General features: G+C 47.1%; 2 protein-coding genes across 8 annotated transcripts in view; one reads left to right on the top strand and one right to left on the bottom strand.

The window, feature by feature from the left end:
- The window catches only part of LCLAT1 (lysocardiolipin acyltransferase 1), a 177,894-nt gene extending 175,625 nt beyond the window's left edge, over window positions 1–2,269 (top strand). For all 7 annotated transcript variants that reach the window (XM_029938012.1, XM_029938007.1, XM_029938011.1 and 4 more), the window contains one exon: window positions 775–2,269. In XM_029938012.1, the coding sequence (XP_029793872.1) occupies window positions 775–1,277 (503 nt within the window). In that variant the 3' untranslated portion in view covers window positions 1,278–2,269. The remainder of the gene's footprint in view (window positions 1–774) is intronic.
- A 62,624-nt stretch (window positions 2,270–64,893) lies between these two features.
- Window positions 64,894–126,913, bottom strand: CAPN13 (calpain 13). The gene is made up of 22 exons (XM_029936323.1): window positions 126,716–126,913; window positions 117,332–117,410; window positions 116,424–116,539; window positions 111,278–111,414; window positions 106,029–106,203; window positions 105,024–105,098; window positions 100,411–100,496; window positions 96,660–96,734; window positions 95,480–95,625; window positions 93,710–93,852; window positions 91,204–91,212; window positions 87,475–87,674; window positions 86,445–86,481; window positions 86,041–86,097; window positions 82,842–82,899; window positions 82,674–82,732; window positions 81,049–81,117; window positions 79,091–79,166; window positions 76,751–76,879; window positions 75,679–75,734; window positions 75,061–75,118; window positions 64,894–65,334 (listed from the first exon to the last, which is right to left on the bottom strand). Exons 1-21 carry the CDS (start codon window positions 126,911–126,913, stop codon window positions 75,092–75,094), a joined length of 2,007 nt encoding a protein of 668 aa, XP_029792183.1. The 3' UTR covers window positions 64,894–65,334; window positions 75,061–75,091.
- Window positions 126,914–144,179: the final 17,266 nt, after the last annotated feature.

Raw genomic sequence — 144,179 nt, 5'->3', positions numbered from 1 at the left:
AAGCCGAAGTAAGATACCCAACCAACTGAGCCACCCAGGCGCCCCTGGAGATTGTGTTTTATCCATCTCTCTTTCCCCAGCATCTGGCATGGGACCTTGCTGAAAGCACTTGAGCCCCAAGTAATTAATCAGGAGACTGCTACGGATAATGGTATCCTGCCTGGCAGGGTCTTTCTCGGACTTCCAGCTGATACAGTTTAAAAAAAAAAAAAGCAACAGAAAAATCACACCAAAAAAATGTTACAGATTTAAAAAAAGAAACATATGGAAGTTTTCATGCGTTTCTGACCACTTCACTAAGTCTAATTCTGAGTGTTTCTTTCCAGTAGCTATCATAGTAATAATGAGTTAAAGGTGAGAAATTTTATGTTTTTATTTTGAGAGAAGGTATATTAATAAGAGGTATCAAAGCAGTGACTCCCGCTGGTATAAAAGGGCTAGTCCTGTGCTCTTTTGTCTCAAACCTGACCTAATGTCCTTATCCGTTTAGTTCTAGAATGGCAGGTTACCGTTTCTGTGAAGATAATTTATTTTCAAAGGTCTATGGTAATCAGCAAGCAGATAAAAGCTAAAAGTGACTGGTATGTATGTTGACCCACAGGGCTAGGAATGCCCGGATTTACATAGCCCTTGTTTGTCCACCATGGCTTGCTGTGTCCCAATTCTGCGCCCGCCCCCTCTCCCCCCTTCTGGTCCCACCTTACAGTTTGAACCCGCTTTACTGCCCCCACTGGCCATCACTCAGTCTGTCTCTTCACCTTCTCCTAAACCTAGGGAAGAACCTGGACGCCGTCCATGACATCACGGTGGCCTACCCTCACAACATTCCTCAGACGGAGAGGCACCTTCTCTACGGCGACTTCCCCAAGGAGATCCACTTCCACGTGCACCGCTACCCCGTGGACACCCTCCCCACCTCCACCGAGGGCCTTCAGCTCTGGTGCCACCAGCGGTGGGAGGAGAAGGAAGAGAGGCTGCGCTCCTTCTACCAAGGGGGGAAGAACTTTCACTTCACCGGCCAGACTGTGATCCCACCTTGCAAGTCTGAGCTGAGGGTCTCTGTGGTCAAACTGCTGTCTATACTTTACTGGACCCTGTTCAGCCCTGCGATGTGCCTACTCATATATTTGTACAGCCTTGTTCGGTGGTATTTTATAGTCACCATTGTTGTCTTTGTGCTACAAGAGAGGATATTTGGTGGACTGGAGATCATTGAACTTGCATGTTACCGTTTTTTACACAAGCAACCATATTCAAATGTAAAAAAAATTAAGTGAGCTCCTAGGGTAACAACCCAAGGGTATTTTGCAGATATGATCGGGCCTTTGTAAATGGAGGTGCATTTTTGCATGACTATGTCAGATATTTCTACTACCATCATTATTTGTTAAAAGATATTTTGCACTTAGTTTTGTGGGAAAATATTGCTACACATGATTTTTTTTAAATATCTGAATGTAATTTCAATACGCGTAGCAGGGAGCGATCGCTGTGAAATAACTCGGGCCAGAGTTTTATTAAGCAATCGCCAGGCTGTTAATAAGCAAGGTACACACACATGATTTTCCTAAAGGCTCAATCCTAGTCCCTAACCAATTCCCCAACCAACTCCCCAGAAAAGAGGCAGATCTGGGGCTTGGGAGAACTGGCTCCAGTCACGTGCTGGCCCTTGACGATTGAGGTGAGGACCCTTCTTCCCAGCTCCCTACCTCGTTACTGTCCCCATGCTCATTTCTAAGCCAATCAGACCATTGCATCCTTCCTTAAGGCCAGAGACAAGAAACCCTTTGTCCTTAAATTAACCATTTTGATAGGAAGCCCTTCATTATTCATAAAACCTTGACATTTATCCTTGCACGGACCTAGACATCAGAAGACCACCTGTGCCCTCTTTTCACATGAAGACCTGGACGTGTCTCAGGGAGCAACGACAGACTCTCCACTTAGAAACCTTAGTTTGAATGTTTCAAGCTAGGAATTAATACAGCTCTTCACTTCTACTTACGGTTGCATGCTCAGCGCTGGGTTCGCCACAGCTCGTTGGCAGGTGTAGCTCTTTCTGCCTCGAAATCGATTTACATCAAGTCACTTACCTTTCTGAAGGAACGGCGTAGTGAAGGTTCTACGTTCTTGGAGTCTGACACTCTTGAAGTGGTGTCTTTTGAAATATTTCTTTAAAACCTGCCCCCAAAGAGAAAGTTATATTTCCTGTACGTGCATACGTGTTTATAGCATCTGCCATTAAAACAACAGCGCTTGCAGACCGGGCGGTAATGGTCTATTCTAAATCATTCAACCCTCGTAGCCTTGACATGGTTTACTCTTAAAACCAAAATGGCAAGATGAAAGTGAACCCCTTTTTAATGACAACCAGGCCTCACTCGCTTTTTAGTGTAAGTTAAATTTCAGTACTAAAATTCAAACCCATTTTTGACCGATTGTTTGCCTGCGTACTCCTGGAATTGGAGCCCATGGAAAATCCAGAAAACCAACAGCACCAGTCTCCTTCCGAGGCAGAAGTGCGTGGTCCTGTTCCCCACCCTTCCGGGGCCTGGCACTATGCTTTTTGTCATACAATGGAGGCGGGGGGAGGGGTGAAGCCTTTAGCCCTTAGCAAACCAGCCTCAAAAGCTTTATTACTCTTTTGGCATGAATGCTTTCTCCTTAATTACAGCTCCCTTTTGCCCAACGGTGACTTTTAACCCAACCATTGAAACGCGCCTTCCTCAGAAAGGTGAGCACATCCTGAGCCCAACTTACAGAGATTTCTTTCGGAAAGTACAGGCCGCGCACACAACGCTGTTGACACGACACCTTTACCGGAGGACTGACCGGGCCGCGGAAGCGCGCCGGCCTGTATTTAACTGCTTCCCCCACGGCTGTTTTCAATCCTGCCGGGAGCTACTCCTTCGTTATTGTGAACATCTGCTCTAAACCCAGCAGTTAAACCTCATGATTTTTAAGGTGTTTTCTTTTTTAGCTTTTTGTTTTTTCCTTAATGAAGGAGGTTTCTAATCTAGGTTTCTCTCAGACTTCCTTTTGGTTATATTTGGAAACACAGGAGTTTTACAGTCAGCATCGCATTCTTTGGGGGCGATAGAGTAAATCTGTGTTTCCAGCCCCACGCTTTATACTGCCGCCCGCCGCCCCTCCCCCAGCTTCTCACCGCGCCGTGTTCACCTCTATACAGCGGGGGAGACCTGAAAGGGAGGAAATCTTTTTCTTTCTTTTTTCTTTTTTTTTTATGTTTTTATTTATTATTGAGACAGAGAAACAGAGCACGAGCAGGGGAGGGTCAGAGAGAGAGGGAGACACAGATTCTGAATCAGGCTCTAGGCTCTGAGCTGTCAGCACAGAGCCTGACGCAGGGCTCGAAGCTTCTGACCGTGAGATTATGACCTGAGCCAAAGTCGGACGTTTAACCGACTGAGCCACCCAGGCGCCCCTTCTTTCCTTTTTAGAAACTGTTTTCTTTCTGATCATAAAAAATACACGTATGATAAAATGGCAACTTTGTTTTACGTACCCCAAGTTCATATACACTAAGACTGGGGGATGAATAATAGACCTGGTACCTGCTGAATCAGGAATGATAACGTCAACAAGAAAAAAGTTGCTTCTTTTTGGTTTGGTGGGGGGAGGAATCTTTGCGTTTTTGCAACAAATCGTCTTTTAAAATCATTATTATCCTGCATATTTGTCTTTTTCTTTTAAAAAGAAAAGTGTTCGAGAACTATTCAGCCGATGATGTGGAACTCACAGGTTTGTAAAATTGGTAACAAAACGTCAAGCAGAAAGTCATTTACCTTTAATGTCGTGGTCGGCCTCAGGAACAACCCCCCCCTTCCCACCCTTACCCTGGACTCGGCAGCTACTCTTCGGGCTGCGTGTAGACACCACGCCCCACCTCGTGCCCACTCAGGCCTTTGAGGTAAACCCATTGGACCAGGAAGCGTTTACAGTACTGTCTGTCCACTTGGCTCAATCTTGACTGTTCAGAAACTGGTTTCTGTGGGCCGTGAACCATCGCACTTAAAGTAGGAACCTGCAGGGACGGGCACTGGTTAGATCACACGTTTTAGCAGTTCCAGCAGACCTCGCAGATGAAACTGGCCAGAGTCATTGCGCACATCGGCAGAAGGATGCGGTGAGAGACAGGAAGAAAACCACGTTATCGCCCGTAATTTAAAAGTCCTACCAAACCCCTTCCTTGTTTGTTACAACACTAACACACAGCTTAGGGAGAAATACCAGCTTCCCTTCATGTCACTTTGAAATTCGTTACTTCCTCCTCACCACGTCAGGAGTTGGATGTTGGTGGCCAGGACCGAATTCTGCAGAAGGGGTGCCCTTCCCATGTCACCATGGGGGTCGCGAGCTCCGGGCCCAACCACGATGCCCCGGTGCACTTTCCTAATCGATACTCTACTGGAGGGAGCCTGTTGGTATTCAACTGTTTACATTTCTTTATATAAACAATGTGCTTTCAGTGCCTTAGTTACGGGTCCCTTTCTTTTTCTTGTTCCAAGAATTCTGCAATGTGTTTCTTAGGTAAAATTCTCTTTTTGCTACTCACTGGGAGGAAAATGGTTTGTAAACACTGGTCACTGTGGTAAACGTTTGATGACATCCAGAGAGAACTTGATGCTGAGGTGGCCGTCGCCTTAGAGCTGTGATTTATGCTGTCAGAAACAAAAATGGTTTGTCGCAACATGAGCTTCAGATTGGAGATGGCCCAAAAGTCGTCTTGTACCCACCTTAAGTTTTTATTTCAGAAGAGAATCTTGGTTTGGGTAATTTATTTTTTAAAAGATTATGTACATAACACCAAGTTTTAAAAATAACTCACAGAATGGCCTTAGTTTTCGATGTCCACTGGTATGTGTGTGAGTTGTGTGATCTGTAATTTACATCCCAGAATAAAGTGGAATGACTTAGACTTTGCCGGAGCAACGGTGACTGGGTGCTACTTTCCTTTCCCGTGTTGGTAAAGCCGTACAGCATGAGTATAAGGACCTCCGCATCAGGACTCTTCCTTTCACAGATGTTAAAAAAATATGCCCACACAGAGAGGCAATGCACTGCTTCCATAACTGGGAAAAGTTTAGGGCCCACAGTCGAATGTAGGCCCTCAGTGAATGTCATCAGAACTTGGTTTTCCTCCATTTCTCTCAGTTCAGCCCCAAGGGCAATTTGGTCATTTCACAACTGTGGCACTGTAATGGCAAATCTGCGCACCCCCAGCTGCAAGAGGTAAATGGGGCCGTCTGCTTCCCCCATCACTGTCAGGGAGTGTGTAACTGGGAAAGCAGATCTTGGAGCCAAGGCTGACAAATGCATGAAAATGTGCCTGGCAAGTATGCATTCACATACACACACACACGCACAGATCATGGAACCGAAGGGTAGCAGAATATGCCACCCCAAAATATGGCTGTAGTTCAACGCATGCCACCCAAAATATGCCACTTGGGTGTGTTGATGGTTTTGAGCACTTGAAAGGGAGCGAACAGAGGAAAAGGCTTTCTATGAACTGCCTTCATCTCCCTGAAGACCCTCCTCATTCTCCAAAAGGACTCAATAGCCATAAATCTCCTCCCTGGGAGTTTCATCAACCAGTGAGGCTGGACTCCTGTCACGGGAGAGAAGATGAAGTCAACGCCATACTCAGATAAATGTTGCCACAAAACACCATACTTCCCGTCTGTTCTAAGGGCCAGGGCCTCTTTCCTAAAGTCATTTACTCTCTCCTAAGTGTCCTCCAATCTTCCCCTCCTCCCCTTCCGCATTTATTCTGAGAGAGACAGAGCAGGGGAGGGGCAGAGAGAATCCCAAGCACACTCCACAATGTCAGCATAGGGCCGGATGTGGGGCTCCATCTCACAAACCATGAGACACCCAGATGTTTATAATCCGGAATCTAAGCCACCTCTGGGAGTTACTCAATTTTCTTTGGGTCTCTCTATGTATACCTGTTAATAAATTCCTGATTGTCTTCCTCTTGTTGATCTTTTATTACCAGGGTCTCAACCAAGAACTCAGAAGGATAGAGGGAAAATTCTTTGTCCTCCCCTGCAGAACCTGTCCTGTAAGCTCTACCATGCTCCCCACTCTGTCTTCAGATTCACTCGGAGGGGAGCCCACAGTGTCATTCTCTGGGAAAGGGGCATGCAGGGCCAGAGGAGTTTAGACCTTGAAGCTGGTTTCAAGGACTGGGTCAACAGCCTAGTGGGATTTGCACACTCTGTTTATGCAAAGGAGAAAGAGGAGAGCATAGCCTTGCTAGACGCCCACTCGTCCTCCACATTAGTCACTTCACTGGTAAATTGTATACAGGGCTTAAGAAGCTCCCCATGAGTGTGGCTCTCCGCTGAGGCATTTCAAATGCCAGCCAGTGAGCCCTAGGATGTACACAGAAGCCAATCTACACGTGTGCAATGCACTCTTCATGCCAAAACGTTTTTAAAGTAAATTACTAAGAGGCAATGTATATGCTCTCCTGGGGGTGCTTGACCTGGTTCTCAGGATCCACGTGATGACTTGATGCCTGTGGTTGTCGCATCCCCATATCCTCCCAGGTGCAAAGCCAATGGGAAAGAGCCAAGGGGACTGCTTCCCCAGTGGCCCACCAAAAATCCCAAACTGGGTTTCGGTGCTTATTCTTGAACTGCTAATTTGCCCAGAAACCCCGTGTGGGTTGAGTTCCTGGGTTTGCTTGCCGCCTCCTGGAGTAGGGGTGGGGTTTGGTCCCTGGCCCCGGGATGAGTATCGAGGAGGGATGGATTTTAAGAGGACTGTTATTGAAAATAGGATGGAATGTTGCTGGGTGGTCAGAGGTCCGCCTCAACTGTGAGAATTCCCAGGGCTCCCCATGCGGCCCAAGCAGGTCGGCAGGTTTCCAGACAGGGTTGCTAGTCCCGCACAGCGGGAGCCTTCTCCATCAGTAGGGGGTATCTGGAAACCCAGGCGTTCTCCATGGTTGTACACACCTGGTCCATCTGAATTCTTCCACGCACGACACCCAGACTCAAGCAAGACAGCAGGAACGATGTTTTTGTCTCCATGGGGGTTTGTTGAAATAACGACACTGCGGCTCTGACGTCTCCCCGTGCCCCAGCGCTGCACATCACTCAGTCCTCCCTCGCCTGCCTCCTCGTGTGCCCTTCCTTCCAGGTGCCTTAGACCCCACGGGTCTGGGCACCTGCTACCAGCTCTCCCTGCTCCACGTTCTCCACGCACCGACCTCGGAACACGCAACCCAGTTTGATCACGGACCCCCCTTCTCTCAGCCCCCAGTGGCTTCCTGCCGACTGCTAGATGGCCTTTCCCAGTTCCTCCCGACCCAGCCAACCAGTCCTCAGGACTGTCCCCAGTGCAGACTGTTTCACATCAATGGACCTGGATGCCTCTTGCCTCTTCCCACCTCTGCACAGAGAGCCCTCACGTGTGAAAGCTATTTGTGTCACCAACACACGGCCAGTCAAATCCCACTTTTTCTCTCACATTTTCCTGATCTATTTAGCTTAAAATGTCCTCCTGCCATGAAGTCATTTCTCTGCAGCTCGTGCTCGGCTGCATTACATACCATCTTATGTGATAGTTATTTTTCAGTTTCATTGCCTCTGCTGGAATATAAGCTTCTGGAAAACGAAGATAAGGATGCTTCACATTTCTCTTATCCATTCTTACTGGTGATTCCAGGGGAGTCATTCAGAAAAAATTTAGTTTAGTTCTAAACTAAAGCTGGGTGTAAAAATTTACAAATTAAAAAAAAAATCGAAATGCAAACCCATCTACATCTGGGAAATGATTCATTGTTTTTTTGTTTTTTACATGAATCAAATCATTTTGATTGATGATGTGATTTGCCAAAATACATTAACATGTCAACTGCTGAAAGTAGAAACTTGGGGTGGGGGTACAAGGTTAAGCACCTGACTCTTGGTTTGGGCTCAGGTCATAACCTCAATGTTTGTGAGTTGGAGCCTTGTGTCAGGCTCCGTGCTGATAACATGGAGGCTGCTTGGAATTCTCTATCTTCCTCTCTGTCTGCACAGCCCCTTCATCCTCTCTCTCTCTCTCTCTCTCTCTCTCTCAAAATAAAGAAATAAATAACCTTTAAAAAAAAAAAGCCAGAAAAAGTAGAAACTTGGCTTAAAATGTACATCCTCAAGAAGATGTCCAGTTAATCTCCCTTTCTTCCAACTATTTTCTATGGAAGAAAATTACCCAAGTTCTAACATAATGATTATGCATTTACCCTTTTCCCACAGTCCCATCTTGAAAAATCTATGCTAAAAACACTGGCCAAAAGGAATGATAAGACGCATACACAAATTCTTCCTGGTAGCTTCATTTGTAAGAATAAAATACTGGAAACAACCACGATGCTCATGGTAGGGAATAACAGTACTCTACGAAGTGATCACATGACCGAGTTCTGTCCAGCAATACAATGGTGTGAACATCTATAGACACTGTGGTAGGGGACTTTTCTCTAGAATATTCTGTTAAGTGAAAAAAAGGGTGGAGAACAATGTATACTTCCTTGTATCGAAGAAGGTGAGGCCATACAGATACGCACACACAGGCTTATGTTAAAAATGAGTTAACTAATTTCAAAATATAAATCATGAAAGTAAAATGGCAACACAAAGGAGGGAGGGAACATGACACGTGGGAGGGACTACAGTAGAAGCTAGACTTCCTGGACTACGTCTTAAACTATATGCTGCTTGACTTGGGAACCAAGTTGATGTTTTACGTAATTATAAAATTAAATTAAAAAATGAAAAAGTGACTTCTAAAAATCAAAAGGGAAATGAAGCAAAGGAACTTAACATACCAAGTTTATGGATGATTGAGGCAAAGAGGAATTACTTCAGGTAATTATAATGCATATCCTTAATGGTATATATCCTAAGGACAAAAAGAACTTTTAAAAATCTCCAATTATTCTTGTCATCATACTATTAGTAATGATACCTATTTCCTGAAATTGTTGCATTTATTTTCAGATAAATCCTATGAGGTCATTGCTAGGAACCAAGATTTTCATTGCTAAAGGAAAAACATAAAAAATTTAAAAAATTTTAAGTTAACCAAAATCCCCATAATTCTAAATTTGAACTGAAAAGAATCAGAATGAATTAATGACAAATGGATAAGCAGAGCCCTGGGCAGTGGCTGTGCACCTCATGATGGACACGTGAGCGTGCATCATTCTGGTCTCTCTACACTGTCCACTTTGAATAACAAACTGTTCAGAGAAATTGCTGCTAAATTATTGACCTCACGGGCTCCATGCATGCCTCAGCTCCCTTGACTGATTAGGAGGGAGCGGGGGTCTAAAGACGAGAGAGGGTGTGCATTGCAGCGGCCGCATCTAGTACCAGCTTCTTCACAGCTGCAGGGCTCTGAGCGAATCCCTTTCTCTCCCAAAGCAGGGCTCGTACCAGGGCAACTTGCTGCCCCTCCACCTGTCTCGGGCCTTCCGGCCCAAGTGCCAGGTAGATGTGCGCTGACATGAATACGCCCAGCTCTTCTTCCTAAGAGATGCCCGCCTGCAAACTCTCCCTGGGAGTCCCCTTGCAGACCTCACAGGCTCCTGGGGAGCAAGCAGGCACACCGACAGTGCTCCCTCTGGCTGGTCCCCCAGGCGTGAGCGTTGCCTCTGAGGCCAGAGCTCTCCAGCCAGGTCACCTGGAGCACCTGCTTTAATACCTGCACCCGCGCCCACTCCCTGAGAGGCTGACACAGGTGTGCAGCCTGGGCATCAGGAGGCGTTAAGGCTCCACAGGTGACTCTAATGAGTGTGTCCACCTTCTTAGAGCTCCGAGTGAGGGGGTCCTCTCTGTAGGCCCCCATGCCCTCATCCATAAAATAGGCATTTGGCCTTAGATGTTCTGGAAATTGGGGATGATTTACAAGGTGATTTAATTCAGTAAATATTTATTAACTACTTACTGGACGTAGGGCCGAGGCTTAGGGCTGGGAAGGGAGCCAAGATAAATAAGCTTTATTCTTTTCCCTTCCTGCCCACATACACGTGTGCTTTTTTTCTTTTGCCCCAAACCACTGTGTATGAAGCGACACCTTCCAGGTGTGAAGCCGACCAGACAGAAAGGAAGAGGGTAAATAAGAGAAGGCATCCTGTCCGCGCCATAGCCCTGAACCTGGTGCCAAAGTGTGGTGGCAGACAGGACCGGAGACTCCCTGAACGCACCTGGCAAACAGAAGGCACCAGCCCTATGACCACTGTGTCCACCCCATAGGGCGAAGCAGGTGATTTGCACAGTATCTGGCAGTGCAATTTCCAGAAACATTGCTAAAGGACAAGTAACCACAGCCCACGGTGAGAGCTCTCTGAACCCTGGGCCGGCTGGAGAAAGAGCCTTCTTCTCTTAACCTCTTCACTCTATGAACTCACCTCCACTGGGAGACGGCCATTAGTTACTGGCTCTTGCCAGGGAGTCCAGTAGCAAGGTCCCCTGGTCGGCCCCGCGGGGTCCGGGGAATTGTCCAGGGAAGGGGCTGGACAGACTGCTCAGAGGGTGTGTGGGCACAGTGAGAGATGCCCAGTTGGGCCTGCAGCCAGATGCCAGCACACATGGGGCTTTGAGGAAGAATGAGGTCATTTTGAGATGGGGTGGGCAGACATAGAGCCCAGCTCTCCCTCGCCTGCCTCCTGCTCGGGAGATGACTTCATTTGTTCTCAGGGTACCCGGGACTGGAGGGCCAGCTGCCCTGAAGAGCTAGCCCATGGTTCTTCCCCGGGAGAGCCACTGAGGACGCAAAGTCGGCTCTAGGTCCTTGTGAGGAGGTTGCTAGGGAAATAACAGGCAGAGACAGGTTCATAGGTGCACATCCTGGGCAACTGTGCCAAATCCCTGGTCTCCAAAGGGCCCCTCACTTGGTTCAACACTCTGCTGTCACCATCTGGAAGCTCTCTATAGTTTTCTGAACTAGGGGCCTCACATTTCCCCCTTGTATGAGGCCCCACGAATTACATGGCCAGTCCTTGTTGGAGGCTACAGCAGACCCAGGAAAGTCTAATTTAGAATCATGGTCCTGAGCGCTGCTGCACACAGAAATCACCAGATGGCTTTTAAAATGACAGACAGCCAATCCTCCCCAGAATGGGGATGGCACGGGCATCAGTGTTGCATTAACCCTCCCAGGGCGGTTTTCATGCCCAGCCAGGCTGCACAGAAGCTGATTGGGAGGCACGCTCTCCCGGGCTCGTGGTCTGCAAGACGTCTTGGCTGAGATGCAGTGAGATCCAGATGCCATCTCTGAAGGAAGCCCTCCGCAGAGCCCTGGGCATCCCCACGTGGCTCTGGAAGCCTCTCTCCCTCCCTCTCCCTGCACACCACACATACCTGAAAGCTGAGACTGGATCTCATTACGCTTTGCACCAACACACAGCAGGTGCTCCAAGAGCATTTCCCCCAAATCCTTTGAACTAAAACCCCACGTGCAATCTACACTGTCATCTCTGGCTCTTGAGACTGTGGGGCTAAAACACCACAGATTCACCAGGGCAAGCTGCTCTGACCTGCTGGAGGACAGGGTGACAAAGAAGGACTTGGGCCTCTGCGGGACTTCTCCACTCTCCCTGGTGTCCACCTATGACTCAAGAATTCCATCTGCATCACAGCCCCTTTGAAACTAGAAAGTATCTGCTTGGCACATGTAATTATCCTAGTATTTTTCATACACGTATCAAATCGTCATTTATTTTTGAAATCTCCATTATTTTCACAATGTGTGAGGCACACTACCCTTTGCTCATGTGTGTTCTGGGAAGTTCTATGTTTATTTCTGTGAAAGTCAGAGAGAAGGAGCCTATGTGCCTGGCACTGTGGTGAGGCAGGAAACGAGAGAATCCTTCTGAGATCTACCAAGGCTTAGAGAATTTGAAGGTGGTAACAATTTTTTAATTGTTTTATCTCATTTGGCTGGAATATTCTAGAAAAGCAGAAAACCATTTCTAGAATATTCTAGAAGGCCATTTTGGTCCTGAGCCCTCTACACTATTAAAAATTATGGAGAAGCTCTAAGTGTTTTGTGTGGGCTCTATATGTCAACACTTACTGTGACAAATACTTAAGATGTTCATTAATTGATTAACATAATAAACCTAAATAACGTATTTCTTATGACAGGTAACTATATTTTCCCAAAAAGAAATCAGTTAGAAGCATGGTGTCGTTTTATTTTTCCAATCTCTTTCATGTCTGGCTTAAGGGAAGACTGAATTTCCATCCCTGCTGCTGTAATCAATCTGTGGAATATTGCCTGTTGTGTAGTCTCTGGGAATCTGCACTGTACACATGTGTGTGAGCAGGCGCGGGAGCAAAAAAGCAAATGGTATCTTAGCATTATTCCAAGATGGCACCCGATCAGAGGGCGGGGCCTACAGGGAATAACGCGGCTTCGACCTGATGGACTCTCTGAAACGACTTACAGGGGTCCCCAGATATAAACACCACTGTCCAGAATGTCTGTTTGCTCTGACACGTGATTTGCAGGCAGGGAGGAGTGGGGAGACACAGGCCTGGAAATCTGGAGGGAGGGCCGTGGTCCCAGCTGCCCCCTGAGTCAACGGCTTAACTCCGAGCAAGTGCTTTCCCCTCCCTGAGCCTTGGCTTCCTCTTCTGTGAATGAGGCATCGCACTCCATCAGTGGATATTAACCCCGGCTGCGCAGTAGAACCACTGGGAGAGCAGCAAGAAGGTCAGAAAGCCAGGCCCCACCCCACAACAATCACACCAGGATATCTATCTGGGAGGCCCAGACATCAGAAGCGTGGCAGGTAAAAGCACGCAGGAGCCAACATCACGGAACACCCAAACATCAAAGATGGAGCAAGTCTAGCAACAAAGAAATGCATCGCAACGGGTGATAACCCACTGAGTAAAGTTACACTCACAAGTTCATCCTGCTGTAAATAAGTAATTGAACACATACACAAATGCGAGATAAGGCATCACTCCCTTACAGTAGCATTCCAATTAGTAAATGTGGAAGAAATGATTGCAAGGGCAAATCACCATTTGGCAAACACCTTGGAGTAATCATTGCAGACAAGAAGGACAGATGGATACTATATTTAACGAGCAAAAATATGTGACGAGAAACAGGAAATCTAGAGAGCCTCACGGTATCTCCCAACAAGACAGTAATGACACAGCGAATAATAGTGACTTTGAGGCAGAAAAGTCACCTTCACCAAGTGGTCTAGCTTACCGTCACCAGGCCTAGGACATACTGAAATCAAGCAGCCTCTGTGAAGGGCACAGCATCATTTTTGCCACAAGTGCACAGCCTTAATCTGATCATGAGCAGACTTCAGAAAGCCCCAAGATGAGAGCCACGTTAGAAGCTAATTGGACAGCATCAAGGTGAGGAAAGACAGGACTGAAGATCCAGCAGATTGGGGAAGTGGAGAGACTAAGGAGACAAGACAACTAAAAGCAAGGTGAGATGATGGATCGGATCCTGGCAAAATGGGAATACGCTCTATGACTCAGTTAATATCATCGCATCCGTGTCCATTTCCTGGGTTCAATGACTGTGCTCTGTTTATGTGAAGTGGTAAGATTTGGGGGAGCCAGAGGATGTATATACACTCCTGCCCCAAGACTCTATGCCCTTGTGGTTTCTTTTGCCAAGCTAGCTCTTTCCCCAAATAGCCACATGGCTTGTTCATTCCCTTCCGGTCTTTACTCAAACATGCTGAGGTCTGAGATGTCATCAGCTTTCCACAGTGAGAGCATGTCATTCAACTAGTCATGTGTTCCCCATTCACTTTGCAGGAAACATCCTCACAATCTTCCTATTGAGACCGGGAAGGAAAATATCAAGTGTGGCAGAGACTGAGCCAGTGCGTCATCTTTCTTGGCTGGATGAAAAGAAGGTCAAGGGGTGGTAGCCTTGAGTGGGGCCTGCAGATGTCCAAATGGGGTGTTGTTACATAGAACAAAGGACAGCTTTTGCCCACTACTCCTCCTGCTCAGGGCCCGGGGCCAGAACCAGCGCTGCTCAGTGACTCAGGCCAGCAGCACCCTTGCCCAGTCACTAGCAGGGGTCAGATGTTCCCATACTGCAAGGCCTCAGGAAGCAGGGCATATAGGCCTCCTGTGCACCCCAAAATGTCCTGTGAGAGATGCATGATCACTGTGGGGATGGGAAGAGACCAGAACCTGTCCAAGAATTTTACAGAAACTGCTAAAAACCCGTGACCCTTTTTCAACCATTCTTCATCTATCTGAATCTCATGGCATTCCATGGAAGGAAGCCAGGCCATAAGAATTACCTATTTCTCAGTTGTGGGGCCCAGCTTGCTTTAAGTATTTTTGCTTAAGACCCCATAGTTAGGAAGTGGTCCCAAGTCCACGTTTTCTAGGGAACGGCAAAGTCTCTGAATTGTTGCATTTCTTTCCAAGACCTGTTGTTGCTGCCTGTGAGAAAGTTATTGTGTCACATGGCACCAGATCTGACATACGGAGACTGAGTTTCTGTTCCCACTCAGCCATGTAGGAGCTGAGTCATCTTGGGCACAGCCTTTAATCCTGTTGGGGCTAATGTTGTCATAATGTGAATCAAATCTGAGGAAGTGCTTCGCAAACTGTGAACTATCATGCCTGTTACTTATTAGTGTATGAGTGTGTGTGTGTGTGTGTGTGTGTGTGTGTGTAGAGCAGCAAGGATTAACATTTCATGGTTTATTATGATTATCATAGGCCACGGTACAAATCACAGCTGCCTTGATGGAATGCTTGCTTCACACTTTCTGTCCTCACCTTCACTGCATGAGACAGTGTGTGGGTTTTCTAGTGCTGTGGTCCCAAACCTTCCAAATCCTACACACAACAGCAGCAGTCATGTACATTCTCTCTCATGATTCTGTGGGTTGCCTAGGCATGTCTACCATCTTGCCTGGTGTTCACTGGGGCTCTGGAACCACTGGAAGGTCTACCGTGGCCTCAGGCACATGGCTGCCAGATGGAGCTGGCTATTGGCTGGGAGCTCAGTTGGGCTGTTGGCCAGGGTCTTGACTCTCCTCCATGTGGGCCTCTCTGCAAGCCTGCCCATGCTTGTTCGCAGCATGGCAGGTGGCCTCTAAGGTTTCAAGAGGACAAGTTCCAGTGTGCAAGAGTTCAGCACACCTCCATTTGCATCACCCTTTGGATAAAGCTCATCGCAGAATCGCCCCAAGAGTCAGCGTGGAAGGGGGCTTCACCAGGGTAGGAGCATGGCTTACCAAATAACGGTCTACTGCAGATAGGTATCGTTGTTGTGCTTACTTTACAGGTGAGGAAACTCAGTTCAGAGGGGTTAAGTCACTTGGTCAAGGCCCTTGAGTTGCTAGCTGAGGTTGGAAGTCTTAGCAGATTTGGCTCCAGGCCCCTGCTTTCATCCCCTTCTCTCTGGACAAGTTGTCTATAAACAGTGGTGCTACCTGCAAAGCTTCCATTCTGTGGCGGCATCCCCCTTCCTCACCCCCCACCCCAGCACCCTGTCTTCTGTTGACTATGAAATGCTCCCTCTGGAAACATCTTTCTCTCCCTCCTCACAGTGAGCTTAGATGCCCTCCCCTCTCGATCATCCTCCTCAGTTTCCTTCCTGCTCCCCTCTTCCTCCTAGAACAATAAGACCACCTTCCTTGGGGCTGACTCAAGATGCTTCCAGAGGCCCCAGGTGTCAGCAGGGCCTCCGGTACAGCCAAGAGGCAGCCGGGCAGTGACCGGGGCATGCAGAGGCTAGACGGCGGCCCATGAGGGGTCACAGCCTATCAGGGGGCCAGAGGAATAATGAGAAGACATTCTCCCAGATCTTACAGCTCAGGCCTCAAAGCCCATGGGGCAGCAGGGGATACTGTCCTCCAGGTGGCAGCCTGAACCAGGGGCAGCCTAGCCTCTCCTTAACCTTGGCCAACTCATTTTCCCTCTCCAGGGCTCAAATACTGCATCACAACAGAGGTTAAGCTGGATGAGCCCCTTTAAGAACTTCTAGATGCTGGGAGGAGTGAGTGGGAGTTTGGGCAAACCTAGTCAGAGACTAGTGGAGAACTGGACATTCCCAAAGTCAGGTCCCTTTGGCCAGAAGAAGGGGGTTGGAAAAGATCAAGGGGCTTTTGCAAAAGAAAATCAGCAAACTAAAAAAGCAACCTCCCCAAATGGGAGAAAATAGTTATAAACCATCTCTCTGATAGGGGGTTAATATCTAAAATATACAAGGAACTCATATAACTCAAGCTGAGAAACAAAACAAACCCCTACCAATCTGACTAAAAATGGGTAGAGGGATTGAATAGACATTTTCCCACAGAAGACACACAGGGTCTGCAGGAAATGAAAAGACACTCCACACCACGCATCATCAGGGAAATGCAAATCAAAACCACAATGAGATACCACCTCACACCTGTCAGAGTGGCTGGTCACCAAGAAGACAAGAGATAACAAGCATCGGTGAGGGTGTGGAGGACAGGGAACCCTCCCTGGGAATGTAAGCTGGTGCAGCCACTGTGCAAAACAGTATGAGGGGACCTTCAAAAAATTTAAAATAGAATTGCCATTTGAGGGGCACCTGGGTGGCTCAGTCAGTTAAGCGTCTGCCTTCGGCTCAGGTCATGATCTCACATTCGTGGGTTTGAGCCCCGCGTTGGGGTCTGTGCTGACAGCTCAGAGCCTGGAGCCTGTTTCAGATTCTGTCTCCTCCTCTCATCTCTGATCCTCCCCTGCTCATGCCATCTCTCTCTTTCTCTCAAAAATAAATAAAAAACAGAAAAAAAGTTAAAAAAAGAAGAATTACCATTTGAATTTGCATTCTCACTTCTTGATGTGTATCCAAAGGAAAGAAAAACACCATCTCAAATAGATGTCCACACTCCCACGTAGATGGGTAATTTCCACTCTTCACTGCAGTATTATTCCCAATAGTCAAGAGAAGGAGCAACCCATGTGTCTATCTATGGGTGAATAGATAAAGGACATGTGGTATATGGACAACGGAATAGTACTCAGCCATAAAAAAGGAAATGCGCCATTTTCAACATGGATGAAACTTGAGGCCATTATGCTAATGAAATGAGTCTGAGAAAGACAAATACTGTATGATCTCATTTATATGCAGAATCTAGAAAGAATCTATAAGATGAATAAATTCTGGGGCCATAATGTGCAGCATGGTGGCTATTATTAACAATACTGTATTATATGCTGAAAAGTTGCGGAGCACCTGGGTGGCTCAGTCCGTTAAGCGTCCAACTTTGGCTCAGGTCATGATCTCACGGTTCATGGTTCGAGCCAGGCTCTATGGTGACAGTATAGAATCTGTTTAGGACTCTCTCTCTCTCTCTCTCCTCTTTCTATGCCTTCCCCCAAATAAATAAACATTTTTAAAAGTTGTTGAAAGTAGATTTTTAAAAAAAATATTATTGTTGGGGCACCTGGGTGGCTCAGTCGGTTAAGCATCCAATTCAGCTCAGGTCATGATCTCATTTTCGTGGATTCAAGCCCCGTGTCGGGCTCTCGGCTGACAGCTCAGAGCCTGGAGTCTGCTTTGGATTCTGTGTCTCCCTCTCTCTGCCCCTCCCCTGCTTGCACTCTGTCTCTTTCTCTCAACAATAAATATTTTTTAAAAATTAATTTAAAAATTAAAAAATTTTTATTGTTTTAGGGAGAGAGAGCGAGCACATGCACAAGCAGGAGAGGGTCAGAGAGAGAGAGAGAAAAAAGAAAATCCCAAGTAGAATCCATGCTCAGCAAGAAGCCTAATGCAGGACTCGATCCTATGACCATGAGATCACAACCAGAGCCAAAATCAAGAGTCAGACGTTGAACTGACTGAACCACCCAGGCACCTCAAGAGAGTGGATTTTAAATATATATACACACAAAATCCATTATGTGAAGAGATAGAGGTGTTAATGAGCCTTATTGTGGCAATCATTCTGTTATACGTGTTTTTAATCATCAAGTTGCACACCTTAAGCTTACACATGTTATATGTTAATAATATTCCAGTAAAACCAGAAAAAAGAACAGATCGAGGGGGCAGACATGATCCAGTCAGCAGCTCAGGTCTGCTCACTCACTCACCCAGTCAACCTGTATTTGTTTAGTCTACTCTGGGCTGGGGTATGGATGGGGGGTTAGGGGGGTGCAGTTCAGCTCAGAGCCCGAGGTGCAGAGTGGAAGGGGGGGGGCAGGGAGGCCACCTCACACGGATCCTGCAGGCTACAGCACAGGATGTACATCACATACTGTATGTGCATTGGAGTTGGCGCGGGACTCTCGTGGTCTGGTTAATGTTTCTAATGAAGAGATCACATTCGCTCTGTGTGAAGGACCGGCTCTAGGGGTTAACAGCGGAACTGCGGTGAGCAGCTTGTCAATTCAGGGGAAGCCACTGGGCTAAGGCATCTCTTGTCCATGCAAAGAGGAACACCAGCATCTCACCTCATCTCTCCCCGCCTCCCATCCTCTGCCAAACCTGCTCTGAGATCTCTCCCTTAGACATCCTCTGGCCTGGTGACTCACCCATTCTCCCAGGCCACCCAAGTAGCACTCTGCTATGTGCCAAACATCAGCTCTGTGCAAACCCAAAGACACAGCCCCTGCCCTCCCCTTCACCCCCACGGCTGTTCTCCACCTCATCCACTGTTGGTAGATAACCTGGGGGTAACACACCATAGCTAGTATCTCTGAAATTCTGAGCAGGCTTGGAGAATTAAAGAGGAAGATATATTCCACATTTGCAAAACTTCCCATTATAAAGCAAAGCCTTTGGGGAAGCCCTGGGGTCCCCACGAAGCCACTTTGATGCTCGCTTCTTCTCCTTCCTTGAGCCGCTAAAGATAGAAGTGGAGCTTCCCATGACAGGTCCATATTGCTCCAGCTTGGCCTTGAAGTTCTGGGGCATGGTGTATTTCCTGCCCCCTTTATGCCAGAAAGTTCCAATTCATTTATCCAATAAGCATAAGTATGAATGGGTTTTTCTGCATCAAGTAACATAGCTAGCAGGTATTGAGAACTTAGAATATGTCAAACTATGCATATATTTCTCATTTAACCTTTCCAAGAATCTGAATTTGTTAAGTATGAATTTCCCTATCCTACTGACAAGGAACTGAGTCTCAGAAGAAAGTGATTTGCTAAAGGTCTTTGTGTGGCACTGTGCTGTGTCAGTTAAGTTAAGCTGGGTGCCACCCTTCCCAGAATTCCTTTCCCTATATGTCTCTAGATTATAGGAGATGCATAAAGTTGATCAAAAAAGCAACTTGTAGGAGATCTGGAAGGTGGGAGTTGAGCGGCGGCCATTGTTCTCTGAGGCTGTCACCATGCATACGGTGTCCGACAGATGCAAAGGTGTCTAGCAGGTCCCAGCCTGCCCTTGTTCTCCTCTGCTTCACATCAGGCCTGTCACTCTTTGATCCTCCTGACCAACAGAGGCTCTGTGCTGTCATCCAGAAGGTTGACAGTGGGCCCACAGAGGTGGTGGCTACACCTCTCCACCCCAGGGCTGGGTGGGTTTGGCATCTCAGATTTCCTGGTAAGTTCGAACTTGTCCCTTCAAGCAGTCTGGGTAGTGACTCTGATCCTCTGACTCCCCTTCCAGACCTTCATCTCCCTAGATCTTGTATGTTTAGGGCCCAATTCCTGTAATAAATCTCTTTGTCCCATAATCATTTTCCTGGCTCTATTGCCTGACTGGTAACAGCCACACAACTGATAAAGGGTGCAGAAGGGGTTCAATCTCAGGCCCCTCAAAAGCAGATGCTTAGCTCCTAACCACTCAGCTAGACCACTGTTCTGGGTACTGGACACACAAATATAAACAAGACCCCAACTCCTGTCCTCATTTTGTTCATAGACTCATAGGCAATACAGATCATTTGTTTCACTTATCCATGGCTCATAACAAACCACCCAAAATGTAATGGCTGCAAACAACTATTTTATTATCTCTCATGATTGGTGGGTTGCCTGGGCTCAGCCCAGTCGTCCTTCTGTTCCAGGTGGTGTTGGCTGGGGTTTCAGTCCCCTGGGGGCCAGGCTGGCCGGGGTGTCCGCATGACTTGCTCACAGGAACAGCAGCAGAGAGTGGAACAGAGATGTGGCCCGCTAGGAGTTTGGGCCTTTCAAGGCACGGTGGCCTGATTCCAATGAGCACCTCAACAGAGAGTGTTCTAAGAGGGAAGAAGCAGGAGGTGCTGTCATGAACGGGTCATTTCCTCAACGCGCCACAGGCCTTGCTGCAATTTGAGGAGAGAGGAAATGGGCCCTAATTCTTGGTGGGCGAAGGGCAAAGTGTGTGCAGGAAAAGGCAGAATTGTTCAGGGTCATCTTTGGAGCCCAGCTGCCCCGATATCGATCACTCTGTGGTAAGAGCTTGTGGAGAAGGTGGGCACAGAGCCCTGTGAGGTCACAGAGGGCGTGGCCACTGCCCATGCCTGCGGTGCTCCGGAGGCAGAAGATGTACTGACAGTTTCCAGCCGTGTCTTGAAAGGTGGCTGACAGTTTCCAGTCATGTCTTGAAAGGTAGGGTGGCATTTTCCAGGTGGAGGAGTGGCATGGAGGAGGCGGAGTTAAAGGGGTGGGACAGGATTCAGGGAGAGCAAAGAACAAGTCTGCAGAGGCATAAATATTATTTTATTTATTTATTTTAATGTTTATTCATGGGGGAGGAAGGGCAGAGAGAGAGGGAGACACAGATACAGAAGCAGGTACCAGACCACGAGCTATCAGCATAAAGCCTGATGTGGGGCTCGAACCCACGAATTGTGAGATCATGACCTGAGCTGAAGTCGAACACTTAACTGACTGAGCCACCCAGGGGCCCCATGCATTTCCCTTTAAAGGGCTGCCAGGAGGTTCAGAGACAGAGTTAAGGTGCCTTACTAAACACAGCCACATGGAAAATGCAAGAATGCCAGCTGAGATTACTATTTTATATTGTGACAGGCAATCCATCTCTGGAAGAAACTTTGGTTTCCTAAGGACCCAAATATGAAGAGATCCTGGTACCTTGGTAGTCAAAGCCCCAGGGCCGTCAGCCCACACAGCCCTGACTCCACAGGAGAGGAGAAAACCCCTGTGCTGAAGCCCAGAGCTCCAGGTGCCCAATGCAAAAGCCCCTGGAGTAGCAGGGAACAGAATGCCCCAAGCCAGGGTTGAAGAGACACTGGAAGATGGAAGTCAGGCTCCTGAAGTCCCAACTGTGCTCACAAAGATTCTCAGAAGTCACAGCCTACGGCACATCCTGCTTCTCGCTGGGTCAGCCCGGCGTGAATGTGGGGCCCCTGGCTCTGTTGTCATCCTCCAGGAAGGGGCAAGGTGCAGAGTCAGAAAATGGCAGCCAGTGTCTTCTTGGAGCTGGGGGACTTCCAGGAACCCAGGAGGAATTAGTTAGGCCTCAATGCATCCATTGTATCATGTCATAGAGGCCGTTCCTAACTTTGCCACTTTGAGCTCAGCATGTCCTGGTAGGGAGGCTGGCAGTGAACACTGAGCATTTCCAATTGGTACCTTCTGAACTCAAGAAGCCAGGGCTTTAGTGATGAGAAGATGAAGGATGAGGAGGGAAGATGGTTAAAGTGCACAAAAAATCATGAAAAGTGTGGTTGGATAGGATGGATGTAAACTTGTTTCCCAGTAGAGCCTGGAAAGTAAGAGGAAGAGAAAATAAAAAATAAAAGGCTCCTTTCCATGATGAGGAAATAAAATTATGGAGCCCATTATACCATATGGTCAGCCAGACTCAAACTCTGAGTGCTCCCAGAAAGCGAATGTTGGCTCTTTATGAAAAGAAATGAGGCCTTCAGTGCTTTTAATCTATGGTCCTGGTTCAGCAGAACTGTAGTTCAGCGCCAGACCTGCAGAAAGGGCACCTGGCAAAGAATATGTACCTGGGAAGAAAGTGGGGGAGGTGTGGTTGATGGTGTCCATGACTCCTTTGGCTTACACAATAGTCATGGGCAGCGTGCTGACCCTCTCAGAATCTTGGTCATTCCCAGCTCTACATGGAGCACGACCCTAGTGTCACTCGCCTCTCTGAAGGTAGGAGGGATCGTTCTGGAAAACACCTGGTCTCTCTCCATGCTCCTAATGTTCCATGTGGTAATCATTCCACCTGAGGGGTTTCACAGAAGTACGTAGTTGATAACAATAGCAGCTAATCAAGATCTAGAGCATTCTTGGCTTGAAATAAGAAATCTACATGCAATCCTGGCCTCCTCTGCCCCAACAGCTGTTGTGCTGGGTGAGTTAGCTCAGGACACATACATGTGAGGCTCCTCTTTGGGTAGAGCTTTTGTTAGCCCGGCTGGGAGACATTAAGGAAAGGAACACGAATGCTGTCTGGATCATGAAGCTGTTCCTCGTTAGACATGTAGCCTTGGGTCAAAATTGTGCCTGATCTGCCAACCTGCCCTGGGATTCTGGCATGTGGTGAGAGCTGAGAAGTGGGGGGAGACCAAATTTGTATAAATCTCCTACGCCTTATGGGAACTCATGAGTTAGGGTAATCTTTTCTTAAAATTTATTTATTTTTAATTAAAACTTTTTGAGTTTTAATTCTTTTTGAGAGAGAGAGAGCAGGGGAGGGGCAGAGGGAGAGGGAGAGAGAGAATCCCAAGTAGGCTGTGTGCTGTCAGCGCAAAGCTCTGTGTGGGACTTGATCCCACAAACCGAGAGATCATGACCTGAGCTGAAATCAAGAGTTGGATGTTCAACAAACTGAGCCACCCAGGCTCAGTAGGACCCAGGAAGGAGTGTTTGGAGCAGTAATTAAACCTCTAACGTCATGATTAGGAATCCCCTCCTACTTGCAACAAAGTCAACCTCTCAATTTCTGAAGAAAAGACAAAGAACTCACCACGAGGGCTTCAGCGTGTAGAGAGTGGAGTGTGTTCAAGGTAGTGACTCCTAACTACCAACAAGAAATTGGCTGAGTTCTTATCATGTGACTAGAGACTTGACCTTGGGTAGAGGGTATCAAATCAATCGAGGCAGATGCACAGCTCCCATATGGGAACGGCATAGCTTCATGAGGTCCCAGAGGCTCTAACTATGGAGACCAGGGGATTATTTGCTTGGAGGGAAAACCTTCTTCTTGAAGCAGAAAGAACTGGCAATGGCAAGGCCAAAGTTATGGAAAAGGAATCGGACAGCTGACTATCTCCTTAAGGAAGAATCTGCAAGGCCTTGCCTTGACCAGAGCCTCAGCACCCTGGACCCAAGGGACTGACACTGTTGGAGTATCAAAGCAGATATTGTGATTTCATGTCAACATTGAAACAGGCTCCTGTTGCCTCCAAAGTGAGGGGACCCCCATTTTCATCAGCCACTGACCACCAGCTCCTGTCTGTGACTATTCAAGGAAACCCACAAAGCAGGACTCCCACCAACTCCCAAAGACAAAAGCCATTGGCCAGGTGTGCTTGAAGGGGTGGTCTTCTCTGGACCTCTTTCATGTGCTTGAACCCTGCCCCCCATCTCACCCCCTGCCACTCAGTACTCTGCTGGCTGGCACCCCTCCCCGGCATCTGCACGTGAGGTTCAAATTCCTGGTCTGCTGTCCTTATAGACTCTCTCCTCCCCACCCTGAGCTCTTCCCTTAGGCTGGCAGCACTTGCAGTGACTTGTATGTTTTCTCCCCACTAATGGATTGTAGGACCCCGGGTTTGCACCCGTGTCTCCTGCGAAGTTTCAGACTGTGTTGAGCCCATAGGAGGACCTTGAAAAGAGCCCGTTGAATAAAAGATATTAACATACTTGGAAAAAGAGCATTTGCTAGTGGGTTGTGGTCCCTTTCTCTCCTTTCTCTCTCTCCTCACAGGCTCCCTGGCCCATGAATACCACCGTCAATAAGAAATAGTGGTCCCAGGGCCTATCGAGAATTTCTCTTGGTCCCCACATCTTTTCTCACATTTATTTTATTTTAATTATTTTTTATTGTAGAGAGAGATAAAGTACGAGTGAGGGGGAGTGGCAGAGGGAGACAGAGAGAGACAGAATCTCTAGCAGACTCCATGCTCACAGAGTCCGACACAGAGCTCAATCCCGGGACCGTGGGATCATGACCTGAGCGGAAATCACAAGTCGGCCACTCAAGTGACTGGGCCAGCCAAGCGCCCTCTGTTCTCTAATTTAACTGTGAACCAAACCCAGGAGTGGAAGGGACCCCTGCAGGGGAGCTGACTGGATGGGAGGGCTCTGTGCCCTTCTAGATGCCCATGTCTCATGGGCCGAGGCCTGTGTGGATGCGCAGGGCCCAGCAGCCACACACAGTGGTGGAGACCATGATCTAGCCTACGTGCAAAAAAACAAAGCTGCCTCTTCTCAAGGGCTCTCCGGTTCCCCAAAGGGAGACTGCTAAAATCCCTGCTTCAAACTTCAGGCGACCTCTCCGACCCACATCTGGAGGTCGTTTCACATCCCACTCACACCTCCCGGAAAACCAGCCCGCATTTTATTGTGTTCCACATCCTCCCTTGGCTGCTCTGGCCCACGTTCTCCGCTCCTCCTTGGGGTCAGAATGAGAAGCAGGCTCATTGACTTGCATGAACTCATACGCTCTCTGCTCTCCCGTTCCTCTGCACCTGCTCCCTCCTGGGTCACAAAGCCACACGTTTCCATAGCAAACAGTCATAAACAGCCAGAAGGGGACCAGGACTTCAGGTGCAGGGGGAGGGCGTGGGGACAGCTACAAACACTCTGGCGAGGCCCGTTTTCATACAGATGATTTTAGCCATAAACTGGGAGCAGGGGTGGGGGGACGGGGAGCTGCAGAACAAGAAGCGAGCCAGGTTACTCATGACACGTTCTGCGAAGCGCATTCGGCCAAAGCTCAGATGGTGACTCAGAACTTCCTCAGGCACTGATCTCTGCACACAAGCAGCTGGGTTGGGGCTCAGGCCCGGAGGCCCCAGAGAAAGGCACGCCAAGGAGGCGGACCCCGGATGTGCAATGGGTTTGGGACTCCGAATTCCCAAATTTCCAGCCCCACATCGTGTTGTTCTTCACTTCTAATCAGCCCCATTCCTGAAATGTCCCTCGGCGCCTAACACGTGCAGCGTCTGTACCTGAGTCTTCTATCTTGCGAGGACGGTGGGCAGACACACGGCTGGTAACCCAGGTCAGGCTGTGTCTCATACAAGGACAGAGGTGCAACACAAGGGCAGAGGGACAGAGGGATCAGGCTCAGGGCTGGTGGGAGGGTGACCTTCATGGGTGGGGAGGATTTGGATGGACATCAAAGGGGACGCGCAGGACAAGGCAGGAACAGCGTCAGTGTGGTGTGCAAGGCGCGTCCTGGAGCATGGTATGGTTTTGGCCTTAGGGAGGAGGAGCCACCACGGGAGATGGTTCTGGAAGAGTAGGTGGCACCAAGACTGAGGAAGTTCCGAAATACAGGAACAGGGGAATCATTCAGAGGGTTTCCAATGTGGATTAGGTACCAACTTTCATAGATCAAGGGATTTTGTATATGAATCTGGATTCTCGTGAAAGCCTGGAAGACCTGGTCACTGGAAGCCCTGCTCTCTTGGGGCTCTGCTTAGCAGTGGCTGGGTGGTGGCCGTCCTTACCCAGGACAGGCATTCTCCAGGCAGCCTAGTGCTTGCCACTCCCTGCTGTGGCCCTTTATCAACTCACCCTCAGCCTGTTCCCCTCCCTGGTGTCACCTGCCTGCCCTCCACAGGCCTCTGAGTTTGTGGTCTTTGCTGTGGACTCTGAGGACACGCCAGCGGTGGGGAGGGAACTGCCACCAAGATGTGTTTAGGAAAATTTGTGGAGGGCAGAGAGGAGAAGTCTGGAGCCTGGAGTCAGTGAGGGGTTCCTGAAAGAGCCTGTGTGGAGGGCAGGACGTGAAAGAAGGCAGAGGCAAGAGAATGGAAGGAAGGGCAGACTGGGGCGGGGGGAGGGGCGTCAGAAGGGGGCAGGTAGCAAGGGCGTCCAGGCACACCAACTTCACGATTAGGACGCGGGACAGAAGGTAGAGTAATTCAGGGAGGCGGCGCAGAGAATGGTGTTCTGCTGGGGTGTGTGAAGATTGAGGGGCTGGGGCAGGGCAGCCCAGGCCTGGGGTGACAGCGGAGCAGAGCCTCGGATGTGGGACTCTCCACAGAAGGGTGGGAGCAGGGAGGGTTCTGCAGCCGCAGGTGGGGGGCGGAGGCCGGGAGTCCTCACTTCTCCCCTGGCAGGCTCTGCTCCAGCGCTGGGAAACTAATCACGATTGGTGTTCTCAGGACCCCTGCTGAGAGGGGACGGTCGCTCCACCCTCACAGGCTAACAAGATGAGTCCCAGGGAGGGGGAGGCAGGGCCTTGCCCACCGCCCGTTTTTTTTTTCAGGCAGGGAGGGAGCGGCGGGCAGGGGCCAGGCCAGGCTGTGCCTTTCTCCGCCTGAGTCACATGGAACAAGTTTGTCTCTAGCTCCTGCGAAGCACTCCTGGGGGACCGGGTGGGGTAGGGGCGTGAGTCATGGGAGGCCCGCGCAGCAGAAGGTGGGAGCCAGTGAGTCACAGCCCCGCTCCTTAATCGGAAGCGGATTTGAGCGCTGAACAGTGCGCCCGTGGCCAGGTCCGGGTGCCCAGCTTGCTGGTGACCGGCTGGGAACCGATGACAGACGTGGCTACCACCTGCGGGGCTCCTCAGCTCACTCGTGCTTCCTCACTGTTTCCCGGTTCCTGATCATGCCTGTCGTGATGTGGTTATCTGGGGATTGCCCTGCCTTCCGGACCCCGTGAGAGCACGGGCTGTATCCTCAGAGCCCAGTCTGTTTTAAACGAACGACCCACTGACTGAATGAATGAATGGGTCCATTTGGTGTTAACATTTAATATGATGTGTCAGTATGTATGTGGAACCTGTTTATATACAGGTATGTGCTATTTGGGGTATGAAATGTCTTTGGAAAAATAAGAATACGTTTAACAGTAATAAAAAAGCTTGCCTCCCGGACACAGGGGCTGGGGATGGGAATGTGGGGTGATGAGAAAATTGACTCTCACTTTTTATTTTTATTGCTCTCCCTCTTTCAGTCTCTGTGTCTCTCTCCATTTTGCTTTTACAACGAGCAGGAGAAATATTTACAAAGTGGGTCACATGAATCACATTGTTCTAACTTTCTCTTCCACTGAGTAACATATGGGCCACAGCTTTGGTGTCTGTCGGTACCGCCTAGATTCCCGCTCTCTTGGAGCCCGCTGTCTGTTGGGTGGACTCCACATTTGGGCTGGGGATGCTGGTGTGACCACATGCCCCCTTGCCTCTTGGGATCCTGACGAGACAAAGGCCTGCATGGCAGCCAGCTGGGACCCAATGCTAGAAGCAGAGGATTGGAGGAAGTAGCAGAGCCAGTGCTGGGTAAGAGTGAGGACCCCAGGCAAGATGGAGGAGGCAGTCAGGGTGGGATATGGGGTACACTGTGAACGGCAGTCTTCTTTTGCCAGGGTGCCGTCTGATCCCAGTAGACAGGGCTGGTGCTGCCATAAAGAAGGGGCACCCTTCCTGGCAGGGTCCTTTGGGCTCCTGGGACAATGATTCATGATTTCATTTCACTGGCTCTGCAAATTCAGAGCTGCTCCTTCCTGCCAAACGTCCTTGGTGCAGAAGTTAGACAGCCTTTAGCCAAGAGGTCCCAGGTGGGAGCCAGGGGCAGTGGCCGGGCTAGCAAAGCCCTGGGTGGGGAGGTCACAAGACTCGAGAACAGTCCTCGCTTCCCAGTTACTCATGGCATCCCTCTGAGCCCGCAGTGACTTCCATCTCACAAAGTTCTAAGATCTATTTACTTAGTGGTTGCGGAAAGCAATTTCACAGGATTGTTTTAATTTTCTCTTCTATATTTATTACCCTATTTCTTTTTTGGTTTTTGTTTGTGCCTTCTTTTTAATTTTTCAATTAGGTTAGCTAATATGTATTTCATTTGTTTTTTGGGTTTTTTTGGTTTGGGTTTTTTTGTGTGTTTTTCTCAAAACACCAGCTTTTGGATTCATGTATGAGTTCTATGTTTCTCTGTCATCAAATTACTTTCTGTTTTTATATTTTCCTTCCTTCTGCCTTACTTTTTTTGTTCTTTTTCTGCTTTTCTGAGCTGGCTCTTAATTCACCTATTTTAATTATTTTTAATTAATCTATATATCAGGCATTATTAATTTCCCCCTGAGATCTGCTCTATTTGTGACTCCATTGGATTTAATGTGTGTGCTTTTTCACTATTTTTTAGAAATTCTGCTTGTACATTCACCTTTATCCACAGAGTAGTTTTAAAAGGAGTTTATAAATTTTCAGATGAAAGAAATGTTTTTCTGATATTGCTATAAATCCTTAGTTTTATTACACTGGGATTAGAATATACCGCCTGTATTATTTAGGTGGCTTTATATAAGGTTGTCATGAGTGTTCATACCTACTTGGGCATTGGAAAGAAGGTGTTACCAGGGTGCAGAGTTTGCCCTGTTATTTAACTACAGCTGACCATAACTGGATCTATTTCATTTGTTCTCTTGATCTGCCCAGGACGGAAATAAACATATCCTCCTGTGTTGTCAATTTCTCCTATTTCCTGTAATTTTTGCACTGTAAGATTTTCTAGCATGTGGGCTGGCATATTTATTCATAATTATTCTGAGTTGTTGAATTATAATCTTTGGCATTACAAACAATCTTTGACTTGTTTGATGATTTCTTTGACCTGAATTCTTCCTTTCCTTATTTTAGCTTCGTGACTCTTGACTCCTTCTTATTGGCAGTTGCCTGGCATAACATTACCCTTTTATTTTCAGCCTTCCCAAACTACTTTATTATAGGTGTGTCTTCTGTATATAGCACAGGATTGGGTTTTGTTTTGTGAGCCTATCTAAAAATATTATTTTACTTTATTTTTTATTTATTTATTTTTGAGAGAGAGAAAATCTCAAGCAGGCTCCACACCCAATGTGGAACCCCACGTGGGACTCGATCCCACAAACCATGAGACTATGACCTGAGCTGAAATTGAGAGTCAGATGCTTAACCGACTGAGTCACCCTGAGGCCCCGGGAAATATTCTGAAGCGTTGAATTTAGCCTGTTTGTGTTTATGGACGTGACGATATACTTGCTCCAAGTTGTGACATGCCATTTTCTATTACGTTTCTTATTTTTCCTTTTTATTTTTACTTACATATCTTCCGGTCTCTCATACTCTGGCATCCTTTTCTTATCATTTTTCTTCCTGGACTTGTGTTTTCTGTGTGGCTCTCCTCATTTAAGAAGGGTGATTTTTTGTTTTTTCTAGTATTTATCTTTATGATTAAGTTTTTATATAACATCCTTAGATCTCTTTAGATAGAACATATTCGTTTCCTTCTATAAACAAGAACAAGACCAGCCTTCTTCCTCTTCCTTCCCATCTTCCCTGTCCTCTGCCACATGTCACTGGCTAATAAAAGCATCTTCACTCCTCCAGTTTTATTGAGAAATAATGGACACATGTCTCTGTATAAGATTTAGGCATTCAGCATGATGGTTTGATTTGCATATATTGTGAAATGATTACCACAATGGGATTAACATCCATCACCTCGTGTAGATATAATAAAAAGAAAAAAATTAAATTCTCTTTGTGAAGAGAACTCTTAGGATCTAATCTCTTAACAGTTTTGCTCTCACACAGCAGCGTTAGCTGAGGTCATTGCATGGTACATCATGTCCCTGGTACGTATTTATCTCGTAACTGGAAGTGTGTGCCTTTCAGCCTCCATTCTCCAATCCCCTCTTTTCCCACCTTCTTCCTCCAGTAATTACAAATCTGGTCTCTTTAAATTTTTTTTTAAATGTTTATTTAATTTTGAGAGAGACAGAGAGAGACCGAGATAGAGTACAAGTAGGGGAGGGGCAGAGAGCGAGGAAGACAGACAGAATCTGAAGCAGGTTCCAGACTCTGAGCTGTCAGCACAGAGCCCGGCGCAGGGTTTGATCCCATAAGCTATGACATCATGACGAGCCAAAGTTGGACATTTAACCTACTGTACTATCAAGGTGCCATCTCTTTTTTTAATGAGTTTGTGGTAGCCGTTGTTGTTGTTGTTGTTAATTTTTTAAATTTTATCAAAAAATTACTTCTTGATATTTGTTTTATTTTTGAGAGAGAGACAGACAGACAGAACACAAGCAGAGGAGAGGCAGAGATAGAGGGAGACACAGAATCCAAAACAGGCATCAGGCTCTGAGCTATCAGCACAGAGCCTGACATGGGGTCCAAACCCATGAACACAGAGATCATGCCCTGAGGTACAGTCAGATGCTTAACTGACTGAGCCACCCAGGTGCCCCTGTTTTTTTTTTAAATTAGATTCCATATATAATAATGATCATACAGTGTTTGTCTTCTTTCTGTTCATCCCTGTTGTCACAAATGACAGAATGTCTTTGTTTTTTAATGTCTGACTAATACTTCAGTGCATATACATCACAACTTCTTTGTCCATTCATCCATCAGTGGACACTTAGGTTGTTCTCATCTTGGCTATTATAAGCAATGTTGCTATCAATATGTGGTGCAGAGATCATTTCAAGTTAGTATTTTTGTTTCCTTTGGGAATATCCCCCCAGTGGAGTTGCCGGATCATATGGTACTTCCATTTTTAATTTTTTGAGAAACCTCCAGACTTCCGTAGTGGCTGCACCAGTTTACAGTGCATGAGGGTTCTCTTTTCTCCACATCCTTACCAGCATTTGTCATCTCTTGTCATTTTGACGATGGCCATTCTAGGACATGTGAGGTGATATCTCATTGTGGTTTTAATTTGTGCTTCCCTGATGTTTGGCATTGAGCATCTTCTCATGCACCTGTTGGCCATTTGCACCTCTTCTTTGGAAAGATGTCTACTCAGGTTCTTTGTCTATTTTTTTTTATGTATTTTTGAGAGAGAGAAGACAGACAGACAGAGTAAGAGTGGGGAGGGGCAGAGAGAGAAGGAGACACAGAATCTGAAGTTGGCTCCAGGCTCTGAACTGTCAAGAACCTGATGTGGGACTTGAACCCACCAACCGGGAGATCATGACCTGAGCCAAAGTCAGATGCTTAACTGACTGAGGACCCAGCTGCCCCTGTCTATTTGTAAACTGGATTATTATTACACTGTAGGAGTTTTAAAAATAGCTTTTTGTGTTTATCTTTGCCATGATAAGTGTGCACATACTTTTAGTGCTATCTTTGTTAGCTTTTCATGATCACAGGTTACAGATAAGACAATTAGCAAACTTACTCTACTTTCAGTCTTTTTAGCCCTTCCCTTTTACTTAAAATAATTGTACCAACTGTATATCATCAGGGTATATGTTAGTTCATTTTTGATTTTTAAATACTTATTTATTTTTGAAAGTAAGAGAGAAAGAGCATAAACAGGAGAGGGGCAGAGAGAGAGAGGGAGACACAGACTCCAAAACAGGCTCTAGGCTCTGAGCTGTCAGCACAGAGCCTGATGCGGGGCTCGAACTCATGAACTATAAGATCATGACCAGAGCCAAAGATGGGTGCTTAACCAACTGAGCCACCCAGGGCCCCTAAATTTTGATTTTTGACTCAAATCTCTAATGTTTTGAAATAGTCATTGCTCTAGAGTTTATTATAAATAGGTTTCAAGTAATATACCATGATACCTATATAGAGTAAGAAGGTCACAGAATACGTTCATTCCCCCTTCCTATCCTTGTGCTATTATTGTCAGACATTTTCCTTGTTGCAAAAGAGATTGAAAATAAGAACAAAAAGTCTTTTACGTTTACCCTTGTCTTTATCATTTCCAGCAATCTTCAATCACTTTTTTCTTTTAGTTTATTCATTTATTTTTTGAGAGAGATAGAAAGTGGGGGAGGGGGAAGGGAGAGAGAGAGAGAGAGAGAGAGGGAGAGAGAGAATCCCAAGCAGACTCCACACTGTTAGTGCAGAGCTCAGTTTGTGGCTTGAACTCACAAACTGCAAGATCATGACCTGAGCTGAAACTGAGAGTTGAATGCTTAACCAACTGAGCCACCCCGGTGCCCCATTTATTCAGATATGTTTCCATCTGATATCATTTCCTTCTATCTTCCTTTAATGCTGTTGATAGTGTAGATCTGATGGTAATGAATTTGTTTAGGTTTGTTTGTCTCAAAGAGAGTATTTTGCCTTTGTTTTCACTGGTATAAAATTATGAGTCAATAGTTTCTTTTCCTCATCAACTGCCTTAAAGATGTACTAACTTCTGGTTTTGCAGAATTTGTGAAGAAAAGTTTGCTGAAATTCAAACTTTTTCCTCCTGTACATATCGTATTTCTCCCCTTTGTTTTCCTTCAAGATTTTTTCTTTATCTTTGGGCTTCAACAGTTTGAGGGGGTTTTTGTTGTTGTTGTTCATATTGTTTTGTTTTGTTTTTTTAATTTATCCTTGCTGGGCGGGGTGGGGGGGAGTTCTCTGAATTTCATGGAACTATAGGTTGGTGCTTTTAATTAATTTTGGAAAATTCTTGAACATTATATATTCAAATACCTCCTCTGCCCCATTTTCTCTCTTTTTGGATCATTGATCTCTAAATTTTGGATCATTGATATGAACATTGCCCACAACTCTTGGGTGCTTTCCTCATTTCTGGTTGTTCCCATTACTTTGCTAATTTGTGTTTAGATAATATCTTTTGATTTAACTACCTTTAAGTTCATGGCTTCTTTCCTCCGTGGGATGTAGTCTGCTTATAAGCTCCCAGACGATTCTTAATTTTAGTATTTATATTTAACTTTGTTATACTTTATATCTTTCTGCTGAAATTTTCAATTTGTTCACTTATGTTTACCACCTTTTCTACTAGATCCTTTTTCACAAAATAATCATAATTACTTGAAAGCCTCGGGTAGTTCCAACATTTGTGTAATCTTGGAGTCTGATTCTGTGAATTGTTTTATCTCTTGACAATATGTCGGTGTTTTTTTTCCCATTTTCTGTTTATGTATTATAATTGGGTGTCTGTGTTTATAATTTGTAAATGTATTCTAAATATCATATATAGAATAACAGTAAAGACTTAGGTAAATGAATTTATGACAGGAAGTGGGGATCCCTCTTTTTTTCTGCGAGGCTATTAGTGTGTGGGGTTGAACCAAATATAATCAGTGTTGTGCTGAATCTTAGTTATGTTATTGTTATACTTTACCTCATTGCAGCACAGACTTCAAATTCCTCCAAATAGCTACTGCTATCTTGCATTTAGTATGAGATCTGCATGCTATAAACTTTTTCCCAGTGTTCCTACCCATCGATAGTTCAGGTCCTTTGTGCCTGAATCATGGAGGGAGATGCTCTATATTCTTCCCCAGCTATAGACTGTTACTGCTCAGCACTGGGCATGAGGCTCACGTTGGAGGAGGTGGGGTTCTCAGGTTTCTGATCTTGCCTTTGTCCTAGGCAGACTGTGTGCACTTGGCTTTCACTATTCCTAGCTGTCACATTTGTGGAAGCCGAACCCTGCTTGTACTTGTGGGACATCATCCCCCAACCCTAGTGATGGTAGACTTCTGCTCTGTATCAGTGCAGGGTCCTGGAACTGAGTGGTCTCTTGCCACTCACCAGTGGTAGACAGGGGACAGAAAGGCCTCCAATGTGAAATGCGTGTGTTTCTATTTTCTCCCAGAGGTAATAGATTTTTGCATTGGTATTTAGTTTCCTGCCCTTCCAGTGGTTTATGACTCTTTCCCTGTAAATGAGTCCTGGAATGGGGTTTTGGGCCCATCCTCCAAGGCAGCAGATCACCTGGGTCTCATGCTTATTGCTATCAGTATAAGGTCTTTTGCCTTCCCTCAATCTTTCTGAGAGCAGCCAGTGGAGGACCATGGATAGAGAATGTGAGTACGTCAAGACTTAGCAATAGAAACTATTCAAATTTAAATACAGAATAAAGACTGCTTTTCAATGGTGATGGAATACTCAGATATCCTTGTGTGGAAAACAAACGCTAATCCATACTATATCCAGCAATTAACTCAAAACAGGTCATAGAACTAAATGTAAAACCTAAACTGGCAATATTTCTAGAAGAAAACAGGAGAGAATCTTTGTAAATTTGTGTTCGGCAAAGATTTTTAAAAATATGACAGTAAAAGCACAGCCCATGAAGGAAAGAATTGATACATTTGACCTCATCAAAATCAAATACTGTTAAGAGACTAAAAACGTAAACAAAGTTTGAGAGAAAATATTTGCAAGGCATAAATCTAATAAGGAACTTGTATACAGAATATAAAAAGAACTCTCAAAACCAGGAATAAGAAAACAACCTAATTAAAAAATGGGGAAGAGACTTGGGCACTTCAACAAAGAAGACTCACAAATGGCCAATAAACACACAAAAAAGTGTTCCTCCTCATAAGGCGCTGGGTAAATGCAAATTAAAACAACTACATTAAAATGCAAATTAAAACCACTATACCCAGAAACGACTGCTCATCTATTGAAATGGCTAAAATGGAAAAGACTGATCATATCAAGTTTTGGTGAAAATACAGAGAAACTGGAATACTAGTAGTAAAAATATATGATACACAACCACTTCAGAGATCAGGTTTTTTTTAAATGTTTAGTTTTGAGAAAGAGTGCAAGCAGGGGTTGGGCAGAGAGCAGGGGAAGGAAGATCTGAAGCCGGCTTCACGCTAACAGCAGCAAGCCCGACGCGGGGCTCAGACTCACAAACTGAGTTCATGACCTGAGCCAAAGCCAATGCTCAACCACCTGAGACACCCAGGTGCCCCTGTAAATCAGTTTGATAGTTTCTTTAGATGTTAAACCTACAATTTCTATGTGATCCAACCCTTCCGCTTTGAGGTACTTTCCAAGAGAAATGAAAACATATGTCCACAACAAAGACTCGCGCATGAATACAACAGTAATTTATCTGTAATGAATGTCCATCCATCGGTGAACAGATAGACCCATTCCACACAATGGAATACTACTAAGTCATGAAAAGGTATCGCCATAAGTAAATCTCGTAATAATTACACTGAATAAAAGGAGCTAAATAATACAGCGTACATAATCTAGGACTACATTTACATAAAATTCTAGAAGGCACAAACTAACCCATAGTGATAAAAACACAGAATCAATGTTTTATTGGGAGGGGGGATTAGGAAGGGAGGAAGGAGGAATTATGAAGTAGAAAGCGAACACGTCGAGAGTTACCAGGCCTCTGCCTTTGGAAACCTCTAGACTAGAGGTAGGCACTAATCTAGGGGGTGAGAGAAAATTGCCATGCACCCTCCTCTCTCCCAGAGTGGGGGAGGACCTACATCAGACAAGTGTTCCCGGAACATGCCCCAAGACTCCCCTTGTTGTCCAGCCTTGGAGCAGGCCAGCCCCCTCTCCTTGACGCAGACCCTCAGGTAACCAGGGAGTCTCCAACAATCCTCTTGCCCCTTTGTAGGGGAGGAGCCCCTCAGCATGAGCTCCACCAGCCTGTGGAGGCCCTGCCTCCCCTGTCCTCCTCTTGTACCTTCCGGCACCCCTAGCAGGTGGAGTGGGCAGAGCACTTGATGTTTGGTGGGAGACAGTTCTCTTCCTGAGTCTGGGGGAGGGGGGAGCCACTGCAGGTGGATCTCTGAACTGAGAACATGGGGCCCTTCATGCCTCTTACCCTTGGCTTTGGTCTTCGGCTGCAGTTCTGGGACTTGGGGAGGAATCCCACTTGGCGTCCTGTTTGAGCATCCAGTCTGTTGTCAGCTCATTCCCGTGTGCCTGGCCTTTCACTTCCTGAGCTGTTGTAGTCAGTGTTGATGGTGGGGTCAGCATACACAGTGGAGAGGGCACCCCGGGCTTCAGAGCCTGCCTCTGCCACTTATATTAACCGATCGATCATAATCTGCTTCCATCCCCGACAGATTTTGTAAGAGGACAAAATGAATTAATATTCGTAAAGCACTGAAAACAATGCCTGGCACAGAGCAAGTGAATTCTGAAAGTTTGCTATTATCTCGTATCCTGCTGAATAAGCTGCCTCACCTCCCTGAGCCGCAGTTTCTTGCCTGTAAAATTGGCTCTAACACAATTCGAGGATTGGCTGAGATCGCTTGTAAAAAGCACATGCCGCAAACACCTGCACGTAGCGGGTGCTCGGTAACCGTCCGTTCCCTTCCACTCCCCTCCGCCAGGGTCATATCAAAAGTGGGCACTTTGCAGCAACGTGGTGTGTAGTAGGTGAGTGGGACCCATGTCCTGGGAAGGCGCTGTGCTGGGCAGACCTGGCCGGGACATGGAGCCAAAGGGCAAGACCCATCTCTGCTTGCCTGAGCCACCAGGAGAAAGAGGACACTGCTCCTCAGTGCTTTCCTTCACATGGGATGGGCCCTGCGCAGGGAGGCACAAGCATTAGGTTCTGGCCTCAGCAGCAGACAGGAGTCTGAGGCCTCTCTCGGTGGCTCCCTGTGTGGAGAGGGGCAGGCCAGGGGATGTGCACCCCGGGCTGATCCAGGCCAGTCATTCTCTGTGGACCTGTCCAGGGCCCATCCTCCTTTCCGTCCTCATGCCAGTGCCTTCTCTCTCGTCAACCTTTCACCTTGATGATGGGCTTTTGCCGCTGGGTTCTGTCATTCTCTGGCACAGCCCAGTGTATACATTCCTCCTGGACGTGCTTTTCTGCTCTGCCTGGAGGATGGCGAGGAAGTGACATCTCCATGGAAACAGGTGTTGATCCCACAGTTGCTTAGCGATGTGCCGATATGCTGCAGGATGATGTAAGCCGAACTCTGGTTTCCTGAGGGGCTTGGCGGCCTTTGATGTGTCTGTACTACCAGACCAGGATCATCTGGAGGTTGCCTCCCTTGCTTCTACCCTTCTTCTGTAAAAGTAAAAGGCAGCAAGAACTGGAAACTGAGTTCCACTGGGAAAAACGGTAGTGTAAGAAGAGCAGTGTCAGGAGTCAGAGGTAAGAAGATGAAGGTGACACGTTTTGCTGGAGGCCGACAGGCTGGGGGAGGCCTGGATGGTGTGTGCAGGGGAGCAGCTGCTGGCCAAAGGCGAGTCCTTGGTGCTCCCCCACGATGCTGAGGCCGACTGCAGCCCATTTTCCCTCCGATGGCTGCTGCCCCCACCCGAGCGGCCCAGCATTTGGGGCCAGAACGCAGACGGAAGCCTACACACCAGATCGCCGATACTTAAAATTGTAAACCAAGCCAGCAGGTTGTTATTTAGAGAATATTCAAGCCTCTGACCTTGGCAATGTGGCAGGCAGAGCAGTGACCCGCCAAAAATGCCCACATCCTAATCCCAGAACCTGAGAACATGTCATGTCACATCAACGTTGTGGACAGAGTTGAGACCACTGATGAGCTGACTTTGTGACACAGAGGTTATGTGACAGGTTACCTGCCTGAGCCCCAGCCGGTCCCAGGGTCCTCAGAAGTGGAAGAGAAGGGCAGAGCAGTACCACGTGAGAAAACTCAACCGGCCTCTGACGGCTTTGGAGATGGAAGATGCTACAAGTCAAGGGATGTCGGTGGCTAGAGAAGGCTCTAGAAGCTGGAGAAGGCAAGAAGACAGATTGGCCCTTCGAGCCTCCAGAAAGGAGCACAACCCTGTCGATACCCAGTGAGACTTCTGACCCACGAACTCTAAGATAATAAATCTGGGTCAATTTAAGCCGTGGAGGTTGCAGTGACTTGCTGTAACCTCAGGAAGCCAGTACAACAGCGGTGGCCTGTGGGGAGGAACACAGCCACGGGAGACACCAGCGGGCCTCACTCACGGGCACGGCACAGAGAGGGGCCTTCCTGCCCCGTAAGTGCAAAACTGGTCCTACCACCAGAGGAAAAAAATGCCACTTCCTCCCCTTTCCTTCTCTCAGGAACCCTTATAAACCCAAACAGGGGCTCCTGTGTGGCTCAGTCAGTTAAGCGTCTGACTTCAGCTCAGGTCATGATCTCACCATTCATGGGTTCAAGCTCCACATCAGGCTCTGTGCTGACAGCTTGGACCCTGGAGTCTGCTTCACATTCTGTGTCTTTCTCTCTGCCTCTCCCCACTCTCTCTCTCTCAAAAATAAATAAACATTGAAAAGCAAAGCAAAAGCAAAAGTCCAAACAAACCAAACTAGCCCAAACCTTCACCATAAAGCCAAAGCGAACCCTCCACTTAGCAGGAGAAAGTTAACGCAGCTCCTCTGCGTGAGGGAAGACCGTGGCCTCCTGCCCTGGCGTGCCCTTGCTCACTGGACTCTACCACTAACTGGTCCTGACCTTGTTGGGCCTCAGGGCTTTCACCTGCGAGATGGAATTCAGCGAGCACACCAGGCAACAAGCAATTCTCTTTTCCTTCCCTAGCTTATCTGGGGTAAAATGTTCCCCTCTCTCTATTCCGTGGACCTACGTCCTGCAGGCCCAAGGCACAAGGCACCTCCTCCAGAAAGCCCTCCCTGACCACGCTCGTCCGCAGCATTTTCTGGCTGTGGCCCTCTTACAACCTTGTTTTGTAGATAGTGGCACAGTATGCAAACTTAGTATAAACTCATCTGTTCAATGATCGTTTCCTGCCTCCAGTCACTAACAGGAGCACAATGCTAGCCACGGGGCGGGTCTCCCCAAACCATTGTTGGTCAGTTGGTCATCAGTTAAAGTGATCAGGGCCCTGGACAGCTGGTCACGTTCAAACGAAAGCCTAAGAGTACTTGTAAAGCTTAGGCTTACCTTCTCTGTGGAGAGCTGTGGCCTGTTTGGCCCCATGATTTTGGAGCCTCCCAGGCTCCTCCTTCCTTGGGGCCACCGGATCAGCTTCACGTTGGCCCTTCCCTACTGCGTCTCTGGTAGAGTCTATCCTAAACTGGGGAGAATGGAAAGTTCAACGGCTTGGGGGATCTGCCCTGGAGGCAGCCCGGCCAGGCTCCTTCGTGGGCCTGGAGCTCACCTTTGCCAACAGGCTCTCCTCCCGGGGCCAAGCCCTGCCCCCAGCTCTGTGTGCTAGTTGCCACCTGAGAGCTCTGGGTCTTCACAGCCCACCCAAGCTGTTTCTTCTACGACTCGCCCTGGCTGGGGTCTGCAGTCCTGCTCCTGAGACCCCGTGGCCTCTGTATGACCTTTACAGGCCTCCTGCTCTGGGGACGCCTACTGACCTGCCTGCCAGGACACTCACCCCCCACCTGTGGCCACCCTGCCCTGTCACAGCCTCTCTCCTGTGGCTTCCCAATAGGATCGAGCTGACCCTCCTGCCTGCTCTAGACTGCCCCCCTCTACTTACCTCGTGCATACATAGCCTTCAGGTGTGGACACCTCTTTGCTTGGCTCTGGTTTGTATCTCTTTCCATTCCTTAATTGATTTGATCACTTAGCCAGTCAGCCAGGCAGCAAATACGTGCCGAAGGCCCGCTCAGGGGCAGGCAGCGTGCTAGAGGCTGGGCTCTGTGCTCCAAGCCCATGCAGGACTGACGCCTGAGGCTTCAATCCCATTAACAACACTAGGAAGAATAATAGATTCGATTCGCTTACAATTCTGATTTGGATAGAATTCTTTGGTGTAATAAGCATGGGTAATAGTAAGCTAACCCACAAGTGCTACATTTAATTTTTAGATATTTAATTTCATATGTGCCATGAGTCTTTCAAGAAGTCCTGGCTGAGACTTTTTTACATCCAGGACCTGGAAGAGGAATTGTCTTTAGCCAGTTGCAGTTCAAGAAAAAGGAAAGCTTGGCAGGCCGGCTGACGTGGCCATCAGGACCAGTCCGTGCTGGCAGAGCGACCTTGGAGGCGAAGCGTGAGTGTCCCTGTGAGTGCTGTCAATGAGTGTCATGGTGTGAAGGTCAGAGTCATGTCGCAGCGGACAGCACTGCCACGCCATTGCTCCTGCACTACAAAGTCAAGCTAGAAATCTGAACATTAAAGATCTTCACAATAAAACACAGCAATAATTACACCTAAAAAATGTATATTTACTACTGTATCCCACGGGGTATTTATAATGGCGAAACTTGGCTCCAGCTCCATGTTTAATCCTTGGAGATTCTGCATTTGGCCAAGATGAGTGTTCTGTGCACCTCTAAAAGGATCTCTAATTGAGCCTTTTGTGTTTCTTTCCTTGACAGATATTTTATCCCAGTTAAAAATAGCGCTTCACACAAGAGCTGAAAACAGGCTTCTTCAGTAAACACTTCCTCACCCTGGTGCTCAGCCTCCTCCTGAATCATCGCCCTTGAGCCAGTTTGCTGAGATCTCGGGGGGATACAAGCCAAGAAACCCCCCACTTCCTCCTGGGAAGGTGCCAGTGGGTGCCCACCCATTGCTGTTGAACCAGCGCAGACCAGGTCTACTAAGTCCTACGGTGCAGTCCATCCCAGGACCGCCGCCAGGTCTTCCTCCAGCAAAGAGTAAGGACCGCCCCTTCTAACTGGTTGAAGGAAGGTGCAGTCACTCCTGGGTCCCTATTTCACCACAGCCTATTAGCAACCCAGAATAGCTCCTGAGTCTTCCGTTCCATGCTCAGGGCAGAGTTTTGAACTGTGAGAAAATGGTTTTTGCGGTGTGCGGGGGAGGCAGGGATGGAAAATCCAAACATCCCTCCCAAGCTATGGTGAAGAGGCAATCCATGTTTTCAAGTCAGTTTGGATTTCAGACATTCAGTGCCACTTGCGTGATGAGTTCCTGCCGTTCTTGTAAGCCGTACCATGCCTCCATCTGGGAATTAGGAGCAGTCGTGACAGCCTGAGGAACCATCCAGCTGAGTAAGGGGACAGGTCCCTGAGCTGGCCGGAATTATTGCCGAGGCATCGCCCCCACTGAAGATCATAATGCCATGAAGAAAGTTCTGGCAACTCTGGAAACCTAAAGTAAAGCCACCAATATTCAGCCACATATGTGCTTTTCATCTTCAGCCTAACTTCCATCTGGCACATTTGAGAGAGAAGTTTGGTGTATTTGCCCAATGGGCTGCCTTTGTTATAGAGTATAAATAACTTCTTTCCAGAATTTCAAGAATTTCTTTTTTCTTTAGGATTACATTTAATATCTTCCACACAGTTTGCCTTTCTGGGAGAATGTCCTCCGGGATGGGTAACTTTGGTTTGCCCAGATGGTCTTTCCACTGCTTTCCATATTTTCATGGTCCCTTAGTCTTATATATATATTTTTCAAAGTGATACATTTGATTTGAGGTTTTAGGCTGAAACCCAGCTTTTTACTACAAATTCCTGCCCCTGTGCCATTGTTTTCTCTTCTATATGAGCTGACGGGGAAGTCTACTGGTTAGCTGAGACCATTTCGGTCTCAAAGTTAGGACCATGCAACACCTGTGTCCACAATCAGTAAGCTTCCTGCTGGGGCTGGCTGCAAACATAGCAAATGAAAATTTTAGTGGGACAGGAGGAGGCCTTAGAATCTGAATTTTTCAGAAGCACAGCAGGCCATACCTGTCCACTGTGGAGTCTGAGAACCACCATCCCAGCCGAAGGAGCAGGAGTGACCTTTCCAGATGTCCTCCCAATCTGCTTTTCTCCACAAACCTCCTCAAGCCGGGACTGGGTCTTCTTGTCTGCCCAGGAAGCTTTTAGTGACTTTCATACCACTCAGAGTCTTGATGGCCAGGCTGAAGGCAAGCTGCATGACGAAGCTGGACCCCTTGGAGATGAATCTGACCAGAGTACCTAGCATGGGTCTGAGGAGGCAGAAGGGGGCACTTGGGAGAGGGATGCTTCCCCCAGATTCCCCCGTGGAAACATTTAAAAAAATGATGATATTTGAATTGCACATGGAGATTAACAAATGAGGTTTCCCAAGGCTGCAAAGTGCCCATCCAGAGGCTCTGGCCTCCCCAGCCTGGTCTGGGGCCCCAAGGGCAGACGAGGTGGAAATCTCAGCATACCTGTGGCTCTTTTATTTGGAAGTCCTGCATTAGATGCCTGTGGCTCTCATCCGTCTAAGAAATGAACGGTGGCCTGTAGAAATAGAGAGGAGGGGACCAAACAGCACATACTGAGGGTAGGAAGTTAGACTTAATAATAACTGATTGCATAGGAGCACCTGGGTGGCTCATTTGGTTAAGTGTTCTATTCTAGATTTTGGCTCAGGTTATGACCTTGTGGTTCTTGTTGGGATCCTCTCTCTCTCTCTCTCTCTCTCTCTCTCTCTCTCTCTCTCTCTCTCAGAATATTGACCAATCACAGAGTGGGCCCAGGACCCTCCCATAGGGCGTGACTAGTCTTAAGCAATAGGCAATCCTATAGCCTCCATCTTTAGGCCTGCCCTTAGAAATGTTAAAGGTGTTGGCTGGCCTTTCCTGATTGGGTGTTACAAGGGTGGTCCCTTCTTCTTTGGGCAACATGTGCACTTCTATTGTATAATGATTCTGGGAAGCCGGACACCTAGGCCTTCAAGGTCAGAGGGGAAGCTTGGATCAAACCTGCGTCCTTATACCATGGACAGAAGTAATGACTGAGCCCAGCCTTGTCGCTGAGGGAGCTGTTCCTTCACATCTCCCCTCTCCCCTCTGTGTCCTGCCTGCACCCACATGCTCTTCCCTGGTCATCTGTTCCAGGCTCTACTCTAAGAGATCTGAGGTTGCAGCAGCTGGAGAAGACTGCTTTCCCCTCCCAGCCCCTGGGCTCCTGCTAATGATGGCGAGGGGTCTGTTGTGCATTTCCCCATTTTACTTCCTTCTCGAGTGAGGCACACACAGGGTATGTCCCTTGTTCCATGACTTGCCAGGCGCTGAGGTGGGGGATTTACCTCCGGCCTTTCCATCCTTAAATCAATGTGTTGTGTGTTTTCGCAACCATTAGCAACATTGCCACCTCAGCACACCGACAGAAAACAGATAAACTTTAGTTTCTAGCGGTCATGCGCTGTGGGCAGGTCACGCTTCTCTGCTGCATTCTACTGAGGACAGACTCCTAGGCTCAGAGGTCATGGGGCTGCACCAAGTCTCCCAGCCCCGCAGGGGGCAGAGCAGGGAACTCTACTTCCCTGAGGATGGTGCCCCCTTCCCCTCCGGCGAATCATCACACCCCTTAGCCCAAAGTGCAATTGCTGTGACTTGCACCCCCAAGTCTACTTGTGGGTCCCAAATGTCAACAGTAGAAGGGGGTCCACTTCCAGGCAGCACAGACCCAGGGGACGTCTCTGGGTTAGGTATTGTGGAGCCTGACATTTATACATTTGGAGAAGTATCTTTAGGAAAAACATGCACACATATACTACTTTGGCAAATTTCATAGAAAACGGGACTGTGCAACTGAGGGGCCCTGAAGATGATTGTCTCCCCTCCATTGTCTCCCCAGTGACCTGCCTCTGCATAACATGCTGAGCACGGCACGCAAAGCCTTGGGTCACTTTTCCCTTCTGCGGGCATCTTGCCTGGCACAGATGCAAAATTACAGTATCTTTGCATTTGAAAACAGCACTGTCATCCCAGAGCCCTCGAGGCTCATTCTACATGTCAAGCTAATTATTAGATGATGAAATAATGGCCACAGTGTTCGCCATTCGGTGAGCTCTGCAGCTGCTAAAACACCCCGAGAGGCCAAGTGACATGTTTGCAAAGAGGGCAAGAATGGAGGGTTTCAGGTCAGGATGGTAAAAAATGAGCTTCCCACTGTCAGGAAGCTGCCTCTGAGGCAGTGTCCGTGGCTGGAGGGGGCCTGCTGCAGGTCCCACAACTTCCCCAGGGAAAGGGTAGCCACGGGAATTTTACTCAGCCAGCTTATCTCTTTGCGTGCATTGCTTCCTTTAATTCCCCAAGCAACCTTTTACAGCAGGAGAAACTTAACAGAGGACCATGGGGGAGGGGAAGGGCGAAAAAGAGTTGGGGAGAGGGAGGGAGGCAAACCATGAGAGAGTCTTGAATACTGAGAACAAACTGAGGGCTGATGGGGGTTGGGGGGGAGGGGAAGGGGGTGATAGGTATGGAGGAGGGCACTTGTGGGGATGAGCACTGGGTGTTGTATGGAAGCCAACTTGACAATAAACTATAAAAGAAAAAAAAAGGGGGAGCTATTATTACTGATTCCCAGATGAAAGCTGCAGCCACACAGCTGGTAAGTATTGGAACCCAGAGCACCCTAGGTGAGGATCCCCTCCCTCTCTTCTGGTTTTTTTTTTTTTCATGCATACCCAGAGGCCTTACCTTGCATTTGTAAGTGACATCCCCTGACATCACCCCAGACCTGCCTTTCGTTGGGACCTCCTTTGGGCAGGGCACTATGGGAGGGATGCCACCACCAAGACGACCCTTAGAGAGGATTGCATTAGGTTGATGATTTGCAGATGTGCTCTGTTGAAACCTAGGAAGTCCATGGAGCTTTCTGGGGAGGGGGAAGGGAAAGGAAGGGGTGGATCCAAGACACTCCCTGCCCCACCCCTGCCCCCAATCCAACCAGAGCAGCTAGCTCCACCTTCACATGATGGGCTGGGCGGGGCTTCCTGAGACTTTTGTTGGAACACCCCGTTGTGTGTGCCCCCACACATTTGCAGGTCCACGTGGACCCTACTAGCCCTGCATCCCCCCACCACGCCCCCTGCACTGGCTGGTTGGGTGGGAGGATTATGCCAGGTTATCCAGGGAAAGTGGGCCCTTAACTTCTTCCTTAATGGCAATCTGGTGAAGTTTATCAAAATTTTTATTTTTATTATTTAAAAAAAAAATTTTAGGGGCGCCTGGGTGGCTCAGTTGGTTAAGCGTCAGGCTTCGGCTTAGGTCAGATCTCACGGTTCGTGGGTTCGAGCCCCGCGTCGGGCTCTGTGCTGACAGCTAGCTCAGAGCCTGGAGCCTGTTTCAGGTTCTGTATCTCCCTCTCTCTCTGACCCTCCCCTGCTCCAGCTGTCTCTCTCTGTCTCTCAAAAATAAATTTTAAAAAAGCATAAAAAAATTTATAAAAAAAAATTTTAATGCTTTCTTTATTTTTGAGAGAGAGAGAGAGAGAGGGAGGCATAGAATCTGAAGACAGGCTCTAGGCTCTGAGCGGTCAGCACAGAGTCTGATGAGGGCTCAAACTCACAAACCGCGAGATCATAACCTGAGCCACCCAGGCGCCCCCAGAGCAAGATTTTTAAATGCATTAAGGATACATTCGATTACAAAGGAAGCTAATTGCATTGAAACGCAGTTATCAAAACATTTTTAAAAACCTCAAATTTGTGATCCCGTATCGCCCGTGTGCCTTTGTGAACACATCCACAAGATCTAGTGAGAGGCCTGACAGGCACCGTAATTCTGAAGTCGTGATGAGCTTAAACAATAATTTCAGTAAGATTTCTGCAACAAGAGCGCTGTGCCTGTGGGTTCTCCTGGTGACAAATCACAGACGCTGCTAAATTTGTCTGAGGTCCCTTGCGTACATTCCTCATGGCACGAGAAGCTAAAGTTGGGCAACGTTTGTGAAAAATAGAGATTGAACAACCTTTCACAGACTCCTTGACTTCTGCCCATGGGCCCCACGGGCCCTAATGTAAACCTGTCAGCACAGGACATGTTAACTCTTCAAATCCTCACCCCTGATGACAGTGATTGGTATTTTCTTCTGGCTCTGCGGAGTCCTTTGTGCTTAACTCTGTGCTCTAAGTCCTGGTGGCCAGGGTGGAGGGACATTTGTCCACTTTTTCCTCCCTGGATTATGATCCAAGTGCCTCTGGCTTGGAGATCGTTTCTTGTTCTGTCCCTTCACCGGGGAATGCTGCAGAAGGAAGCCTGTGGGGTCCAATTGTAGATAGATGTGCAGCCTCTGATCCATTGCCCCAAGACCAGAACACTCACTCCTGCCCTAGCCTGTGCTCAGGCACACACCACAAGCTCATTCCCCAAGACAGAGACTCCAGAAAGATCCATCAGGTGGCCTTCTCTGCTCTTTCAAAATAACAGAACGTCGCTGCTGCAAAGGCATGGGGTGAAGTAGCCAGCAGAGCTCCGGAGAGCTGTTCTGGGACAGGTGGCTTATTTTCCCTCCCCCTGATGGTTTGTTTTCAGACTCAGTCACAGAACACCACGGAGGCCAGAGGAACCGAGGAGGAGGCTTCCTCCCAGCGCCCCGTGGTGGGACGTGGGGCGAGGTGGGGGAACAGGGCTCAGCCTGACTCTCCTGCTGCTGGAGAAGGAAACTGTTGGTTGTGAGCAATTTCTGAGAAACCCACTGTGAGGGCCGATCACCTGGAGGTGGGTGTCGGCTCAGGCTGGAAGACGGGAAAGGGCTGAGCAGGGCTTGGAGGAGCCCAGGTAGTGTCAAGCGTGTCACAGCTGGAAGGAGCACCAGAGGCCATGCAGCCCACTGGCCTCTTTGACTAGATAAGAAGTCAGAGGACTGGTCCCCGTGGGTCAGGGTCAGGGCAGAGCCAACACTGACAGCCCTCATCTCCTCTCCTCAGGCCTAACCTGGCCTGATGCTCAGGACCACGTTCCTGCAGACTCTGCACATTCTTGCTGACCTCAGAGTAAAGAGTAAATGACATTTCTCTCAACTCCTCCCAGCCTCTGGAGGGAGGCTTAGTCTGTGGCCCTAAGTCCGCTTCTGTCCGCACCCTCCGACTCTGAGGCCTAAAAACCACTGAGGTCTAGGGCCCAAGGCAGATGGTAGGGTAGGAGACTTCTCCAGGCCCAAGGCCACATGGTACGTCAGGGAGGATTGTTTGAGGCCCTTGACTCCCTCTCGATGGGTCTTTTCCCTATGCACAGCCTCCCCAACCCCAACTTTAGAAGTCTAGTGTCTGCACACCTTCCTCCCCTGGCCTGTGAGGTTTGTTCCCATGAGTGCATTTTAAGCTCCTTGGCCCAAAGCAGACATGAGCAGCTCAGCTCGGAGCTCTCTCTGCTCTGGGAGACTGCCCAGGGGTCTGGGGTAAACTGAAGGAACATAAACACCCGCCTCAGCGAGCAGGGAAGGGGCTTGGAGTCGTGGACCCACCAGAGGGTGGGGGTGGGGGTCGCGGGCCCGAAGCAGGCCTTCCTTGCGGGAAGCCCCCTACTGGAGCCATGCAGAGCCCCTCGTTCACACCTAGAGGCCTGGTGGCCTCACAGGGAGGGTAGTGGAGGCTTGGTGGGGGCTGTGGGCTAGCCTCTGAATAAAACCCAGACCTCTGGGTCCTCTGGCTTTGGCCTGGGTCCGCTCCTGTCTTTGTACTAGTGGGAACGAAAGGCTGAGCTGTTTTCCTATGTGGTTCCAGATGCTTCCTCACCAGCCCTCTGGTCCCTTTCCTCTTGTGCTGAGGGTGCACTTCCAGTGGGCCCCCAGGTGGGAAAGCCTCAGACGCAGGACTGACCACACACTCTTCCTACCTGGAAGCTTCCAGGCCCACCTCCTGCCAACTCCTGGTCTCCCTCACCATGCCCTTCCACTCCCTTGTGAGTTCCAGCCATAACTGCCTAGTGACAGCTCCCCAGATACATGGGGGGGTGGTGGGGCACACACTTTGCACATGCGCCTCCTCTGCTTGTCTGTCTCAAAATGCCTGAGCCGTCCCAAGGCTGGTTCAAACCCCGGCTACTCCGTTGGACTCCCTCCATGAAGCTGGGACAAGGTCTGGCTCTCTGAACCCCCTGGCCTGCCTCAGAGCTGGGCTCAAAGTAGGTGTTCAGAAAGTATTTATTGAATTACTTTATTATGCACCAGCTGTGGATCTGCATTTGGCACTGTCTAAAGCATAACTGTCCAGGTCTGGGTGGGTCAGTCGTTTAAGCTTCCGACTTTGGCTCAGATCATGATCTCAGAGCTCATGCGTTCAAGCCTCGTGTTGGGCTCTGTGCTGACAGCTTGGAGCCTAGAGCCTGCTTTGGATTCTCTCTCTCTCTCTCTCTCTCTCTCTCTCTCTGCCCCTCCCTCACTTACTCTACCTTTCTCTCAAAAATAAATAAAAACATTAAAAAACAATAAAACAAAACAAAACAAAACATAACATAACTGTCCTGTCTTTCAGCAACTCCAGAAGCCAGGTGGAGAAACAGACACCAGCCCTGCCTGGCAGCACAGGTGCTCACTGAATCAGACATATGAATAAACACGATTCAAGAAAAAAGAAGAACAAGTAATGCAAGTGTAGTTTCTGCTGCTGGCGGCCTCCAGGGTGGGGCATGTCCCGTTATTCTTTGGTTCTACAATCGCAGGATTAAAATGTGGATTTCCTATTTGTGTGTATTTATAGTCTTACTTTACTCTTTATATTTTCTGAAACTTTTGATGTACATAATATATTGGTATGGTAATTTGTACCATACGGTTTAGAAATAAAATGAGTTTAAACTGTTCTGAGTGGTAACCTTCTGCTGGAGGGAGCCCAACGATTTATTGGTGGGCATGCTGAAAGATGTTTAGCTTTTTTTTTTTTTTAATGTTAATTTACTTTTGAGAGAGAGAAAGCATGAGTAGGGGAGGGGCAGAGAGAGAGGGAGAGAGAGAGAATCCCAAGCAGGCCCTGTGCAGTCAGAACAGAGCCTGACACAGGGCTCGAATTCATAAACTCTGAGATGCTGTCCTGAGCCAAAATCAAGAGTCAGGTGCTTAACTGACTGAGCCCCCCCAGGGGTTCCTGAAAGACTTTTTACTGGCAAAGAGTATTGGATTAAAATGGGTTTAGGCTGCTCTGAGCGGCAGCCTTCTGCCGGAGGGAGTGCTAGGAGGGGTCCTGGGAATCTGACCCTCTCCCCTCCCCCCTGTAATGAAAGACACAGCCTCACACCTCCCCACAGTCTCTGACTTCCTTCCCAGGAGACGGGGACTTTCAGGATCTGCACTCCTCAACTGGCCACATGCTCCACCCCCGGGCAGCCAGAGATCACCCTCCCAGGCTGGGTAGTGAGCAGGGAGGGGACACAGCACTCAGGCTGCCCGGCTCCGAGGAGAGCCTCACGCTGCCCCCAGGAAGAGGTGCTCCGAAGAATGGGTCTCAGCTGAGCCCACCTGGGACAGCAGTTGACATGGCAGCAGATGGAATGGTTTGCAGCTCAGCTTTCCTAGCAAAAACCATTTGGACTTTATGTCCCTGAACATACCGTTCCATGTTTCTGCCCAAATTCCTCCCACAGCTGCCCAGAAGCCTTTCCATTTGCAAACAGCCCTGCCTGGCACTCAGGAGGTCAGAGCCATCCATCACAACCGGGAGTTTATTTCAACTGGGATACTTTAAGTCCCCACTGAGAGCCAGGCCTGGGGACAGAAAGCCGACACAGACAGGGAGGAGGGCAGAGGCCACCCTTTTGTGACCTCATTTCAACACTGTACCAGGGACGGAGCTGGCACTTGGCGACACGATTGGTCCTGCAGCGGACCTGCAATGTACAGATTGTCATCCTGTTTCACAACTGTGAGGAAACGGAGGTGTGGAAGGCTGAATAATGCTCCCTCCCTGAAAAGATGTCCATGTCCTAATCCACAAACCTGTGAATAGTTTTCCCTGATTTAGCAAAAGGAGCTTTGCGTATGTGACTAAGGATTTCAGGATGGGGAGAGATTATCCTGGATTAACAATGGACCCCATGGCATCACAAGCATCCTTGTAAGGGGAGCAGGAGGACCAGAGGGAGAGGAAGGGGCTCAGTGATGAAGGCGGACGTCCAAGTGATGCTGGGCCACCAGCCAAGGAACATGGGGACCTCTAGACGCTGGAGAAGACACCGAAATGGATTGTCCCTAGAGACTGACTTCGATGCCTTTCCTCGGGAACTGTGAGAGGACAGAGCTTGTGTGGTTTAAGGCACCAAGTTTGTGGTCATTTGTTTCAGTAGCCATAACACACTGATATACAAGACATTGCTCTTTCCACGCTGGGAGTGGCGGAGGTGGCATGTGCACTTGGAGGTGGCAGAGTCACTTGGAGGGGGCTCCAGGCTGACTCAGGAGCTGATATGGTGCTAGACCAGCCCCAGGAGCTGCCTTCCAGAGGACTTGCAGTTCTGTGTTCCCACAGGGACTGGGACACTAAGATGCAGTGCTGCCCCCTGTGAGTACAGCTGGCTGGGTGGGCAGAGCCGCCCTCCCTCAGGCTCCCAGAGGAGCAAAGCCCAGCTCTGCACGACCAACCACAGGGCCTGGGAGAAATCACCCCATGGCTCCTGTCCTCAGTTTCCCCATCAGAAAGATTGGGGAGGCTATAGCTACCTCATAGGGCTACTGGAAGCGTCTGTCGCATGTGGGTCGAAGGGGAGCCACGTCTCAGCTGGCTTGCAGTAGTACTTGGGACCCGTACCTCCCCTCTGTCAAGGGCAGGAGTCCATTCTGGCTTGTAGGTGCCTCTGTTGCACTGGGGGCCAAGTGATTTTGATGGTGCCCTGGGGTCGAAGGCACGTGATCTTAACTCCAATCACCTGCTCTAGCCACAACACATGGCAAATACGCCTCTGTGGGGCTTCTCTCCTGTTCAGAGCTTGCGTTCCCCCATAACAGAGAAAGGTAGCCTCTCGAGTTCTCTCCTGTGGGGGAGACATCTGGCAACCCGGCCCCTCTGGCCTGTAGCCCTTTCACAAAGGAGCACACTGCTCCTGCTTCTCCCCTTCGCCAGAGCCCTGGGGGAGGCCATGTACAGACATCCCTCCGAGCTCTTCTTCCTGACTGTGCCCTTGGGAACACAGGGACACGGGGGACAGGAGAGCAAGGGGGAGAGCGCCAGCACTGGCAGTCCCTTCAAGCGACTCTTTCCGGATTTGTTGTGAAAGTTTCGTTTGGTGACACATCTACTCATGTTGCTATATTTATCTGGTTGAGAGGCAGGGTATTTTTGAACGGATGTCATTTCTGGCTCTTTCCCTAGAAAAGAAACTTCTCGTTCCTATTCATCCCTCACTATTCATCTGCTGCTCTCACCCTTCTGTACAAACACATGCATCCACACGCACACACACATCACACACACACACACATACACACACGTGCGGCAGAAATGCAGAGTCTCGGTTCCACAATTACCGTTCCAACACTTTCTGTGGTTGACACATGACTACCTAGTGTGATAGACAGATGAACCGAAAGGCAGTTGGAGGGAATAGAGAGGAAAGCATTGAAGAAATTGTGGGTTTGATCATTTGTATTTTTCTTCCGACTTCACTGCACACTCAGTATGAGGGAAGTGGTGAGGGTGGGAGAGATGGACTCGCCAGGCTGGGGGCGGGCGGGAGGTTCCAGGCTGCCACCAACAATTTGTTCTCTGGCTCCAGTGAGACTGTGGGCAGCTGCACCCCGCCTGTTGACCCCAAGCCCACCACGGGGCTCAGAAATCTACAGGAAGATCCTGGACGGCCAGGCAAGTTCAAGAGACACCATGGTGACCTCCTGCAAGGATGACACCTTCAGTTCTGCATTTAAATTCAAATAACCAACAACCAGGAAGTAAATTAGGGACGTAGGAGATGGAAACATGACTCCGGTGTCTGTAGCTACAGCATGGACATGTTGTCTCCAGATAGCGAAGTCACAGGCTTTCTTAGAAGTTCCTTCTAGAAGTTTTAGGATTTTCGGTTTTACATTTAGGTCTCTGATCCCCTTCAAGATAATCTTTGCACAGGGAGGGAGATGCAGCTTGAGGTTTGCCTTTTTTCCCCTTTGCGCATGGAGAGTCCATCTTTCAGCATCTTGCATTACACAGGACTTCCAGTTTCCCATTATCCAGCTTTACAGCGAGTCGAGTAAGTCTTGGAACCGGATAATGTGTTTTCTCCAACTTCGCTTTTCTTTTTTCAAAGTGGGTTTGGCTATTCAAGTTCCTTTGTGTTTCCACAGAAAATTAGCATTGGCTTCTCAATTTCTTTTTGAAATTTTGCAGGGTATCTTGTAAGTGCACCAAACACACAGATGGACTAAGGGTGAGCTGACTTCCTCACAAGCCCCCACTTCAGGGATTCCCTTCTTGCCTGTTTCTCAGAGAAATTTTCTCTTCCTGCTCTTGATCCTTAGCCTGGGGGTTGGGGTGGGCTGGGGTCAGGGGCACTGCTCAGCTCAGTGTTAAGCAGGTGCGGTCTCCCTGTGTCTTGGTGGGGGGCTGCCTCTGTGACCCTGCCCCTCCCCTTCCCTAGATCCGGGTCTGTGTGTTTCTGCCCCTCTGTGAGGGGTACGGGGTTTACTCTCCCTTCTCCCAGATGCAGTGGGTCCTCGCCTGTGCCCTAAGGGTGACAGCATTTGCCAGTGGCCTATATTCTTTTTTCTAAGGCTACAGGGAGAAGGATCTGTGCAGGCATCGTCCTTTCCCTGAAGCACTGTCCTGCCCCAGAGCAGATCCCCCCTGCCCACAGTCCTTGTGAGCACCCGGTGTGGTCCAGGGTCAAGGAAGGGCAGGCGGCTGTGTCTCTGCTTCCTGTCTGCGCCTCCCGAGGGGCCTGTACCTTCACGCAGGCCCCACGCTTGGCCTTTAGCAGGGTGTTCAGAAGTTTGGTCGGGTTCTTTCCAGCCTGTGTAGTGCGCAACGTCTGCAGCAGGTGAGCGAGCACCTGGGTCCTGTCTGTCCTCAGAGGTGCTTGTTTTCCCTAAGATTTCAGCTACGTATACGCCTTCCACCTCCGTTCTTGGAGGGGCTCGAGAAAGGGGGTCATTGTGTCAATTGTTTGGCCTTTTTTTGATACGAGTGATGCTCTTTGCATCAATCATACAGCCTTTGAGATGAAAAATCTAGAAGCTTGATTTATTGAGCGGCATTAGGAGATCTTTAAACATGGATTTTACAGGGTACTTGTGTGACTCAGTCAGTTAAGTGTCTGACTTCAGCTCAGGTCCATGATCTCATGGTTTGTGGGTTCAAGCCCCGCATTGGGTTTTGTGCTGACAGCTCAGAGCCTGGAGCCTGCTTCAGATTCTGTGTCTCCGTTTCTCAGTGGTGCCTTCCACCACTCACATTCTCTTTCTCTCTCAAAAATAAATAAACATTAAGCAAATTTTTTAAAAATAGACTTTACATCTTGACATGTTGGGCTCTTCAAGAGCAGAAATCACTTTGTGTAATGAAAGCAATAAACCAATACAAGTCTTGGTTTTTATCTCATGCCACTGTTTCATTTTGTTATTCTTATATATATATATATATATATATATATATATTTTAATTTTTATTTATTTATTTTGAGAGAGAGAGCGTGTGCATGTGCACAAGTGGAGGCGGGGCAGGAAGAAAAGACAGAATCCCAAGCAGGCTCTGCACTGTCAGCATGGAGCCCTGTATGGGGCTCACAAACCATGAGACCATGACCTGAGCAGAAATCAAGAATCAGATACTCAACCAACTGAGCCACCCGGGCGCCCCATTCTTGTATGTATATGTTTAAATTTAAGTTCCGAATAAGCTGTACTAACTACCACATGAATGTCTGTTCAGTAACGTACAATAAAAAGTCTCCCTCCTTCCCGATCAGTCCCCCTCCTCCCAAATTCTCTCTACAGGAAGCCAGTGTAACAACTCCCTTCTTACCGGTTCAGGAATCTCTTAAGTCTTGGCCAGAGAATAGGGCAGTTCTTTCCCCACTTCCGGCCACACGGTGACATGACCCCGCATACTGCCCTACTGCTTTTCTGTTTCCACTGGGCAGCGTATGGTTTGGAGCCGGTTTCCTGGTCACCAGACAGGGTTTTCTCGTGCCAGTGGCCCTGTTAGGAGCTGCTGGAGCTCAGGGGCCCCCATCCCCAGAGGGAGGAGTCCTTGTGGGGTTGGGGGGGCAGGTAGGCACTCCAGGTGAGCCAGAGCTAACCCCTTCTGACTGCCTGTGAAGCCGCAGGCTCTGCCTTAAGCCCAGATGGGGATTTTCACCCCCACGTAAGAGAGGGGGAGACCCAGGCTCTAACTTCAAACAAACAAGGCCAGCTGCCCTGTCCCCACACGGCCAGGCACAGGCCTGAGGCTTTTCCTCAGCCAGCTGTCAAGGGAGACCCACAGAGGGGAGGAAAGGAAGGCAGACTCTGAGTGGGACAGGCTGGTGGTCCCAGGCTCCGTCTGGCCCAGACCCACTGGCCACCATGCCCGGCAGGACACACATCTGCACATGTGCCTGCCCCGGGGGACGCTTCGGGATGAAGGAATTAGAGGCCACCGAGCACAAATGCACTTGCCAGAGGAGTTCAGTCAGAGGAGGATTAGCTGGGGGTTTGGAGGAGCTGGCCCACAAACCACTGCGGCTGCCAGTGGCAAAGATTACTTGGGGATCCGCAGGGGTCCTGTTGGATGAGGCTCAGACAAGAGGACACGCTTTCCTGGGGTTCTCGGCACCCCTCAGAAGGTGCCCCTCAGTGGGGGCCTTGACTGATGGGAACAAGTGCTGCCTGGGGCTCGGGGCCATGGCTCCTACTCGCTTCCCTCCTTGAGCCTCAGGGAGTCAGCCAGGCGCAGGTACAGCTCCTGAACCCCAGCACCCCCCCCCGCACCCCCCCCAGCACTTGCCGGGCAGCACACACCCCCATCTGTGCCCACGGCAGACAGCTGTGCTCGCCTCACGTCCGCGCAACACGGTAAGAGCTCAATAAACAGCTGCCAAGATCTTTGGGAGACTCCCCGTGAGGGGACAGCCAGAGGAGGAGGCTCTGGTCCACGGCCCCATGCCGCCCCCTGGCGGTCATAGGGAAGGAAGTGACCACGACGAGGAGGAGGGGAGATCCCGTAAGGCTGATGATGGGGATCAGGCCTGGAGCTCCATCTGTCCTCAAACCTCCACTGAGCATCTCGTCCGAGAACAAGATCCCAAACATCTCTTCTCGACTCAAGTGCTATTGCTGCTTGTGTGGCCAGAAACCTCACATGTGTTCTTTTACTTAATGCTTATCACAACCCTGTCGGGTAAAGAGTTTAGTCTCTCCACCAAACAGAGGACAGCAAAGGTTCAGAGACATTGAATGACTTCCCAAAGTCACACAGCAAGGACATGGCAGAGCTTGGATTGGCACCATTAGCTGCTGGGAGCCAAGCTCATGTGTGTCTGGGCTCCACACGCTCTTCCCACAGAACCTCCCGATCCTCTCACAGGCTGTGGGCCAGGGGAGGGGAGGGGGTTCAGCAGGAAGGACAGGCCCGAGAGGGAGAGAGACTCAAGGGGAATTAAGAGCTGCTTTTGTCCTCCATCAGCCCTAGAGAGCGGACACAAGGTCACAGCCCTGCCATCTTCAACGTTATCCAGCCGTTTTCCAAACAGGCACCCCATTTACAGGTGTGCTCAGAAATGTGGGTTCTAAGGCACAGCCTGGGAGGAAATGTATGTCTCTGGGAACCTTAACAAAACAAAAGTTTGATGTTGATGCTTTGTGTCGGTGTGCGTGGTATTTCTCCCAGAGCATTTGAGCTGAAAATGCAGAAAGTACAGAAAATACTATCACAAGGAGACTTTAGAAGTTTTCTGGCTGACTGTTGGCACTTGGTAGTGAATTCAGTGAAAGAAGGAAGGAAGGGATTTCAGATGGGGAAACTGAGGCACAGAGAGGGAGAGATATATTCCCAAGGTCACAGAGCAACCCCACAGTTGGGTGTAAGACTTGGGGCTCTTGGGGCTCCTCGGTGGCTCAGTCAGTAGGGTGTCTGACTTCAGCTCAGGTCATGATCTCGTGGTTTGTGAGTTGGAGACCTGCGTCAGGTCCTCGGCTGACAGCTCAGAACTTGGAGCCTGCTTCAGATTCTGGGTCTCTCTCTCTGCCCATCCCCACTCACTCTCTTTCTCTCTCTCAAAAATAAATAAACCTTAAAAAAATATTTTTAAAGACTTAGGTCTCTGATACCCCTCTGTTCCCTTTCCACGCGCCACCCCCCCATCCCACGAATGGTAATCGGAGTGGCTGCAGGGTCCAGCAGGTGGAGGGAAGGCCTCTGTGCGGGCGACGGCCCTGAGGAGCAAGTGAGGATTTTAGAGGAGAGGAGTTGCCAGCCAGAACTGCTTTTGCCAGATGGCCAAGTCCTTTCCTGTTCTTTCATTCGGCTCGGAACACTGTTTTCCAGAGAGAGGGGGGACAAACTCATCTCACAAATCCTAGTCCTGGGCCTGTTATTACGTCCAACCCCGGGCTGCATTTGCTGCCTGTCTCCTGACTTATTAACAAGGTCACTTGGCCCAGTTCTCAGTTCACTCAGTACACCTGTCCCCCACCCTCCGGAAGGGTCCCCAGGCAGCCAAGGCAGTGACGGAGATGAGCGTCTTCCACCATCGGGGCTCTCTGGGGTCTGCCCGGGGCTTCAGACGAACCCCTCGCACAGCTACCTCGGGCCTCACTGCCGGACCCACGGGGTGGGGCCCTTTGACGTCACCCTCTTACTTAATTTAACTCTCCCTCAGCCTTAGAGGCAGCATTTTTTCCCTTTTAAGTAGATGTCAGTTTTTTGAGCAGTTTTAGGCTCACAGAAACCCCACATACCTGCCCCACACGTGCACAGACCCCCACCATGAACATCTCCCACCAGAGCTGGACCCTCGTTGGCGAGGTCACAGTTTACGCGCGGGCTCAATTTGGAAGCCTACCTTCTCCGAGTTTGGACCAGAGGTGGTACTTTGAAGTTCCTGTTTCCAGACAAAGGCAGCTGGGCCCAGAGGATGAGGATCGTGCCGGCGGAGAGGTGGCGGGCATCTGGGCCTGGTCTGTTCCCTCCACAACGGGGCCACGCGGCTTCCTGCAGAAGGCGCCCTGTGTGGCAGAGGTGGCGCTGGAGAGAAGCCAGAGCGCGTGGAGCTGGCTGGGGCCACAGATGCGCCCAAGCCCAAGTCAGCCGATTGGAGACTCCTTGCGTCTTGCGCTGGTTGGGCACGTGGCCTGGAGGTGGGGGGTGGGGCCCGGAGAGCAGTTTCAGCTGTTCTCACTCTTTGCGTGATTACACAGGCTGGTACTTGAGACGTGTCTGAATTCCCCCCTTCCTGGATGTGATTTCACAGGTGGCCATTTCTCAGAAGGATCGATCAGATCTTGTAACGTCAGCGTTCTCCCCACCAGGGCCCTTCCGGGGCCTCCTGGGCTGCGCCCAACCAGCCCTCCCAGGGCGGCGAACCCTTGGCCCCTCTCAGGACTGGTCTGGCTCTCCCCTGGCAGGACCCCAAGCTGGGAGCTGCCTCCTCTCCCGGGGCTCCGTGGGCTCCCAGAAAGAGCTGGCCTTGGAGTGGCACCCGGGCTTCCGGATTTCAGCTCTGCCTCTTGTATCGGTGTGGCCGTGGGCAAGACCCTCAGCGTCCTCATCTGACAGTTGTGGGTCTTCGTTTAAGGGTTGGTGATGAAGGCGCAGAGCTCCCGTCACAGAGAAGGGGCTCCAAATGGGGGGGCGGGGGGGAGGTGCGCTCTTGTTCCCAAGCCAGACGGGATGACCTCTGGCAAGTTCTAGCTCGTAAATACCTCCCATCTGGAAAAGATGCCCGAAGGGGCTGCTAGACAGAGGGCCCACGGAGTCCCGGAGCCCAGCCTCCAATTATCCAGCTGACACAGAGGAATCAATCCCGCCTCGGTTACGGCCATTACAACTTCATCACCCATGAAGCAGATCCATGAGCCCTATTTGATTTTCATTTCAGGAGCCAGGTATCAATATTGACCTCTCCACGGGGTGCTGGGGCCGCGAGGAGCTTGTTAGCAGGAAGGCCCCCTCCCCCATCGAAGGCCAGGCGGCGCCTCACTTTCTGTCTCTGGTCCAGTGGAGGTGACGCTCCTCTCCTGGTGTGCACCAGACCTTCTGGGGAGTTCGTAGGATGTCCAGTCCAGCCTGCTCTACCGGGCTATTAAATTGGGAAGTGCAGATGTGGGCCCAGGAGCCTCCATTCTCACCAGCTCTCCCCGTGGCTCTGATTTGGGAATCTCTGCTTCTAGGGAGAGTGCGAGAAGCAATGCGGAAGGAGAATAGGACCTTACTGTCCTCTTTCCTTTACAGAAGGAGGCGCTGTTAGCATGGTGGAGAAACCCAGACTCTCGACTCACACACACATCCGTTTAAACACCAGCTCTGTCATATATATTAGTGCATATCCTCCGCGTACTCCTGGCTTCTCAGGGCCTTTTCAATATTAAAATGGCAATGCTGCTATCTATTTCAAAGAATGATGCTTGAGATTATATGGAATTCATGAGGGACATGCACCACACAGGGCCTGGCACGGAGTAGCTGTCTAACCCCAAATCCCGGCTTCTTTGCCTTTCTTTGTAACACTGGACCCTGTTAAGGGGTCTCAGCTGGTGCAATGCTAGACGTGGCCAGCAGAGGGCGCGAGAGGGACACTGCAAGGCATACGGCATAAGAGCACCCCCTCCTGGCTCCAGGGTGCTTTTTTTTTCTTTTCTTCAAGGTGACTGCTGGTGGCATCTGGGCCCCCTCACTCAGGGGTGCTCTCTCCATGGAGTTTTCCCGACATCCAGAAAGGGGCCTCCTGCGCTCCTCTCCAGCCCGCTGGTGCCCCAGTGAACTTCACCATCCAATGGGCTGCAACACACTCTCTCCAGCAGTGGTCTAAATCTCATCCAAGTTCTTCATTCCTTCTTGGGGTAACCTCCCTCAGCCCTAGAGGTGGCGGCTGTTTCCTGCATCTCCTGCACCTGTCTTCCTTAGACTCCTCTATTGCCTCTTTTAGTAGTTAGCTGCCTTTCACTAGCTAATAGTTCTTTGTATTAAATTTTCCCTATACAAACAGGAGGTGTGATTTTTGTCTCCTGATTGAACCCTGACTAATAGATAGTAAGTGTTATGACAGTTCACCTGCTCTCCATCTCCAAAGCAGTGTTTTCACGTCCACTATTTAATGACCGGGGAAGATTATCACTCACCACCAGAAGCTGTGACAACTCTAGAAGCTGCATCCCCAGCCTGAACCAGTGACTTCCTTTTCCAAAGGATTCCAGAGCGCCACTTTGATATACCTCCTGGGGACGGTGTAGGGGAAGCTGTGAGGAGTAAACGGAACAGACACAGTCATGTCTAGCATTTTTCTCAGCTTGCCTACTGGGAAAAACCAAAATCTTCTGTGGAAATCACATACCACTCAAAGACTCTACTTTGAGTAAAATCAATAAGCCAAAGGCCAAAACTTGGTGACAAGGGACATGGTTCAAGAGGCGGGAGCCCAGTTCTTCCAGTATCAGAAATAATGTGGGACTCTGGAAAGACCCAACCACGCTCAGCCTCTTTGTCCCCAGCCTTGCCAAAATAGCGTGAACCCCTGGGCCCGGCGGGGCGGTCCTGAAGCTTCTGCACAAAATCCATTCCCCACGCTTTGTGGTTTATGGAATCAGTATAGGGAGGAAAGTGTGTGTGGTAAGGGGAATCCATCTGCATTTATCTTTAGGGATACATGAACCCCATGGACCCCACCAATGGGGCAAGATTCTGGCACCGAAAATGGACAAAACCAGGAGAGCTGCCCCTGATCCCAGCAAAGTTGGCTCAACAAGGTTTCTTTCTGGATGGTTCTGTTACTTTTCCCCACCCCAGCTGTTGGCAGTCAGATGGAGACGTCCTTGGCATGAAACGTCTGCAGCCAGTGGCCTGGCTGTGCAGTCCTGTCTCATGGCCGCGCGGAGGTAGGTGTGGGGCCGGACTGGGCATGATCACGTCGGGGGAACCCCAGGGATCCAGTGGAGAACTCTGGGCTGTGCCTTTCCAGTAGGGACATCCTGCCCATCATGTGGGCCTAGGATCCCGGACTATAAGCCATAAGCCGTGAGGTCTCAGAGTCTCAGAAGACAAGGCAGTTGGAAGAAGGACATAAAAGCCAAACTCCTACTTGAAGAAACTGATTTCAGATGGAGACACAGTTGAAAGACTGAGACTATAACCCAGGGCCCTTCTTCACTTGCGCTGTGGGTTAGTTACTATTTCGCTGTGGCGAGTAGGGTGCTTGGCAAGTGCTGAGCGGCAGACCTGGGCTGTGACTAGTGGAGATGGCCACTAGGTGTCACTGTCCCACCAGCATCAGCGGCCCCACTGTGGCCCGACTCCACCTCTCCAGGGCAATACCGAAGTTAATGGCCAACCCCAGGAGAGTAAAGGGGCTTTTGAATTTGGTCACAAATGTTGTAAAGAAGCAGTGATTCCCTGGCCGAGGGAGGAGAGCACTGTTCAGCTTATTTCTCCAGAGAGTGAGTCCCAGTAAGGGCTTTTGCTGTCACAGCCTCCTTTTCTCCTGGCTAATAGCTACCCCTTAATCATGATTATGGAGTAGAATCATTAGGACTCGGCTTCTTTGAGTGTGTGATGTGGAAGGGACCTAAGAGACCTCCAACTTCAGCCTCTTCACTTTAGAGAAGGAGGCCCAGAAAGAGACGGCCTGAAACACACGCAGTGGGCTGGTGGCAGAACCAGGACTTGAGCCTTACCCTCCAGAGTGCTTGTCCAGTGCTCTGTCTACTCCACTGTGATCCCTTTCTTTACATATTTTCACTCGTTCATTCTCGCTAGCATGTACTGAGCACCTACTATATGCTGTTTTCTTTTCTTTGTGGGTCAACCAAATTGGATACTCTTAAAGATGGGAGACGGTATGGTATGTCAGTGACCAAAGCAAAGTGGTTGGCCCAACATGGATCAGTTTCCTTCCCCCTGGTCCCAGAGTATTTGCCAACATCATCTACTCTTTATGCAAAACACGGCAGAAAGGAGACCAGCATTCAGGCCAAAATGGAGTCAGACAGATGATGGGACAATTCCAGGGATGTCGCAGTTCGGATGGTGCCTGCTCGGGGCGGGCTGGCTGGGAGCTCCGCGCTGCTACTGGAGAAGGAAGGAGCCTTCGGAAGGTGGATGCTTCGGAGCTGCAACCACCGTGACCACCAGGGGGCAGTGTCTTATCACATCCTGCGTGGTCGCCAAGAGTATTTTCCCAGTGCTGAAGAAAGTAAATCTTTTAGGGGAATAGGGGGGTGTTTACAGTGAGAGTCTAAGTGTGGAAAAGAGAAAGATATATCGTCTAGACTTGAAATGATCTCTCAAAGGCAGTGATTTCATCGTTCTGCCTGTCTCTGCTCTCTCTCCAGCAGCTATATAATTGGCATAGCTATAAAGCTGGAGAATTATGTCTCCGGGTCCAACTCCCCTTCCATCAGCTCTTCTCCGTGGTCCAAGAGTTGTTCATAACTCTAGGAACTCTCTGGGGGCACCGTGTGGTCTTAGAAAGAACGGTCTAGAATCTTGTTAGAGATGGCCCAGCCTGTGGGGCCTCAAGTCAGTCCCCTGCCTCTCCTCTGTCCTCTGCCAGGCTGCAAAGTCGGGCCCAATCACCCGTTCTGCATCTGCCTTTTCCGATACAGCCGTCACCTGCTTTGCCGCAGCCCAGGGCTGCTGTACTCGCTATTGACCATTCTGCGGGGATATTAAGCACTTTTGGCTTGGCTGGGGGATGGTTAATCAACAGCCTTGTCAGAGTGATGGATTCTTCTAGGATTATTGTTTAATTAGCTTGTTTGGAGGTAAAAATAAAGCAGGACATCAGTTCTCCGGGGAGCTGGAAGCGGAGAAGGCAGCTGGGAGGGGGGAGGAGGGACTCCTGGAGATCCACCGACAGCGGAGTGTGGCTGGGGGTGGGGTGCAGGTGGGAGGCGTTAAGCTGGAATCCATCGGCATCTCAGGGCTCCCCTGGCAGCTGCAGCCAAGAGCATTTCCATCACTCGGTGGCGTTACAAAAGCAGTGGCATCTGAAATGTCACCCAAGGACCACAGGCATCACTGTGGGAGCTTTACATAAAAGCAGATTCCCAGGTCTAGTCCTAGACCTTCTGGATCAGAATTCTGAAGCTTTTAAAAATGTTACCCCTGGTGATTTTTATGCACGATGAAGTTTGAGAGTTGCAGGCCCAATATCAGTGTCGGGCAAGTGGAGGTTTCCGGTGGTTGTGGGTTTCTGATGACAGGTTCCATCGCCCACTCCCCCTGACCTTCCTCTTCCTTCCGTGCTGATTTCCTGATTTCTGCCTTGTCCTCCGTCTCTCCCATCTCACCCCTGTCTCTACTGCTCCCTACCCAGACCTCACTTGTCTGTCCAATTGGACCCTTCCTTCTTCTCCTGGCTCTCCGTATCATCTGCTTGTCTTTCCTCCCCTCCTTCTGCTTCTCTCTTTTCTGCTGGCACCGGACACTCCAGGTACCTCCTTCTATATTCCCTCCTGTCTGGAAGGGACTGGAAGCCTAGAACAGTCTTGCCAGGAGAGCTCCTGACACGCTTGGAGCGCCCTCCGTGAGCTGCATCTCTGTGACATGTGGACGAGGCAGGAGCCTCATTACTCTGCCCCCAGCAGGCCGGGCACGCGGGCTTCAGGGGATGAGGTTGTGTCCTGCAAGTCACCCCCCTGAGGGCTGCAGGCAGCTCAGACCACTTCTGGCGGTTCCTGGGCTGTCGGCTGGGGCTGCGGTGACAGCTCCCCGTTCTCTGAAAGCTGGATAAGCCTGGGAGTCGCTGGGGACCTCCAGCCTTTGCCCCTCCGGTCATGCTTCATAAGCACCTTGTTCCCTGTGTTAAATCCTCTTAAAACAGGAACGGGATGCTTCCTGTTTCCCTGCCTGACACCACCTGATACACTCTGTTCTTCCCGTTTAACCCCTTGTATCCCACATCCCCTCCCCCTTTCCTATTCCTCCCCCCTCCCCCTCACTGTTCTACAGAATGGAAAGTTTTAAATGCTCAGTTTTGGATGAGTTATAGTCTCTTCACTCTTAATATAAAACAGGTGCATAGAACATTCCTTAAGGGTGGAACACCTCCCTTCCCTCCCCCCCCCCCCCCCCCCCCCCCCCCCCCCCCCCCCCCCCCCCCCCCCCCCCCCCGGCATTGAACTGAGTTGCCTATATCTGAGCTTATCCGATGGTCTTGTCCTTGGTGGTCAGGGCCCTTGAAGGAGCCAAGGGGAAGGGAAGGGTGAGGATGGGGAGGGCCACCAGCACAAGTCCCCTGTGATTTCCCATCTAAGTCCTGCCTCTGTCTCACTTGGACCTGGAGGTGGCAAGAACCACGTTGAACAAAGGGGCCCATTTCTATTCTAGGTAGATGCAAGGCTGATCACCCCAAGCCACTGCACGTGCGTGTGGAGCTGTGTTCTGGGGTTGGGCTTTCCCTGATGTACGTGTGCGTGTGCATGCATGAGCGCGTGTGTATGAGTGTGCGTACATCTATGCATGAGTGCGTGTGTGTGCATGAGTGCATGTGCAACTATGCATGAGTGCATGTGTGTGTATGTTTGCAGGTGTGTGCATGAGTGTGTGTGCATATATACATGAGTGCGTGTGCACGTGTGTGCATGTACCCACTCTCAGATGCTCACCCTTATTGGGGTAAGCCCCAGCACTGGGAAGCAGGCGGGTCCTTTCCTGTCCTCCGTGCAGGGCCAGCCTGATCCCCAGCTGCTGCAGCAGGCACAGTCACCAAGTCAAGGGATGTGAGTTTCAGGTTAGTATCTGCCACTTGTAATGGGGTGATGACTTCTTCTCTGGGCCTCAACAACCCTCTATAAAATGGCAAAGAGAGCCTAGCCGCCCTGATTCCCTCATGGAGCGGCTGCCGCTGTAGAGACCCTGGGAGTCTGGGGAGAGCAGGTGAGGTCTTGTCATTTGTACCTTGAAGGCCTCTGCCCCTCCTCACTCCTGCCTGGCACCCCTGCCCTCTGCCTCACTCCCAGAGACAACACAGCTGCTCCAGGACCCCCAGGTGGAGGCTGGCAAAGCCAGTCCTGCTTCAGGGGACTTTCTGGACCTTGGCTGAAGGATGTGGGGTCCTGGGAAGGACAGCCTGGGGAGAAGCTGCCTGGTCTGTCTTGTGCCAGGGCTAAGGGACATGAGGACAAAGCCCCCCCCACCCCCAAGCAGAGAAGCCAGGTGCCCTCTCGGGCCCATGCAGAGCCTCTCTAGGCCCTAAGCCCTCTGGCACCCGTGTGACTGTGAGAGTCAGCTCTTCAACTAATCAACTGAGTAAACTCTCCCATATATCCTGTTAGTTTAAAGAGAAAATTAAAGACTGGTTCTTGAGCAAAGCCCTATCGGGGAGAAGACTACTCTGTCCCATGGACACCAATCCAGTGGGGCAGAGGGAGCATGGCCACCCTGGGCTGCTCACCACCACCCTAGGTCTGCAAAATTCCCTGTTCTGGTCTCCCAGGGCCTAGGCAGACCCAGAAGAAGACTGGGGTGACATGTAGTTGGGGCAGCAAAGTGCACAGGTGCGTTGGGTTTTCCACCTGGGTGTTCACGTGAAGTCCTGCAGGAGGCGCTCATTCATTCCTCTGGTCTCCAGCTCCCCATCCCCGCCACCCACTTTTGTTGTTGTTGCTGCAAAATCTGTGTTGATCTGTTGGTACCAGTGTTTTGCATGCAGAAAAATCTTACATAAGAGGGCAGTCTGACGGCTCAGGACTCCGTCTTCAGGCATTAGCTCCGTCTGCTTCTCAAGTCCAGGCTGATAACCATGGCCATCTACCCTGGTTGACTAAGCTAAGGGCCAGGAGGCAAAATGACCTGTTCCGAGGTTAGCTGTGTGGCTGTCTCTGCTATACACTTGAAATGATCATGAACACTTGGTGACAGCCCCTGGAGGGGACGGCTTAGTTGGCTGTGTTTGTTCCTGGTTCTAGGACGCACCCACTTCCAAATGCTGACCTTGTTCCTGACCATGGGTGTTTGCAATGGCGTAGCCCTGCCCCATTCCCTCTGCCGTTTGATGGTGTCTGTTCAGCACGGTTAGAACCAGGAAGATCTCCACCCTCCTGTCCTCTTGGCACACATTTGTAAGGACTCTCCCCCTGGGGCCTGCTTCCAGGAGTGCGTTCTCAAACCACAAATTCTCCTGAGTGGGATCTGGCCTGATCACCCTCTGGAAATTCTTCTATGCTGCAATGGGCTGTGCTGTTTTGGAGACACCTTTATGGATAAAGAAGGAGGGAGATCCCTGCGTTGGTGGGTGAATTTCTTTTTCCCCACTTTTTAAAATCCAGAATTATGATTCTACTGGTCAGAGTCCAACACCTTTATGGGAACTGTGGGTTTTTGGTTTTTGGGGTTTTTTTTTTTTTTTTTTTTTTTTTGCCATTTGGCTGTTAAACAATCAGGATTTAGACAGTGGAAGTGTGGTTGTTCTTCGACACCCAGCGGACAGCTCCCTTGTCCCCCTGGACCTTGTGGGCGGGCAGAATGGCTCATTCTGGCTTTTCCTGGAAATGGATTGGGCTGGAGGGATGGGGCTGAGATGCCTCTTCTCCCTTTCTTTCTCACAGCGGAATGTCTCCTGCTTCATCTTCCAGGGCATCCCAGGAAGTCCCAAAGGCTAGAGTCCCAAAGTATCCAGAGGACCTGCTCTGTGACCTTGGGCTTACTTGAATCTGAGCCAGCTGAGGACTTGGCCTAGGCTCCTCAAAGGCAGCTTTGACTACATTTCAGGCAGGACAGGTTTCACTGGGTCACAACCATAGGGACAGCACTGCCCATTACAATGAAAGTCAGTTTCTTGAGTGACCAATGGGAGCTTGTCCTAGAGAAAGACACAGATGCTCAAATGCAGAAAGCCAGGGAGAGTAAAGAAGCTTTTTCTTCCTTTGAGTGATTACAGATGCCTGGATCTATTACCAGAGATACTGCTTGGGACCACCAGACAATAGAGGAGCACCTCTACCACCTGCTGAAGAGGCTGGACCAATCCCATCACACCCATGGCTCCGCAGCAGCCACCTCACTCTCCAAAATTCCTTGGAGGCACCCTACCCACTTACTCTGCCCTTAGTCTTAAGCACAGCCCAGTGCGCACCTGAGTGCCTGTGGACCTGGAGGGAAAGGTGGGGAGATGCTCTTCTGACTCCCTGGGTAGGTTGGAAGGGCTGAGACCAGGAGCAGTTAGAATAACAACAGAGCTCTATCCTCTGTTCTAGCTTTTCTCAAGTGCCCATCTCTTGGATTAACGAGTTCTTGCATGGACATTTTTTCTACAGCTATACTCGGCTACCTTTCCTGGCCACCTGGTAAAGAAGCAGCCTTGCTTCCTATCTCGCTCCTTTTCTCTTGAGTCTTAAACTCTGTCTCTTAGTCTATTCACTAGTGTGCATCTTTATTTTTTCATAAAAATCTAGCCTAATGTACATAGTTTAAAAATCCAAATAGCGGGGCTCCTGGGTGGCTCAGTTGGTTAAGCGTCCAGCTTCAGCTCAGGTCATGATCTCATGGTTCGTGGGTTCGAGCCCTGCGCCGGGCTCTGTGCTGACAGCTAGCTCAGAGCCTGGAGCCTGCTTCTGATTCTGTGTCTCCCTCTCCCTCTGACCCTCCCCTTCTCGCACTGTCTCTCTCTGTCTCTCAAAAATAAATAAAAGACATAAAAAAAATCCAAATAGCATAAAAAGGCATGAACGATGAACAGCAGTCCCCGGTTCCGTCTGTGTCCTAAATTCCTCTCTTCTGACTCTTTCTTCTGATGCCTACCTCCGCATTTCTAAGCAGATTGCCTGCACAGTGATCCCTGGACTCATCAGTGTTAAATGTCTACTGACTTCTTATGCTGGAAGATTGGGCTCGCATGCTCCTTACCTATTCCATACCTGCACTTCTCTGTTCCATTCCTCCATATATTTATGTCATATTTTTTTGTTAAATCAATATTCAATTTTTATTTTATTATGATTACGTATGTACTGTTCACTGCTGAGAAAATACTCTAGGATCACTTTTCCTTCCCCCCTCTAGAATTCTTTGTTCTTCTAGGAGTTAATAATTACCTCTTTTTAAAAATCTGCTAAATCTATGTCCTTATCCTAATAATTCTTCCAAAACTTTCCAGCAAAATCTTAAAATCCTTCTGAGCACAATTTTATCCATAATTAAGTAATCAGATAAGCTGCTGGTTCCATTTTCCCCAAAGATCACTCTTACTGCGCCTTGTTGGTCCTCTCCCGCTCCCTTTCTGTGGGACTTGCCCTAGTCAGTGAAGGGTCTTGTTCCTATTCTTCTGTTCCCTGGATGCCAACTCTTCCCCCTTCTTGGCTTATGCCCTTGAAGTACCCAAGTCATTTTTTCTAGCTGAATACAGTTCTCTTTAAGAGCCAGGTCTGGAGGCACTTGGGTGGCTCAGTTGCTTAAGCATCCAACTCTTGACTTTGACTAACATCATGATCTCACAGTTTGTGAGATCAAGCTTCACATTGGGCTCTGTGCTGACAATGTAGAGCCTCCTTAGGATTCTCTCTCTCTCTCTCTCTCTCTCTCTCTCTCTCTCTCTCTCTCACTCTCTGCCTGTTTACAGTCTCTCTCTCTCTCAAAACAAATAAATAAGTTTAAAAGAAAGAGCTAGACATGGAAGGCTGGAGACCCTGGGTTCTATTGTAATCTACAGGTGTTTGTTGGCCAAAGCAGGTAGGGAGTTTCACCTTGCTACAGGGAAATCCAGATTTCCACCTCTCAAAAAAATGTCTTTGGTCTGCAGGATAGGGGAGAAGGATTTACTAGAACAGGAGGAAAATGTTGTTGGTAAATCAGCAGGATCAGGGTCGTTGCCACTCACATTTCACCTTCATGCAGAGTAAGAGAAACTGGCCCCTTGCGCAGGACAGTTTACTTTCATGTAGTGGTAAATTGTTATAAATAATAATCTCATTAGAGGAAAGCACTTCACTACCCTATTGAGGGTAGATCAACATGAATGCAGGTAACATTAGCTAGACAAACCCTCAGCAGAGTGTGACTTGCAGTACATTAAACCTCTAGACTTGAAATCAATTAAGATCAACATAGCATTAATTCTCCAAGCGCCATATACCAATGCATTGAGTTTTAGTATTTTTTAAAGTATGAATTTGATATTTTAAAATAATGTTAACATAAATATTGCCTGCAATATGATAATGGAAGTATGTGCTTTGTTCAAAAGAAAAAGAAATAGATACGATGTGAGGAGAGGAAGAGTTGCCTGATTGCACATTTCTGTATCCTCATTTACTAAGTCAGAGAAGAGCAGATGGGTTGAAGATGAGGGAGAGAAAGAGAGAGAGAGGAACAGAAGTGTTGTTGTCTCAATGGAAGTACATGCCAGCTTTCCTGGTGGGTCCAAGGAGACTGATGAGGGGGCTTTAGCAACACTAATCCCTGGGGAGAGGCTCACTTTGCTCATCTGACAAGACCTTCACTTGTTCCAGTGATAGCTTCATTGCCTAGAGGGCTAAATGAACAAGGAGAGGGAGTTTTCCTTGTGCTGGATTCTGGCCAACAGTTAGAGTCTTTTTGCTAACCTGGGAGTGATGGAAATCCTGGAAGAAAGTAACTTTGACTTCATGGTAGCAATGTAAGGGAATGTTGGGCACAGTTGAGGTGTGCGCTGGACTCAGGAAAACATATTTCAACAAGGTGAGAGGATCAACAGGTCAGACAATAGCCTTTTCTAAAAAAACATATATATAAGTCATGATGTACTGGGAGATTCTAACAAGATAATGTTACTTATATAATATTTTTCCAGTAGTTCTGATGGCAAGAAAGTAGACAGATAGCTGGTAGTAGGAAGAACTGGGTTGAAGACAACATTTACAAAAGTTGAGACAAGAACAAACAAAGAAGACATGAACCCTGAAAGGGCAATTTCTTTTAGTCATTTGGGAAGTTGTTATTGAGTAGTTTCTCTATGCCAGGATTTTGCTGTATGCTAAGGAGATAGCAACAAAAAGACACATCTAAGGTTACAGTCCAGCAAGAAATAAAGATATCAAGCAGGTAATTAAAAGTGTGCCAAATCAGCAAACTACAAATCGAGGAACTTCCCCAGCTTGACAAATAGTATATATGAAAAGCCCATAGTTAACATTATACATATTGGTAAAAGAGTAGGTATTTTCTTGCAAAATCAGAAACACCAAGCAGACAAGAGTGTCTGCTTTCTCCATCTTTGTACTAGAAATTCCAGCCAAGGCAATTAGATAAGAAAAACAAAAATGGCATTCGGATTGGGATGGAAGGAATAAAACAACTTGCAGTTGTATTGCAGATGACATGATTTTATAGATATAAAATCCTAAGGAAGCCCCTAAAAACAATTAGAATAAATGAGTTCCACATGGTGGCAGAATATAAGATCAATATATAAAAATCAATTTTATTTCTCTACATTAGCAATGAAAAATCTGAAAATGAAATTATTTATTATAGCATCAAAAATACAATACTTAGGAGGTGGCTGTGTGGCTCAATTGGTCTGACTTTGGCTCAGGTCATGATCTTTAGTTTATGAGTTTGAGCCCCTCATCGGGCTCTGTGCTGACAACTCAGAGCCTGGAGCCTGTTTAGATTCTGTGTCTCCTTCTCTCTCTGCTCCTTCCCCACTCGTACTCTGTGTCTGTCTGTCTGTCTGTCTCTCAAAAGTGAATACACATTAAAAAAATATAATACTTAGGGGCGCCTGGGTGGCTCAGTCGGTTAAGTGGCTGACTTTGGCTCAGGTCATGATCTCATAGTTTGTGGGTTTGAGCCCCGCATCTGGCTCTGTGCTGACAGTTCGGAGCTTGTAGCCTGCTTCGGATTCTGTGTCCTCTTCTCTCTCTGTTCCTCCCCCACTCATGCTCACACTCTGTGTCTCTCTCAAAAAAATAAATGTTAGAAAAGAATATAATTCTTAGGAATAAATTTAACAAAGGAAATGCAGGACTTTTATGCTGGAAACAATAAAACATCACTGAAAGAAATTAAAGATCAGCTCATGTTCATGGATCAAAAAGCTTTATATTGTGAAGTTGGCAATACTCCCTAAATTGACCTACATATTTATTTAATTGCTATCAAAATCCCAGCTGCCTTTATTTTTTCTGCAGAATTTGCCAGCCTGATCCTAAAATTCATATGTAAATGCAAGGAACCCAGAATTACCAAAGCAATGTTGAAAAAGAAAATAAAGTTAGAAGATGCAAGCTTTCTGATTTCAAAACTTAGTACAAAATTAGAGTAATCAACGCAGTGTGCTCCTGGCATAAGGACAGACATCTAGATCACTGAGATAGAATGAAAGTTCAGAAATAAATCCGTGACTTTGGAAAAGCATGCCAAGACAATAGGCTGGGGCAAAGAGCAATCTCTTCAACAAGAGTTGCTGAAACAATTGCATATGCACTTGCAAAAGAATGAACGTGGACTCCTACGTCACCAAAATTACCTGGGAATGGACTGAAGACCTAATTGTAAAAACTAAACTATCTAACTTTTAGGAGAAAATCATAGGAGTAAATATTCATGATCTTAGATGAGACAACAATTTCTCATATACAAAACCAAAAGTTTAAGTGACACACACAAAAAGTAGGTAAGTTGGGCTTCACTAACATTAAAAACTTGTGCTCTATAAATGATACAGCCAAGAAACTTAATAGACAACGTGTAGAATGGAAGGAAATGTTTGCAAATCGCTTATGTGGTAAGGACTTGTAGCTAAGATTTTATATATATGTAAATGAAATTTATATATATCTTACAAGTGGGCAACAAAAAGTTAAACCAATTTAAAAATGAACAAAGGATCCAACTAGACATTTCTCCAAAGAGGGTATACAAATGGGCAGTGAGCACTGAAAAGATGCTCATCACAAGTAGTCAACAAACTGAAAACCAAAACCCCAGTGAGATATCCCTTCACACTCTCTAGGATGACTCTAATAAAAAATGACAGACAATAGTAAGGGTGTTGACAAGGATGTGGAGAAGTTGGAGCTCTCCTTCACTGTTGGTGGGAATATAAATGGTGCAGTGGCTTTGGAACATAGTCCCTGAAAATGTAATACATAGAGAGGGGCCAAATGAGCCAGCAATTCCACTGGGTCCATACATCCATGCAAAAACTTGTATACAAACATTCCTAGCAGAATTATCCACAATAGCCAGGAAGTAGAAACAACCTAAATGTCAATCAACTAATGAAAGAATGAATAAAATGTGGTAGATTTACAAAATGAAATCTTGTAAAGGAAGAAGGCTTGATCCATACCGCCACGTGAATAAAAAAAATCAGTTACATGACCCCAGTCTGCAAGACTCCAATTATATAAACTGTCCAGAATCGGCAAACCTGGAGATTCAGAAAGCAGATTAGTGGTTTCCCAGGACTAGAGGGGTGGAGCAAAAATAGGAAGTGACTGCTAATGGGCATGAGGTTTCTTTTTGTGGTGACAAAAAATGTTTTAACATTATACTGTGGTGATGGTTGCATAGCTCTGGGACTACACTGAAAACTGGACTCTGATTCTTAAACAGATAAACTATATGGTATGTAAGTTATATTTCAGTAAGGCCCTAAAAAATTTAAGGAGTGGGCAACAACAACAATAAAGGGTTTTGCATGTTATGACTAAAGAAGTGTGATAGAGAATAAATAATATGAAAATCCAATGGGGTTATGTAACACCAGGGCTGAGTGGACAGTAGTGGCAAAGGGTGTGAGGTTGACAGAAAGAATGAAACATTGGAGGAAATAAAGGTGATGATGGTCTGGTGTGAAGAGAATGAAGAAAGGGGGAGAGACACCAGATGGTGAGATAGGTGGGCAGGGGCCAGATGATGCCGGCCATGTTCATGACTTTAAACTTTTCCTAAATAGCAATAAGAAGACACTGAAGAGTTTCAACCCGGGGAGTGCAATGACTGGATGCAAATTTTATTATTTTTATTCATTATTATTAGTATATGTTTAGTTTTAGAGAGAGAGGGAACACCAGCAGGAGATAGGGGCAGAGGCACACAGAGAGAGAAAATCCTAAGCAGAGTCCACACTTAGCATGAAGCCCGATGTGGGACTTGATCCCACAACCCTGATATCATGACCTGAGCTGAAATCAAGAGTCTGACACTTAACTAAGTCATCCAGGTGCCCTGGATGTGCATTTAAAAAATGGGGCTCAGATTGCAGGAAATTGACTTGAGGGGAGTAGGTAGATATGGGAAAATCAGATAGCAAGCCAATGCAAAAGTCAGGGAGAGAAAAGATGTCTGAAAAACCCAAATTGAAGCAGTTTGAGGGGAAAGTGGGAGGTGAGGATGTGGAGACAATTAGTGCTTATACGAAGTTCAGTTGTAAAGGGAGGAGAGAGGTGGTTGTAGCTGGGAGAGAATATGAGATGGAGGAGGTTTAAAAGATAAGCATGTTTCAGTGAGAATTGGAAGACTCCAGAAGAGAGAGTTAGTATTAAGAATATGGAGGAGAGAATCCATTGAATCAGGCCCCTGTGATGGGGGAAGTTAATGAGATCCAGAACATTCTCAGAGGCATGTGCCCTCTAGCATAACAGGAAGGAGGTACGAGACGGTGACAGATGAGAATGAGTTTGTAGATTTGGAGGCAGAACTTCTTCATCCTCCTTCCTCCAATCCTGCACAGCAACCCAGGAGCCAAGGGTGAGTAGATATATTTTAAGAATATGACGTCAGCCAGCATCAGGGCATTGATTAATGAGGAAAACGGAAGCACTCTTAGGGATGGTGATAGGTGCTAATGAAAGAGACTGAAACACACATAACCATGCATCTTATGTTATACTTCCTTCTTACATAATGTTCAGAACAGGAAGTAAAGAAAAATTAGTTAAGAGGGAATTGGGATCCTATACAGGAGAAAGGATAATGACAACTGTCCAGTTATTTCAAAAGTTCAGGTGTTAGGTCCTTTTATGCTGAATTAGCTTAAAGACAATTGAAGAATCATTCCTGACATTGGAGATCATGCAGATCGGAATAGGAATCAGGCAGATTGGAAATGGGAAATATTAGAATGTCCTATTTTTAAAAAGGAATGAAAGGAGAATGCTAGGAAATGCAGGTGAATCTAATTAACTTTGATCTCTGCAATGTTTGTTAACTTGTACTCATTAAGAAGCAGCAAGTGTTCATCAGGAAATATTTGTGCTAAAATAGTATTTTTTTTGTGGAGACAGGATCTTCCTCTTGACTTTAAGGTGCACAATTGGGAGATTAAACAAAAGTGGTTTACAAAAACAATAGGGTCCCCAAAGGTGTTGATCACAGGACTGCGGCACAGAACTGTGTATTTCAAAGGGACACTGGCATTTAGAAAATGGTTATCAATAGGTCTCAGATGAGAATCAGCAGGGATGAGTAAGGAGAGGCCTCTGTGAGGCAACAGCTATCCTCAAGTATGAGAAAGTCATGCATGTCCATTCTTTTTTTTTGGTTCAGAATAGAACTTGAAGCATGGGTGGAAAGTTCCACAGAAGTAGACTATTGCCTCTCCATAAAGAATACCTAACACCTGGAGGTGTCCAACAATGGGGAATGCAAAATGTTGAGCACCCCAGTCCTGGAAGATTCTAGCAGACTGTTAGGGCTACAGTAGGGTGTGTGTAATTCTAGGGCCTTTTCTTTGAAAATAAACATGTAGAAGAAATGTGACATGGGCATTGGTTTTTCAGCACACTCATGCTAGAGATATAGAGGCTGATGCCTACAGGTATCTGAATAGCTGCATAGTGAGGCAACAGTAGATCTGAGGCTGAACCCAGCTCTCAACTCCCCAAGGTCTTATCACTGCTATTGCTCCACACATTCGCCTTTCCTGTGATGAGTGATTGCCTTTCCTCTTTGGAATTTAAAATTAAGAATTCTAGAATTACACCAGACCACTATTTTATACCACATACAAAAGTCAACTAAAAATGGATTAGAGACTTGAATATAAGACCTGAAACCATCAAACTCCTAGAAGAAAACATCAGGCGTGAGCTCCTTGCCATGGATCTTGGCAATGATTTTTTTGGATTTGACACCAAAAGCAAAAGCAACAAAAGAAAAAATAACCAAGTGGGACTACATCAAACCAGAAAGCTTCTGCACAGGCAAAGAAAACCATCAAGCACCAATGAAAAGGCAACCTGCCAAATGGGAGAAAATATTTGTAATCATATATCTGATAAGGGGTTAATATGCAAAATACATAAAAAACTCATACAACTCAAAAGACAAAAGAAAAAAAAAACCCTGATAAATCCAATTAAAAGTGAGCAGAGAGGATCTGAGTAGACATTATTCCAAAGAGACATACAAATGGCTAACAGGTACATGAACGGATGTGGAACATCATTAGTCATCAGGGAAGTGCAAGTCCAAATCACAATGAGAGATCACCTCACACCTGTTAGAATGGCTATTATAGAAAAGACAAGAGATAATATGCGTTTGTGAGGAGGTGAAGAAAACGGAACCCTTGTGCCCTGTTGGTGGGAATGTAAATTGGTGCAGCTGCTGTGAAAAACAGTATGGAGTTTCCCCCCCAAATTGACAGTAGAACTATCATATGATCCAGCAACTCCTTTTGGGTATTTATCTGAAGGAAACAAAAATACTACCTCAAAAAGATATGTGCTTCTCATGTTCATTGCAGCATGCTTTATAACGGCCAAGACATGGAAACAACCTAAGTGTCCAACAATTGATGGACAGATAAAGAAAAGGTGTTTTATATACAAAGGAATATTAGTCATGGAAAAGAAGGAAATCTTGCCACCTGTGACAACATGGATGGGCCTTGAGGGCATTATGCTAAGTGAAATAAGTGCAAGAAAGACAAATACTGTACGATCTTACTTATATGTGGAATCTAGAAACAAAACTCAAAAATACAGAGATTGATGGTTGCCAGAAGTGGGGCTGGTGGGCAAAATGGATGAAGGTGATCTAACGGTACAAAGTTCCAGTTATAAGATGAAGTCCTGGGGATGTAACACACAGCATTGTGACTACAGTTAACACTGTATTGCATATGTATTTGAAAGTTGTTAAGAGAGTAAATCATAAAAGTTTTCATCACAAGGAAAAAGAGTTGCAACTATGTGTAGTGATGGATGTTAACTAAACTTATTGTGGTAATCACTTTATAATATATACATATATCAAAACATTATATTGCACACCGAAAACTAGTATGTTGTTAAATGTCAATGATACCTCAATAAAAAAATAAATGAATTACTAAATAAGAATTCTAAATCCCTGACTCATGTCTTTCAGGTCGCATGCATTCATGAATCTCCATTGTTCATTCCATCCATGGCTTGGATATAACCTGCAGCATTGGCCTTGAAATTCAGGGGTTCTATGCACTTGAGCCCCGGCCCACACAGATAAGAGCTCTGTAATCTCTGGGAAAGTTGCCCCCAGGAAGAGAGTCTTGTGTAAAATTCCTGGAGGAAAAGAGGAACTATGCTCCTAGAAGGAAATTATTCTAAACCTGTCTTACCTGGGTTCTGGAGTCTGCTCTACTCCTTGCTTCAGTTGTACATGACCAGGTTCATCCACTGAAAAATAAGTATTATTATGACATATCTTTACATTTGTCAGCTTAATACAGAAAAGGGCAAATGGTACCCTCCTCCCTTGAAAGATCTCAGTCTAGTCTCATCAAAGCTTTCCAGCTAATTCGAACCCCTTAGGAGGCCTCAACCTGCCCTTCACAGTGTATCTTTTGCTGCTCTCTGAGTAGCTAAGCAGTGAGCGGGATGGCTAAGCTCGACCAGCTGGCTGGCCTAGGAGGTTCTTCTAAAGCTCAATGGGAGTAAGTTTAATGTACAGTGAGCTCAGCAGGTGTTCTTCAGTTCCCTCTTGGATTTATGACTCCCACATAATCTTCTGCTTTATTAAGCTATTGGAAAAAAAATAAAATCTGTCTGCCAAGATCCTAAAGCAGCCTTGGCAGCCAGCAGTATATAAAGGCAGTAATTGGAGGAGGGTGGGGGGCAGCTTGGCTGGCCTTTGACAGACTATTCAATATCCTCAGGGAGAAAAATGCCCCCTGGAATCAGGAGAGGAGGTGTGGCCTGGGGCTGTGCCCTGTGTCTGGGAAGGGAAGGTACCTCACCTCCATTTTTGTCAGGTAGAGTCCTTGTCCATCACTGGAGAGGTTCTGGAAAGTCTCTAAAGAGAAGGAGAGGGATCAAGACAAGCCAAGAGAGATAAAATCAAATATGGTGATTCCATGTACTCTTTCACTCTCTGCAGTATGTCTGGCCTCCCTCCTGGTCTCTTCCCAGCAAACCGTACACTGTGGGGACAGCCCAGGGCTCACCTCTTCAGAAGAGCCCTCTGTCACTGCTCTGGCCCACACGCACCTCTCCCTCTCCTACTGCCTTTGTACTTTGCACTCTTCTACACATGGCCAAGGGGATGTGTGGGCCCATCTTATAAAATATTCCACAGGCACAGTTTGGGGAACCTCCTTATCCAACTTAGAATTCTTGGAGGTTTATGCCTCAGCCTTCTCTTCTGTGATCCCAGAGTTCTATTCCCTCAGCCTTTATTAGTCACCTAGCTCAGAGCTGGGGGGTTTACAGAGGTGCTTCATGCCAAGGATGGGGTAAGGATTAGAATGAGGCCAGACCCTACTTCTACCCCAACCACAAGTCTCAAGCTATAGTATGGCTTGGGATTTCACATTTCATCATAAAAAAGGAGTAGGTTACTAAAGTGTCCAAGCATCTGACCTACAGAGTTGAATTTCTGGAGCCTTGGGAACACCCTTGTGCCCCAACTTGTTCACTTGTGTGTGATTCCTTCATCAGAGACCCCAGTCATTCACTGTAAGACTATAGAGTAGGTTTAAACTGTAAACACCATGGAGAAGGGACACAGTGAGTTAAATGAACTTCATTCCCAAAAGAGGAGCAAAATAGGGTGATGAAGAAATGAGAGACATAAGACAGAGGAATGTCCTGGATAGAAAGGGTACAGAATGCAGGCACCCAAGCCGATTATACCATTCCACGGGCTAATGTTGTTTATGCCTCTGGGAGCAAGGGCTCCTCACATAAAACACCAGCCCATCCCACTACTGAGACCTTCCCTGGACATGGGGTAGGAGTGTCTTCCTGGTCCTCCCCTGTGATTTTTGATCATTGTGAGAGTCTCCAGGATACCCCCCAGGTGACACTTACTTGTCATGGCTTCAAGTCGCAACAGGCAGCAGACCAGGCTGGGGAAACTGACCCTGCCACTGTGGTCACTGTACCGGAGGGTCATGAGATCCAGCAGCATGTTGCTGATGGAGGTACCTGCAAGAAAGTCTGGGCCACAGAGTTGGCTAGTGAGTGGGAGGAGGCTGGAGTAGGTCTGGTCCTCTGACGTGTAAAGTCTGAGAAACCTGCTCAGAGTGGCGGCCTTCCATCACTGTTTCCTTCTCAGCCTGGCTCAGGGGTCAGTTCATTCCAGTTTGTATGTTTTAAATGTTTGTTTATTTTTAAGAGAGAGACAGAGACAGAGTGCAAGTGGGGGAGGAGTAGAGGGAGGGAGACACAGAATCTGAAGCAGGCTCCAAGCTCTGAGCTGTCAGCACAGAGCCCGACGCAGGGTTTGAACTCATGAAACATGAGATCATGACCTGAGCCAATGTCAGACACTCAACTGACTGAGCCACCCAGGCCCCCCATTCCACTTTGCATTTTTATGTTTCTCTAGTTGTCTCCTTCTTGTTGGCTGCAGGGCCCCAATGACATTGTTCTGGAATTTGGCCAGATACCAACTCAAGATACTCAAAACAGTGACTGCGCTGGGGACAATCATCTGATAATTCCCATGTGAGATGGGGGCTTCCAGGACACCTGGAGTTTGCTCCTGGCCCTGCCTCTGTCAGGTCTTTCTCTGTTGGTGACCTTGTTAAACAACCTTGTTCCCCAACCCCATAACCATGTATGGGTTTTACAGGTAGATGTTGCTAGTGTGAGCAAGTGTGGTTCCTGGAAGTGAGAGGTTCAGTCCTAAGTTGGTTGACCATGAAAGAGCTAGTCCTTGGAGGGGAGACCATAGTCAGAAGGTGGCTACAGGTGGGCAAGACAGAGGTGCCTTGCTCTCTTTGAGCCTTGTTGTCCTGCATGTCTAGTTATGGGTTCCAGGAGGCACCAACCACATAGCAGACAACAGCAGACCAGCAAATGGCCCTGCCTGCAAGGTTTGGTGGGTCCGCAGAACCTTGCAAGCCAATCCATCCATCAGGGGGATGAGCCCATGCACCACAGACATTTGGTTTCTCCAGCAGAATTAATAAAATATATTTGAATGCCTTTAGATAGGGTATGTACTCTCCAGCTTGCTACATTCAAAATCCTCCTCCTCTTTTCTTCTGGTTAGCTCCATTGCCCTTTTCAGTTATCTGCTTAGTCCTTGAAGAATTTTTAGTTGGATTCCAACTATATCTTACTCCCTTTTTATTCTGGAGTCATTAGTGTGATTTCATTTTTCTGTAGCTACTCAAGGGTTCCCAAAGTGTGGTCCCCAGACCAAGAGCATCAGCCTCACCTAGGAGCCCCCCAGAAATACAAATTCTTCAGCCCCACCCAAGCTCTCCTGAATCAGAAACTTTGGGTGAGGGATAAGGCTCATCAGTCTGTGCTTTAACAAGCTTCCAGAGGGTTCCAGGTTTGAGAACCACTGCTCTCTAGTATGAAGAATTAAGAGGAGGACAGATGCTAAGGCAGAAAGATGCTTCTCCCGGTCTCCAGGCTGGGAGTCACTGGAGGAAAAAGTAGATAGAGTCCCTGTCCCCAGCGTTTACCTGGGGGAATCTGATCTTATATTTTCCCAAGGAAGGTGGCGGTTTCCGGGCTTAACCTTTTGGTGATCCATTTCCCCCACTGGCACAAGGCAGATAATGACTCCTGATCACGGAGTGGTTGGGACAATCAAATGTGATGACATGAGTACAGGTTCTCTCTGAACTCTGAAGCTGTTAGGTGCCATATGGTATGCTTTTCATCGTCCTAGGACTGAAAGCTCTTGCGTTCTTGAAGCAGACAGATGTTGTTTGATTTCATTTAGCTTCAAACCCTCTGTGAGGATAGTACATCCACCTGCTCATGGGTGTTTAACCCTGACAGCCAGATGTTGACATAGAAGTGTCTCTAAGGTGATCTTGAGTTCTGGTAGGGTATCAATCATGTGGGGGCTATTTTCCACAGTTAGAGCTCTTCAGAGACAAAACGCAATTGGGAAAGTTGACTGGCACATGAAAACTCAGGTTGGGGAGGATGGAGACTGAGTCCTGAGCCTGGAGGCCCACAGATACCGCGTAAACCAGGACATGGAAATTGCCGCTCTGTTTTCTCCTGACTGTCCAGCACTGCTGCACCAGCCTTGCCTACAGCAGGCTAGGGGGGGTGTGCCTCTCTCTCTCTCTCTCTCTTTCTCTGTCTTGATCTCTCTCTCCCACACACATACATGCACACACACCCCACCATCATTGCTGCCCCAATCATGACAGTCCCCAAGGGGCCCCTGCTTACCTGCACCCTTTATAGCTTTCCACAAATCCAAACTCCGGAAAACTCCGGAGTACTCCTGGATGTTCTGGAAAATACTCTGATTTGGAAAAAGAAGCAAGAAGTCCATGTGAGTGCCCTTGCCCACCTTAAAGAGGATGTCCTGGGCAGAGAGAGTTCTCAGAAATCCCTTTTTTGCATCCCTGGAAGCTGCTTCCATAAAACTTGAGGGGATCCAGCTCAGAGGCAGCTCAGCTAAGGACAGGGGAGGGGCAGGAGTGGGCTCCTCGCCATAACACTGATCACCCTGGCCACCAGCTGCAGGGTTGTGGGTTCCCCTCCCGGGCCTGCACCTTCCTCTCTTCCAACCTCCTGTCTTTCCTTCCTCACCTTCTAGACCGGCCTCCTGACACATGGCAGCTTGCTGCATTTGGGAGGCGTAGAGCTCTCTAAAAACTTTGCACAGGGTGGTGGTTAAGCGCACAGACTTGGCAACCAAACCGCTGGGTCTAAATCCTGGCTTGACTATTTGCAACCTGTATAACCCTCGGCAAGTTACTTAATCTTTCCAGGCCTCAGTTTCCCCACCTGCAGCACAGTGCTAATTACAGTACCTGCCTCCTAGGACTGTTGCTCGGGGTCGGTGAACAAGTCTGTATAGAGCACCTAGGAGAGCACCTTGCACAGTAGCAAGCACTGTGTGGCGGGCAGGCGAGGACTCTATCTTGGGTCCTAGTGCAGCTGCAGAAGGGAGTGACCCTAAGAGCTCAGCTTTGTAGGGGTGGCTCTCCAGGCACCAGGGGCTTTGCTGCCCCTCCCTAATTCTCCCCTGGGCAGCACCGCATTTCCCAGGTGAGGAAACAGACACCTGGGCAGGTGACTTGCTGGGAGTCAGTACGCAAGTGCCACGAGACTGAACAGGGCCTGTGCTCAGCAGCCCAGGAGTTGATCTGAGGCAAAATACCCCCAGCCTGTGTGCGTATGACTGAGGCGGACTGGGGCAACAATCACTGTGGAATAGCAGCCGGAGAACATTTTCGGGCCTTCTGTGACTTTTGGGGGGGTAGAAAAACACTCTCAGTTGGGGTTCACTTGCTCATTTGGTCATTAGTTCGGTCATTGGTTCAGCAGTTTTGAGTGCCTGCAGGGGACTAGACACTAAGAAAGGCATTGGAGGAAGCAGATGACAATGACAAAGTCCCGGCCTGCAATCTAATGGGGGGACACATCAGCCATTCCAATGCCCTGAGAGAAGAAAAATGACCCCATGTCAGGGCTTAGGTGACACACCCTGGTAGAGCCACATGAGAGTGCTTCATCTTATTATTGTGGATTCAAGTGTTAGGACCTGAGGGGAAAGCACCCGGGCCTAGAGGAGGCAGGCAAGGCCTCACAGGGAAGTGACTCTTGTGGCTGGACCATCAGCGGTGTAGGCACCAGCCAGGCTCTACGTCTGGGGGTTGAAAAGAGTGAGCGAGATGAGTATGAGGGCTTCTCCTGGGCCCCAAAGTAGGGTCTCAGCTCAAAGGGCTGTAAGAGCTCTGATGAGTTCAGACCTCATCCTGAGAGTACGCCTGGGTAGCGCTCAGTTTGTAAGGCGTCAGACCTCATCCTGAGAACAACAGGGAGGCCACAGGCCAGATCTGTGATTTTGCCATATCTGGCAGGGAAAGAGATGAACTAGTGTGCTGGGGAAGCGTCTCGGGGGCCCGGGGAGGACTGAGGAGGGCTAAGTGGGCTGGTGGCTTTACTACAGTCCACGGTGACCTTTCTCCTTCCAACCTCCTAGAACATTCCTCACCCCGCCCCTTGCTCAGGCATTGCCTTGTATCTTCTAGTGATGTGTGTAAGTCTCCCTGAAATGTGACTCTTCTTGAGGGCAGGCCTGGTGGGTGCCTCCTCTTTCCTGCCCCTCAACCCCTTGCAGTTTGGGCACCCAGTAGATATTTGCTGAACTGGACAAAAAGAGAACATGCCGGTACCTGGCACTGGACAAGACGGTTCCACAGCCTCGAAAACTCCTCTTGCTCAAGCCTCCCGTTTGCTTTCAGCTGGTGGGGAGTTAAGAGTTAACCATACAGTGTGCAGGGAGCAGGGGCCCTGCTGACAGAGCCAGGAGCCATTCCGTCCATCAACCAGTCCAGTGTCACCTGGACATGGCCCTGCAGCCCCTGGCTCCCACTGTGTCTGAAAGGGACCTGGCTTAGCTTTAATTTACAAAGGAAAATGGACAATTAGAGGGAGAAAGAACCCTGAGAAAAGGAGGCCAACATCACAGAGCCCCGAACACAGCCTGTACCAGGAGGAGCTGGGCCCCTGGCAGGGGGGGAGTAGGGAGGGGCAGGAGGGGTCACTGCAGCCCCTGCAAGCACCATGAAAGGCGAGTGTGCACAGGCACAGATGGCATTAGAGCCAACCCTGATCACCTGGTAAGATGGGTTTAATGAGAGCTAATGTGAGGAAAAGAATCTATCTCTGAGAGGAGCGGTGGGTGGATGTGAGGAAGGGTAAGAACAGATCTGTGTGTTTTGCAGGGGTTAGGCAGACCCAGGATCCCCCAGGGCCACCTACCCCAGGCTTTGAGGTGCCATGGGCCACTTTCATTCATTGGTGGAGGTTTGGGCAGTGTCTCCAAGTGATTCCAAATCACAGCCAGCAGAGACAGGGCCTGATTTATGACTTCTTTCAAGAAGCTCTCTTGTTCAACAATGGCCAGCTCCCATTCCCAATCGGGCCTTGTTAACAGTGAAGGAACAGGGGTCTGTCTCACTCCAGAGAGGCTGCATACACAGAGGGACGAGTCTCAGAGCAGCAGCTGGGGGGCATGCCAGCCTCTCCTGCCAGCTCAGATATGGGGTGGCCAGGGAGAAATGGCTCATCAGAGGGAGAAGTCAGGGCAGGAATCAGGAGACCTGGGTTTGATTTCCAGCCCAGCCACTGGTGTCCACGGAGCCCGGGCACGTCACTGGACTGCTCTAGCCCCAGCCTCCACAGCTGCAGTCTGGCAGCAATCATGGGGTATGGCTGCTGTGTAGACCAAGGCATTTTCTCCAAGTTTCAGTGGTTATCTTTACTTAATGGGGGCTTGGTGAATAAGGAACTTAATGAAGACTCAACCAATGCCAAGGGGAAGGGTAGAAGGAAAATAGCCCCCTCTGGTGCTGCAAGGAGACAGTGTAGAATGATGTTAGGACATGGACTATGGAGGCTGAAAAGTTTTCAAAGCCCAGCACAGATGGGCTGTGTGATTACTTAACAAATTACTTAACCTCTCTGAACTCCTTCTCTTTACTTCCTATATCCCGGGGATTTTCGCAAGAACTACAAGAAAAAGTCTATCTGCCTGTACTATTCTTGGTGTGCCATAGATACTTTATAGATGGTATCTACTGGAATTGTTGCTGTGGTTGTTCCGGAGAGTCGAGTCAGTGCATTGGTACGGAATCCACAGGAGCCCAGGCTCTCTGGCGAGCCCTTAGAACTGAAGAGAAAACACTGAAAGTAAAAAGTTTCTAACATCCTAATTAGACCACTGGGGAAGCTCACAGAGCAGACGGGCTCTTACAGCTGCAAGAGGAGTCGGGGTGTGGGGAACTGCAAAAGATACATCCATCAGGGCCACGATGCTCCGGCACTCCTCCAAAGAGAACGTGTCCCCTGGAGTTCCTGGGGGCAGAGACAGGAAGGATGGAAATGTCAGGGATGCGAGTGACACTAGACTGGCTCAGCAGTGGGGATGAGGTTGGGGCCAGTAATCCCGTGGGTCTGCCCTTACCTCTCAGGAGCTCTTGGTTGAGAAGGCTCTGAAGCCGGGTGGCATCAATGTCCAGCCCCTGATCCAAACAAGAGAGGGATACAGTAATTCTATCAGTGCTCAGAAGCCGAGGGGCATACCTGCCTTACTGTTTTACAGACTCACTCTGACTTCTAAGCGCTTGCTTCCAACCCAGTCCCCACCTAGCCTTTGCCATGAAGCCTTTCTCAATTGCCCCAGGCCATGGTGATACCCCTCCCTGAACATCTGTAGTGCTCATCACTCCCGACATTGGATACCATGTGTGGGTCACCTTGCATTTATCTCTTCATTTACTATGGGGTGGACAGCAGTAGTTCCTTCATCCCCACCTTATCTGGCACTTAGGAGCCCTTTAGGAGAAGTGTTGTTGAATGAATCCACTTAGCCCTGCAGGTGTGTTTCCCCATTTGCTTCCAGGAAGGCATAGAGAAAACACATGACTACTGAGTGTGTGAGCATGAGTGTAAGGGTGTGTGTGTGTGGAGAAGAGATGAAAGTGCCAGGAATCTAGGCTAAGGAAAGCCACTCTAATTGAGCACATTACTTAGCATTAATCTTCTTAGCTACGGAAGCAAAAAGGAAGACGTGATTTTCCTTGGATTAAAACAGGAAGCAATGGAGGCCGCAGGAAGAGAAACTTTTCCTAGGCTGAACTTCTGAAGTTGTTAACTGCATTCGATTTTCTCCTAGGGACACTGAGCAGCTTTATGGGCAGTGTCTTCCATGATGATCCTATAAAGAAGCAAATCTGTGCTGTGCATGGCCATTTCTTACATGTAGGCTGGTAAAAGCTGAGGGGGTGATGTCACATCACATCAGGACCCTGGGAAGGATTTACATGGAGAGGGGAGCTGGAGTGAGGTCCCTCAGTAGGTGGCACTGCAGAGTGGTACTGGGTCAGGTGGAAGAAGGTGTCTCATTGGGGTTCCAAGGACCAGAACCCCATAGATGAGAGGCATGGGGTTCCAGGGACCAGAACCCGATAGATGAGAGGCATGCTGTCCCCAGGGATGGCCTCACCACTCGACTGAAAGCAAATGCAGCCCCACAGCCTATCCTCATGGGAAAATCCCTCACCATGCCCCCAAGGAAAACATCCTAACAGTGTTCGAAACTGACTCTCAGGTCATCCCTCCAACATCTCATTGACTAGATTATGTCGGGAAAGTCAGCACTGTATGCCCACTAGCAAAAGATTTTTCCTCAAAAGAACCACAGCACCCAACGTGCAGAGCAGTTGGTAAAGAACTCTAACTCATATAGAAAGTAAGTTACCAACTAGAATATAAGAAGCTTTGGGACATAGATGTTGTCTCCTTTCTACCGCATGTCCCTCTATCCTAGGACAGCTCCTGACTTGGACCCTGCACCCAAGAACCACCAAAATATTTAAGGAGATGAAGAATAGAGATGAAGGCTGCCTTAAAAAAATTCCCCCAAAATTGCACATTTGTCTCCACCACTTCAATGTACAATTCTTGAGGAACTGATGCCAAAACTTTGTGTGGTACTTAGAATGTCCTAGGTATTTTGTGTATGTGTGCCAGTTGAATAAATGGTGGACAGATGGACATGACCTGCCTGAGAGGCTGAGCAGGTCCTTCCTTTCTGCCAGGCACACCTGGGTTACAGTACCATCACCATTATCATGGCTGAAGAATGTAGCTAATGGTAGTAGTAGTGGTAGTGGTAGTAGGAAGTCATTGTGTTCACCTGAGGCTAGTTAAACAGATACAAGAGATCAGGAGAGAAGACTCAGGGAGTACATGGACAAACATTTTGCTTTCAACTTTTCTTTGAGGATACAGCCTCTGAGGATTGTTTATAAGCTGTGCAGAATGATCCCATCTGGTCCTGTTCAAGGGTACCCAGGCAAAGGATGAAAAGGGGCTGCAATCAAGTCTGTTTCACTTCCAAGCTATGCACCTTGGCACAGAGCTGCATATGTCTTTTACTTTAATTTCTACAAAGGCCCCATATGGGCTACTGGTTATCCTCTATGATGAGACATTTGGTTGTTATTTGGAAAAACCCCGATTAGGGAATCTGTACCATTTGTCATGTGGCAAATTACATTTTTTATTTCAGATGTGCAGGTGCATGAACCATGTTGAGATTTTTCCCATCTGCCCTTGAAGGAAGCTAGGCCTCAGGTCTCCTAATTAGGTCTTGTTTCTTGCCTTGGGGCAGTAAACTTAGTTTGGACATCTGCTCTGGGGAAGCTAATCTCTCTTAATTCAATGTAGATTGACTGAGCACCTTCTCTGTGTCAAGGATGCGATAGATACTCGGGACAAAGAATGCATATGATGCCATCCCTTCTTATGGGAGCTCACAGACTGGGGATCATTACCTAGGCAGACCTTGTCTGGTATCAAGTGAAGTACCTTCTAAATCAGCCAGATGTGGACCTAAGTCCTGGGCCTATCTTGATTTTAAGGAGGTCCATATTGAGCAGCTCCTCATAACACTTTCCCCTCATGACAGCCACATTCTTCATTTCTCCTTGTTTTTTCCTCTGAGCCCAGGCTGCCTGAATAATTTCCCTTTCAGCAGCCTCCTAGTTACCCCATTAGCCCTCTGAATGCCTGGCATCCTTCCCATCCTTGGCCTCTGCCTGGCCGAAGGCCAACACGGGACACATGATTATATCTATCCATCACTTTGCACTTCCCAAACCAACATGACTATTGATGGCAAAACGCCCACTATACAGAGTCCTTGGCAGATGCTTTTATCCTGGGAAGTCAAGTAGTTTTTTTTTTTATAATGGTTTATTAAACCATTAAGAAAATCCTCTTGTGCACCTAGGTGGCTTGGCAGGAAAAACATCATTGGTGCCTTCAATGAAGCTAGCTAGCTCCCATAAAGAATGTCAAGGTGGGGAGGGGGGGACAGAGCAGGAGAAAGAAAGATTTCAGGGGGCATTGCCAATTACTCATTTAAAGATTTAACTTCACTCCATATTTAGTCCCACCCTTACTAAGCTGTACATTCCATCTCAAATGTCACCTAGCTCCAGTTTGGTAGCCCTATTAGTTCTAGAGACATCCAGGGAAAAGAGGCTGATAAAATGACCAACTAAGTCACTTTTCTTTTTTGTATCCTGATAAGGGCCTGGGAGAAGTTTCCTTTCCTCTAGTCCCACCATCACTGGTCCTCATGCTAAGGACTGTACCTGGTAAGCGTATTTGTGGAAGATGCTTTCTTGAGAGCCACTTTCCAGAAGACTTTCCTGGATCAAAGGGAAAATAGCCAACATCAAATTTCTGGAGAAGGAGGCTCCCCATCTGGTACAGTAAAGGCACTCTCCACACCTGAATCTGAGACAGAGGCTTCATCTAGCAATTTTGTAAAATTTGTAGGGGCTGGAACACTGAAATTTGTAGAAGAGGACTGATTCCAGTCTGCCCCTGGAGGCTTGGTCTTTCCCCTCTTCCCTGCCCCCTTGAGCCGTCATTGGCGCATTATGGTGTCTCTGTTCTCATTGGTCAGTGCTTTAAGGTAAGAAAGGAGACAGAAGTTCATGGGGATGGGATGTCGCCAAGGAAGCTTGCCAACCAAACCTTGTCACGTACCTACCTCTATTGCTGTAAGGCTGAAATTGCTGCTCAGGTTCCTAGAAAACCGGGGAAACAGTGTGACAAAGGATGAACAGCTCATTATTTAAAGGAGGCTTGCATATGGAGGACACCTAGGTGGCACTGGACATTTAAACCAAGGATCTAAGCGGAGAGACCTCAGCACAATAGGATGTGAAGTGTCAGCCATGGGTCAGCAGATAGATAAGCATCATGTGTCTCGTCTTTTGACTGGACATCATCTGGTCTTCAAATTATTTAGCAAATGGCTCCTTTCACAACCAGATACACATGCACAGTGACCGCCATTGCCAAGATGGCAGATAAGCTTTCTCTTATGTTCCACCTCTGGTGGTATAGTGGCTATATGGCATGCTCGACAGAGGCCTCATCCACGCTCACCTGCAAAGACGGCTATGATGATAGTAATGCCTGCCTCAGGTCCAACAGGGGATAAGGTGTCCAGCAGGGGTATATACTTGCTGATCCCAGTCTTGACCACTGACTTAGCATTGAAGATACTCCATGATTGGACTCGGTCTTTCAGACCCATTTTTCATTGTCTCCCTGATGTACCCCACCTTCTGGCCACATTTCAGATAACTGCTAGGCATGCCCTGTTCCACCTTCCTGTGCATATGGCTGATATCACTTATATTCCAATAGGCGCTATGCTCACCCACTTCCCTGATTCTGCTCACGCTTCTTTATTAAACCTGCACTACCTTTTCCTTTAAACACTAGATTATGTTTGCCATCAAGGAATAGCTCAAATGCCTTCCTCAATCCCTCTTGCCAGAGGTAGGTCCCCTTACCCTGTCCTCACATGTGACTCTGTACTTCCACTGAGCAATAGCCACATCCTGCTCAATAGTCTACTTATTGGTACAGATTCTCTTGCCATCCTTTGTGGTGGGCTTCTTGCAAGTGAGCCCATGTCCCCTGACACAGTACATGCTGCACAGGATGACACAATGTGTTCCTATAAATGTAAGTGAAATAAAACATTTCAAAACCCAGAGTTTCTGTACCTGTCATCATCTGGCATTTTCAGGAAGATCCGGAGCAAAAACTCAACTTCTCTGTATCCGGAGGTGACCACCACGTAGGTCCCAGGGCTCAGACTGAAGTACTTTGTGAGGTTACACTTGGTTTTGAAAGCTATGCCCTTGACAGCATTTCTGAATTCTGAAAAGAAGGTGGGTGGCAAGCTCTTCCGGAAGGGCTGGAACTGGAGGAAACACGAAGATGGTTAGAAAGCCCCTTGCATGCATGGGCTCAGCCCTCAGACCCACCACCTTCCATATGACGCACCATTCACAGAAGCAGCATCACAGGCTCTGAAAAGGGAGACAGTGCTTACCTGGACTTCAAAGTGCCACAGAATTCAGTCTGTCATTTAATAGAGACAGTGACCCCATGATGAACATAAAAAAAGTATGGCACACAGTTTCACCTCATCAAATCCCACAGTAGCCTGGATTTTGGGGTTTATGTCTCCGCTCATATATAAAGACTTCCATGGAAAATAGTGAAGTTGGTCCAACACTGAATGACTCTTGGAGCCCCTGAAGCCCCTTCCCTCCAGAATCTTCTGCAACATGCTTTGGATTGTATATAGCACAGCAGAATTGGGCTCCTTTATTCCCTCCATTTTATCTTCCCAGCAGAGCCCTGGAATTCCTTCTCATTGGAGAATAATAGGCCCTGATCATTTTCCTTTTATTTCAATATTTTCTTAGAGATAAAACAATAAATATAATGCAGTTCCCATTACCAGATGTCACACACATATTACATAATAAAAACCCCTTACTAAATAAATTTTCCCCAATACAGTCGAGCATGGGGATTCCATCTAGAATGGTTACACAGCGTGAAATGATTATTTGTGAGCTCTGCCCTGGGGAAAAGCAGGGAGAAAGGGAGAGTTTCTTTTCAGGGGCTGGGGCCAGGGCTGAGCTATGAGACGAGACGGAGGAGAGGTCACTGTCCCGGGTGGGCAGAAAGAGCTGTGCAAAACCTCCACGGTGACTTTGCTGCCACTGACAGTGGCTCCAGCAGGTTTTGAGCCTCGCTTGCTTGAGCCTTTCTGACAAAAGCAATGCTGAGAACCATTCTTCTCTGGAAAGCCAGCACTGCCCTGTGGCTCTGAGTATGTGTGTGTATGTGAGCGCATGCGTGTGTACAGAAGTGGGTATGCCTCCTGCAGTCCAGAATTTCCCTGCTTCCTTGCTCTCCCTCCACTGGACTCTCGCAGCCTTTTCCAGACTCCCTCTTTCAGAGCAGACTTGGTCAGTGGCAGCAAGAAGCGTGAGTATGTGGCATGATTGTCTAGCACCCAGAGGACTCAGCATCAAATTAACACAGGTCTAACTGCACACGGACCTGACCCTGTAGTTCTAGCGGTGGGGCTTGTGCCTTTTCCTGGGTCGAGTCCCCACTCCTTTCTCCAGCTCTGGGAATTAAAACACTGATCTGTTCCTTGCACCTGAGTGCCTCCTTTTGAAGCTCTTCCAGAAGCTCCACTTCCATGACCAGGGTGGCTGAAAACAAAATTAGATCCTAAGCCCAGCACTGTGGCTTGGCCACTGGTGTCAGGGGCCTCCTGGCTGCCCACTTTCTGCCTGGGCTTCTGACTATCGCTGGCTTGGAGACACCCTGACCTGGTCTCTGTCTGTCTACTGGGGCACCCCTGGAAGGCCTGGAGGAGTTTCCCTGGACCCGCCAGCATCTACAGGGACTACCTGTTGGTGAAGACTTCATCCTGCTCTCTCCCTGCCATTCTTGGTCCCTTATCTGCCTCGGTAGCAATAGCCCCGCAGCGTCACATCCATTTAAGGGCTCTGCATGTCTGTAACTCCATCTGTCTTTCTCCATCCTTACTTTTAACTCACCCTGCACCAGCACTGAGCCTGCTTAGGAGAGAGAGCAAATTTGGCTATAAGAGGAGCTAGATAAGGCCTGAAGGTGCATTTGCAGAGAGTTTACCCTGTTTGTGGTGGATTTGGGGGCTGACAAAGAATCTGAGGCTAAAGTACCCCTAAGGCCATTAGTTCTGCTTCTTATCTTAAATGGGAAGGAAAGGGCTGCATCAGTCTTATCTACTGGCGGCCAAATGCTTGAGGTTGGTTTCATGGTTGCAGCCCCTCTTAGACGTCAAACCAGAGAACAGCTCAAGGGGTCCAACCTTCAGACCAGGACACATGCCCTGCACTGTTGACCTGTTTGGAGATTCTAAATTTGTATCTGTCACAATATATAACAAGACTAAATTTGCAGCCACTGAACAGCAAGAGATGTGCCAAAGTTACGGTGCCGAAAGAGGTGTGATGCTTTACCAATGCACAGCAACAGAAGCAGGAGAAGGGGCTGAACCGTACCTGAGCGTCGACCTGTGGGGAAGAAAAAGAAAGCAGGTTCAGGGACCTAAACCCAAATGCAGAGGCAAGCAGATCCCAGCAGCCCCTCTCAGGGCTCTGCGTTCCTTCTTCCTGGGCAGCCAGCCTGTTCCCTGCCCCCCCCCCCCCCCGCCACACCCCGCCGGCAGATGGGACCATTACTCATTCCCTGTGCAGAGATGTGAAAGAAGCCCAACTCACTGTAGGTTGTAGGGAGCTTGAGGGGGGATGGAAACCGAGGAGACTTCCCGCCTTTACCTCCTCTACTCTTCACAGCAAGGATGATAAAACCAAGGGAAGAGGGAGATGTTGACAGGGTTGGAGGTAAGATAGAACCTAGATCGGATGCCAGTTTCTCAACATCAGGAGTTCCAATGTGAAGAAACTTCTCTTATTTCATCATACCACTATAAAATATGGTGGGAATTTGTTCTAGGCCCCCCAGTGTTTGTAAGGAATGTCTGTGTGCATCTGAGTTGGGAAATACCTACTTTTAATCTTGAACTCAATATTGCACTAAGGACACAGCCCTATTTTTAAGCCACTCTGTCCTCTGCAAGAGGCTTCCATGTAATGTGTTGGATTGTCACAGTGACCCTGAAAGCAGACACTGGGACCCTGTTTTATGGACGTGGAAAACGTCTAAGAAGCAGAGATGGGAATAAAGCAAGCTGCTTTGCTTCTTTGGTGATTAAGACACATCACCTGGCACTGTCTTCTACAGCTGGTGTGGGTTTCAGTTCTTTACTCTTGCTGATTCTGCTCCCCACCCCAACCATGTGTACAGACCACTAGATTTACCCAAGCAGACTTTTCTGGAGCTTAAGAATGAACTGGAAGGTCTCAACCTGGGCGAGCAGCTTTGGGGTGAAGATGAAATGACCTGTCCACCCTGGTCCTTTTTCTCTGTCCTGTCATCTATTTCCACACCACCTGTGTTTGTTCTGATAGAAGCCAGAGCAGGGCTTCCATAGGAGTTCGGAGGCATGGGACCATGCCAGGGTGGAAGGGCCATATGCAGGAGTCATGCAAGCAGCACTACCCGTAAACACCGTCAGAGCCCTGCAGACTTCTGGAGGTCTGCTTGCTGGCATGCACATAGCCTGTTTCTCAGCTGAACTCTGAAAGGAACCCAAGTGTCTCTTGAGCTGCCAAAATCTAGATGGCTCTTTGGTGTTTAACTCAATCAGGATCCTGCAGGATCCACTGAAACCTCTAGGGAGCCTGAGGAGACCTTGGGTTTGAGTGCCTTTTTAGCAAAGTGGGCAGCTGACTGGCTGAAAAGTAGGTAGATGGGCTCAGCAGTGCTTAAAACCAGATAGGATTATGATCTTGCCAGGGCTCCTGAACTGTATACACTTTGGGCTGCTATTATGCCCAGCTCTGGGACACCAGACTCACAGATGGCAATGTGAATGGCATTTCCAGTTGTGCACTGGGGCAGCCCTCTTTCCCTCTCTGAGCTTCTGTCTCTCATCAGGAAAGGGTTGTAGTCCCGTCTGGTGCCCTGAGCTATTCAAGCCTGCTTGGGTAGCCCAGATGCCTCAATTCCTTCCTAGTCCCTTTTTTTGTTCTCCTCAGAAATAAGATTTGGGGGGACTCTGAGGATCAAAGTCCTCTCAGAAGGCACCTGAATCACTTGGGAATCTTGGCAGGAAGAAAGAGATACCAACCAGGGTGGGGTGAGCAGAAAGCCATTTACGGGAAGTCTAAAGGACACAGCTGGGAAAGTGGGTGGGGAGGAGGCGAGATGGCTATGCAGCTGGATGCCGGCCCAGGAGCTGCCTACACTGCTGCTGCTGCTGCTGGGCCCCAGGATTTGCTGTGCGTAATCCCTCAGCTGGTCCTACCTCTTTTAAAGACTTTCTCAAGAGTCTAAATCTAGAGTGACCAAAAGTGTGGCAGGGAGGAGGGCATGAAAGAAGCATCTAATTGGACAAGCATGGTTTGCACACCTACACCATTGCAGCCAAGGGCTGGGAAGAGGGAGTATTTGGCCTCTTTGGTTGCTGCAGTGGGGAATTAGGTCCTGCCTTGTACCAACTGGAAGAACGTTCAGGGGTCTGGTGGTGAAGAAGATGACAACTGTCCATTACTGCATCCTTAGATGTCCTTTGCCAGCCTCAACAGGTTTCAGCCACCTCAGAAGTACTGTGCCAAACCCAATAAATTTCTTTTCTATTGATGTCATGCAACTGGGAAGCAGCAATGGGTTCAGAAGAGGAACCCAAAGGGCTGTCCTCCTCCTAGAGTCAGTATCATTCTTTTCCTCCAAGTTGTGAGCATCATCTGGAAAGCAAGTGCCTATGCCTCACTGAGACCTGGACCTGGGACCAGGAGCTCTGGTATCAAGTACCTTCCCATCACCTCCTAGCTGGATCTCAGGCAGGTCACTCTGCTCTCTCAGCTTTGGCTTTCATATCTATATAAGTGGTTTTTGAAGCAATAAATGTGAACACGCTTTGAACTCTGAAGTACATTATCACTGTGAAGCCTTCTCATGAAAGTGAACTACAGCTAGGACTCAGGACTGGTCCAGCATGAGCAGAGAACCCAGGAGCCCTGCCAGTCATACATGGGTTGACCCATGGTTCTGACTATTGCCTTAGTCTCAGTGAATAGGAATGAAGATTATTCCTAGGGATGCTATAATCAGAGCCCCAGTCACAGAGGTGTTGGGTATGTTTAACTGAAGGCTTGGGGGACATCTGGTGCCCAATCCCCAGCTCTACCATTGACTCTGACCATGCCACTCCACCTTGCTGGGCCTTAGTTCCTTCAACTCCTCTATAAGGACAGGGGATCCTAGCATTTGATGGGTACGGTATCTTGGTTATCCAAGTCAGTGCATACAGGGTGTGAAGTGTATGATTTAAGAACCATACATTTTATCTTTGGGATGCATTAGTTTGGTGGGGCACCTGGGTGGCTTAGTCAGTCAACCACCAACTTCAGCTCAGGCCATGATCTCACAGTTTGTGAATTTGGGCCCTGTATCAGGCTGTGCACTGACAGGTCAGAGCCTGGAGCCTGCTTCAGATTCTGTGTCTCCCTCTGTCTGCTCCTCCCCTGCTTGCACACTCTCCCTTTCTCAAAAATAAATAAATAAACATTAAAAATTAAAATTATTTTGTAAAGGAGGGTGGGAGCAGAAGTATCAGATTTTCTTTAGTAACACTTTTAAGTAGTATTAAAAAAAAACAAAGTCCTCGATTAGCTCCTCCCAGTGGGGTGTGTGCAGGCTGGTGGGTAGCAGGATGGTCCCTTAGGAGCAGCTAAGCTGGTTGGGAGGGCCATGGGGGTGGGGAGGGGAGGCCAAGTAGAGGAAAACCTGGCCTTGGATGAGTGGCCAAGCAGATGCCTGCAAGCCGACCACCAAGCCTGGATTTTGGTCTAGATCCAGGATTGTTTTTTCCCCCCTTAAACTCCTCCCGAAGTTTAGTCAATGATTCTCAAACTTTCATGCATATAAGCAGTACCCAGGGGCCTCGTGTCAATGCAGATGGTCAGACTCTGGCTGTAGAGGTTCAGATTCAGAAGGTTTGGGATGGTCCCAGGAACCTGCATTGTTAAAGAGCTGGTCTTGAACCAAACTACTTTTTGAGTTACAAGCATTTGGGCTTGTAGCATACCAGGAAATGCTAACAAGTGACGCAGTTAGGAGCTGTGTCCCACTGTAAACTTGGTCAAGCCTGATCTCTCAGGTTTTCCTATAAATTTAGAGTTGAACCAGGTGAACCCTATAGCCCTTTGGGTTTTATGTTTGAGGTAGTTCAGTGAAATCTCCCAGCCTGGTCAGCCTCTCTCTCTGCAGAAGGAATGTACAAATGTCCAAAAGGGCAAGGCCCGAAGCAGGCTACCTTACCTTGAATACCTTGAAGTTTAGTGGAAATTTCTCATCTTTTGCCTTTAAATTTTGTGGCATGATGTTGAAGGATATGACGACATTGTTGTCTTCCATGCTCTCTGGTACAGAGAAGATGTATTGCATGTCTCTCTGAAGTCCTTCTGCACAAGAAAGAGCTGTCACGAGCTCAGCTCGGCTCCTACGACTCCCAGACGGGGCCATGTTGGTTCAGAAAGCTCTGGTGGGTTGTACTGAACACTCTGGATTTAGACACTAAAGCGCAGGCCCCAGGCCCCATAGTTACTACTCAGAGCACAAGCTTCTTTGTTTTGTGAGCCTGTCTCTTCCTCTTAAAAACAAGAAGGGGATGAATATTCCCCACATGGTGAAAATGTTTCTTAAGCTGTAAAGTTGAGGGCTATTTTTAATAAGTGGAATTTCAGAATCCTCAGGTATGTATGAGCTTATGCACTGGCGATAACCATCAGAACCTGGAAATGATGTCAGTCCCCAAGCACCAGTGGAGACAGAGGAAAATAGGCAGAGAGATGGCAACTCCTAGCACAGCACCACTCAAGCGTGCTCCTCAGAGTCAGGGCAGGAGACAGAAGGAAGGTGAGAACCATTAGATTCAGATACATGAAAGAATGAAGAGAAGTCAAGATAGAGCTGAATCAATACACATCAGCAGGTTTGGGTCACAACTGGGAAGCTCTGAGAGGGGAATGCGGAGACACAGAGGCTTCCTGTGAAGGTTGGACAACATGATGCATTCAAGTGCACTTCGCAGTGCAGGGCAGGTGCTTATGCGCTGGCTCCCTTCTCTCTTTCCCTTGCAAAGAATCACTTAAGAATAGCCCCAATGTATTACTTTGACTAGTTCATTGATATGCACTATATGCAGGGAAGGGGACTTTGACCCCACAGTTAGACAGATGAGGCTCTAGAGGTGAATCAGTAAGTTTGCTGCCCAACTATAACTTTGGAGTTTCTTAGAGTTGACCATGACCACCAGAAGTGTGAGGATCCCAGAGGTCGAAAAGAGGGGAACCCTGGGGTCATTCAAGCAAACCATTCTCGACAGGCAGGTACCAGAAAGAGGGAATGCCTCATGTCTAGGTGCAAACACACCCACACGCACACTCACACACACGCAGACTTGTATGTGGAGCTTCTCCTAATGAAGATGTGTAAGCACGCTCAGGTTCAGGTTCAGAGGGAACTATTTCACTCCTCTGTGCTGCAAATGGGGAGCAGGAGGTGCAGCGAGAATATGGGACCCTCCTAAGGTCACAGTCAATAAGACTCATCTCAGGGAGCCCAAAGACAGGTTCTGAGGTGCCCACCTCTGGGATCTCAGTACACTGCTGCAAGATGCAGCAACCAAAGTGGGGAAGGATGTCCCCTATGTCTGGATGGTGCTTTATGGGGCAAAGTGATGGTTTAACCCAGGCCCTGACTCTTGTCCAGTGTTGTTTTCACAGCTCCCCACTGCCGTGGGTAATGACTAAAGAGCAGTCAGCCTGTCTCCCTGGGAGGTGGATGGGAGTCAGTAGGACAGTGGGAGAGCATGAGAGAGCAGGGGAGGCACACCTGAGAGCCTCCCACCCAGCCCACCAGCAATTGTTTCCCCTAGAAAAGCACAGCTGTCCCATTAGCCTGACAGTTTCCTCTCCTTTCAAGTTCAGGCTGATGGTCCAGAATCAAAAGCCACTGAGACATGAAGCCAGCACAGGTCTAGGGCTTGCAGCTCTCATCTGGCAGAATCATTACCAATGTCATCACTACCTGTGGTGTTTCCTGGAACTGCACGGTTCTTAAACATCATTTGGGACCATCTTTCAGAAGGCAAGTTTCCTTTGTTTAGAATGATTGGAAATTGGTTACATATGTACAAGCAGGAAAAGTTGTCTCGGAAATCTTGACATGACATCCTGTTATAAACAGATACACATCATTTCACTAGTTTTGTCCCTAGGGTGGGGATTCCCATCTCTGCACTGTACCATTGCTGGTTCTAGTCTCCATGGACTTACCATCGTCCTACCCAAAGACCAGAGCCTCATTCTGGCTCATTCACTGTCAAGTACCCTTCTGATCCCTCCAGGCAATGAGAGGATAGGACAGAAGAAAATTCTGGGTCTGCATGTCCCTCTCATGGCCAGAAGGATGGCTCTTTTCTCTCTGTGCTCTGGGTCCTATACACTTAAGAAAATTGCCTTTCCTTTCGTTTCTTTGCCAAATTCATGGTTGAGTCAGTATAAAATGGGTTCAACACCTAAACCCCTCCCCCTTGTACTGTGATTACAGTGGAGATCTTGGAAATATTTTTTCCTTTCTAATGAACATTTGTCTCTCTGCTTCTTAATTACGTACACTCAGCCTCCTCTTCATACATGCTAAATTTCATTTAAATGTTATTAAGTAAACCACACAACCTCTCAGGAAAATGTCCATATTAAGATGTGAATATGTGGTGGATAATAGGTTCTTAAAATATCTAGTCATACATAGCTGCTGGGTGAGGACACGGATGTCTCACTCAGAACTCTAGAGTCGGAGCTGGGAGATTAATACCGAATTGCTCTTTTCGAAGACTCTGGAGCTCCAGGGTGAGGCTTTAGGTCCTAACAAGATGGCATAAAAGATACAGACATGATAACCAGGCATCCTGGTTTTCAGGAAATTGTTGATTTCAAAGGTTTGGTGTCAATATATATATTTTTTTTACCATTAATATTTCCTGGAAGTTCCAATATTTCAGAACTGAAATACCTTTCACACAAAGAGAAAGCACACAAATAATTTCCCACCCAAAGCTTTCAAGTCTTGATGGAAAAAACAGTCTCATTCTACGTAGGTTTCTGCAAAGCTAATCTCTAGTCTCAGGAAAGTGTAGGGAAAGGGAAGGGATTGAGGGTGTGGCCAATAGTTAAAAATTTAAAATATAACTTTAAAAGAAAAATACCAAAACTCGCCATCTTCCTTATTCTCATACAGCAGTGCTTTCCGTTGGTCGTGGGTTTCCTGCCATTCTGGCGACCTGTGCACGCAGAGACAGACCACAGGGTGAGATTTCCCAAAGCGTTTCATCTCGGCAAAACATGTCCCAGCAGAAGCCCTGTCCTCCATTCATTCTGGGCCTGCAGGTGGAGGGGGTCATTCTATTTAGTGACAGGATTCGGTCATTCTCTGTATGCTGGTGGCTTCCAAATTGTCCCCAAGCATGATCCTCTTTCCTGAGCGTTAGATGGATACATGCTATGGGCCATGCCACATCTCCACCAGAGCCCACAGTGACCTGAAAACCAACCTATCCCAAACCACACGGGTCCTGTCTCCTCCCAGGACCCAAGTGAGAACTGGAGAAGACACTCCCTCATGCCCCCCTAATCCAAGCAAACACCAGATAGTGGTGATTTAGGATTCCACATCTGAAACTCCTCTCAAAGCCATCCACTTACCTCCCTCCCTCCCGCTGCCCTCCTGGTTCAGGAACCCTCATGCCCACATTGGACTTTCCACCTCCCTCTCCACTCTACCATCAAAATGATCTTTCTTGAACAGAAATCAGATTCTGCCATCATCTACAACTTTTCCTCTCAGGATGAAGTTCAAGTTCTCAAATCAGAACCTTGGCCTCTGCCTTCCTCTCCAGCCCTACCTGGGCATCTCCCTACTTCCCCACACACCCCACCCTTGAATTCTATACCCAGAATATAAATGTCCTCATCTTCTTAGAAATACTTAGAATATAAATATCCTCATCTTGTTAGAAATACTTATCTTGCCCCCATCCTGGCCTTCACCATGAGGCTCCCTCTGCCCAGGAGACTCTTCATCTGCTCAAACCTTTAACCCAAGGTCACTCCTCTTTATTCCTAAAAGGCAGCTCTGCTGGGAACCTGGATGGTCCCCTTGTGGGGTCTGCACTCCACCTCCGGAGTCAGTGTCCCTCCCTGGAGCCCACATGGCACCCTGTACCACTCCTGTCTCAGGACTGCGTCCCCTGGGTTTCTAGTGCTTGTGTATTTCTCACTGTCCCTCACTGGACTCCGAGTTGCAGAAGCCCAATGAGCCACTGTCACCATTACCTGATCACAGGAGCTGGTAAAGGCCTCGGCACACAGGCATGCAGTTTTCTGCTTGCTTAGTTAATACAGTTATCCAGTTCACGGGGATCATGTATTCCAGAAGCCAGTCCTAGGGTGGGTGGTGAAGGAGAAGGCCCTACAGGCAGAAGGGAGCAGCTGTCGCTTCCTTAGCCCCCTCCTTGTGGTAGAGACATGCGCATAAGCAACAGGCCCCAGAGGCACAAACATGTAATGGATTTATCTCTAGGAGCAGCTACCGGCTACCGAAGGCCTGGTTCAGCTCAGTGCTGGGAAACAAGGCAGGGATCGCCACTCAGGCTTCAGGCTTTTGGGCCGAGCCAGTCAGATGTGTTATTGTCAAATGGCAATTTTATAATTAAGTGCTAATTTCATTTTCTGCAGCGTGTAAGGGAAAATAAATGTAGTGTAAATCAATATGCTATTGATTCACGCCAGTTTGCCTTTAAGTGTGTGCATCTGAAATTTCAATTATGGCGGAGATTAGACCATCCGGCTCTTTCTATCCATCGTCACTCCTTAAAAAGTAGGGGGGAAATTGACCACCTGCATGGAGACTGGCAATGTGGTCCTGTCGCCTTCCTCCTGCTGTTTCTGGTGGGAAATGGTGAGCCTAAACACAGCCGGGGGTGTGATCCTTCAGCCTTAGTGTGGCCAGGTTCACTTCCGGTTCCCTGCTCTGTACATGTCTCCCCTGCAGAAGGGCCTTCACAAATCCTGTGCCATAGGGTATAAATCCAAATCTCTAAGGTGGCGTTGGGTTCTCTGTTCCCAGCTCCCAGCACTTCTTTTCCATGTTCCTCTGCCGCAGGCCAGTTTGTTGGCCCCGAACACACTGTAAGTGATCCCAGCTCAGCACTGAGGTCTATACTTCTCTTCCTGGTGACCTCTTCCAAGGTGAGTCCTACTTTTTTTTTCCTGCTTGAGCTCAAGTTGAAGTCTATCTGTGAAGCTTGCCCGGAACCTGCCAGCCCGTGGGAAGCTTCTATTCTCTGGGGCCCACCCCTTGCTGCCTTCACCGCTCATGTGATATTTAGCATAGGGGATGTGGGCAAATTATCAACTCTGTTACATCTGTTGCCTCTTCTACACAAGGCACATGTGTCATTGGCGGGCGCCCTTTCTTCACTCCAACCCCAACAGTCAACCCAGAATCAGGGATCCTGCTAATCACAACACCCCTGGGCCATATTAACAGGTTGGGGTAAAGACTGAGGAGAAGTGGCAAAGGCTGGAGGTTGTTAAGATTTACAGTGGGAGGGGCAAAGGCTACCTCAGGGAAGGAGGAAGGAATAGAGGCAAGATAAGGAGAAAGGGTTACAGGGAGTAAAATCACAACACTCCCCAGGGGTTCCTGGTGTTGCAAGTTCACTCCCTTCTGTGGAGGAGGTTCAGAGGCCCTGTCGTCACTCCAGGGGGCATCTGAGACCCACCAGCTTCATTCTGTGAATCCATGTTGTTTGTTCCCTCACTCCTGCCTGCCCCCGCTTTGCTATCCCCAACCCCAATGGACTTTCATCTTATGTTTGCTGAGTGCCCACGTGAGCAGGGGCACACCAGCTGTTGGGGCTCAAAGAGAATTAGAGTGGCCCCTGCCACAGCCTAGCCTGTGGCATTGTGTTGGGCTCTGGACAGCCAAGAAGCAGGGGAGGGACACTGGCCACCCTGTGTTTGCCTTCCAGAACACACGTCTCACTGTATTGATTTTTACTGCTCATTGGGTGCTGTTCACCTGCTTGTCTGACTGCTTTGCATTCCCTTTCAAGTCCTCCTCTCTCTCCCACCACCTCCCCTCCCCTCACCCCTTGTCAGCTGCCTGGGGAGCAGAAAACCTGCCACTGGGGAGCTGATCACTGGCCCTCTTGGTACTGCCCTCTCATTCTTAATAAGCAAAGGGGTGGGGACCATGATAGTCTTCTTGGCAGCTGGGAAATCCTAGCCTAGCTCCAGGAAACAACCGGCCACAGAGCTGGTCGCCACTGGCCAGCCAGGTCAAGAGAGGAGCTGCCTGGGACATAGCCAATGGGCATCTGACACCTATCTCCATTCACTTCGATGAACAAGGTATGAGTTCAGACACCACGTGGGAGTGCAGATCAGGAGGGAGGATGGACAGCCCATCAGCCAGATCTTAGGCTCAGCTCCCCAGCTACCCCCAAAATGAAGTTTTTTCCTGATTGTGTCATCAGGATCAGAATCCCAAGGGATATCTTTATGGGATGAGGTTCTTCCTCTCCATCTCTCTCTGCCAAGTAGAACTTGGCTTCCTTCATACTTTCTCCCCAACCCTTAAAAAAATAAAACCTTAATTGTGGGTATGTGGGTTCACAGCACTGGACTGTAACCTTCTAGGGGATAGATCCTGGGTCCTGTCATCTGCACCTATGTCACAGTACCACCTAAAGCGGTGCACTCAGTGCAGGGAGCATATAGTCGGTGTCTAATAGATGCTTGGTGAATGGCATCATGGGAATGTGAGTAGGGCCGACAACCACACACAGGTGTGAGATCCACAGCAGGTGAGACAGAGGCCACCCTTCGGGGGCAGGGTGTTCTCTGCACACCAGGTCTTCTGGAAGGGTAGAGAGAGGTTTTCAGAAGCCATACCCATCCGCCCAGCGCCCTCTCCATTCCATTCTGCCCCAGGGATTCCAAAGGCGGATAAGATCCTCCCAGCTCCTCTGGTACCGAATCTGCAAAGAACAAAAAAAAGAAACTGTCAGTGCTCTCCAGCGAGAAAGTCAGCAGAAAGGGGGGATATGAATGCAGCTGCTTTTTACCTCCAAGGACTAATTTAACTTCTGACCTCATTTGGCTGCGGCCAGAAAAAAAAAATGGAAAGAAAAAAAAATCAATGTGTCTCTGCTGCCTGCACAGGGTTGTAATGAGGGAGGAGGAAACGGCCCGTCTCTGCTCAGCACCCCGAAGGGTGGGCACAGCCTCATCATTCCGTACCAGTGCCTTCTGGAATGTGGGCTGAGACTTCACAGCAGGTAAACAGCATGTGGTGTTGATGCTGGCTGCAGAGGGGACATCTTGAGAGGTCCCCGGCCTCCTGTGAACACCGTCCCCACTAGCATCTCCATTCCACAGACATGGCTGCCTTCCCTGCCCGCAGCCACAGGGAGCTGTGCTGGGGTCCCTATGCTGTGGCCCTGAGCGAGGATGTGGAGGCTGCATTGAGCAGGAATGGGATGACCTGGGGGTCAGGAGAGCCCCTCATAGCCCTTCTCAACCCGCACCCCTGCACTGCCCCAGGCCCCCATCACCCAGCCTCTGCTCGCAAGTGGGCACCCCGATGGGCTGAACTCTTCCTTCCCCAGATGCCTCATCATCACCAGCTTCCAGAATCGGAGGCCAGCACATTTGCTCCTTCGGGGCCACAGAGGCCAGAGGGAAGGACCGTTGACAAGTTACAACAGAACCAGAGCAATCGCAACCCTTTGAACCTCCATTCCCAGATCCAGAAACCTTTGCCTGGGGGGAGGAATTGAAGCGTGGTGCTGCTGTGGCTGTGACACTGATCTGTGCTAAGGTCGTCTGTGGAGGCCAAGGCCTGCAGGGGTGAGGGGAGGGCTTGCTCAGTGGCTCCAGGTCAGAGGCAGCGGAGAAAGCCTGAGTGCAGTATCACCATATGGAAAAGAAACCGTGTGTGGAGATGGGCTGGGAGCCAGGCGCTGGCTGAGCACACCCCATCCTTTATCTCCCCCTCACTCCCACAGTGGATGTTTATAGAACCCTCCTCTTGCACGGGAGGAAACTGGACACCAGAGAGGTTAAGCAACTTTCCCCAGGCACCAGAGTAAGTGGCATAGGAATTCTCACCCCGGCCACTATCAGTCTCCTAAGCCCAGGCTCTTGATTTGGGGATGGAGTGGATAAGGGCTTCAGCTCTCCAGGGCCAGCCCACTCTCTGGTGTGGCCACAACCCTGACCTTGCATCTCACCCCTAGGCCACCTGGCCACAGCCCATGTTATCACAGCAGAACAATGCCATGAAGGAGTCAACACTGTGAGACAAGGGCCAAAGAACTTGGCTTGGAGAAGGTTCTTTTCCATCCACTTCTATCTGGCTGGCACTGTAGGGGAAGGTGCTTTGGCTCTTAATGCCACGAGAGGGGAGGCTCCTGGCACATGCCTGGGTGTCCCACCCCTCTGCCCCACCCCTAGGCACTCCGAGCCTTGCACACAGTCGATTTATTAACTGGCAGTGCCTGATGGAGTAAGGGCGTGAGAAATGGTCACCTGGTAGCCCAGAAAGCTTAATGAGCCACCCTCCGGGGCTAACATAGTCAAGGCTCAGTTGGGCAGAGGGGAGACGAAGGGCCAGCGAGTGGAGGGAGCCACAAGCAGGGCTAAATGAGGCATGCAGATAAACACTCACCCCCTTGCCCAGGGGAGGCAGCGCCGAGCTAGGTGCATAATAAAATATGCCAATTTCATTTATCTTCCTGTCTGTGTCCCGCCCGGAGGAGGATGAACAGATTTAAAAACACACTGCATTTATGGGCTGGTTTAATCTTAGCACTCCTGGTCAGTTATAACCTCCTCCTCCTGGAGGAGAAATCTTTAACCACGTCAAGTCCCTGGGCCTTGGCAGGGAGGCTCAGGAGTCACACTCAAGGCCAAGGTCATGACCGCCTCTGAGAATGAACACTTGTTTCACTCTCCTGGCTCCTCACTGTACCCCTGGCCCTGGTCAGCTCCCTCAGAAAGGATACCCCTGCGTAAGAGGTGACCCACGTTATCTAGTCTCATAGATATTTTCTCACATGCTAGCTCTGCAGACTGTTAGTAATTCTTCTGAGGAGGGGTTTCATGATTAACGAAAGACTAAAACCAAGCTGTACCTGTCTCATCAGTACTGGCCTTCTCAGAGCCTTTAACATGATAATGTCCACTGTGAATCTCCAAGAAGGGATACAGTGAGCAGCATTTTCCAAGTGCATTGGAAAGCTGCTTTCCCGGAGGATCTCACTAGGCTGGATGCACTACAGCACATGCTGGGAAGTGTCAGCAGCCCCCGAGAGGTGGAAGGGACCATCCAGGACATGCAGTTTTGATGGCCAACATCATAGGGGAGGTGTCCTGTTTAGACCACTCACTTCGTTACAAGAACAAGTCCTAGCATGTGCTATGGGGGAGCAAATATTCAGGCTATGAGCAGATTCATCAGGAGCCGGAGCCCTGACTCCTGTATGCACCTGCATGGCCTTGGCCCTCGGTGTTCATGTGACGGCTCTATAACCTGGCTGTCACTGTCATCCTCATGCCCAGCTTCTGCAGGGACACACATTCCACAGCCCTCTGGACCTCTTAGTTCACAAATCCCCTCCCCTGTATTCAGAGAAGAGACAAAGACTGTCTCCAGGTATAACGGGTCTTTTCCAGGGGCAGAGATAGCATTCAGGTACTATGGCCCCTTCATTCCATGCCCAGCACAGATATGATTTTTCAATCACAGCTTTTTCACCAAATCTGGAAGTGGCACCAAAGTTTTCTTCACACATAATCCAAACAGCCTGACAATGGATCAAGGTTGGCACACGAGAAGACTGATTTGCTACCCCAAGCCTAGACTTTCCACACCTGGGATGGGGAGTCGTGGGAGGAAGAGTGTTGTATGCACCCTGGTGTGACAATGGTACTGGTGGCCCCCACTGGGAATTCTGAGACGGGCTCGGGAGAATTTAGGGGAGGAGAGTCTGGGGCTGCTGTAGTCTCTCCTGGCAGGGGTTTATCAGGACAACCTCCTCTTTGCTGGTGGGAAATGTATTTTGAGCTCCTCATATACATTCTATGACTGAGGTGGAGGTTCAGTGATGCTATCTTCACAGGCCAAAGACAGATGCATTCATTCACTCATGCAAGTGTACTCATCCATTAATCCAACAAGCATTTATTAGGTACCTACTGTCTGCCAGGTGCTGTGCAGAGGGAGCATTTTTCTATGGATCTCCTTAAGGAGAAGAGTGTAAGGTAGAAGATACTATCTCTATTTTGTGGAACATTTGCCAAAACACAAAATGTTGGAGCGACTAGCCTTAGGTCACGAGGACAGGAGGCAGACTGACACACGAGAAGGAAGACAACTGTAAGAAAGAATGCCAGAAATAGAACCTGACACCTTACCTTTTATGGCTCATAAATACCTGCAAAAAATGTATCCTGGACACTGTCTCTCAGGGCCCAGAGGACATTATTAGATCTCATGAGTTGCAGGAAATACAGAGATGAGGGGACGTGTGTGGGAAATCAGCATGAGTCCAGGAAGCACTGTGACCATACAGCTGTGTGATTAGCACAGAGGAACTGAGGAGACATGGTGTCTAGGCCCAGCCATTTCAAGCAGCTGTGTTAACCCTGACCTTCCCCTCTCAGGGTTCAGCTTCTCAATTATGAATGGAGGAGGCTGGACTGCAGTGTTTTCCAGACCAAATGATTCTGCACACAGCAACAACATATACTTTTGTCCACCCCAAAGCAGTTCCTCCATCGATGGGGAGCACTGTCCTCCTACAGTTGCCCCACCCCCCCTTCCCTGGGAATAAAGTCTAGCTGGGCATATGGTGGCCTCACTAGAGAGTACATTTCCCAGATCCCTTGGGCCTCAGTGTGGCACTTGGTTGAGTTTGGACTAATGAAATCTGAGAGGAAATGGTGTGTGTGTGTTCTCTGATGTGTGCCTTCTATATGGATATATGTGTCCTCTGGCCCCTCTTTCTTTCTCTGGCTAAGAGATGAGGGACTTGGAGCAGCTGCCCTGGCCTCCCAGGTAGAGGCGCCATGTTGCAGGTGACAGAGCCACCTATCAGCTCTGGGTCTGCCCACTTACCTAGGAGAGAAATGAACTTTATCTTGTTTGAGTCCCTGTATTTTGGAGTGTCTTTGTGGTAGCTGTTTAGTTGGTACACAACACATAAAACCCTTTCAGGGCAAAACTTGCCCCAGGCAATTGGATGGCTCATTCTGCTTTCTTTTCAGGCTAATCCCCACAGTCTAGCTAGACACTCAGCCTGCCTGAGATCTGGAGATCATCCAGATCTGCCTGGATGACAATATCACAGATAGGCGTCTGGGGATGAAGATACTGGGCACCAAAATTTCTGGATGAATGGAAGAAATATTTGAGGCCATCAGGTTGAACTTGCCGACGACATGGGATGCTGACCCCTGTTTAGAGGAGCAAGAAAACAAGGCTCAACCCCTGGGACCCTTACCCGCTCGGCTCCAGTCACTGTATAGGCATGCTGACTCACCAGGCCGTTCTCCATTCCCCTGGCCTCACCTGTCGGCTTCAAAGGAGGAAAGCAGACCAAGCATTAAGCATTCACAGGCTCTTCAGAAAAACAGAAAAGCACAATTCAATCAGCAGCTAAGCTGTGGCAGGATGAAAAGCATCCCACTGACTCACACTGGAACGGCATATGTTTCTTGGAACTCTTTTCGAGAGAGGCAGAGTCTGAAGGCTGCTGGGTGGTTGAGGCCCCAGGCATTTCATACCTCAGGAGACTTCCCCATTACTGATAGAACCCCACTGAGTCCCAAGGCTGACCCGGACTGCCAGCTCCTCCAATCACTGGTCATCGATGACACAGAGCACAAAACGTCTACAGGGCATTTTGTGGGAGTCGCAAATACCCACCACCCCCGTGCTGTGAGTAATTGGGGTGTAAAGTGTGTATTAGTTTTCAGGTAGCATTTCAGATTAGGGGTGTGTGACTCAAAGCTCACATGTTCACTGGGCGAAGGAAGCATCCTCACAGAAAAGGGGGCTGGCTGTCTCAGGATAGATTCCAAAATAATTTGGAGGGTCATCCACACTTTTCAAAATGGGACACACTGACCTTGGGATGCCGTCTTTGGAGCCAGCATGAATCAGAGTGGCCCAGTCACTCTGGACCCACTGTGCCTGGTCACATGAAAGTAAAGGCTTTGGAGTCAGGCAGCAGCATCTGAACCCTGCTCAGCCAGTTGCTGGCTGTGTGATGGTGACCATTTTATTTAGCTTCTCTGAGGCCATTTTCCTCTTCTGTGAGTGAATTCTACAACTGCTCTCTCAGAGTGAGGGCCTGCTGTGAGGATTCAATCAAGCAGCCTCAGTGAAGCATGGCCTCTGTGCTCTGTGACATCTGTGTGGTCACGCCCCTGACTAGATGAATGGGTTGGTGGCTGGATATCCCCGAGTTAGGAAAAGGTCCACCCAGTCTAAGGAGTCTCCTCACCGAGGCCGGGGTGCTGCAGGTCATCAGGGAGCCTGTCTTGGCTGCTGTCTTCACCATCATCACCAGGTCAGAAGGAAAGGAGTGCAGGTTGATGTCAGTGACCACCCCTCCTGTGAGGTCCACCAGGGCGTCAGGAAGGAAGCCGTAGTGCAGGTTGAGATAGGACCCATGAAACCTGGGAGGGGGACAGTCACGACCACCTCTGTGGAGCCTTCAGTGAGATGTTCCAGGCAGGGAGATATCTGCATAATGCCCAGAGAAGGACTACCTGATCTGCACCTGGACTATAGCCACCTGCCTTCCATTCACTGCGATGGCATTTCCAGCAAAGTGACACAGTCCTTCCCCTGCTCTACTAGGGCTGGGCAGCCTCCCAAGCAGCAGTGTTGTGCAGAGGTCAGAAGTGCAGGTGCTGGAGTCACAGGGCAGGGCCCGAGTCCCAACCTCTCCATATATTTAGCTGCTTAATCTTGGACAAGTTACTTAACCCAGCACATAGCAAGCCCTCAATAAACACTAGATATTCTGGTGATGAATGTCCACTGTTTCCTGCTCAGTTTAATGATAGTGGTAAGTAGTTCTGTGAAGGGGACCATGCTAGGTGCAGGCTGATCAAAGATGGGCAACCCTCAGTCCCTGCCCTCCAAGAGTTCAGCCAATGACCCCAATGCCTGCTGTGGCCACAGGGAGCCTCCATTCTCATGCAGTGCAAAGCATGGTCCAGAATTTCCACTTTCAGGACTAACCCACTCATCCCAGGATCATCAGGGATGTTAGTTGACTTGACTGAAGGTAACAGGGAGGACAAGTCATATTAACAGGACCTCAAAGCAAGCCATGTGGAACCTTCATATGTGTTCTCTAAAGCAGTTCTTCCCACTCTTGTGTGGGGTTTCTGCCCCTGTCTGGGGTTATCACTCCATTTCACCTCCTCCCCATACTCTCCCAAATCCGAGTAGACCCAGTCACTCACTAGAGAGGCCAACAGATTCCAGATTCAAGAGCCAAACCATTCAGGTTTAGATCCTGGCTTCCCCCTCTCATGAGCTCCCAATCCTGGGCAGGAAGCTGAGATTTTCCAAGGCTCCACTTGCTCAGCTGGGGAATGGGTGTGTAACAGCCCCTGCCTTGATGGGCCCATTCTGTCAGTTCCTGCATGGATGCCACATAGAAAGCTTCTGGCTTGCAGAGTGCATGCTTGCTGCTGTCCCCCGTCAGGCACAGCAAGGCCACACTTCCTCTGATTCTACCTCCACACCTGTCACTTCTTTGCAACAGCCCTCTGCCATGGGGACACTTTTCTTAGAATGTCTACTTTCTGCTCTTGGGGGTGTGTTTGCAATGAGAGCCAGGGGATCATCTTGGAACAGAGAAGAAATACCTGAGGGCCCAGGGTAAGCTTGGGGAGTGGCACATCTCTGAGTTTATCCAGGTAAGGACAGTGGGATGGGCATTCCAGGGAGGAAGAATGCCCAGAGCCCAAAGAGCATGGTGGAAGGGGGCCAATGATGGTGCTCCTGGGAGAGAGGCTAGACTAACCACTGCAGCAGAGCAAGACAAGGGCAGATTTGTTTTGAGAACTCAAGTTCCTGTCAGTGGGGTCAGCTGGAAAGGCTCCCATGGAACCCTCAAATACAGGCAATGCAAACCCACAAAGGACATAAAGCTGAGGCCAGGCGGGGAGTGGGGAGAACACCCTGCCTCCTAGCCTCAACGCTGCCCAATGGGAGACTTCCTCACCATTGCCCCTGTCACTCAGGCTTATTACCAGGGGCTTTCCCTCCTGTCCCTGATGGATAAGCCAAGGCCAAGCGCCTCACAAGCCGGTGGCAGTGTGGGGAATCTCTGGCCATGACTTTCTTTCTGGTCCTGAGAATCAGGGAGGGAGTCTGGGTCAAGATCTTCTCTGCTGCCCCTTTAGGGGGCCTGCAGCCCTCCCTTCCAAGGTCCTTCCAAGGACCAAGAAAGTGAGGCTGACCAGGCAGGCTTGTGGGCTCCTCCCACCACTACCTAACTATACCCATATCCCTGCCACTGGGCACCACCCAGAATTCACGTAAGTTTACTTCAGCAAATATGTGTCAAGCAGCCAGTCAAAGCAGGACAATGTCCCAGGCACAAATGCCATGGAGGGCTTAAAAGTCTTTTTATAAAAGAAAGCTGAGAGTACACAGAAGGGCCATTCTACGGAAACTGCCATGTTACAGATTGCTCTCAACTTGTTAAAACATGTTCTTAGTCTTATCTTCCTGTATCCCTCTCTCTGACCCAGGGTTATGCCTGGTACTAGACTCTTATCTCTGGGGTATTTACTTAGTCAAATGAAAAGCCTGCCTTTGATAATGGTCATGCCTAGTTGGGGCTGAATACCTGACTCTTGGTTCCCCCACATGTATTCTGGCTCTGGGTCCTAGATTAGCAGGGGCTTTGCTGAGGGTACTGAAAGTTCACAAAGACTGGGATTCTGGAACCCATTTTAGAGCCCACCAGCATGACCTCCCACACTGCAACAGCCACCTCTGGCTTTAAACAGAGCTGCCTCAGAGCCATTCCAGGAAAGCAGCCTGGGCTCTGTCCTGGTACATTGGCCCACTGCATCAGTGTCTATGGGCTTCTGATGTTTTAAGCTTACATCACCCTACAGTCACCACAGAGATACCCAATGCATGGGGAAGGCCAGCCGCCCCTCTGTCACTGTCTTCCCACAATGCCCACAAAGTCTGTCAGCAGCAGCTGGGTATTTTGACAAGGAACTATCTCTCTGCTTCACAAACATGAGCTCAGGAAGCCTGCTGAGGCTTCGGGAATATGGCAACTATTCTTAGCCCCCTATGCTGACAGGAAACAGAAAGGGAAGAAAGATACAGAGAACTACGTTCACCATACCTGTCACTACACCTTGTCACCTGAGCCCAGGAATTCTGAGAGTGTCTTGTTCTCATTTCTGTGCTTCAGCCTCATTTGGGGGAAACGTCTATCTGCCCAGCAATGCTAGGCAAAAGGGATGAATTCAGATGTCTAAATCAGAACCAGAAAGGATGTGGAGATGCTGTGACTCTTAATTGCCCGGATTCCATACAGGATGATATGCAGCCTATCAGATCTTGTCCCTATAAAAACTCCTATTTTATGACTTCTGTGGAAAAAAACCTTGCCAATGTAGATCTGACTGACTCAACTAATTCATTTCCAGACTCCCCAGTTGCAAGAAGAGCTGAAAGTTTAGAGTGCATGTGTTCACTGGCCTACATTCTTGGGGCGAGGAGGGTCATCTCTATCTGGACTGGACAACTCTATGTTTGTGCTGTGGCCGTTGTGTGCCAGACACTGAGTCCCAAAGAAGCAAAGAGACAAATCTTCTTCCTATAGAACTGACAGCATTGAGGGATGATGGAAAAGCACACGACAAGGGGAACAGTTGACCTTGGGCTGCTCATTTCAGTGTTCTGAGTCTCAGTTTCCTCATTCTTCAAAGCAGGAGGTAGGGCTCAAGGCTGACAGAAGTCCCTTCCAGCACAGATAGCTCCAATTCTGTTGTGTTCACTCTTGCATTCTATGATTTCCTTCTTTGGATGGAGGGGAAAGCTTTTTAAACAGCTTACTAGTTTGAAACATTTTATCCTCCACTAGATTTCTTTAGGCAGTGGAATGTGGATTCTGGGTCCACTTTCCCATTTTCTTTTCAAGCTGAATGATTGCTTTAGGTCAACTGTTAACAAAATGGGGTCAAAGTCATCATTTCATGCCATAAGGTTTCTAATTCTTCAAGTGAACTGGCATGCTCCCCTTTTCACATACGGGAAAAAACGAAGCCCTGAAATGGTGAGGGCTGAATCCATACTGGAAAGAAATGGCAGTGTTTGTGTAAGTTGCTTAGAAGCGAATTAACCTCCCCAAACATATGGATTGGTTCAACAACCTTGGTTGTTATCTGGGATTCATTCTCAAATGCTAATGAACATCTCTTCTTGACACTGGAAATGAGCAACAGCTTTAGTTTTTCACAAGTAGGCTCGACAGAAAGTATGCAAAAATAAAACCTCTTGAGATGCATGGCTGGCAGATTGTAACCTCTAGAAGCGCAGACTGGGACAGTCCGTGGGGTTGCTGGAATCCTTGTGGCCCAGAACTGGACTCAGCAGGGTCTTTAGTCTCACTAAATGATGTTCCTGAGTCACATAACTGAAAATCCCAGCAAACTCCAGCTAGTGACTACTATCACATCACTATTTGGAGTCTTGGCTTCCCAATCTGCAAAATGTAGTGGTCATAGTGATCTTTGGGGAACCTGATTCTTTGACATTCCAGTAATTCATTTGCTCCTAAAAGTGATGGTCCTTTTGTCCCCTAGCATTGTTTTCTGGCTATGATGTGTCCTTCACCTGTGTAGGTCTCTATGACAGTGACCTCTTCCACACAACACAGTTTTGCTCACACTATTGAAGACAGTCTCAGAGTTTATCCTGGTTCTAAGCACAGTGCCTGGACTATGGTTAAATACTCAACAAACCTTTTCTGAATAGATGCAAGTCAAAGAGGCTAAATAAAACATGAACTGGGGTGTTTATAAGTCCTTAAGTTTGTTAACACTAGAAGGTAGGCTTTGAATCATGGTTCTTGGACCATATAATAAACAGCAACTCCTGCCCTGTCCCCACACATAGATACAATGTCAAAGTAGTCACACCAGGCCCCCAACTGCCCAACCTCACTTTGAACTGTCCTGCCCCTAGGTCTTTGCTTGAATCCTTTCAATGGTTGGAAATAACTTCAACATATCCCCTTTCTACTTGCTGAAACTCTACCCACCCTTCAAGATCTCACTCATTGCCATGTCTTCTATACATCCAAAGCCCAACTCTCTAGGAGTCAGAAAATCAAGACTGTTTTCTTTCATTGTTCTCCCATCAGACTTTGACCATGGTATTACATTTTATTTGAGCTTTTATCCAAGCCATTGCAATAATAGTGTTATTAGTACATATCTCTGTCCAGCCCTGCCCTGCCCACTCCTTGCTATGTGCCTCTGGGTTCCTCCCATGGCTCTAACAGAGCCTTGCATACAGTGATTGTTTATGTAGGATGCCCAGCTAGGTGACAAAGGCTCTGATGCTCCCAGGGCATCACTTGCATTCAACAGAGCTGCCTAAAGTCCTGGGGCCAGCTGCTGTTGAGCATCCATCAGGGCCAGCAGCTGAGCAGACAAGGCCAGCATCAAGGCTCTATGCTGAGGGGTGGACCATCCTTACTTGGCATAAGCTTTCTCCAGCAGGCAGGGCCAAAACTCTTGGTTGTTGTTGCGAGGCTGCACAAAGAGGTATTCCCTGTTCAGGACAGGTAGGCGATCATCAACCACCACTTCAACCCACTGGCCACATTGCCAGAACTGGAAGAGATGAATATATGCCTTAGTAGAGCTGGGGTAGAAGGGAGCCCTTGGACCCCCAACCCAAGCCTAACAATAAGTACTGTCACCACATCACCTCCCCAATATAACAACAAACTCTATCCAGAACAAAAAAATCCCAGCCCAGGTCAGTGGACAGGAGCCTGATATGTCAACTTCACTGGATAGAAGAGTCACAGACCGAGTGAGTAAAAAAAAAACAAAACAAACAAACAAACAAAAAAACCCATCCTGGGATAAAAGAGACTTGGGTCTTAATTTGACTTTGCTACTATCTTTGGTCTCACTTTGGCAGGTCCTTTATGAGCTTCAGACACACAGGAGACTCTCTAGGTATATCTTATGCACAAAAGGGCATTACAGAGAACAGTTGCTGAATAACAAGGAGAATAGTAGATACAGAGTGCTGTAATGGGGAACAGGAGAGCCTACCAGGGGCTTAAGGCTTGAAGGAGGAGGCAGGGTTTAAACAGATGGCAAGGAGTTAGGAAAGGCATCCCAGATGGCAAGGACCGTGTGGGCAAAGGCCTGGAGGCCAAATGATGAAGACTGCTCAGGAGGACTCAGTGAGAGCCTCGCTCTGGCCTTCCTCGGCTCACATGAAGCTAGCCCTGCCATCAGAGTAGCAGAAATGAAACTGGATAGCACTGCTACTGCTAAGAGCACAAATCAACCAGATGTTCCTCTCTGAAACAGACTGCTTTAATCTTCAGTGTTCAACTCTTAATGGTTCACCCAGGGACATGACCAAATGAGGAAAATTCATAACAAAGCCAGCCTTTTGGAGTTTCTTTGCTGGTCTCCCTTATGCTGGGTAAGCAGCAGGGCTTCCATCTTCAGGTTTGAGCCTTGATGAGGGCAAGTCTCTGACAGGTGGGCTCAGAGTAAAGCTAGATGGATGTGGTCTATCATATGCTTGGCAGTGATGCCAAGGAAGCCACCTACATGGCCTTTCCCACAGCTGGATGTCCCAGATGTTGGGCTGTTGCATCTAGCTGAGGACACACTTCACAGTAAAGAAGGAGACTGAGACAGAGATGTCAGTGGAGACAAAGCAAAGAAGATATTTTCATGGTCATTAATGAGCTGAGTGCACTGCAGTTAGGTCCATAACTGTGGATTTGTGTCCCTACTGCAGCAAAATGTCTAGAGAGGTGAGGTTAAGAGGCAACAGGGGTGTTACTAGGAGGGAGGTCGTGAAATATGTTTGGCACACCAAGGAAAGCTAGAAGTGGGTTACTGGAAAAAGAGCCTGATCTGGATTTGGGGTTTAACTGGATAGCAAACTGTGGTAGACAGTGGCCAGTTAGTGGAACTGTGCTTGAGTACTGGTTTTGCCTTTAGTCGCCTGGGCAATAGACACTGGGCAAGACACTGAATTCTCTGTGTCTCAGTTTCCTCATCTGCCAAATGGTGGTAAAGTATTTATCTCCCCACAGGGCTGTGAGTGGGATCTGATGAGACTGGGAAAGTGAGATCAGTTTTGAAAGTAGTAACTATTTTTCAATAGCTTCTTTGTTCAGAACCTTGGATAGTACCTGGCGCAGCATAGACTATTGGGGATGAGTCCTGGCTTGAATGAGCTCCTCTGGTTGGTCCCCCCTTAGAATTCACCTTCACCCCAATATTCCCATGAGTAATGCTGATCAAACTTGCTTTCCTTATACAAAGGGAACACCAGATAAGATCATCATTCCCAGAAAGGATGCAAATGGTCAAGAACGAGGCCACCAGTCTGCATTTCCTGGTTCACCTCTGTGTGAGGAGGGCTGGCATCTGCATAGTGTTTGGACCCTCCGAGAAGCATGCTGGTGCTACCTTGTCAACACCCAAGTGTCTGTACCTCTCAGGTCATGATTTCTCAGTCTGTGGGTTCAAGCCCTGTGTTGGGCTCTGTGCTGACACCTCAGAGCCTGGAGCCTGCTTCAGATCCTGTGTCTCCCTCTCTCTCTGTTCCTCCCCTGCTTGCACTCTGTCTCTCTCTCAAAAATGAAGATTAAAAAAAAATTAGAACAAAAATCTTAAGGGGAAATGAAGGGTCAAAGAAACAATGGTGAGCAAGAGTTTAAAATATGCTTTCATAAGAAACATATTTATAGAAATATGGAAGTGAAATTGATAAGGAAAGGTTGAGCAAAGATATAACCAAAAAATGTAAATAACAGGAAGCAGAATTAGCAAGATGAGCATCAGATAAAGAAGAATTCAAGGTCCAACACATTAAATACAACAAAGAGGGATATTGTGTGACCTTTATTCCAACAAGCAGATAATAAGAGCATAAACCTTTGGGCACCACAGAATATGACAGGAACAGTTTAAAGCTAGAACATTAGAAAACATAAGAAGAACCCTCCAAGGTATAACTTTGGGGAAGAAATTCAATCTACCTCTTTTAGAATTTTAGAAATCAAGCAGACACAAATTAAGTCAAGATAAAAAAAAGCTAATTGAAGATACAACAATCTGCAGATCAGAAATCTTGATTTCATATGTAAAATCTCTGACCACCGGATATTCTTCTCAAATATCCATGAAGCACCTGCCAAAATTGTAGATTTAGCCATAAATAAAATTTTAATAATTTTCCAAAATGTAGAGATTCAATGAATATATTCTCTGCTCATAGTTTAATAAATCTAATACTCTACAACCATAACTTAATCAAAACTAAAAGTACATTACCTTAAAATTAAAAAAAGACATTTTATATAGAAACCTATAAATAGAGAAGATCTCAGAGAAAAATTTATAGTCTTACAGCTTTTCTTATTAAATAAAAAGACACAAAAATGTACAGTTTCAGAAAACAAAAAATAAAATTAACAGAGAAAGTAAGGAATTAATAAAAATAAACTGAAATTAATTACATAGGAAACAAAACTCCAAAAGAAAAATAGAAAGAATAATGAAAATCAAAAGTTGATTTGTTCAAAAACCAATAAACAGATTTTTTGATCAAGAAAACTTGGCTTAAGAAGAAAAGGAAAAACAGAAACATAGCACAGGGATTGATAAAGTAGATTTAACCATAGATTAGAAGAAATTAAATGAATTTTCAGAGAATTGCATGAGCAACTTTTGGGCAATAAATTTGGTCCTATAGAAGTAATAGTTGGTTCTCCTGGCAAAATATAAATTTCAAGAATTAACTCCTGAAGAAATAAGAGACACAAGCATTTTAATAGCTGTTGTACAAACTGGAAGAGTTAAAGAAATCATGTTGAAAAACGAAGTAGTTCCAGATCTTTTAACTACTGTCTATTTTACTTTCAAGGATTGGATAATCCATGATTAACAACCATTGTTCAAATTATTATCAAGATATGTAAAACTCAGTGGGTTCATTTTAAAAAGCCAGCATAACTCGAATGTGATAAAAACAACAACTAGAAACCAATTCTACACGTGATATATCATGCAAAAATTCTAATAACATTTTTAGAAAATTGAACCCCACAGTGCATTAAAAGAATGGCACACCAGAAGAAAATATCACTAAAATCAGAAGGCAGGGCTTCTGGTCTTGTCACTCTTATTTAAAATTGCAAACTTCCAACTAATGTGACAAGGACAAAGGGCACAGTAAGTTCTATAATATTAGAACTAAAAAATTATCTTTATTTGCAGAGAATATTCATTAGCTAAACAATCCAGATTCTACTAAAGAAAAAAAATTGGAACTAATCAAGGAATTTGGTAAGATGGCTAGATACAATTTAGTATTTAATAAAAAGTGGCTTTGCTCTGGTCAGCAACATCTAGAGAGAAATAAGGGGGGTGGCACCTAGGGTGGCTCAGTCAGTTGAGCTGACCAACTTCTGCTCCAATCATGATCTTATAGTTTGTGAGTTCGAGCCCTGCATCAGGCTCTGTGCTGACAGCTCAGGGCCTGGAGCCTTCAGATTCTGTGCCTCCTCTCTCTGGCCCTCCCCTGTTCACTCACACACACACACTCACACACACACACACACACACACACACACACACACACACACACTCTCTCTCTCTCTCTCTCTCTCATAAATGAATAAACATTAAAAAAAATGAAATGGGGAAATCTCCTTCACATTAGGTACAAAATTATAAAATATTTGAAAATACATTTAACAAGAAGTGTGTCATACTAATATGGAAGCATCGCTATAACATTTTATTGTGGGGCAGAAAATTAGTTCTGGATGAATAGAAAGATAGACCATGTTTCTGCAAAGGAATAATTAAAATAATAAAAATGTAACATTTCCAAATAAATACATAAATTTAATACTACTCCACTCTGCATCACAGTGCCTTATCTTTTTAATTAGACACAATGATTTTAAAATTCTCATCACAAAATAACTGTGCAGGAATTACCAAGATATTTTTGAGGAAAGAATAATGAATAACAAAGGAAAACTTACTCTACCAGATATGGCAACTTACTCTACAGTTACTATCATCAAAATGGCAAGATATGGCATAGGAATCAATGCAGACAAAAGCTCAATGATGTTCAGGGTTCTTGATTAATGACTTGTTTTTTGTTATTTTTGCTAAGTGTTTCTGCCATTTCTTTTTATTTTTTTACATGAAAATATTTTTAATTTTTTTTTTTTTGAGAGACAGAGAGAGACAGTGCGAGCAGGGGAAGGTCAGAGAGAGAGGGAGACACAGAATCTGAAGCAGGCTCCAGGCTCTGAGCTAGCTGTCAGCACAGAGCCTGACACGGGGCTTGACCCCACGAACCGCGAGATCATGACCTGAGCCGAAGCTAGACGTTTAACCGACTAAACCATCCAGGCGCCACTACATGAAAACATTTTAACTCCCATCTCTCCCATGTGTTGCCAGACCTTGAGCTCAAATCCTTCCTTAGAGGTACGCAAAGTAACTAACACAGGTGGCTCTTCCATCTGAGGCTAGCAGACCATGAGATTATTCAAGACTTGCCTCCCTGTGCTCACAGAGAACCCAGGTGAGAAGTGTCGCAGTGGTGCACATACTCGGAAATGGAAGATCCCTGCATAGTGATGCGAAAAGCTTTGGTCCATCAGGATCTTCTGCAGATGTTGTGGGTTTTGTGTCAAGGATCCCAGTGCTGCCAGGAACCAGCAATCACCTGTGAGGGGACGGAAGCCGTGAGAGGTCTACTGAACACGTCTGGAAGCCCCACTCCATACATTTTGCAGGTCTTTGTCACCAGAACCCATACACCTTTTCTGAGTAATACATTCCTTTTCTGTCTGAGAGAGGGGAACTGGGGAATGGTTCACGGGGGCCCATTTCAAGCAAGACAGAGAAGGAGCTGGTCATGATGTGGGCAGTGGTGTGGGGGTGGTGGGGGTAGTAGTGATGGAGTGGGGGCGATGGGTGGCTAGGAAGAAGGTAAAGGAGGGTGGGGGGCTTGTGATGGTAAGGGAAGTCAAGTGCTTCCTGGTGCCTGGGTAGCTTACTCGGTTAAGTGACCGACTCTCCATTTCAGCCCAAGTCATGATCTCGGGGTTCATGGGTTCAAGCCCCACTTCAAGCGTGTGGGGGCCTGCTTAGAATTCTCTGTCTCCCATGCTCTGCTCCTCTCTTGCTTATGTGTGCATGTTTTCAAAATTAAATAAACTTTAAAAAAGGGGGGGGGGAGCTGCACCCAGGCCTCAGCAGGCCTGTTGGACCAATCTGCCTTTGATTCTCACTTTGCCAGAGGTACCCAGAGCTGAAGCCACAGGAAACCTTGTTGCCAGTGTGAACAGTCCATCCACACAGCACCAAGGGTGCCTACCTTGCCTTCTGGGAAGCTGGGGTAGAACTCTGCGGGTCTCGGTGGGCACCTCCTTCCGTCCCTCCCTCCCTACCTGGAGGCTGACTTCAGGCTGCCTACCTTGAGCCAGGACCAGGAGGAAAGACGTTGAGTCCTTACCGGCCTTTCCTTGTTGGATGTCAAATCTGCTTGCACCTTCCAGGATGAAGTGAGGTTCTGATTTACCCTTTAATATATCCTTAGGCAAGAGGGAGAAAAACCATGAGCATCTTTGATTCCTCTATGTCCCCGTGTGGTACCCAAGACATCACTCAGTCTTTGAGGGGTAGATGTTAATTCTTAAATAGGTGCTTAAAATCTGAGTTAGGAAAGTTCCCCTCATTCTTCAGATTTTATTGCTATCAGGAAGGCAGATGTCAAAGAGGTGTATATGTAACTGACAAGACAGGCAATAAACAATATAAGCAAAATGTAAGAAGAGATAAATATAAATAAAGGCTCAGCCATCCTAGTCCCAACTAGCAGTGTTTTAGTAACAGGTGATAAACAAACAAACAAAAAGATACATTTATTAGAAGACACTTTTATAAACATAATAAAGCTCTCCTTGTGAAACGTCCTCTCTCAGCAGTAGGACATTCTGGGCTTCAGTCTCAAGTCCAGCCACATGCTCTACAAGATACAAGATGTGTTACTCAGACCTCTGTCCACTCCTGGGATAACTCATAAACTGATTCTAGAAGTCTCCAGGTCCCTTGTCTTGGGTTCTGTTACTTAAAGCCCAGTCCTGCCCCAACCTCAACACACAGTGCCTGGCAGCCATAGAAAGGGGTTTGCTAGAGGATTCTATAGTGTTGCAATATCTAGGGAGAATTTGGGGGGAACCCCCAGCAGACACAAGGATTAGGAGAGCTCCTGAAGGGGCTCCTGTGGGTCAAGGGTCCCCCAGCAGCCCCCACGGTTTCCCTACTGGAAGGCTACAGGATTATCCTCAGCACCCTCTCTGTGCACCTGTCCCCAGATTTCTACTGCATAAATTTGCATTTGCATGCTTTGGTCATTTTTCCTGTACCATTTCTTCTCACACTGACAAATAAGTCCCCAGAGAACAGGCCTGCAAAGTGGAAGTGGATTTATTTACTCAACAGTCATGAATGTACAGAGTCCTTGAGAGACCTGCCGGCCCTTTCAGAAACTTCCAGTTTCCTGGTGGAGACGCCAAGAGGCAAACAAAGGCGTGCATGTCTGCAAACACCTTGGCCCAGCTTATCTGGGAGGGGTATTCGGCTCACCAGGAGAGGTGCACTCAGGCTCAGACCCTCCCCGGATGGAGGCACCAGGCCCATGTGCCATGTCCCTGTATCTGGGCTCCAAGCTGGGCCCACTGAGTAATAGTATCTGGGCAGATGCAGGGACCTTCCCCAACACAAGCCAGCAGTGCAGGACTCTCTGCAGGGCCATGGGGGGAGCAAGTGTCCCAGGTCCAGAACAACTTGGGGCACTTCAACCAGCTTTCCCCATCTTTTCTACCATGGAAAGGAAGTGAAGATCTCACTAGCCTTTGCTGTCACTGAGCAGATGCTTAAGATCTTCCACTCACAGGAATTAAAGGGAGAGGAGGCTGGTGAGCTTGGACTGGGAACAAAGATAGCTCTGCTCAGCTTTCCTGACTGGCCCAAAGCCCCAGCTCTCCTCTGCTGTTTGCTCATCTTCCCCACAGTGTGACTGCAGGTGGGTGTACTGAGTCATGGAGACAGACCTGGTGTGGGACCTTGCCCTGCTTTCTCCCTGGGTGACCTTGAACCACTTGCTTGACTTAGTTGAGCCTCAGTTTCCTTGTTTGTGACACAGAGACTCCAGTGGCAAAGGCATCGAGGCACTGGCTGCCTTGCTGGGATCCAGGGGCTCCACTAACCCACTGTCTCTTACTAGCCTTGCAAACCAGGAATCTTTCCACCTAACAAATGAGGAAGGATGTGAATCCTTAGTGGGGCATCAGACAATGTACATGTTCAATAAATATTGATTCGCTTCTTCTGTAATGTTTGCAAAATTAAAAAAGCCATACTCCTAGACAAACCCAGAGCCTCAAATGCATTCATTATTAAACATGATAGAATAAAAACATGAATTAAAGAGTCAACTCATAGGTATTCGAAAGACAAGAGTCTCAAATATAGGCAGGAAGAAAATGATAAAAGAGGACAATTAGTGAATTCTAAAATAGAAAAATAGCAAGACCAATAAAGCAAATAACTTGCTCTGTTAAAGAGAGAAGGTTTACAGAGACCCAACCTTTGGCAAATATGGTTAGAGAAACTCAACTAAAATTAGAAATAAAAATGAAGGGGAGCACCTGGGTGGCTCTGTCAGTTGAGCGTCCAATTTCAGCTCAGGTTATGATCTCATGGTTTTTGGGTTTGAGCCCTGTGTCAGGCTCTGTGCTGACAGCTCAGAGCCTGGAGTCTGCTTCAGAATCTGTGTCTCTCTTTCTCTCTCTGCTCCCTCCCTGGTCATGCTCTATCTCTCAAAAATCAATAAAAATGTAAAAATAATTTTTAATGAAGTTTTAGCAATATAAAAACATGATGTAAAATTCTATACTAATCAATTTAAAAGTAGTGATGATTATCTGACTAAAAATAACATGTCCCAGAATGATTCAAGTTAGTAAATAACCTTTAAAAAAGTCTATAACTTTGCAATAGTATTTTCAAATGATCAAAGAACATCTCCCTGACAGCTCTGTAGAGGCTTCTAAGTACACATGATTTCCTGTGGAGTTCTCTCACACTTTCAGGGAATAGACAATTCCTGTGTCACTTATAGTTTCAGTGAAAAGAATGAAAGTAAAGGAAGAAAGGGCAGGAAGGAAGGGCGGGAAAGAAGGGTAGGAGGGAAGGGCAGGAAGGAAGGAAGGTGGAAGGCTGGAAGATCCCGCCACCATTTATTTTAAGAAGCCAGCATAGCCTGGTCAGTGAAAGCACATGAACATGCCATTACAAACTAATTTCCCTTATGGAAATATACCAAAATAAAACACATACCAAATGGATCAACAAGAAAATTTTAAGATTTAACCCACTATAATCAAACAGGGTTTGCCCTAGAAATGAAGGATGCTAGGATGATTTCATATCAGGATATATAATAATATTAAACAGCATTTACATGTACCAAAGGAGAAATAATTTATATCCTTCTAATAAATGCCACAAAGGCATTTAATAAACTTTCTCTGATTTATCAAAATGTTAAAAATTAAAATAGGAGCAGAAAAATATTTTAATGCTATGAAAATTAAATGGCAATTATTGCAAATCAATATTCAATGTAAAGTTTATGGGCAAACATTGAAACGGTCTTCATAAATGTTGGGCACAAGACCAGAATCTAGATCTCCTATCCTCTGAGCTGCCTATTCCTTCCCCACCCTAGGCTTTAGAGAGGTGCTGGATGATCTGAAAAGAGTAGATGTAGGAAGAGATGGAAATTACACCCAGAAGCACTTAGTCTGCTGGGTTGATTTGCTGAGAGAATGGGTAAAGATGAATGGACAAAGAAGATGTACTATATATACGTACACACACATATATATTTATACACACACACACACACACACACACACACACACACACTGGAATATTACCTGGCAATGAAAAAGAATGAAATCTTGCCATTTGCAATGACATCAATGGAGCTAGAGTATAGTATGCTAAGCAAAATAAGTCAGTTAGACAAAGACAATACCTTGATTTCATTCATATGTGGAATCTAAGAAACAAAAACAAACTATCATAGGGGAAAAAATAGACGCAAAGCAAGAAACAGACTCTCGACGGTAAAGAACAAACTGACAATTACAAAGGGGAGGTGGGCGGGATGAGCTAATCAGGTGATGGGGATGAAGGCGTGCACCTTGGGATGAGCACCAGCTGTGGTAGGGAAGTGCTGAGTAACTAAACTGTACACCTGAAACTAATACTATACTGTGTTAACTAACTGGAATTTAAATCCCCATCTGGGAAGATGGCAATACTCTGCACATGTCACCAGGTGGGATGGGCACACAGGGCGGTGAAGTGTGACAAGACCGGCAAGTAGCAGTCCGCACCCTGAGTGTGACTCAGAATCACACAACCTGGATTTAGTAGGTTAACTGGAGGTAGCGTGCAGGATTAACACGGTAACACAGAAGAGTCTGAGGCCCAGATCTTTCCCCACCAGACCACGCCTGCAGATAGGGGCTTCTTGAGGTCCATGTTCTCTGATTCTGCGAGATGGGCCCTTTGGAGGCTCTGAAACATTTGTACAGAAAGAGGTTTGTGATGGTTAATTTTATAACTCGATTGGGTCATGGGGTCCCCAGATATTTAACTAAACATTAGTTCTAAGTACGTCTGGGTTTCCAGATGAGATTAACGTTTATTAGAATTGGAATTCAATAAAGCAGATTTCTGATCCCAGTGTGAATAAGCACCATCCAATCCACTGAGGACCTGAATAAAACAAAAGGTAGAGGAAGGGAGAATTTGCCCCTTCTCTGCCTGACTGATATTGGTTATATCCGATAGGATATATAGATATACAATAGATAGATGTATACACACCCTATTGTTTTTTTTGTTTTGTTTTGTTTTTTGAGAACCTTGATTAGCCATCAGCAATAGTTATACTAAGTAATCTTTGCAACTTTTGCATTATGAAGTCCTTTCTCAAGGCAAATTTTAGGGTAATCTATGTTATATTATGGATGCCAGAAGCACATATAATGCAAGAGCCCCTGGAATCTTCACGCATACCCTCTGCAAACTAGTTCCAAACCAGGCATTCTCCTGCAGTCGCCTCTGGAGGGGTCTCTTCCAATATAACATCACTTGGTATATTTTGGAGCAATTCTTGCAATCATTTTGAAGGCTGCTCTTAGATGAGGGAACACCAGGCTTAGCACCTTGGCATTCAGACACAGCCTAAATATATCATTCAGAGGGTGGGCAGAGTTCAGGCTGGGCCAGGTGGCAGAGTCACTCCCTTTACTATTTTTGCTAGGAGCTTGGTTTTACTGGCATCAAAGTCCTTTGGCTCGATGGCATTTGTTTGCCAGCATGTTCACTTTGTCACCTTCTGCTACCTGTTGCCTTCATAACCTACACTCCTGTGTCTCCTTTGTTAACACTTTCCTTTCCTGAAGAACTCATCTGGGTCCCAAGGTGAATCATTTCTAGTGAACGATCCTTTCAGAAACTCCACTCTGGCTACTTAAAAGATGAAAGTTGTTACCTGGGTAGGCGATACTTCATTTTGGGGTGGCCACAGGCGAGGATCCACAATGGGGCTGGGTTCAGAGCTCCGAGCACCCATCAAATAGCATATTTCGGGAACACAGCCATTCTTCATTTGAGAAGTGAAATGATTCTCACAAAGTGTGGGGTCAGAGATGAAATTGCAATCTTTCAATGTGATACATATTGATGACCCTGTTATGAAGATCTGTATCTATGTTTCTGTGTTGGCCAATATGGTAGCCACAAGTCATACATGGCTACTTTACATGAGATTAAGGGGTGCCTAGGTGGCTTAGTCAGTGAAGCATCCAACTCTTGGTTTCAGCTCAGGTCATGATCTCCTGATTCATGGGTTTTAGCCCTGCACTGCGCTCTGTGCTGAGAGTGCAGAGTCTGCTTGGGATTCTCTTTCTCCCCCCCTCTCTTCCCTTCCCCTGCTCACTGCTCTCTCCCTCAAAATAAATAAACTTTCAAAAACTTAAAAAAATATATTAAAATTTCAATCCCTCAGTTGCATTGGTCACATTCGAAGTACCCAATAGTCACGTATGACTAATGGCTGTTGTACTGAACAGTACCAAAAGAACCTATCATCATGGAAAGTTCTCTTGGACAGTGCTCACCTACTGAACAAATAATAAGATCTACCTCACAGGACTATCATAGAAATTAAATGGTATGTAAAGTGCTTAGATTCATACTTAATGCATGTACATACTTGATAATTGGGATTTATTATTTATTAATAGTCATTAATATCATTTACTACTTATAAAATTAAAATTCTAAAAGGAAGTCACTCATGTCGATTTTCATTCAGAGAAATATCAAATAGATATTCCATGTACAAGTCTAATTCTCAGCAACATCTCTTGCTGACACCGGGGGCGGGGGGCGGTGTGGGTAGTAGGCCGTGCTGAGGTTCATGAGGAGTTGGGTCCCATCAGTGCCATTTGCTCAGTGCAGGGTCACAGACTGTTGCAGAACTTGCCTTCCTGCCACTGGTGGTGGGGGAGGAATGTGAGAGGTGGGGTAGAAATTTCTTAAACAAAGAGAAGCTGAATGAAGCAGGATATGAAGGAGTTTCTACTTCAAAGTTCCAGCAGCAAATGGATTAGGTTGACTGTTGGAGGGAGGACAAGAAGGAGAGAGGGAGGGAAAGAGAGAGAGAGAGAGAGAGAGAGAGAGAGAGAGAGAGAGAGAGAGAGAGAGAGAGGAGACATGAAGACATTACGGGACATTAAACAACCTTTCTGGGCCAGGCATAGAAAGCTGTGGTCAGTTTTATGCCCTGACTCTTTGGCTCTTAGTGAATCTACCAAGCCCAGGTGAGTATTCAAGGTGGAATAATATCCATGATGGTTCAATGATTGCTTAGAGTATGGAGCTTTCCCATTGTCCTTCCAAGCCTTGAATGTGGAGATGGCCTCAGGGGCCTTGGTGCCACCTCAGCCATTATGCAGGTGAACTTAATTTAAGGAGTGCCAGTCAGACCTCTGGACAGTGACTGGGCAAGCTCTAGAGTGGGAGGCAACCTTCTGAAAGTGGTGACAGGCAGCGGAATGTGAAAAGAAAGTCACTCTCCACAATACCTGTCAGCCTCCCCCTAGGACCTCAAATGGTTTCATCTGACCTACATTTCTCCCTAAACGTGTTTGCTGAAATTAGCTGAGGGCTGATGCTCGCTGGACTGTGAAAGCCCACGGACACAAAAGGACAGCCCCTGAGGCTGCTACCCGATGCCATCCCTCCCAAATTAATTATAGCAACAATAGCTAGTGTTTACTAAGTGTTTGCAATGTACTAGACTCTAAATATTGTCTTCATTTATTCCTTAAAATAACCATATGAAGTACAGGTACAACATTTTATTCTTATCCTCATTCTTTTTCTTCTAAAAAATGGAAAGCCCAACACAACATAGAGATTGATTCCTAGTTACCCAGATAAGCTAGGAGTCTTTTGGTGCACAAAATGTTATTTGTGGCAAATAGGAACCCAGAACACAACATGAGCTTATGATAAGATCTTAGGGAGACAATATAGTGTGGTGATAGGAGTACAAGTCTTAGAGATAGACCCCAGGGTTTAAATCCCAGATCTCCCATTTTGGGCATGTTACTTAACTCTGTTTCTATTTCTCATCTGTAAAATGGGGCTAATAATAGTACCTCTTTATAGCATTACTGTGAGGATTCAATGAGTCAAAGCACCTAAAGTTGGGCCTTTAGGACATTTGGTCAGCGCCTTGTAAGTGTTGGCCATTCCAACTAGGACTGAGCCACACTGGCCATGGCTTCTCTTCCAAGGCTCCTCTCAGACACAACTATAAGCTATGGCAATTGAGGATGTCACTATGTTGAAGGGGTGAATTCAGTGGTCTTCTTGTCTACCATCCTACCTGTTAAGCCAGTCAACCTACAGAATCTCATTTGGAGATATGGAGTTTGAAACCCATGTCAGGGGCCTGTAGATAAAGTCATTCTTTCATCCATTCACTCACTTAGTTGTTCATTCACATTCTGACAGAGACCTGTTGGGCACAGAATCCCATGTGAAGGAAAGCACAGCATATGGAGGCTAGACTGTCACCTTATGCAAGTCACATCCCCTGTCTGAATCTGTTTTCTTCTCTATATGACTGGGAAAGACCAAAGGAGACAAAGTAAAACAGGACACATGGAAAACTCAGGAAAATGTGAACATTGTGATGAGGGACATAAAGACATTTATCCCAGCTTTTGGCTGAGGAGGAGAATGGTAGTAAGACATATCGGCCTCTAACTGCCTCTATTTCAGGTTCTTGGCAGGATTCTGTGGAAGTCATCTCATTTCTGTTTGCCTCAGTTTCTCCTTGCCCCCATAAGACAAAATTTGAGATGTTGCCAGAATCAGATAATAAGAGACTCTCAATCCTTCCTAAATAGAACTGTTATAAATTCCTCGACACTATAAATATGGTCTGACATCTATTGCTCAGCACCTTGTAAAAATTTTTTTCTAAAGAATCTCAGCTTCTAAAAATAACAAGGGGAAAAAATATAACCCTTCCAAATTTTAAATAGAGTTCTCTGTTCTGCTCCTCTCGAAGGGGAAGGCCAGGAAAAGAGGATCATTTCTGGGGACTTACTGCCTCTGGCTGGCAAGATGGATCCTAGAAGCCTGAAGCACCATCATCTGATCCTGAGCCCACCTGCTCCCTCATCCCCCTTCCCTCTCCAAAACTACAAATCTGCCCCACGTTAGGGTAAGAGTTGGCACCTCCAGAGTTTAACGTCTTATTCTATGTTATCATAAAATACACTTTTTGTATAGCCTAACCCGGATTTATTGAAAGTGTGCAATAGAGTGTTTGGCATTTAATCAGTGCTTGGTGACACTTGCTGGTATCATAATCATTAGCTTACTAGACATTATCTTATTTTCTCTTGTTCTAAGTTCTTCTGGTTGCTTTTGGAGCAAGAACAGGAGGGTTGGGCATCGGGATCCTCAGAGTGGTCCTTACCTGGATTCTTGACATCAAAGTAGCCCTAATGAGATTATAAGAATGGTAAGTGGGCTGAGAAGTATTTCTTGGGAATGCATACAGTTTAGAAAAACCAACAGGGCTCATCTCATCACAAGGTTGAGTTAGTGACCAAATGCTGGCATAGAGGAGGGGGGGATTTGAATGTTGCCCTGAAAGATCTTCCTAATTTTGATATCTAAAATTCTTTTATAAGTAATCAAGCCTTTACAAGACTGACAATACAAATATAAAGGAGAGAGGTGAGGCAATTATTTAAATTCATCCTATTGTATCAGTGACTGACATGATATCTTCCCTTTGACTAAATTCTCACAGGGGAAAAGAAAAAATAAAGACAGTGATAACTGAAGAGAATAAGGAGTGATGAAGACTGACAAATAGGCTCAATGTGGAGATAGAAGAGATCTGAGAGACCAGCTACTACAATCTTCATACCCACAGGTTCCCATTTCTCAGATGAGAACACTGAGGCATGCAATCTAGTGATGTGCTCAGTGTTAGAACTAGGTTTGAATTCAGGGGTCCTGGTTTCTGGTACAGGGTCCTTTTGTACCACTGAAGATACAACATTGTAGCTAAGAGACCAGATAAAGTTCATTCTCCTTCCTGTTTGGTTTGAGCCATCCTTGAGAACCAGGTCATGGGCTCATCCTTCTTTCAGTGGGAGGTACTATGGCAGGTAGCTGAGATGCCCCAGGAATTGGGTGTGTTTCTGGGGGGCTCACTCACCCTTGGCCGTTTCCATCTCAGGCTGGAGAGGTCTCTTCCCTGGAGCAGCTGCAGACCTATGGAAGAAGTCTCCGCAGGGAAGGTCTCATCTTCAAACAGCAGGCCTCTGCTTAGGCAATGATCCCGCAAGAAGTTGAAGTCTTGGCCCTTGAATTTGATGACAGGGGTCTTGGCTTGAGTCTCCTGGTTGTATGCCATGACTCTCCTTAGAAGACACCTGAAGTGTTTTCCTTTTGGTAAGAAAGAGATATTTTTAGGGATGAGCTGTCAAGTCCTTTGCATTATTAGATGAGAGCCTTGGAAAGGCACTCAGGGTGTCCCTCTCCCCACTTTACAAGCAAGCGGAGTGAGACCCTGAAATGTTCTGTCTCCAGTGACACAGTTAGTTGGCGAGTGATCCCAGACTAGAATTCCAGCATCCTCTTCCCACTCTGATTTTCAATCTGCTGTACCAAAGAGCTACTCAGTATGCTCTTATGTGCATGAGAGACTATGGGGGGGTGTATGTACATTAATGAACATTTATTGAGTGCTGACCTGGTGCCAGGCATTTTTCTGCATGTTGGCAATCCAAAGATAAATACGACATGATCTTTGCCCTTAGGGGCTCATTATCAAGTGAGAAAGATAGATAAGACATTTCAACAACTAGCTATCATTCAACAGAAACTGTCTAATTAAAAATGTGTACAAAATCCTGTGGACATAAAGAGGAGGGGCTATGAACTACTGGGGAAAGTCTGGGATGACTCTCCCACGGGCAGTGACATTTGAATAGGGCCTTGAAGGAAGCAGACTGTGCCAGGTGGAGAACTGGGTGTGTCTATATATTAATTATTCTCTATCTAATTTAGAGTAGCAAGAGCAAGGAGGCCCAGGAGTTAGACTGGAAAGGTCATGGGTGTTAGAGAGAATGGAGGGGTGGGCGGTCTGGAGGGGGTCAGTGAGGGTGGGGGCTGGGGATAGGGAATGTTGGCAGAGAGGGCCAGGAAAGTAGACTGGAAAGCTGGAGTGTGATGTGTTTTATGCTCTGCAAGCACTTCAGGGCCATTGAAAAGGTAGGTCATGGTCAGATCTCTGTAAAGGATTGTGGAGTGAGTTGAAGGCCACATAGAAAGGATGGATAGGGACTGAGGCAAGAAGGAGCTTAGGAGGCTGCTGCATGTGTTCATGGGAGGGACAGGGTTAGAGTGTTAGTAGTGAAAATCATGGAGAACCGGATCCCAGAGTCATTTTATAGGTAGAACCAAAAGGATTCCGTGATGAATTGAATACAGGGCCAGAGGAAGGGGATGTGGGGCAGGAAAAAGAAAAAACAGACTGATGAACAATCAAATGGGCTTTAAAGTTTGCTTTCTGCTTTTGCCACCTACCCACCAGTTCCACAATATGGAGTTAGAATTCAAGCCCGCAAACCTATTTCTCCATCTGTACAGATCAATGATACCAACCTCATTGGGTTTGTTGTGGAATTCAATGAGGTTCAAACTAATGTAGGAGTGGCTGGCATAGAGTAGGCACACAATAAATGTTGGTTTCCCCATTTCCCTAAGGATAGGTCAAGGAAATCTGGGATTCCTTATTCAGGAAGCTATAGAGGTGTGATTGATTCCATTGACCAAAATGTGTATCACCTCCTTCATCTGTGAGGGAAGCTGACTTGCAGCTGAATTCTGAATCCACATCTACTGGCTATGGGACTTCTTAGCCAATGAAGTGGTGCTTTTCAAACTTCTTTGAGCAGGGCACAGAAGACCCCAAGCCCACAAGACCTATGGACCTATCCATTCCTGTTTCACAGTAGAAAAGGAATCAAGCAATGATAAAGAACTAAAGAGGGAAATTAAACAATTCCAGAAGAATATGATCTTACATTCAAGATCTTGGGTCATACAAAAAAAATCCCATAAAAACTTAAAATAACTTAGCAACATTCTTATATATAATATATATATTATATATGTATGACATATAATACATTATAAATTATTTAGATAATACAAATTCATAGGCAGAATATCATCTATAAAGTATCATGTACATGCACATGCAGAGGAAATTATGCATACAAATGTCTAGCAAATGAAAAAAAAATAATTTATATTTGGACTATTAGGTTGGACAATAGGAAACTGCCATTTTTTAGGTCAAAACTTGTTGAGGGGCTCCTGGGTGGTTCAGTTGGTTAAGCGTCCAACATTTGATCTCAGCTCATCATGATCTCAAGGTTTGTGAGTTCATGAGTTCAAGCCCCACCCCCATGTTGGGCTGTGTGCTGACAGTGTGACGCTTGCTTGGGATTCTGTCTCTCCCCCTCAATCCCTCCCCCTGCTCTCATGCACACATACACACTCTCTCAAAATAAATAAATAAACTTAAAAATTTGTTGAATATACTTCATTTCATATGGCTCCACCTAAGGTAAGAAATGTTTCGTTTGGTTTAGCCCAATATGTTATATATGTTTCTTCAAACAAGTTCTTGGAAAACAACAGGTGAAAATAGGTTAGTATGCCTCACCACTCACCATAGGGTTAAGAGGAGAACCCACCACAGATTATATAAAAAGCTGAAATAACAGTAAGGTATCATTCAAGAGCAAGAAAACAGTAATAGAAATTGACTGCCAATTCAAGACAAAGCAATGACACCTGATAATGGAGAGTTGTGAAAATCGTGGGTCTTTCAGCTCCGCACATGCTCGGCAACAGTGGAAGCAAGACAGCGTTGCCAGGCCATCTACCTTTCAATGAAATATTGAATGAGAGTGTGGGATAAACTCCAGTATTGAGTGGATTTTAGTTTAGGAAACCCAAAGAGTAGTTACTCTTCATAACACAATTATGGGACAGCCTTTAATTGCATGTAAAAGTGAGTCTGAAGAATTTGCCTGACTTCTTCATCAGAATTTTGCCAAGGTCTTACATTTAGGGATCATTTCCCAGGCCATCTATAGGGCAGCCACTCCTCACTATTGCATAGTGGACTGGTTGAATTTAGGGATCCCTGTGTAAGCCTCACTTTCCTCATTTGTGAAATGACAACAATAATATGTATGTTATAGAACTCAGACTCAGGTGAATCTGTGCTTATCAAGTACTTAGCACTGTGATTGGTAAACAGAAAGTGGTCAATAAATAGTGGTTATTAGCATGATTATTATGATCATTTGATTATGAAAGCACGTGCAGAGAACTCCACACCTTCAGAGATGAGGATTTTATGAATGACAGCTAGTCTCAGAAAAGCCTCCAGGGGTGAGGCATCACATGCTTATGCTTAGCTTTGCTACTGCTCTGCACCCACTAACTGAGAGCCCAAGGACAGGCAGCAGGCCTGGGTGTCTGCTGGTGGAGGAGGCGGTTCCCTGCTCTGGGAGAGAAGAGAACTTTGATGGGAAGAAGAGAAGGCAGGCAGGCTGAGGAGGGAGCCTCTGTCCTCCATGCACAGACCTCACACCTACCAGGTTCACCTTGTTACCCCCTGGGTTGCTTATGGCTTTGCCAGGGAACAGCCTGCAGACTCATTTTCTCAAGCAGGAAGGGTCTACAGAACTTGACATTTCACTTTTGTATGCAGCACAAAAAGCCATCCAACTCTCCTACCTGTCATTTTAAGCAGGAATTTTTAAACTTATTTCTTTTATTTTTCCATCTTGCTTCACTGTGAAAGGTAAACAAAGGCAGGAGAAGACTCGGCTGGCTTAATTTACAAGAGAGGGAGAGGGAGAGGAGGGAGAGGGAGAGGGAGAGGGAGAGAAGTTCTACCTGCTAGTCAGGACAAAAATCTGTCTTACCTCTGGGTTCTCTCTTGAGTCTAGCTAGAAAAATTGCAAAAAGTTTATATAAGATTCTTAATGTGAAGAGACAGTGAGCGAATGAATCAAGCTCAGAAACAGGGTAAGATGCAGGCAAGAGATGCAGTTGGTGGCTATAAAACCTGGTCTCTTCCCCTCGATGTCTAGGAAGTAAGTTTCATTCAGTCCTTGCTGTCCTCTGCTGAGCTGGGTGACTGTCTTAGTTTGTCGAGCCTGTAACAGAATACTGCAGAGTGGGAGCTTGAGCAATAGACATTTATTTCCTCACAGTTGTGGAGGTTGAGAGTCTAAGATCAGGATGCCAGCATGGTCAGGTTCTGGTGAGGACTCTGCCCTATAGACAACCACCTTTTTATGTGTCCTCACATGACAGAGAGAGTGCATGCTCTCTCTTCCATGTCTTTTAAGGCCACAGTTCCATTGGATTAGGGCCTTCTTCTTATGAACTCATTTAACCTTAATCATTTCCTTAAAGATCCTACCTCCAGACATAGTCACAGTGGGGGTAAGGGCTTCACTATATGAATTTGGGGAAACACAATTCAGTCCATAGCCATGACTAACCCCAGGCTGTCCCAACAACTCTTTGGCCCTGGGCGCATATTTTAGGGAGTGTGCAATCAAAGATAAAGGGGGCATATCAGGGAATAGGTGAAGGATGCCAGTAAACACAAGTGAAAATGACCCTACAGCACTGAGTACAAAAAAATTCACTGGGTGGTCTTAAGAACGGAATGAAGATGACAGAAGAGAGTAAGTGAAGTAAGAGCAAAGAAGATAGAAAGTATCCAACAAGAGAAAGAAAGAAAGAAAGAAAGAAAGAAAGAAAGAAAGAAAGAAAGAAAGAAAGAAAGAAAGAAAAGAGTAAGAATCGAGCCCTAGATGGACATTTGCTATAATACCTTACAGGTGTGACTTATGTGTAATTGGAGGCCAGGGAGGAGAGGATCAAGATAGTAGAGCAGAAAAAGTATTTTGTAGACATGGTCAAACTCTTCCCAAATTTGGAGACAAACTTTTGAATCCAAGAAGCTTGAAAAGTCAAGAAAACCAGGACTAGACACATCATAATCAAGCTGCTGGAAACCAAAGATAAAGAAAAACTGTTTGAAATATCTAGAGAAAAATGACACATGAAATTGAAGAGAACCATGATGCAAAGGACTACAGATTTGTCACAAGAAGCCACGGAGGACAGAAAACAGTGGAATAACTTTAAAATTGCTGAAAGAAAGAGATGTTAGCTCAGAATTCTGTGTCCAGTGAAAATACATGTCAGGAATAATAGTGAAATAAAGATATTTCAGATGAACAAAAACTAAGGGAATTCATCATCTGAAGACATGCTAAATGATAAAGGAAGTTCTTCAATTTGATGGCTAGGCAATTATAACAGGGAAAACTGAATTTTCAGGAATGGTAGATAGTAAGTATATGAGTAAATGCACAAGACTGTTTTTCCCTCTTAATCTTTAAAATACATATATGTGTTTAAAATAAACAATTTTTCAATGTTTTTAACTTTTTATTTATTTTTGAGACAGCAAGAGATAGAGCTTGAGAGGAGGAGGCACAGAGAGAGAGAGGGAGACACAGAATCCGAAGCAGGCTCCACATTCTGAACTATCGGCACAGAGCCTGATGTGGGGCTCGAACCCACGAATTTGAGATCATGACCTGAGCTGAAGTTGGAGGCTTAACCAACTGAGCCACCTAGGCACCCCTAAAGCAAAAATGTTAACATTGTGTGAAGAGGTTTCAAAGTATGCAGATATCATTCATATGACCACTGTAACATAAGAGAATTAAAGGGAGACATAGGGCTTCAAGTGTTCTGTATTTTACATAATGTGGTACAATAGAATCAGAAAGATTAAATGTATTGTAAGCCCTATACAACCACTAACAAGATAGTGGAAAGAGATACAGCCCCAAAAAAGACAACAGATACGTTAAAATGTGATACTAAAACATACATATTCAAGTAATCAAAAAAAGTCAACAATGAGGGAGCAGTGGATAAACAAACAAAAAGAGACATAAATCCAAGATTATTAAGAATTACATGTTAAGAGTGGTTAAAAGGCGGAGATTTACAAAGGAGATAAAAAAGCAAAACGCAACTATATGCTGCCTTGTAAGAGACGCACTTTAAATCAAAAGACACAGATAATTTGACAGTAAATGGATGAAAAGGTATAAGCCATGAAAACAGTAAGCATAAGAAGGCTGGGGTGGATATTAATAAATTGATCAAACAGACTTCAGAATAAACAGCATTGCCATGAATAAAGTGGGGCATTTAATTTTGGTAAAAATTGATCAGGAAGAAATAAAATCATTAATGGGTAGGCACCTAATAATACAACCAGAAAATACATGAACCAAAACTTAACAGAATTAAAGTGAGAAATAAATAATTCCACAATTCTAGGAGATTTTGGCACTCATATTTTAGCAATTAATAGGTCATTTAGACAAAAATTTAAAAAATCAGTGAAACTATAAAGGATCTGGATGACAATGTCTTCATCTAAAAACTGCAGAGTATACTTTCTTTTCAAATGTATGAAAGGTATTCATCAAAACAGACAATTACATGGGGCCATAAAACCATGTATTTCCAAGAACTGAATCACACAGAATATTCTCTAACCATGACAAAATTAAAATGATAAGCTAATACCAATAAGAGAGTTAGGAAATCTCAAAATACCTGGAATTAAGCACATTTCTAAATAACTCATGAGTCCAAGGTTATATTATGAGGGCAATAATAAAACCCACAGAAGTAGAAGGAAGTATATAATATAGACAAGAGCAGAAATTCATAAAAGACAAAAACAGTAGAGAAAATCAGCAAAATGAAACTTTTCCTTTGAGAAGATCAACAAAATAGATAAATCCAGAATCGAAGAAGTCAAGGACAAAAGAGTGGGAACAGAAATCACCAATATCATAATTGATAAGGGGTTTATCATGACAAATCCAATAAATATTAAAGAGGTCATAAGAGGTTACTATGAAGAAACTAATGTGAAGAAATTTGCTGTGACATGAAATGGATGAATTTCTTGAAAATACAATGGATCAAAGTCGACCCAAGAAGAAACAAAATTTGAATAACCCTATATCTAAGCAAGAAACTGAATTCGATAGTAAAAGTTTCTTCCAAAGAAACTCCCAGACCCAGGTGATTTCACTGGTGAATTCTCACACTTTCCAGGTCAAAAAAGCAACTATCTTGCACAACGTTCTTGAGAAATTAGAGAAGGGAAACATTACTGAATTTATTTTATCAGGTCAACAGGAGACTAACAACAAAGTCTCGTGAAAGTATCCACACCACAGGAAAAAAATATGGATCGTACCCCTTGTGAACAGAGACGGCAAAGATACTTCACAAATTCTCATCAAATCAAATCCATTAACAATATAAAAAAAAAGAGAGAGAGAGAAAGAATAGTACATGAAGGCTAAGTGGGATTTATTTCAGGAATGTAAGATTGGTTTAACAGTAAAAAAAAATCAGCAGTGTAATTAACTATATTAAAAAGCTAAAAAGAAAACCAATAATTAAATTATTTGACAAAATTAAACATGTATTTATGATAAAAACTCTCAAAGGAGAGTTATCTCAAAAAAGTAAAAAACATTCTCAAACTAACAAAGGACATCTATAAAAATCTATGGCTAAAATCATACTTAATGATGGAAGACTATTTTTCCCTATTATGATCATAGTTGAGGGAAGAATGCCCACTGTCACCACCTTTTTCTTTCTTTAAAAAAATTTTTTTTAAGTTTATTTATTTTGAGAGAGAAAGTGTGAGCAGGGGAGGGGCAGAGAGAGGGAGAGAGAGAGAATCCTAGACAGGCTCCACAAGGCTAATGCAGAGCCAGATGTGGGGCTTGAACCCACTAACTGTGAGACCATAACCTGAGCCAAAATCAGAGGCCCAACCAATTGAGCCACCCAGGTGCCCTGTCACCACTTTTTTTCTTTTTATCATTCATAATTACCATTCTTATTTAACACTGTATTGGAGGTTCTAGCCAACTCATTAAGAAAAGGCAAAAAAATCAGAAAGTGGAAAAATGGTCCTTATTTGATATTTTGATTGTAGAAAATGCTAGGAAATCTACATAATAGCTACTAGGATTAATAATTGAATTTAGCAAGATACAAGGTTAGTATAAAAAATTAGCTATATTATTATATACTAGTAGGAGACAATAGGAAAACAATAGCATTCTATTAAAAATACTTGGGAAAAATATCTAACTAAAGACATCAAACTGTCTGCATCAAGAACTATAAATCATTCCTGAGAAAAATTGAAGAGACCTAAGTAAATGGGGAAATGTATCGGGTTCATTAATTGGAAGTCTCAGTATTGCCAAGATGGCAATACTCTCCAAATGTATCTACAGATTCAACACAATCCCAACAGACATTGTAGAATGCTTTTTTATTAAAGAAATCGATAAGCTTACTCTAAAATTTACACTTAAATTCAAAGAACCTAGAATAAAAAAAAAAATTTTTTTTAAAGAAAATGTTGGAGGACTTAGCCAACTCAACTTCAACTGGCAGAAAGGTAGACAATTAGATCAATGGTACAGAGTGGAGAATCCAGAAACAGACCACAACGTGAATCATCAATTAATTTTTGACAAGTTTCCAATTTTCCAAAGTTTCCAAAGATCCAATGGAGATAGAAACACATTTCAAAAAAAAAATGATGCTGTATCAACGGGGTATCCATATGGGAAAAAATACAAAACAAAAAAAAAATGGGCCCTTACTTCATACCATAAACAGAGATCAAGTCAAAATAATCACAAACCTAAAGATAATTCTTGAAATTTTAATACTTTAAGGGTGCCTGGGTGGTGCAGTCGGGTTAAATGCCTGACTCTTGATCTCCGCTTAAGTCATGATCTCACTATATGTGAGCTCAAAGTCCACCTCAGGTTCTGCTCTTATGGTGGGGAGCCTGCTTGAGATTCAGTTTCTCCTTCTCTGTGCCCCTCCCCCGTGTGTGTGTGTGTGTGTGTGTGTGTGTGTGTGTGTGTGTGTGTGTGTGTTTGCATGGGTGCACATGTTCTCTCTCTCAAAATGAATAAACATAAAATTTTTAAAAATTATATTAGAAGAAATTAGAATACTTGCACAGAGGAAGACACAGGAAAAATGTTTGCAAACTTAGGGGTTGGAAAATGTGTCATTGACAGAACACAAAAAGAGAGCCTTACAAGAAAAAAAATGCATCAGTTAGACTTTATTCTAAGTGTGAAAGACACCATTAAGCAAACAAAAATGCAAATCAAAGACTAAGAAAAAATATGTGACACGTGTATCAAGTGAATGACTCATACCCAGAATATACAAAGAACTCTTTTAAATCAGTAAGAGAAAAAGAACCCTTTAAAAATGGTAAAAATATATGAATACTTTACCAAAAATCAAAAATAGGCAATAACCACATGAAAAAATGCAATACATCTTACATCATCAGGGAAATGCAAATTATGACTATAATGAGAAAGATGCCACCTGCCCATCAGAAAGGCTAAAATTTCAAATGTTGACCATACTAAGTGTTGGTAGGGAGAAGGGACAACAGAAATTTTCATACACTAGTGGTGTGTATGTGACATGGTACAGCCACTGAGTGGAATTTCTGGATTTGTCTATGCATATATTCAACTTCACTAAATATACCACGTTATTTCCCAAGGCTGCACCAATTTATAATCTCACCAGCAATGTAAAAGAGTTCCCATTGCTCAGTCTCCTCACTAGCACTTGGTATTGGCAAGCTTCTTATTTGTACCCATCTGATAGGAGTAAAATGCCAACTCCTTGCAGTCTTAATTTATGTTTCCCTGCTTACTAGTGAGACTGAGCATCTTTCAATATGTTTATTCTTCATTCACATTCCTTCTTATGTGAAATGAATATTCATATCTTGGGCCCATTTGTCGATGGCAATGTTTTTTTCTTAATGATTTGTAGGAATTCTTTATTTACTTTGGAGAGTCATCTTTTCTTGGTCATATGTGTGGCAAATATCTTCTCTCAGTTTGTGGCCTGTCCTTTTACTTCCTTTACTGTGTCTTTTGAGGAACACACATATTCTTCACTTTATACAAATATAAATGTGTTATGAGTATTTGCTTAAACATTTAATTTTTATAAATTAAGCCAAATGTTAATTCTTATGGGAACTTAATATAAGAAACTTTGGAAGAGATTCTCTCTTTAAAACAGGAAGTTTAGGGGTTCCTGGGTGGCTCAGTTGGTTAAGCCTCCAACTTTGGCTCAGGTCATGATCTCAGGGTTTGTGAGTTCGAGCCCCGCTTTGGGCTCTGTGCTGACAGCTCAGAGCCTGGTGCCTGCTTCAGATTCTATGTCTCCCCCTCTCTCTGCCCCTCATGTGCTTATGTGTTGTCTCTCTGTCTTTCAATAATAAATAAATGTTAAAAAAATAAAACAGGAAGTTTATTTGCAATTAACACATTCATTCCCCTAAAGCACGGATTTAAAATTCTTTTTATAATTCTGTAATAATATGTTTAAAAAGTATGATAATAACAGCAACATTCTGAAATGGACTCGCAAAGAAAAACTTTGAATGCTTGGGAAATAATGCTCAGGTTTCTAGAAGCAAATATCACCTTATCAAACCCAACTGCATAACTTTCCTTCTTTTTCTTTTTTCCCTTCCAAAAATAAAGTTCCTTCTTTAGGGGAACAGAAGAATGCCATATATGTGGTCATGAGTTGAGATATGTAGAGACTACACCTTGATTTTTTTTTAAGTATTGGATAAAATTTCCCTTTCTTCTCTGCATATAAAGTGGTAAAACCAGACTAGACTGTAGTGTTGTATGATACAAAAATATAGTGTAGTATAGCACGGGAGAATATACAAAATTCACAGTTTGAGCTAGAAATTATGGGTGAATAATTCTGGATTCTCTCAAAATCATTGTACTATGACAACCACAGAACTCTGTCCCTTGTCGTGTCCTGTTTAACATTTGTATCTTGATCCTGGATGAAGATGTTGACATGAAAATGAAGGTACTTTTCAACTTTTTCATCATTTTTAATGATACTAAGGAAGAACAATGATGCCAGCAGATGGCAGATTTAAAATTCTAAAGGACCTCTGAGCTGAGAGGATGGAAGTTACCCAGGGAAACTGTGAATCTGTCTTCTCATTTAAAAGTTAACTGTGCAAGTAAATAGTGAGTGGGATTTGCGTTGGCTCAGTTTCATTTTGAAAAGATTTTGTACAGCTTCCTTGGCTTCCTATTGTGAACGAGGCAACGTGGACAAAGACGTGCCCACTCTGAGCTGCTACCACAGCAGAAAGGCGCTGGTGTAGACACCACGGGAACTCCTGGCCCTGGACAAAGCTACTCTTGATCTCTGGCAGACATCCAGTCCACCGTGTTCAGTTCTGGGGGTGGGGACCATCTCGAGCAGCATATCAACACCCTCGATGGTAGCCGAAGCAGAGTGTTAGGGGGCTAGCTCAGGGCACCTGGCCAGGACCAGAGCCCTTTGTGGGCAGGTAGGGTTTCCTGGTGCACAGTTATATCTGCCTGGGAAAGATAGGGATTTTTTTTCTAATGGCACAAAAATGCCATCAACTAAACACACAAGGAACCTAGAGATCACTTCCTGGGAAGCTAGAAATCTAGAAATGTTCACTGGGAGAAAGACAGACCAAGGGACGCACAGGGACTGTCAGACCCAGCCCAGGAGTTCTGTTCCCAGCCCTCAGAATAATCCTGGTCTGAGAGAGCAGGGCTTCAGCCAACCCTGGTCCCCCAGTCAAGCTCCCCGTGTTGTTTGTCTGATCTCCCTCCCCCTCTCTCTGGGGTTATGTTCCTATTCAGAAAACTGGATTTGGCCTTGCCCTTTTAAAAATTAAAAAAAAAAAAAAAGACCCCATGGGATGGTGATGGTGGTCAAGAGTATGTAGAATCGGCCTGAAACCTGAAACTTGTTTGACTTCTGATACTGCTTAGTGACTGGGTGATCCTGAGCACTGCTCTTATTGTCTGAGCCTCCTTTACTTACTAATAAAATGGCCTGGAGGTGTTGGCAATGAAACCAGCCTCAGAGCACGAGGTAGGTATTAAATACCATCATCTTATACAGGGCTTGGTGTGGGAAATAAAAGTGGTGTGGTAGGTCTCCTCGTGATCACCCTGTCAGGAGCTCCCCAGGTGCCCACTGCCCTGTCCATGAACTTGAGCCCAAGGGCCAGGGCCCTATAACAGGTGATGGGCATGCCAGGCATTAGCCAGTTGCCTCCTGGATGTCCAACAGTAGTTTTCTCCAGGTTCCCAGAGTGGTGCCCAATAGCCTAGCACCTGTGGCCATTGAGCACTTGCAATACAGCAAGTGCGGCTAAGGAAATCAATTTAAAATTTTATTTTATTTTAACTTACACCTAAATTTAAAGATCTACGCTTGCTAGTGGCTGTCTTATGGAACAAGTGCCGAAGATCTGCTAAGGGCATGACAGACCACGGGCTCACTCTCCAGTGGCGATAGTCAGGCTGAGGTCAGATAAACTTAAAAGGAGTGAGGGCGGTGCAGAATCCTTGCACCGGACACATCCTTCCAGCTTTGACCTGCTGGGGTTCTCTCAACTGCTTTTCCTCATCATCCAAGTTTTGCCATGGAACCATGCAGTCACTCCCTGCCAGGCAGAGGGTAGGACCACCAGCAGCTCTGTGGGCTTCACAGTGACAGGTGCAGGGTCTGCGCCTCTGGGAGGAGTTTAGCAAGTCCCAGCAACTAAGGGGGATTTGGTGATTCTGTTTGCATTTTGTTTTCAATCAACTAAGGAATGGGAAGCCCCCAGTTCAATTGTTCCCTGCCCCAGAGTGATGCACGCAGCTCTCTCCTGGCTGGTGTTTTTCAGAACAATGGAAATAAATCTGATGTAATGTAGCAGAACACGACAGGGGATGGTTTCCCCCTTAACAAATCCTTGCTTGAAATGGTGCCCAAACCCTGCACCAGGAGCGATCTATTTCCCACAACAGTGTTCCAGCAAAACCCATTACTAATTCCACAACTCAAATTAAAACTAACAGAGCTTGAAGGCTGGGGCTGACACTCTCTGCTGACAAGGAGCAAGAAGCAGGGTGGGGGGAAGGGGCCCTGCGCACTCGCGTGTGTATGTGTTTAATTACACTGTTTAACACATTGAGAATAATTTAGCCACCCGAGTGGAGAAAATAAGGCACTTAACCGCTCTCTGGCGGAAAAAAGCCCCGTGCAAACCACTTTCAGCTCTGTGACACCTAGGCACACTTCAGGGCTTTGGAGAGAGAGCAGGGGGAAAGGAGAGGAGAGGTAGATAGAATATGTGGGAGGGAGAGAGAGGGAGGAGCAGGAGGAGGAGGAGGAGGGAGAGGGAGAGATGCGCAGGGAGAAACAGAGTGGGGAAGAGCAGGGGGTGAGAAGGGTAAAGAGAACCGGGGAATTTTGTACGTGCACAAATCAACTGTAAGTTGGGAAGGCCCAGGACCGTTTCTCAAGTAGACCTAGTAGGAGGTGGTGTGAAGGTGAAAATGAACATAAATTGTACGTTTTAAAAAGACGCTTAACACTTAAACCAGTGCTTCCCCTGGGTCGCTCCCCCACTTCCAAATCATCTCAGTGAGTTTCTGTACCTTTGTGGCTTGAAAGCCTGGAGTGGGGGGTGTGGCGCCTAGAAAGGCAGGCCTTAGAGGAAGACCATGCGGGCTCACTATGCAGAAGGAGAAACTGAGGCTTAAGATCAAGGATGGCAAGTTTGGCCAGCACTTGGAGGAGACTCCTATCAAGCTGCTGGCTTCAAGGTTGGCCATCTGGCCTGCACCCAGAGCATGTCCCTGCCCCCCCCCCATGGGGCATCTTCTCTGTTTCATTGGGGCTGAGAGGGGTCTGAGGTCATCGCCCACCAAGGGCCACAGGAGCCAGAGAAATGCAGTTGCTCAAGCATGGCTGTAGATTTAGAAAGCTCGCAGACCAGAGATGAAAGTGCTCAGAACTATCCGTTGCCTTCCAGGGACTCTGGGTTCAGCCTCAGGGCGGACCGCCAAGGAGAGCACAGTCTGGCACAAGGGAGGGAGAGAGCCGAAACCTCTCTGTGGCTCATAGACGGTGCGGCTCCATACTTTCTGCTTCCGGGTGCCCTCAAGATGTAGACTCTGCCTCTCCCAGGGTCTCAGGGGGCTCAGAGATCTCAGCTACTGGGTCCCTCCCAGGAGCTTCTGCGGGGTAACAAAATGATCACTGGCTGGGCAGAAGGGAGGCTGATAGCCATGGACAAGCTGCCCCCTCCTCTTGCCTTGGAACTCTCAGAAGTCTGGACTTCCTTTTAGGTGCTTTTCAACCGTTATGTTTTGTGTTTCTGGAACTGAGAATGTGGGTTCCCTAAATGATACTGTTGGGCAGACAATGAAATAGAAACCCACTGCATATATTATTCCTTTCAGTTAAATTGGGTTCATCATGTGCAAACATAAAAAAAGAAACTTGCCTTTGCATAAAAAAAAAATGCTCCTTCCCATCTCCAAAGTTCTCTGATATGTGTCATTTAAGCACAAAAGACTAGAAAGTTCCTGAGTAGACTGGCAATGTATTCTGAGGACAAGGCAACACATTCTTTCTGGGTTCGATATGTAACCCAGAAACGCGGTGTCATATTCTGTATGATCTTGGGATTTCTGGGTGTGGATTTTTTTCCACCCATAAAGAGAAGATACTTTCTACTTAGCTAATTCCTGCTCTTTCTTAAGCAAATTAGGGGGATTTAGGACATTGGGGACTGTCATGTATCAAATTATAATCTGAGTCTTTAAGAGCTTCTATTTTTTTTAAAGCATCTGAATTAGTTCTTTAGCACATTATAAACACAGTTGTTTAAAACAACACGCATTTGTTCTTTCACAATCCTGTAGGTTCAGAAGTCTGGAGTAATGTGCGTGGCTTCAATGCTCAGAATCCCACAAGTCTGAAATCCAGGCATCAGCTTGCAGTTTTTTTTTAATGCTTATTAATTTTTGAGAGAGAGAGTATGTGCGAATAGGGAAAGGGCAGAGAGAGAGGGAGACACAGAATCCGAAACAGGCTCCAGACTCTGAGCTGTCAGCACAGAGCCTGGTGCGGGGCTCAAACTCATACCGGCGAGATCATGATCTGGGCTGAAGTCGGATGCTTAACCAACTGGGCCACCCAGGCACCCCCAGCTTGCAGGTTTCATCTAAAATTCAGGCTCCTCTTCCAGGCTGACCACCGTTACTGGCAGAATTCATTTGTTTGTGGTTGTAGGACTGAAGTCCCTGTTTTCTTGCTACCAGGAGGAGCTACTGTTTCTGACCCATCCCCCCCCCCCCTGCCCAGGGAGCCCAGCCCTCACACTGTTTACCTCCCAGACTGGGGGTAGCAAGCACTGTGCACACTGGGTTTAGGGCCTTTTCTCTTTTTTAAGGTTCTTCGGAAACGAATTCTACGTTTAGATAACCGATTTATTCTTAAATAATTTCCTCTTGGTCTATCTGCTTAGGCTTGCAGCAAAGGCAGACAAAGAGAAGTAAAGAAAATGGATGTGATGGAGACAAAGTGAGAAGGATGGAGGGTTCAGAGGCAGAGAGGTGGGGACACAGAGATAGACGGCCCGTGGGTGGGGATGGGATCCTGAGGGAGAATGGGAGAGCAAGGAGGCCAAGCTTGCTGGGAAGGATAGAACCTATTTAAAGTCCTTCTCACACATGCCCAGCATCCTGTGTTGCTGAAACGGACGAAGCCCACGCATCACCCCCTTCCTTCCCCCGCAGATGTGAATGCTTGTGCACACAGGGACAACAGATGTGCAGTGGTGGAGACTCCTGAGGGAGTGCTCGGAAGTCTCCTCCTGCAGCACCAGGTCCATAGGGCGAGTTTCAGGGCACTGCCTCTGGCCACAGCACAGGGATGCCAGCAGCTGGACCTCAGGCTTCCCAGTGCGCGCCTGGCATTTCTGAGCATCTCGGCCTGTGGAGGCCACAGGGGTGACAGGCCAGAGCCCTGGACTGGGAATCTGCTGCTGGTTCCACCAGTGGCTGCTCCCCACTGTGATAGGGAGGTGGCAGGGGTGGGGAGAGAGGGTCAGCAGCACCAGCAGCCAGGCACCCTAAGGGAGAGACTCCCTTTTCCAATCAGCTCCAGGACTCATGACAATGGTGTGTCCCAAGAAGGCCCAGGCCAAGCTGCCTGCTCTGAGTCTTCTCTGAAACTGGGGTTCTGCCCAGGTGGGTGGGGTCACACTTATGGGGTTGGGGACAGTGCATGGGCCCTTGGGAGAGGAAAAGTCTTTTGAGGGGCACCTGGGTGGCCTAGTCAAGCATCCAACTCTTGATTTTGGCTCAGGTCATGATCTCACTGTTCGTGAGATAGAGCCCCATGTGGGACTCAGCACTGACAGTTCGGAGCCTGCTTGGGATTTTCTCTCTCTGTCCCTCCACCACTCATTCTCTCTTTCTCTCTCAATAAAGAAAAAAAAAGGAGATGCTTTTTGAAAAGAGCTCCTGGATTAAGTATGCCAAAGAGCACCACAAAAGAAAATGAACTTAGAACTTGTAGGCGTATAAATGTGTGTGTGAAGGGGAGTGAGGGGGAGAGAGGCAGGTGGCAGGAACTTCCCAGGCTCCTTCCTTCATTCTTTCTCACCCTGCCCTTAAAAAAATCCAAGAAGGAGGCCAGAGGAAGAGGAGAAGGGGGTCTGCGAAGGAAGGGCGTGAAGAAGCCCTGGGGGGGAAAGGCGGGACAGGTGGGAGAGGGACTATGCCCAGAGCCTCAGCTTGGAAGGGGTGTGGGGGTACCAGAGTGGGGTGGGGGGTGGGGGGGTATTAGATACTGCCCCAGGAGACCTCAGCCCACCTCCTGCTGCCTGGGTCATGTGCCAGAACAGGTAAGGCCCCAAGGGAGCCATGGGGAGGCCTATGCCTATCTGGAGAAAGTGACATGGTCACAGGAAGAAGGAAGGGTTTGTGGACAGTATCAGAGGGAGACACGGTGTTGGATCAGAGCGGCCTCTGAGTTGAAGAAACGCCCCCTCAGAGGCCAGCAGCCCAGTGTGCTAGAAGTCAGCCCATGCTGAATGCCTCTGCCCTGAATTTCACCCTCAGGCAATGCTGTCTAAAAGTTTCTTAACTTTAGTACCTGAAAGGAGGCTGGGGCTTTCAGAGATCGGACATAATGACAAAGTTCAGCTGGCTGGCAGCCAGTTCGGGGTGAAGAGAGGACTGGGAATAAGACTTGATGTTTGGCAAGGAAACATTCCTAGGACCTCTCCTACCTCCAGCACTGACCCAGATGTGGGTACTGGCCGCTTCTCCTAAAGGCAGGTGCCTGGTCACTTCCGATGGAGGCACACCCCTCCAGGGCCATGGTCCACAGGCTGGGCTGGAGACTGGCTCGGTTCTCTGAGCTGCATAAGGTCCTGGTTAGGCCTGATCTACAGGTACAGGAGGGCGGGCATGGCGGGGGCTGACCCAGCCTGCGATCAGAGCCAGAGTACTGCCTGAGGGACCATCATTTCAGCATAAAATTAACCAAAGGTCCTGGCCACTCTCAGTTGTAAAGGT

The sequence above is a fragment of the Suricata suricatta genome, chromosome 4 (genome assembly GCF_006229205.1).
Source record: "Suricata suricatta isolate VVHF042 chromosome 4, meerkat_22Aug2017_6uvM2_HiC, whole genome shotgun sequence".
In the NCBI taxonomy this organism is placed as follows: domain Eukaryota; kingdom Metazoa; phylum Chordata; class Mammalia; order Carnivora; family Herpestidae; genus Suricata; species Suricata suricatta.
This window is presented reverse-complemented; position numbering and strand designations above follow the sequence as displayed.

Bases quoted from the DNA above. Each gene is read 5' to 3' on its own strand.
- CAPN13 (XM_029936323.1), bottom strand. From the start codon at position 126,913: ATGGCATACAACCAGGAGACTCAAGCCAAGACCCCTGTCATCAAATTC. The intron at 111,415-116,423 runs GTATGTGCACCA...CATCTCTTCCAG, and splicing joins CAGGGATCTTCCATTTCCGA to TTCTGGCAATGTGGCCAGTG. The intron at 82,733-82,841 runs GTAAGGGCAGAC...CTCTGCCCCCAG, and splicing joins CAACCAAGAGCTCCTGAGAG to GAACTCCAGGGGACACGTTC.